Source organism: Mustela putorius, unplaced genomic scaffold, assembly GCF_011764305.1.
Source record: "Mustela putorius furo isolate JIRA1106 unplaced genomic scaffold, ASM1176430v1.1 tig00003834_pilon_pilon_pilon, whole genome shotgun sequence".
In the NCBI taxonomy this organism is placed as follows: domain Eukaryota; kingdom Metazoa; phylum Chordata; class Mammalia; order Carnivora; family Mustelidae; genus Mustela; species Mustela putorius.
Genome location: NW_025421987.1, coordinates 36,369,203 through 36,491,098, shown reverse-complemented (window position 1 = coordinate 36,491,098; position 121,896 = coordinate 36,369,203). Strand labels below are relative to the sequence as shown.

Genomic DNA, 121,896 nt, shown 5'->3' with positions numbered 1-121,896 from the left:
AGCAGAACAGATTAAGTGAAAGTGTGTACCATGAATGATGAGAACATCCTCCCCCACAAACATCCCCTGCTCAAATCCCAGAAAATCGGCAGTCACCTTCTCCTTGAGGCAAGAATTGTTAGGATCTTTCTGTGGGGAAATTGAAGAGCCATGGAGAAAATACCTATTCCTATTAACATTTGTGTACGACCTAGTAAAAAACCTAGCTAGCCACCCAAACCCCACAGTGAAATGTATGCTCTCAAAAAGCTTTGCCCTCTCATGAAGTTTTGAATAATCCTTAAAGTACATTACCTTAACATATGAATGAGCCATCAAGGATCACTTGCCAGTTGGGGAATTCCTCCAACAAACAGAAAAAAAGAACTTGACAAAAAATAGAAGCAACCCAGAAATCAGACAAAAACTCTCAAAAACACCCTTAGAGAGACAAAATGATGCTATTATCATAAAATAAGAACTAGATGCTTAAATAAAGAAAAGACTGGACATTAAGAATAAAATCTTAGAAAATAAAGACTTGGTATCTGAAAAAATATCACTATACTGATTAGAGATAAAATCAAGGAAAAATCTCAGATAAAATCAAGGAAAAAAACCACTATACTGATTAGAGATAAAATCAAGGAAAAATCTCAGATAAAATCTCAGAAAAAAAATCTAATAAAAGGTTAAAAGAAAGGACAAGAAAAATGAAGGATTGATCCACTAGTTTTAATGTTTAAATAAAAGATGATCCAGAAGGATAGTATAGAGAAAAATGGGAAGAAAATTTCATAACAAAATAATGCAAGACAATTTCCATTAATGAAAACTATGAATGTCCAGATTGAAAGTGACATTTGAAGGGTCCCTGGGTAGCTCAGTCGGTTGAGCATCTGCCTCTTGATTTCAGCTCAGGTCATGATCTCAGGGTTATGAGACTGAGCCCCACATTGGGCTCTGTGCTGAGCGTGGAGCCTGCCTGGGATTCTTTCTCCCCTCCTCCCATCCATTCATGTTCACTCTCTCTCTCTTTTTCTAAAAAAAAAAAAAAAACCCAAGCAACTCAAAACACCCCCAAATCCCCTCCAAACCCAAGCCGAGGTGGGTGGGTGGAGGAGAGAAAGCGCCTTTTAGGAGACTAATATAGTTAATTAAAAGAAAGAAAAGAAAGTAACAAGTAAGATAGATCCAAACCAAGGTACGGCCTCATGAAATTCAGACCACAAGAATAACGAGAAAATTCTATAGTTCTCCACAAAAGAAAACAAACAGGTAACATACAAATTATTACGGCTAAGAATAGCATCAGATCTTTCAACAGCTATCCGAAGGAGAAATAACTTAAAAACTGTGATGAAAATGATTTTCAACCTTCATACTCTATCCACAAATTATAAAGAACTTGAGAGAATAATACATTGTCACTTTCAAATAAGTAAGGTTTAAAAGTTTCTTTCCCGTTCTCTAATTTTTAGGTAGTGACTCTAAAATTAGTTAATTCAAGAAAAAGAGTGGAAAACATGGGATCTGGAAATAGTAGATCTAACACTAGAGAAAACTGAAAGCAGTTCCCCAGATGATGGCCAACCCAAGTGCCAGGATGAGAGGTGTGCTGCCCGCCGGGAGGGCCAGTTAAGCAGGGTCAGAGTGAAGTCAGGTAAAGCAAAGACCAAGAGGTATCTTGAAAAAGAGGTCCAAGTACGTAAAAAGTGAAACAAGAGCTGTTGGAAGCTGTGAGAAAAATTAGCAGTGGATAATAAAGAAAACTTAAAATCACTATAGAAAAAAGAATTCTAATTGCAGGGGAAATGGAATTTGTTTTTTTGTTTGTTTTTACAGAATATTTCAAAGAAGATGGGGCCATCTGGACTGATCTTTGAGATCACAGTAGTCGGTACTATGGAAGCCTCCAGTTTCCACTCTAGGCAAATTTCAGGGTGAAGAGAAAGTGGGTGCCCTCATTTTTCCACCCATCCTTTAGGGCACTGGAGACCTTCTTCTAAATATTCTCTGTAAAGGCGGCACTGACGATACCAGGTGCCAAGACTGAGGATCCCTATTGGGAGGAATCCTTTTATACTGGTCCTCCAATTCCCCAGGGGAAGTCTTTTCTCCTAACACTTCCGTTATTCTCTACCCACCTTTCTCATTGGCTCCTCCCCCAGCAAGGAGAAAGGACTTCATTTTATTGGTGGATCTGAGGGAGGGGAGGAACTGGGCATGCCTGGCTCTGCTCCTTCCGTTCATCTTGAGCGTGCCCCCTCCAGAGGCTGAGCGGAAGGAGGCCTGCTCCTCTGTGCTGTACCAGGTAGAGTTTCTTTCACTGGGAAGGCTCTTGAGTGGGGGAGGTCTGGTTATCCAGTGCTGCCAGTCAGGCTGCCAAATCCTGCAGTTCATAGTTAGGGAGTCCATTGTTGCCCCGTATCTTCGCTTAGTCTTTGGGTAGTACTAAAGGTGAGGCTTTGGTTCCTCCATTAGCCAGCCATCTTGTCCTTAGTTGTTATGTATCGGGTTGAACCTAATTCACCGTTAACTCTATCAGGTATCTGGCTGTCATTCCTTCGGTGTTTTCAGTTCTGCAGGATTGTGTGTGGTCAGCTTCGTGGCAGTATATAAATACCATTTATGCTAATTATAAACTTAATAACCTTGTATCAAATTCTTCTTTGCACTACTGGTGTAATAAGTCAATTACATAATGAGAAAATGAAGAGATTAAGTTAAACTTCCTTGATTTGTTAGTTATCCACATTGAAAATATGTTATCAACTGAAGTATAGAATGGTTTGTTTCTCTCCTGAGAAAACATGAAAGTTAGGAATATGAGGATTCAGTGAAGTGAAAGTTTGACAGAAATCATGTATACGTTCCTATTATATCCCAAGAGAATGAGTTCAACTCACATTAGGAATTGACTTCTATAACCAATGTGCTTTGTCACATAAAATTATCGAGTTTTTTCTAAGTGCCAGGCAATGTTTTAATGTTAGGGATACAGTAATCAACAAAACAAGCAAAAATCTGTACCCTTTTGGAGACTTTATTTCTTTTTTCCTTTCTCTTCTTTATTGAGGTATAATTTCCCAGTGAAATACTTTCTCATGGACAAGGCAGATGATGAACCATAAATAGGTCAAATACAGAGTATGTTAGAAGGCAATGAGTGTGATGGAGAACAAATAAATAGGAAAAGTTGAGTATGGAGAGTTGAGATCGCATATTAGAAATGTAGCTTTAAAATAGCACATCATTTTAGTAAGGACCTGGAGGCGAGTGAGGCAACAAATTATATTATCATCATCATCTAACATGCTATGCATGTTACTAAGGGAGTGAGTGAGAGAAGAGGCCAAAGATCTCAGCCTTTGGACGCTCCAACGGCAAGTATTGGAGATAAAGTGAAGGGAGCTGAAGAAGAAACAGCAAAGCAGTTTGCAGGAAATGTGGAAACAGCCTTGAGAGGCCTATTACTATCTGAGCATAAACAAATAGAGGAAGGCTCAGGAAGACTTGATGAAGGTGTTAACTCCGCTTGACATTAGAGAATAAGCAGCATGTTGATGAGCAGAGTATTTTAGATAGTTAAACATGAACACCAAGGCAGTGACAGAGGCATGTGAAAAAACAAAACAAAACAAAACAAAACAAAAACAGATTTGGAGATTGCTGAGTATTTATTTGAGTGTTCCTGGAAAGAGGGTTGGTTGGGATAGGAGCTGGATTAGGGGCAAGGTTTGCTGGGGGTGGAGAGCTGAAAGATGAAAATTGGAAGTCTTTAAAGACTTGGGTATGCCATGATTCCTAATCAGGTAAGTGAACTTTATAATGGAGACATCAAAGCCAAGATAAAGCCATTTTAGGGGGCGCCTGGGTGGCTCAGTGGGTTAAGCCGCTGCCTTCGGCTCAGGTCATGATCTCAGGGTCCTGGGATGGAGTCCCGCATCGGGCTCTCTGCTCAGCAGGGAGCCTGCTTCCTCCTCTCTCTCTCTCTGCCTGCCTCTCCAACTACTTGTGATTTCTCTCTGTCAAATAAATAAATAAAATCTTTAAAAAAAAAAAAGATAAAGCCATTTTAGTAATATTACTCTGATGACCTTGTAGTTTTGAATGGGGTAGGGCTGGAGGTAAGAAATTATCTTTGTGCATGACTATATCCAGATTTGTTGTGGTTTGGCATAGGCATTTGAACTTCTCATACTTTGACCTCTGGTAATTCCTCTCCTCAGTTTGTCATAATCCCATTCACCCTTTAAGTCCTAGTTTGAGTTCATGTGTTGTGTGTGGCTTTTAAAATAGTTTGTTGATTCCAATTCCTGCTGATCTCTCCTAAGATTTATTGCATTGAAAAGAAAACTTAAAAAAAAAATTTTCACTATGGCTGCACTTTTTTCTTTGTGGTTATTAAAGAATTGTAAAGCCAGAGGACATGTATTTTAATTCCTTTATGTTGTTTTCCAATGTACTGTCTGTGTGCTTGGTGCTCTATTTTATTATTGATTTATTCTCATGATGATATTTATGAAATCAGGTCACCATCACCTGCTCACTAGAACTCTTTCTTGAGCTCTATACCGCATACATAACACTGTTCAAGTCCTTTAAGTATCCTCAGCCTATGCTCATAGTTTTGTCTCTTGTCACTCTGTACCATCTCCATGTCTTAATTAGTGAGGTTCTGAAAAGATAGACCTTCAGCCAGATTTGTCATGATCCCATCACCCAAGCTGTCACCTCTTCCTTTGACTCTTAACTATCTGAGATACTTGGATCTTCTTCCTTTTTAAAAAACAATTTAATCGATATATAATAACCATATTATAAAATGTATCATTTTAAAGTGTGCAGTTCGGTGAGGTTGAGTATATTCAGAGTTGTGCAACCATATGATATCTATTCATGGAATACTTTTATTGCACTAATAGAAACCCTGTTTTGTTAGTTGTTGTGCACTACTTCCCCTTCTAGTTCCTGATGGTTATTAGTTTACTTTCTGTCTCTATGGTTTGGCTAATCTGGACATTTCATTTAAATGGAATAACACAATATGTGGTCTTTTCTGTGTGGCTTCCTTATCATAGCATCTTTTAAAGATTTATTCATGTTGCAGTATTTAGTAGTTCTTTTAATGGCTGAATAGTATTCCATTGTATGGATATACCATATTTGTTTGTACAAATACCATGTGATAATTATCACATGATAAACATTTGAATTATTTCTACTTTTTGATGATTTTGAATAATGCTTTTTGTTGACATTTGTGTACAAGTTATTGCATGAACATATGTTATGATTTTTCTTGGATGTGTAACTGAGAGTGGAATTGCTGTGTCCTATGACAACTGTATCATTAACCTTTTGAGGAACAGCTCTCCAAAGTGGCTCTACCATTTTATAATTCTACCAGCAATGTATGAGGGTTTCAATTTTTCCATATTCTTTTTTTTTTTTAAGATTTTATTTATTTATTTGACAGAAAGAAACATAGCTAGAGAGGGAACACAAGCAGGGGTAGTGGGAGAGGGAGAAGCAGGCTTCCCACAGAGCAGGGAGCCTGATGTGGGACTAGATCCCAAGACCCCAGGATCATGACTTGAGCCAAAGGCAGACACTTAACAGCTGAGCTACCCAGATGCCTCGATTTTTCCATATTCTTGGTAACACTTGTTATCATCTTTTTTTTTTTTTTTTTGACTCATTTTAGTGGATACAAAGTGGTATTGTTGCAGGTTTGATTTGACATTCCCTGATGGTTACCATGATATTGAACATCTTGAGCATCTTCTCATGTGTTTATTGGCCATATATATATATATATATATGTTTCTTCAAGGCATCAGTTCCTTTACCTATTTTTCAGTTGAGGTATTTGTATCTTCATTATTGAGTTAAGATTTTTTTGTATTTTGAATACAAATCCCTTATTAAATATAATAAATCTATAAATATTTCTATAATAATCTATAAATCTATAAATATTTCCTCTCATTTTTGGGTCCAGTTACCACTTTTTTGATGTTGTTAATTGAAACATAAGAGTTTTTAATTTTGATGAAGCTCAATTTATTTTTCCCTTGTTGTTTCTGTTTTTGTTGTCAGTATTTAAGAAACTCTTCCTTACCCAAGATCACAAAAATTTATCCCCATTTCCTTCCAAGAGTCTTACAGTTTCAGCTCTTACATTTAAGTCTGTGCTCTATTTTGAGTTCATTTTTGTATATGGTGTGAGTTAGGGATCCAAATTGATTTCCTCAATGTAGATATCCAGCTGTCATAGTACCATGTTTTGAAAAGATTGTTCTTTGCACCCATTACAGTGTCTAGCACGCTTTTGTAAAAATCAATTGATCAAAAGTGTGTGGTTTTTTTTTTTTTTAGATGCATGTCTTTAAGCCAGTATGACACAGTTTTGATCCCTATAGCTTAGTGAAATATGGGACCTCCAACTTTGTTTTTCTCTAAGATAATTTTGGCTGTTTCAGGTCCTTTGAATTTCTATATAAAAATATAAGATCAACCTGTCAATTTTTACAAAAAAAGCCAGGTAGGATTTGATTAGGGATTACATTGAATCTGTAGGTTGATTAGGGAAGTATTATTATCTCACTAATAATTGTCTTTCAATCCCTGAAAAATGAGATGTTTTTCCACCTTGGTAGATTTTTTTAAAAAAAATTTCTTTCAGTACTACTTTATAGTTTTCAGGTACATGTATTTAATTTCTTTTGTTATATATATTGTTATTTGTGTGTGTTCATGTGATGCTATTGTCATTGGAATTGTTTTCTTAATTTTGTTTTTAAACTGTTCATTGCTAATGGGTAGAACTCAAGTGATCTTTTACTTTTAATCTTGTTTTCTCCAAGTTTGCTCAACTTGTTTTATTCTAATTTATTGTGGATTCTTTATGATAGTCTATATACAAGATCATATGAATATGATTTTCAAAACAAGGATAGTTTTGCTGCTTCTATCCAAGTCTGAGAGTCCTTTATTTGTTTTATTTGTCTGTTTGTCCTGAATAAAACTTTCAATGTTGAATATAACTTGTGAGAGCAGATATCTTTGTACTGTTCCTTACTTTAGGGGGATAACATTCAGCTTTTCACTACTAAATATGATGTTACCTATGGGTTTCCTGTAGGTGTCCTTCAAAAGGTTTAAGAGGTTTCATGTATTCTGTTTTGTTTAGTGTTTTTTCTTAGGAAAGTGGTTGGGTTTTATCAAAATTTTTCCTCTGTTTATTGAGATAATCATGTGGTTTTGTTCTTCATTTTATTAATTAATCTCATGCCATTTGTATGTTAAACTGACTTTGCATTCCTGGAATAAATACTGCTTTCCATGTGGTGTGATTTTTTTTTTTTTAAATATTGCTGTATTCATTTGCTAGTATTTTATTGAAGATTTTTGCATCTGTATTCATCAACAATATTGGTCTGTAGTTTTCCTTAACTGACATCTTCATCTAGTTTTGACATTTATATATATGTATATGTATATATATACATATATATATATATATTTGGGAGGAGCATGAAATCAGCATTTACTTGTTTACTTATTTATTATATTGTTTATTATATTCTGTTACCCAGCATATAGTACATCATAAGTTTTTGATATAGCATTCAGTGATTCATTAGTTGCGTATAACACCCAGTGCTCATTACAACCTTGATATCTTAGTTTTGATTTTATAAAATGAGTTATTTTGGGGGGAGAAGTTTTCTCATATTTTATATTTTTTGAAAGCTTTGTAAGAATTGGCATTAATTTTTCTTTAATTGTTGGATAGAATTTATCACTGAAGTTATCTAACTAGGTGTGGGCTTTTTGGTTCCAGGTATACAGCACAAGAATTAGATATTTGTATAAACTGTGACATGATCACAGTAAGACTAGTAACCATCTGTCTCCTTACAAAGTTTCACATTTTTTTTTCTTGTGATGAGAAATTTTAATATTAATTCTCTTAGCAACTTTAAAATACTTGAATCAATATTATTGCCTATAATCACCATGCTATACATTGTATTCCCATGGCTTATTTATTTTATAATTGAACTTTTGTACCTCTTGACCCCCTTTACCAAATTTTGCTCACTCTTTAATTACCCTTCTCTCTGGTAACCACCAATCCGGTCTTTGTATCTATTAGTTCTGTTTTGTTTTGTTTGTTTATTTTGTTTTTTAGATTCCACTTATGAGTAAAATCATAGGTCTTAGCATGTATATAGTACTATTCAATGTCTTTGTTTGTTATATGTCTACTCAGAGTTTTGTTTCTCCTTGAATCAGTTTTTATGGGTTGTATCTTTCTAGGAATTTAATTTCTCTAAGTTATTTTTTTGGTTGACAGACTATTTTCATGTAATTTTCTTCTAAGACTTTTATTTTTGACAAATATCCAGGTGATATGGATATTTCCTCACTGCAGAAATTTTGAATTATATCTTATAAAGATAAGCTCTGTGAATGGGATTCTTCCAGGGAGCTGACAAATAAATCTAATATATGAACAGTGTTCTGGGGTGAGGCTTTTTTGGCAACTCCAGACTCATTTTGTTCCCTCCAGGGGCTGTTATTCTGCTGGTTTTCGTAGGTTCTAAGACTACTCACTAGTTTAAAGACCTATCATGGGAGAGAAGAATAGGAATAACACAAATTCAAATGTCACAAAATTTACTGTTCTTGAGATTTAGTCATTTTTCTTGAAGTAACATTGCTCAGATTGTTGAAAGCCTTTGGTTATTTACATAGTTACAAAAAAGTTGATATTTACAATTTTTGCCCATGTTCCCACTTTTTCAGAGGTGCTTTTGTGGAGGAGTAAATTTTCAGAGGTACTTACTCTCCCATTCTCCCATGCTAGAAGTGCTTCACTTGGCTGTTCTTTTTAATCACCACTTTTGCACAGAGCCAGAAAGAAGTCCAAGCAAAGACTTAATCAGCTAAATGTATGTGAGCCATAGACACCAATAAGAGAAGACCTTATATTTTGGTCTTCTGCACCAAAAACACTTTTCATGAGCACTGAAAATTGTTTACAAAAAATTAAAGTTTTCCACGTGTCAAGTTTTGTGCCATGGTGAACAAAATACAGTTTTGGCTTTTTTTTTTTTTTTTTTTTTTTTAAGTGGCCAAAGGATAAAGTAACTTTGGATAAGGAAGATGATACCAGGCTAACAATTTAGAACTTGAAGACATAAGGAAGAAGTGGAAGATTCCAAACAGAAAGCTATAATAGGGTTTGATAAAGGGTGTGATGTCTATCATGATCATGATGTAATATAGCATTGTAGAAGCCAGAAGAATCAAAGTAGCACATTGCCATTTGATGTAATTGGTTTTATGCTAATCAGAGGTCTTTTGAGGTAATGTGAAGGGAATATATTTTTTCTATCTTGTTTTTCTAACCATAGATAAGGAAAAATTTTGAATTTAAAAGATGAAGATATGATGGTGAAATGCAAAACATTGGCTCTACTATTATCACCTGGAGTTAGTCAACCCATTTGAATTCAGATATGTCTCAGATATGTGACCTCCTCATTTTAACACTTTAATAAACCGATTCACAAACGTGAGAAAAGGTTGTTGTTTTTTCTTTTTTAAGGAAAAGATGAATTAAACCACTAATAAAAGAATCCTGGGCGTCCCTGGGTGGTTCAGTGGGTTAAGCCTCTACCTTCTGCTCAAGTCATGATCTCAGGGTCATGGAATTGAGCCCCGCATCGTGCTCTCTGCTCAGTGGGGAGCCTGCATCCTCCTCTCTCTCTCTGCCTGCCTCTCTGCCTACTTGTGATCTCTGTCTGTCAAATAAATAAATAAAATCTTTAAAAAAAAAAAAAAAGAATCCTGTCCAGAGAACAGTCCATTTCTGTGCTTTTCCAAAATGTGAAATACTGAATTAAAGACGTTACTTTCTTTCCTGTGGTATGACTCACCTATGGAATTTAAAATGTTTGCAAGCATTAATGGAGAGAACTATTTATTTTTAATTTTAATTTTGCTCCTGTTTCCATACTGCAAAGCAATTCTGGAGAGAATCACATAACCGTGTTGGCTGGTCTCCCTATTACTGGTTTTCTCTGAATGTAGTTATGTTTCATAGTTACTCAGTTGTTCCTTATTCACCCAAGTAGACTCAAGTTATCTCATTTCACCTTGCAAATCTTTTTTTGCCCTTTCGAGCTTGTATACACATCCCTGATCGCTTAACTGTGTGCAGACATAATTAATTACTTCTTAATTAAGGAAATGGTACATATATATTATGAAATATCCCAACTTTGTTTTCTTTTAAGCTATCTTTGTGCTTTTATACATCATCTAAACTGTCTTTGCAGTTTTATTAACTTCTAATTTTTTCTATTTCAAAGGAAAATGTGTCCCTCCTCCTTTAGGGCTAGTCAGTTTCCTCTGTCTAGAATCTCATAACTGCCATCTTTTTTTGGACTTTGTTTAAACACTCTCTCTTACATTGTGTGTGTGTGTGTGTGTGTGTGTGTGTGTGTGTGTTTAACTACCTCCTTTTGCATTTATTTTCTCCTAGACCTATACATTTTATGAAATTTTCTAAAATATACTGATAAGATCTTAGCCAGAAGGCCGAGAAACGATGAAATTTTCTAAAATATAAACAAAGAAGTACAAACAAAGAACCACTAGCCCAGAAATGTTCTCTTCCACTGTTTCATTATTTTACTTTCTTGCATGGATTAGAAGTCATTTTTAAGAACATGTTATTTTCTGATTACAAAAGTAATTATGATAGTTTAGAAAACTTGGAAAACAAAGAGTTCAAAGGAAAAAAATAGAAAAAAGTTATTAAGTTTTTTAAAAAAAAGATTATATTTATTTATCTGACAGAGAGGGAGATCACAAGTAGGGAGAGAGGCAGGCAGAGGGAGCGGGGGAAGCAGGCTCCCTGCTGAGCAGAGAGCCCGATGCAGGGCTCGATCCCAGGACCCTGGGATCATGACCTGAGCCGAAGGCAGAGGCCCAACCCACTGAGCCAGCCAGGCACCCTTGTTATTAACATTTTAAACTATATTCTTGCATAATTTTTCTGGTACTGTAGTTTTTTTTTCTGTGATAAACATCATACTATTCATTTTATATATATGTCTCAGAGCATATTACAGATTGCAATGTATTGGAAACATTTTCCCACGTCAATATTTTTTTCCTTGTAATTTGATTTTAATGGCTACATAGCCTGGAGTTGTATAAATGTACCAAAAAACACTTGGCAAATTAATAAATTTTCTTATTGTTACTGAAATTATATTGTGTACTTTTTTATTTTTTGTCTCCCTTACTACTTATGGAAATAAGAAACTTGATTGTCTTATTTCCCATTGTTCAGTGTCTAGAGCAGTTTGGGTACACAGTGCTCACTGAATAGAGAGTTGTTTGTTATAGGTTAGTGTATCAATACATAATTAAATTATTTCCAACTTTAATATTATAAATGATAGTGCAAGAAAATTTTAATATTTTGGCACAGATTTTTAATGATTTATTTAGCATTAATTTTTATAAGGTGAATTTCTGAGTCAGATTATTCAGAATTTAATGTTTGTAATAAATTGTCTCATATTTTCTTAAATGATTGATTCAGAGTACTCTCCCATTAGCTGTGTGTGAATGTGTCTATGCTAGCAGTCTTTTCCAAAATTGTATTTTGTATTAAAAAAATTTCTTTCTGAGTCAGTAGAAAGTTATCTTTATTTTTAATTGCATATCTTTGATTATATGTGAGTTTTAAGGATCTCATTTATGTAATTTCAGTTCTTTTGTATTTGTAAAGTTAAGCAGAATATGGCCTATCTTGATTCATGTTCTACATGCTTTTGAAGATTATGTATATTCTGCTGTTATTTGGTAATAAATTGCACAAATATAAATGGGGTAAAGTTGGTTGAGAGGTCTTCTATATTTTTATTGATTCTTTGCCTACTTGTTCTTTTAATTAGTGAAAGAGTGTTTTGAAATCTCCAACTATAACTGTGAATTCATTTATTTCTCCTTTTATTTGTATTAGTTTTTGCCTTATGTATTTTAAGCTGTGTTAAGTGCATAAACATTTTAAATTATTATATCTTTTTGCAGAATCAACCCCTTTATTATTAATGTTCTTCATCTCATGATATTCTTTGTTCTCATGTCTGCTTTGTCTGATGTTAATATAAGTACTCTGACTTTCTTTAATGTTTGCAAGTTATATCTTTTTCTGTCCTTTCACTTTTAGTCCATATATGGCTTTATATCTGAAGTGGGCATCTTGTAGATAGCATATACTTGTGTTGAATTCTTTTACCCAATATGACAATTGTCTTTTACATTGATGTTCTTGGACTTTTTACACTTAATGAAATTATTTAAATGGTTGGACTAAAATCTATCATTTTTTCAGTTGTTTCTATTTATTATTTTCTACTTATTTTTTCTATTTTCTGTTTTATTTTGGACTGAGAATTTTTTATATCATTTTTAAACATTTGATTTATTATTTTTTCTTCTTCCTAAAATTTTTTAATGGTTTCCCCTACATTTACAGTAATCACCTTTAAATAGTGAGAATCTGTATTATAGCACTTTATATGTAGTATAAGGGCCTTACAACAGTGTACTTCCAATCTCTCCCACTCATTGTGTTATTGCTGTCATACATTTCACTTTTACATATGCTATAAACACAAAAATACAGTTGTATGCTTTAGGTAGTCAGTTATCATGTAGAACAATTTAAAAAAATGAAAAAATGAATTTTGTATTTTCATTCATTATTGAATTCCTAGTGCTCATTTGTTTCTGTACATCCAAATTTCTGATTGGTGTCATATACCTTCTCCCCAAAGAACTTGGTACGTGTAGGTCTCCTGGCCATGAATTCTCTGTGTGTTTATTTACCCGAAGAAAGTTTTATTTCTTCTTTATTTGACAGGAATTACACTGGGTATAAAATTGTGGCTTAAGAGTTTTTCCTTCAGCACATTTAAGATGCCACTCACTTCTTTCTTTTTTGTATTGTTTCTGATGAGAAGTTGCTGCAATTAATTCTTAATTTTTTTACCACCTCTGGCTGTGTTTAATGTTTCCTCTTTTTGTCTTTGGTTTTCAACAGTTTCAATATATATCTAGTTATATCTAGTGTTTTTATATTTATCTTCCTTTGTGATCACTGAACTTCTTGGATCTGTAGTTTGATGTCTGTCATCAATTTGGGAAGCTTCTCAACCATTATTTCTGTAAGTTTTTTCCCTGCTTTGTTTTCTCTGTCTTCTGGAATTTTGATTATACATATGGATTGTTTGATATTATGCTGTGGCTCTTGGGTGGACTGTTCACTTTTTTTCACCAATTTTTCTTTTTGTGTTTTATTTTGTTAATTTCATTTGACTTATCTTAAATTTCACTTATTCTGTTTCTGCTGAGTCAGGTCTGTTTTTGAGCCCACTGAAGCCATATTCATCCATGTTAACTTCTGGCATGTTCATTTGATTTTTTTTGTTATGGGTTCAGTTTCTCCATTGAAATTATTATCTGAATTTGCATGTTGTCTACTTTTTTTTACTAGAGCTTTTTATATATTAATCATTGTTATTTTCTTATTTCTAATGTGTGTTTCCAACATCTATATCCTATCTAAGATTGGTTATGTTTATTGCTTTATTTTTGACAATGTATTGTTTTTTATTCGCTTTTTTGGATGCTTTTAAGTTTTTCTTGGCATATGGACATCTTGTGTAGGATAGCAAAAACTATGGGGTGTCTGGGTGGCTTAGTCAGTTAAGTGTCTGCCTTCAGTTCAGATCATGATCTCAGGGTCCTGGGATAGAACCCTGCATGAGGCTTCCAGCAGTTTCTCCCTTTCCCTCTGCCTCTCTCCTTTGCCCTACTTGTGCACTCTCTCTCTCTCTCAAATAAATAAATAAAATCTTTTAAAAAAAAAAAGATAACAAAAACTGAGTTAAATAATTTTTTTGCCTTTTGTGCCTGAAAATGATGTAACAACCTCTTCTTCTTCTTCTTCTTTTTTTCTAATAGGCTTTTAGTATAGAGGGGGGTTAAGTCAGTTAAAGGAATTGAGCTCCATTTGCATTTTGTTGTTCCTGTGGTTTTCTCAAATCCTTTAGTATATTTTTATATTCAGGGTGGGGACTGGTTTGCCAGAAAGTTTTCCCAATGGCTGCTCCACCCTCTGTTTTAAACCTTATCTTTGAGAGGGCCTCTCTCCATGATCTTGTTCCTTTCCCAAAAGTACTCTGCTGTTTCTTGTTGCTCAACTTTAGTTGCATCATGGCAAGGATGGTGGTCGTGGTGGTAGTGGTGGGGAGTATTTTCTGTTGTTCTGATTAAGATTTAGTTTAAACAGGCATTGTGTTCTGGGTCATGGGAGTCTCATGGGTCTTCTCATGATGTCTCTCACTCAGTAGGAAAGATCCTTTATTGGTCTGGGACCAGCACTTTTTTTCTGCCCCTCACGGAAGGGTAGAGAACTTTTTCCTATTCCAATCTTTTAGCAAGAATGGGTTTTCAACAATGCCCTAAAGGAAGGGAAAGAGGCTTCCCTTCCTCCCTTTTTCAATAGTTTTAAGCCCTTTGATTCTAGGAGAGATAGGAGAAAGGGATCCAAATGGGGTTTTGTGCTTTTCCAGCAGACTGTTTCCTTTCCAGTTCTGCATCTCAAGGGATGCTTTATTTTTACTCTCACCAGTGTTTTTGTAAGCATCTGGAAGATATGTAGAGACTGGAATTGCAACTGGGTGCAAGATCTTCCTATGTTTCTAGCCCCCAGAGGTTCTGTATTCTCTGGCTAGCCCATATTCATCCTGTAGCAATTCTTTAAATATTTCAGTATAATTCTTACTACATGTGTCTAGCAGCATCTACCTGAGGTTATCAAGTTCTTGCTTTCTGTCTGTCTTTGGAGGGCATTTCCTAAGGTTTCAGGTTAGTTTGTTGCTGCCCTGCAACATCAACAAAATGATGGGTTCAAGTATTAGAGATTTTCCAGCATTTTATTATTATTTGCCCAGTATGAGATTACATGGAACTTAAGTATTGAGCCACCACACCTTGAGTATAGAATCGAAAACAGATAGTAAAGCCATAAGGACTCAGGCAGGATACCCAGTCGATCCAGTTGTTCTGTTCATAGCACTTAGCTTTTGAGGTGCTTCCGAAATGAAAAGTCTTATGCCTTTTCCAATAGAGGAGACACATCTATATCTAAGAAGTAGGAAGAATGATTCAGGACCTTTTTAGAGTAGCAACAGTGTAGTACAAGAGTTAGATTTACAATAATTCTTGTTTTCAAGTGCCTTTGATAGATGATTTTTTTAAAAGGAAGATGAAAACGTCTAAAAAGACAGCTGAGCTCAGAATAGCTCTGAGCAATGCTGGAAAACCTTCTGGCCAGCCCAGCTATCTCATATCACAACATCCATTTACCTCTAATCTTAAAGGATATTTGATCTGTTCAACATTGTTAACATGTAGTAAGTCTACTAACTTTCTGGTACATACATTTATGTCATCTGGTTACACAAGCATGGAGCCCTGTTGATCATGATGGTACAGTTATTATTTATTGTAAATTTAGCCATCTCATTATAGGTGAATGAAATTCAAATTGTCAGAGTATCAAGTATAATAAAAGCTTTTATCTGCTTTCCTGTCCTTCCTGCCAAATACACATGACAAACACATTTCACTTTAGGAAAAGACTTAAAAGTACTCTGAAGTGCAAACTATTCAAAGGTCTCCAGTTTCTACAGAAGGAACACACAACAGAAAGGCAATTGCAAATCAGGCTAATCTTCAAGGTAATAGGATACTCTTTAAATCTCTTAAACTATGTCTCTTTTGTATATAACACTACATAATTGTCAGAGAAGAGAAAGGAGAATCCCATGGTACCTTTGAAACTTGAGTGTTAAAAATCATACTCATTTTATAATTCAGTCATTTTAAAATGTAGGTCCCCAAATCCTGATCTGTAACGTTTTCTTGATGGGATTGTATTGCCACGGAACACTGCCAATGACACTGCTTAAATAGTAGTCTTCTTTGTTCCAGCTTCCCTCTCACCCTTTTCTGTCACACCAAGGCTCTCCCTCTGTATCTTAAAAATTCTATACAAACTCATCATTTTTATACAGCTTTCACAGATAGATGGCCCCAGGGCCTGGTCTCTCAGCAACAGTATCACCCTCCTGTCTGATTCTTTACAAAGCTGAAACTAGCTGTGTGTTTTAGTATGTGTTTTTATATACTTACATATTTATATTTATCCTCTCTGACAGTAAGTGATATGCTTTTCAAATATGGAAAACATATCTACTCCCCTCACATCTCTCTATAGCATCTGGTATACTGCTCTTCTTTGTAGTGTGCCTTTGAATTAGGTATAAAATCAAGCTCTGACAGTAGAGACATTTTGAAAAATCTTACCAGCCAACTATAATTGCAAACTGACTGGGGTATATAATATGCAAAGGAAGGATGCTAATTTTTCTTGAGCACAGGGTTAGGGACAGACAACAATTTAATGTATATATTTCTCTTAAATTCATGTATCTATCTATGATGTGTGTGCATGTGTGTGTAATGTAATGTGTGTGTAATTATTCTATTTTTATAGATGGGAAAAAAATTGGCCCAGAAATTAATAAATTTGCACAAGGTCATACAACTAATACTTTGAAGAGAGTATTTATTTATTAAAAGATTTTATTTATTTATTTTTAAAGAGAGCCATCAAGCAAATGAGCATGAGTGGGGGAGGGCCAGAGGGAGAAAGACAGAAAGAACCTCAAGCAGACTCCCCACTGATCGTGGAACCCAATTCAGGGCTCTGTCTCATGACTCTGAGATCATGACCTGAGCTGTAACTAAGAATCGGATATACAACCGACTGAGCCCTGGTGCTCCTGAAGAGAGAATTTAAACACAAGTGTTTGCATATAAAGTTGATGATGTAGTCAGCCACTGACTTTCCATATAAATGCACCAGTAGTTATCTTGACATCAAATGGGACCCCCATGCAGTGAATAACTCATGGACTCCCCCAAGGTCAGACCTTGGTGTCCTTATTTAAGTACCAATTTTAGAAAGAGCCCATCAGGGGGTATGACAGATATGACAGAGATGACGGATATGACTGGTTCAGTCTTCCTGTATTCATGGTCTAAACCAGAGATCTGGGAACACCTGAGAAACTTTAAAAATCTTGAAGTCTGGGACTAGGACCCAGGCATCAGTTTTTAAAGCTCCCAGGTGATTCTAGTGTACAGCAAAGTTGGAAAACATGCTTCTCAAAGTGCAGTACCAGGTTCTTATTAGAAATGCAGAATCTTGGGCCCCACCTCATGTCTGCTCAATCAGAGCCTGCATTTTAACAAGATCCCCCAGTGGTTTCTATGCACATTAAAGCTCAAGAAGCACTGGGCTTGAAGTTTTCAACTCGAGCTGTGTATTAGAATCACCTGAGGAGCTATGAAAATATTATGGTAGTCTGACCTCTCTCACAGATATTACAGTCCATTTGGTGTAGGGTGGGGACTGGACATTGGTATGCTGTATGCTTCTCAGTGTGCCGTTATGATTATGTAGTAGAAGGAAAAGCTAAGCACTGAATAACTTTATGTTAAAGAGAATCTAGAGGTTACTAGGTAACCTGGAAGATAGAGATGAGGGACACTAAAAAAAAAGGGAAGTTGAAGGATGCTTATAGTGGGTGATACAACAATGTGTTGGGAAGTGGGGTTCAGAGAGAAATTTTCATGGTGGTGGGGAAGCAAGAGTAGAGATTGGTTGAGGGACTTTAAAAACAGATGTGTAATACTCAATTTTAGGTTGTTGGTTTTGTTACAAAAAAGAAGAGGTGACTATGAGAATATCTGACTCTAGTAATTCACACAATACTTGTGACATGTGTAAAAACCTCAGGAGATTATGAAGGAGGATGGAGGTTTGAGCTATTTAAAATATAAACTACAGGAAGAATAACCCCGGAAAGCTAGAGAACTTAGAGTTGGAGGCATCTGCTTATCAGTCATATGGAAAACAAACACATCATATAAGGACAGCTTGTTCTTTGAACAGCAGCTATTTCTATTACTTTAGGAATGAGTGATACATCTCTAGCTTTAGTCTAGGTTGGTAATTCATTCTTTTTGGTTATCTAGCCTTCTCTATACTCACTCATGCTGCCTCCTTCTTGAGATTCACGTTGTCCTTCTAGTTGGATTATCTTTCTCATGTTCAGTCATTAATGCATGCAGGATTTTCATCTAACTCTCTGTCTCTGGTTTTTTTCATTATGTCCAGACACTCCTAAGCAAGTAAGAAATTTTTCTAAATGCTGAGTGCAGGATTCATCCCTTTTAAATAAGGAGACAGAAACAAAGCAAAGCCAAACAACAAACCCAGAATTCTCTTTCTTTCTGAAATAAGAGGGATCATTTATCCATGCCTACTAATTTCAGATGTGTGGAAAAACTCCCCTTGAGGTATCCAGGTTATCTGTGTTAAGCTTGGGGACACATCCACACTGAGTGTGGTTGTATCTTGTACCTAAGTCTTTTTAACCGAAGGGAGTGTTAGGTGTAGTAGTGAGAGCTTAAGTTATTGAGCAAGCAAATTCTCAAGGGAGGAAATGCTTTAACTCATTCCATCCAACCTCTCCTGTCTCTCCTTTCTGCAAGAAGCAAAAAAATGGACAAGAAGAAATGGTGGAAGATTTTGTGTCTAAACAGGTAAAATGTTTTATAAAAATGTTGGTGTGTGTGTGTGTGTGTGTGTGTGTACATCTTACATTCGACTGCAAATAAGCACGGTTTCTTTAGGGCTTTTGCTCCAGCAATGAAGTAGGAAGGTGAAAAATTGGAAGGTGATCCAGGCTGAGCATGGTCAGTCTGAGCAAGGGCAAGTATAAAGGGAAAATCAGAGTTGAAAGAAGTTAAGATGATAATACCAAGGGAGCCCATTACCTTATCGATCAGGTAGAATGTCATTTTCATTGTTTAATATTTTGTATCTTTAGATAAGAACACAGTCCATGCATGAATCTCATACATTTTGCTACTAAGTAGAGTAGAACCACATTTTCCCTTTGTGAGTCAATATGCCATAAAATGACTAAAACTAATTTTCCCCCATCTATCTTTACTTCATGTTAGGTTACAGACAGAGAGTGAGCAAAGGATGTCTAGGAAACCAGCCCAGGGAGAAAGGAAGAAACCGATTCAGTAATTGGAGCAGTAGAGTCTTAGGTCATTTAGTATAGAGGCTGCCCCGCATACCATTGGACTTACCACATAGGGAAGAGATGCTAAAAACTGGCAACTAGCATAGACTAGTGGGTGGGAGGAATTCTGTGAGTCCAATCTAAAGTCCGAAGTCCTCAGTGGCCTTGAGACATTCAGAGCATCAGCGTGAAGCTCATCATAAGGACCCTGTGTTACCAAGAAAAGGGTAAATTGTATTCTGTATGGTGATTTGAGCAGAGAGGCGAATTATACATCTCAGCCACAGTTTCAACAAAATGATTACATTGTTTTGTAATGGGATTTAAAGGGTTACGTTTTCATCATTCTAGATATTCATTTATTTGGAAGACTTTCCTGGGACCCCAACTGAATAACGAAGGTGTCATGATATAAACATGAAGTTTTCTCTTAGTTACCAAATAGCATGCTTCTTCCTTATCTACTACTATACTGTTTGCATCTATCCTTTTAACCTTGTATTAATATCACCATTGAAAGTTAACTTAAAATTGCAAATTTTGGTTGCTTATTACAATATATTGGTATGATTGTCCCTCCCTTCCCTTCTCTTAATCATGCACTGAGCCCACTTTCCCCTCCCCACACACTTCTGAAATGCTGATCAAACATAATTTGATCAGAATGTTTCCCTACCTTCTCTCTAGCCTCTCTGCTCTGTTTCTCATCTTTTTTATTGAAACTAACACCTAGACAATTTGTTTCTCGGTCATTGTCATTGCTCACCTCCAATTTTAGCTCTTCAGATGGTATCACACTTCTCTCTCAACACATGCAACTAATTCAGCCACTCGACATGTTTACTCCTCACATTTATACAAAACACATTTAAACACTCACTTTTCATTTGCATCTGCATTTCATACTGTGTAGAAAAAAGAACTCACACAAGAGAAGCATCTGCCAGAGCTTTAGTTCTTGTTGCAATTTCATTGTGCTTCTTTTTTCTTTTCTGTCTTTCCTTTTTTTTTTTTTTTTTTGGCCTAATTTGGTAACGAGGGGAACTATAACGTGGTTATGTGACACTTGCCTCTTCCTGTGTCAAACAAGGCACCAATATTTCCTTAAATTTACACCTATGTAAATATCTCTGGGAGTGGTCTTTCTCTATGTGTGTGTATTCCACATGGATGGATGCACATGGTCACCTACAGAGCATGTATTTATAACGAGGTTTGAAGATTGGCAGCTTAACTGTCAATTCCTATCAGACAGGAAACAAACCAGTCTCTTCTTTAGCACAAAACCACCAAAGAGACAGTGCTGTCTGGACGTTGCTTTCAGGTGAATGATCAATTGTTCCTTTGCTTCCAACTCTACTAGTGAAATTTACACCGTGGACCAGAAATCCTCCAAAGCTACAATTTACCCTTTCAGTGCTTTCACCCTCTTGCCCAGGCAGTAGATTTTATCTTAATCCCTCAGGAGTTTTTCTTTCAGTTAATTGTATCCATATAATAATTTCTTGGTCTCTAACTTCAGCATTTGCTCGAGTGTATTTAAATAACAGCAGATGATGCTTGCCTGCAGTGTAAGGGTAAGAAGACAGGCTGGTTTGGTAGCTAAGCAACAGGGCTAGAAGTGATAATTTATAATCTGCATTGCTTTGTGACCCTCTGCCACTTTTTGCCTAGTTTCATTTCTGGTAAGATGGGGCTAGTAGGCTGATAGTGGGTATTGACATGACATATATTAGATAAATAGACAAAAAATATTATGTACTTCTTAAATCATGGAATCCCATTTTACCTCCAAACTGCAGTGAAACTTTCTTAGACTGTAGGCTTTTGTAGTTAAGGCTCCTTTTGTGCCTGAAGGATATCTAAAAGCCACTATACATGACATTGTTTTTCCTCTTGAGATGGAGGTTATCCATTGATTCTGTATGTTACTAACCTCATCATATGTGACCTCAGGAAACTGATTAACATGTCCCCTCCTTCAGGCTACTGTAGCTCCTACACAATAAAATAAGCAAATAAGTCTTTTTTAATGTACTTTCTTATAGTCATTTGTCTTTCAAAGATCCTCAGTTTCTCTTTTCCCAGTTCTGCAATTATTCAGAGCCCCTGTAAACTGTTGGCTGGGAGCTTGAACTCCACTCCCATTTCTGAGATATGAAAAGCTTCTCTCGTTTGGTAAACAAAACCTATTAGATTTTGTGATACAAGTATCTATTATACTGAAGAAAAAAAAAAAAAGGAAAACAAAATAAAAAAACCCAAATCCCCCCAAGTATCTATTATACTATTATATCTCGGCTTAGAAAACGATTTGCCATTTAGAAATGCAGGTACCTGATGAACAAGAATTTTCCTGAGGGATTTTTAACATGTCACACTAATGACATTAATAGAGCTAGGACACAGCGCTTTGGTCAGAAGGGAATAAAAGCCTCCCCAGTAGAGCACACTGTACTTTTCTCCTCAGGAAATTGTTGTCTTGTAGCTCCCAGTGCCTGGTGAACATGGTAATGTGTCTGTAAATTTCAGTTGACAGAAACACATCAAGTAATCAGCAACCTCAGAAAGTAAACAAAGCTGAGACATTGAGAATGATCGCTGAGCAGCCAGAGGGGTTCTTGGAGGTGGTGGGAGGAAAAGCACACCCAGATGAGAAGGAACACGAAGATAATTCTCCTTATCCTGGGTGGGAAACTGCCCTCCAGTCACTCCCAGAATGCTGAGACATTAAATAGTTGCCTGCCTCCTTGGGCTGGTAATTAGCTGGTAGACCACGTACCTTGATGCTTTGTACTTCGTCATCAAAACCCTTTTCATCTCTCTTTCTCCCTTTTTTCTACTTTGAAGAGTTAAACAGACACCATAAAACTGTGGAGAATAACTTAACAAACACCAGTGAACCCACCTGGAATTTAAAATTGGAGCCGTTTTCACATGCTGCTCTGGACTTAAAGCAGAGATCACGTTAACTTCCTTTTCTTCACCTAGTCCCATTCTCCTTCCTGCTCCTCTCCCACAGGGAACTGTTTTATGAACGTGAGGTCAACTTTTCAGTCAGTTTTTTAAAAAGTACTTATAAATGTGTCCCAGAACCAATGGTGTATGTGTAAAAACCTATACAAATGAGCATCTTCTTACTCCACTTAACTAATTCTTTCCTCACTCTCAACCTTTATTATACTTTCATTGCCCTGTCTTTCATTTTTTTCTTGCATGTTTGTTCTCCTCATTTATGTCTTTATCTGGCTCATTCTGTTGCCTTCACTTTTCCCCCCTTTATCTTTGTTCTTGTTTCTTGTGAGATACATATTCACAAGTGCTCATCAGCAGGTGCACCCATCGAACCTGTACATGGCCAATGACTGCACTGCAAACCCAGCCATCCTCATGCTGGTGGACCTTCCCAGACTTAGCTTACAGCGATGTGGTCCTCACTATGAGAAAAAGAACAGTCCACACCAGCAAAGGGGGTACATAGAAGATCATGAAGTCTCTTACCTCTAGATTAACTCAAGTGTCTGATAACTAATCCTCTTATCAAAAATGACCCATTTGTGGATGATATATCAATCAACCTTGTGAATGAATGGTGCATTGAATAATGTATTCAAATTAATGTGGCTACCCCAGTCTTATTTTGCCTCTCTCCTTGTTATGGAAGCAGCTGGAGTTTCCAACTGCAACTTGTAGAGTGTTAAGAGAGATTTGACATTTAAAAGGATCTCGGGACCAAGTTTTACGCCAATAGTTTTGTAACGAGGTCTTAGAATTTCCCTAGAGCATAGTGAAATTATTCTCTTTCTTATATATACCTCCTGTTGCAATTTTCTATTCCACTTACTGAACTCCCACTTAGATCAAAGGGCCACATGTTTGACTCACCAGATTCTTGACCAGCTCCTGCCCTTTCCTAGGTTACCTGATGGCTTTGCCATGTGGCTTCTCTACCACATGCTACTGCCCTCAAATACTGACAGTCACTTGTATTTCTTTGCGCACTCTTGATTTACCTCTTCCTCTTGCAAGAGATCCAGAGAGCATACTTGCACTCAGACAAATGTTAAAGCTCTTCCAATGAGTGTAAGTCATTATGGATAGCCTGCTTTTCACTTTCACAAAACTTTCCTGGTGTGCAGAGGGTGCCAAAGAGAGGAGGCGGAGAGGTGATGTACCCTTTCCCCCAGTGATCTTATCTTCTTTGCACACTTCTTTGCTATGTAATCAGCCCTTGTTTTATTCACAGTTTGGTTTTGACTGCCTAAATGGACTTAAGATCCTTGAGGGTAAGGCTCATGGCCATGTCACTCAGTCTGTTTGTAGGAAGGAGGCCCTGTCTATAGAGCTCTGTGCCACAGGCATACTGTAGTTTTTTTAGTTTTCTGAATATGATCTCTATGTGCCCTAGTCTCTCAAACACACAGCTGATTACCTTTCCCTGAAACATCGCCAGTAAACTTGCCCCACTCTAACTTCCATCCCAGTCCACCCCAGATCTACATCTGGCTGACTTACCTTGTATGGTTTGTCTCACTGTAGACATTGAGGCTTCTGGGAAATATTCCTTGATATTCCAAGTCTGAGAGCAGTCTCCTCATCACTTACAATGTTCTGTCCTTACAGCTAACAATGGCTGTATGTGTCCCTGACCCAGACTGCAAACTGCTGTTCTCGTGTTCAGGGTGCCCTTGAATGCTGGGCCCAAAGTCTGGTAAGCGTAGTAAGACTCTTCCTTATGCACCATTATTCTAGATTGAGGGGGCTCTTTTTTTATTCGGTCCCCCAACCTCGTAAAAACATTTCACTTTTTTTTAATCTCTCCATTTTTCTTTTTCCAGTCAATTACAGAGGAAGGAAAGTTGCTTTGTTCTTAACATGTTCGTGAGTTAATGCATTGCACAGATTGAACCAAGGGAGGAGATCCAAGGAGAACCAAGGGAGGAGAACACCTTTACCTCATTAGCTACTTGAGTTCACCTGGCTAAAATCTTGTGTTTAATGAGTATAAAATTTACCTTGCTAAAATCCTTATCTTAAAGTGTATGAAGCACCTTGATCAGAATCCATATTTCAGTTTAAGAAAATTGGAATAATGCTACACCAACATCTCATATGTATATATTATACATATATTATACATATATATATGGCCTTTTTATCTTAGGGTTTCACATGGCTTTACCAACACTAATTAACCATTGGAAACAAGGTCCCATGAGTAGAGGTAAAAGATGACATCAATAACTCCTTTTATCACTGCAAACTAAGAAACTCGTAGATTCTTATCCACTAATGAGAAAGTATACATATACATTCAAAGTTGTATTAGTCCAAGGCATTTCTTAGTCCAACAGACTTTCCTGCCCTTTGGCAATTAGTCATTCTTATGTAGGCTGTCTGCACAATAAAGATTTGAAAACCTTTGAAATGTTGACCCCTGAGTGTATAGCTAAGCTGAACAATTTCTAGGAGTCAAACGATTATTTTTCCCATCCCTTCTTGTATGTTTCTTTCTTTATGAAAGGAAAAAAGAAAAACTAGTGAATCATGTCAAACAAGGAGAGAAAAATGGCCCTGAAATGTACAAAATGGCAGAATACTGACTCATCACATTTACACTTACATATAGTTTATTTTAATATAAATTCAAGCTGCTAAAAATTACTCCCACAGACAGCTGTGTAAAGTCACTACCCCCCCCCCACATTTTCTTGTAACCAGAGTCTTAGAGTAATTCTTTCAAATGTCTGTAGAAAAGAAGATGAAGATGACGTGTCAACCTCTAAATTAGGAAACCACCTCAGTGTGGTGAGTATTTCCTGAAGAGGTACTCTGGAGAGCTGCTGTTCCTATTGCACAGGAGATTCTGCTCCTGTCCAGCTCCAGGCCAGTCTCCAGAATCTTTGCTCAGATATTCTCTCTGCTGTCTTCCAGCTCTGTCATTTAATGGTTCATCTGTCACTTATACTTGCTGCCCGGGCTTGAGGTGAGGGTCACATTGGATTACGTAAGTAAGGTGGCCAGCACTCTGGCACATAGGAGTTACTCAGTAAATGTTAGCTCCTTCCTCTCTCCTCTGTGCTCTTGCACACTCTCTTGACAGATTCCCTTCTATCTTGTCACCTACAAGGAGCAGTACTTAGAACACTCATTTTGAGAGTTACTTCATCATTCTAGTTCATACTGATTGGCATCTGGATTTAAGTTACTCTTAGTTGGGGTCACCAGTTTGTCATTGCATTTTCAGTTATATGGGTAAGTATATTTTGAATAGTCAACAAAAATGTCTGTGGACATGTTTTGTTTTTATATAACTGCCCTAGTACCTAACATTGCAGGTAGGTAATCAAGGGGCTCCAAACTATGTAATTGGTTATTATTAGCTAGGATCCAGAAGATATCTAAGATGTTGATAAGACTAATCTCTAAAAAGACAAACACAGTGTTTTACCCACTTTGGGGTTTTAAGCTTCTAGTTCATTAAACAGTCATCCTTTCATTCTGTGAGCTGACCTACTTTTTAAGATAAACTATCAGCTGGGTGAGGTCCCCCCCCCCCACATTCTTCTCCTACAAAAACAAAAACTAACCTAAAACTTCTCATTCTGTTATTGCATTTGAATTTCAGTGACTTTGGAGAGCTAAGCACATATTGTACAGTTCCTCACTCTGTTCTTAAGGATTTAGATGATGGGTTTAATGTTGGTGACTCAAGAAAACAAGATTCAGGGAAGATAACCAGTATCATTTATGCCAGATGTGGTCAAATATACTGAGGGAAGATGACACAAGGACTGTTCTTTGGGAGCTGCTAACTAGCATGCGTTGAAGATGAGATTGAAACTTCTGTGTAGCTAAGTCTCTATTTATAAGTACCTGAAAAAATTCAGAGCCAAAGCAGCTGATTATTAGATAAACAAAAGTATCTCAATGTTTATAAATTAATTTGTTTCAATAAATTAGTGTCACTCAAGAGAAATTACTATCCATCATTTAAAATATAAATCCTCACTGTGTCTCACCCTAGAGCACCTTATATGGAGTTGCCCATTTGAGAAGCAACTCAAATACAAAATAATACTTTCAATTCGAGTCTAATATTGTGACTTTTTCCTTTAGGGCGGCTAAAGTAACTATACATTTTACTTTGTTCAGGAAAGTGCTGGTTTATGCCTATTGTCCTGGCATAATTTTTCATTGCACCAATTTCACTTTCAAAAATTATCTTGGTTTGAATAATAAGTGTTTTTCTTCATCCTTTTTGGGGTCCTAATTGCAGTTCTTGTTGTTTTCTGTGTTCATAGCATTTTATATTCTGGGGCCTGTCTCTCCAGATTGATATTTAGTGCCTGGCATATTGCGGTTCTCCACTCATGTTGGCTAAATGGTTCCTGTTGTTTCTTCAGTTGTGTCCCTCTGCAAGATACGTTGAAATTTGAACCTCTGTTCTTTTATTTGGACAGATGACCTTTTTGGGAATTCAGTATTTGAAGATAAATCAAGTTAAATGAAGTCATACTAGATTTGAGTGGGCCCAGGCCCTAAATCCAATGACTGGTGTCTCTATAAGGAGAGAGTGATTTGAAGGCACAGAGCATACACAAAGAACGAGGCATACGAAGACTGAGGCAGAGGTTAGATTTATGTTACAACAAGCTGAGGAGTGGGAAGCATTGCCAGCAGCTACCAAAAGCTAGAAGCAAGGGAGGATTCCTCTCTAGGGCCTTCAGGAGCTCTAGGAAACTAAACTAGCATGTGTTCTCACTTCACCTGTTCTGGAAGATGACTAAAAGCTTTGTTGCATTCACAAAGTGAACTAAGTCTCTGTAACTCAAGCCTTTTTTTTTTTTTTTTTTTTTTTTTTTTTAAGTAAGCTCCATGTCCAGCGTGGAGGCCAACATGGGGCTTGAACTCATGACCCTGAGACCAAGTCCTGAGCTGAAATCAGGAGTCAGATGCTCAATTTACTGAGCCACCCAGACATCCCTCTATGACTCAGGTCTTAAATCATACCACCCCAAATATGTACTTCAAATGAGGTAAAATATATCCTCAGTTTTGACTACCTTAGAAAATCTCATAGACTGAATTTTACTTTTAACATAATAGAGCCTATATTTTAAAGTAGGATCATCCCAACCATATTTTTCAAATTTGATGAAAACTTACATAGCATGGCAACCCATATGTAAATTGATGAATTGTCAGAAACTCTAAAAATTTTTGTGTAGGTAGATGAATATAGATATCTATTATAACTAGTAGGATATCTATCCTGTTGTTAGTTTTAAAAAAATCGTGTCTGTATCTATGTAGTTGTAGTTGTAGAAGTGGATATTTATACATTCTGTTTTTATCTGTATCTCTTTTTATGTGTATATCTCTGTCCATATATGGTATTTTTCAGTTTCTGTTCATCTGTTCATCTGATCTGTCAGTTGATAGATGAATTAATGGATGTTGATAGATATAGATATAAAAAGGCCATTTACACTTGCAGGAAATGCCATGAATGAGAACTTTGAGAACTTCACTATTGGACCTCATTCATTTACAAAGATATTGTATCTTTTCTGAAGCTGTCTTCCTTCTCTTGCTGAGTCTATTCAATGGGAATAAAATCTACGTGCTTTACTAAGCTGCTGTTAGGATTTAGGGAAAATGTTCAAGGCCTGATGGCACTAATGGCAGAGAGACCAGGAAGGGGTGGATGCTGCTGAAACCATGCTGGGGAATAAGGAATGAGCCATCTGGACCTCCAGCTGAGGCCAATTGGATCCAGACAAGAGCTGCCAGCAGGAATGGTCTGGATCTGGATGAGGGCCATGCCTGCCGAAGGAAGTGGGCTGGCCCTGGAGCAGAGGGAGTGGGATGCTCTTCTCAAGAGAAAGGACTTAGAAGATGGGTTCTCTCAGAGGTCACAGTAAGGGACAGACATGTTATAATTATTAACATTGACAGAAGGCCAGCAAGATGATGAGTACTGTTGAGAACATGGAAGCATTCTTGATTTTTGTCCAGGGATTCATTTATTCTGGTAAAGAGGTCAACTTTTTGGTGTTCTTGTCCCTTATATTGTAACTCTGCAGAGGAGTCATTTACTTGAACCAAAGAGACCAACCTTTTTCTTTTATTGATCCCACCCCAGATATTATATTTCTATTGAAAATTTCTTTCTTCTGGTGCTGCTGCTCTCATCCCTTTACTCTCAATTACTTAGGCATCAACTGTAGAAGGAAAGAAACATCCCTTGGTTCATCACATCTTTTATAGTAGTATCTACAATATTTTCGAATAATGTGGCTTAATAACATTATTGGTTTCCTTCATAGATTTTCTAGTTGTTAGATTTATATCAACACCTATTTAAATCTAGAGTAGAGAAAGGGGAACACCGAAAGAACTCTCATTATCCACCGTAGTTTATTCATTTGGTTTAAAAATAAGCTTTTGATGAAATTTTGTCTAATTATGTGATTTTTATGGAGCCTAGTTTAGATAAAAAAGATTATTCAAAGTAATTACTATATTTATTGACTGTTCTCTTGCAGAATGAGTCTGTGCAGGTCAATACTTCTCTGTCCATCGGGATCAGGAAAAGCATAGTAACATTGTTGCCATGAGCACCATGACACAGAATGTAGAGAGTTTTTGTTCTTTAACTACCCTAAATCCTTTTATGTATTTTCTCCATCAAATTATTTGGTTTTGGCACTACCTGGAAAATAGTTAAGAAATGGTTTATTATTATCAGAAATGTGCATCAGACCCAAGAGTTTGATTGTTTTTTAAGATGCTTGTGTCAAGGTTGCGTCTGGAATTTTTTGACGCAATAATTTTGTAAAACCATCCCAAGTCATCCTGATGCATATCCTAAATAAGTGTCACTATTTTTAAGAATGTTCCATTGTGCATCATACACTCAGTACTCCAAGGGTTTCTTGTACAGTCTAGTTTTGTCCCCTTTCTGCCTTCCTCAAAAGTGTGCTCTGTACATAATGACAAGTTGTTCAGTTGTCTCCACACACATAGGCCTGCAGACTCAAGCCCCTCAAATTCTGTATTCCTGGCAGCAGACTCTTCCATAGCTACAGACACCAAAGACTTTTATTTGTTTGAGAGTCTTAACCTTGTCCCCAATTTGACCTCCCGACAATAAGCAGGGTGAACTAATCTATATTTAGTCTCCTTTGTTCCTCATTTACCCAGTACTGAATAGTAAAAGGGCCAAGAGGGAGGTTGGCAGCAGTGAGCTGAAGCAAGGGTCCTCGTCAGTCAGATAATCAGTCATCAGACATCCATCTTTTGGGTGATGGAGAGTAGACTAAGATCATCTGAGACAGGCACAAAGTCAAAAGTGAGATGGCTTACTCAGTCTGTATGACTGTAAATGCAAAACCAAATAAAACAGCAACAAAGGATTAACAAAATAAGAGAGGGTTAAATAGTACTGTATCAGACTATATTTCATTTGAGACTATTTCTGCTGGAACACATCACAGGTCTAAATTGGAAATAAAAGCTATTAAGTTTCAGTCAACCCATGAAATTATTACTGCAAACATTCATTATTTTTTGAAGCTGCCTATTGACAGCCCCTTGCCAGAAGAAAGAATTATATACCCAAGTCACAGTGGAACACAATCACTGAATTTCAGATGATAAATTCATCACTGTGCTCATAAGCCCATGCCACTGTTTCAAGTAATATTTAGGTAAAATATGTGTATATTTTGTATTTTTTCACACTTTTGGTGCGATATGCTGCTTGATGGAAATCAAATGCTAAAAGTCAAAATGTGCTAGATTATACACAGAGGCCAAAATTAGAATGTCTTTGTATATTAAAATATAGGACAGAGAATAAATAGAAAAGTCTAAAAATGCAATCTTGTACATATGTACAAATTGATCTTCTTGTTATAGGAATAGAGATATTGTTCATTTGTCATTTATTCATTCAAAGAAGCATACTGGGCAGCTACTGTGTCCCAGATACCAAGCAAGGCAATGGGAAAACCAAGTCAGATAAGACATCATCTTGTTCCAAAGGACAAGTAGACAAGTCCGTCACAGACTACCAGGTAGAGTAAGGAGCTGCAGCTTTAGGGTTGGGCACAGAGGAGAGATAGTTAAGTGGAATTGGGTGATTCAAGGAGGACTTGCCAGAGAGATGACACTTGAGCTGAGTTTTAAAGGGGCACCAACAGAGCAAAGGGCAAGAGGAAGTGAAAGAAAGTTATTCTGAAAGAATGCTACATGAACATTCCGGTTCCTAATACCCTTTTAAGTTTTGTACGAGGTCACAGTTTTGATGGAGTTGCTAATCTTGGAGTCTCAATACCCTCAATGCCTTTAGATTCTTTATCTTTTGGCTGCAAGATTGTACAAAATCCATTGTGAACATTGTTTGGCATTTTTATTTCTGAGGAATGTATTTTTGAGAATGGCAACTTCAACAGATTTTGTCTTTGTTACGATCTGTCTTCAGAGAGATTTATTCCATTTTGTAGGATTTTAAAAATTCTTTCTTTATTCCTTTTGAGTTCAGTGGAGTACCATATGCTGCAGTGTAGACAAGTTGGGGAGTGGATGATTCTCCTGTGTAACAAGGACATCATTAAGTGATCTGATACATTAGTTCTGATTAGAACAAAGTAAACTTCAGTTCAAACTGAGATATCCATTTACATAGGGCTCCTATTTTCCAGAGCAAGACAGATACTTTTTATAGGTCAGTGTACTTTCAGAGTAGAATCTGATACATTTTCAGCATAAACAATGTGAAGAGCCTTTGGATTTCTGTCTTACATTTCCTGGGTCAATAGAAACCCAGTAAATTTCTGGATTACTCTCCACTTAGGGAAATATGAAAAGCACTTTTGTTCGCTATTTTATAAAGACAATGAAGCATACAAACAAGAATATCTATATTCTGGAAGCAATGAGGTAGTACTAAGGAAAAATGTATTCGGATTTAGTTCTTTGAATAAAAAATGTGGTCTTCGAAAAGGAAAAATTGGACATTTGCTGAGTTAATTTGTTTATCATGCAGAGAAGGATTTTATCATGTAGTGTGGCTCTGGTTGACTACTGTCATTACATTATACTAAATGTACATTTTGTAGACCACATATTTTGTGTAATTATGGTCTGAGAATAAATTTAGTCATGAGATACAATATTTTGAGAAGTCTAGGGATTAGGCTGAAATTTGAAATTTCCATAGAAAGTTCGATTTCTGGTGCAGCCAAAAGAAAGATTCATTTTTCTGATATTTTTAGTACAAATTATGTACACAAAATGCCTTTTTTCCTCCTTCCTCATTTTCTAAAGCTTTGGTAATAGGTTTACATGTGCCAGTGATAGAATTTCAAGTGCTTTAAGGGCACCGTAAGTAATGGTGGATTTAGGATAATCTGTGGATTTGATTTCGCTAGGCTCTCTTGTCCCATTCTCATCTTCCTGCCCCCTTTTCTTTCTCTATCTTCAAGTCATATAATAAGTCAAGCCTTAAAATATTCTATTCATCCCTCATCTGAGTCTTAAAACACTCACGATTGTCACCTCTTGTGAGAATCAAGTATCTTAAGTGCATGCCCCCAATGCTGTGGCATTTTCTAAAACCAAGATTGATCTGAGGGAAAGGAGACATAGATCAGCAACCAGAAGAGTGCCCTGGGATTTCTGTTTTTCTAAGATGTGAACCTCTTGTATCCATTTGTCATTTTAAAATGTTTCTGACCTCATCTTCTGTATAGACTTACGTGTTTGATGTTCCAACCTCCTTCTAAAAGTTCGCCAAGTTTGCAATGCCTTCTCACCCCATGTGGATTTACTCAGGTTGATCTTTCTGTCTTCAGTTACTGAAACCCTTCACTCCTGATGGATCCATTCAAGGGTCACGCCTAGGTATGATGGAAGGACGTGGCGTACATAAAGAGGGCTGGGCACAGTTTCTGTCTCTTCTAGCATAGCTATCCTGGGAAGTATATTTGATCCCTTTGAAATTTCATTTCCTCATCTGCAAATTGGGGATAATATAAGATTATTAAGTAAGAAAAAGTATATTTTCCTCTTCTTCTTTCTCAGTCTCCTCCTTTTGTGAAGCTTTCTCTTAGAACCCTAACTAGACCCTCACAGTCAGAATCTTTCTGTCCTATGTGTTACTGTACTCATTTGCTTTGATAATAAAAGTACCCTCTTACTATTTGTACTCTAATTATTAAAAGCACTTTGTTATTATAACTGGATGTTTGAATGTACATTTTCTCTCGTAAGCTGAAAGCCCCTTGAGGGCAGTGACACTATTTTGTTACATACTAAAACAGTCAGTAAAAATGTGGTGGCATTTGAAAATGGGAATTACATGATTCCCCCTCCCTACGCCCCTGCCCTGACCCTTCCCTGAATCATCTTTGACCTCTTCTCTTCTTTCTATCAACCAATCAATCAATCAATCAGCCAATCATCTTTTGGCCTTTTCTAAGACTTGATGTTATAAAATATATATGATACTAAAGTTGTAATAGAAAGTAACATAATGTCAGCTCAGTTTGTCTACTTGGTGGTTTATTTTGTTTTTGTTTGTATTTATCATCAGAGAATTGAATTGTTCCTCAGTGAACGTATTCTTATATTGTTGTTATACTTCAGGATGCCTTGGTTTCTTGTGTAGATTTCTGTCCATGACTTCCTACAGAAAGATCAAAATTGCCCTACATTGTCAGGGCAATGATGAGCTAAAAAGCCTGACTGGTCTTTTCTCTGGTCTCTGCCTTATGAAGAGCTATAACTCTGAACAGTACCAAAGCCTTCTTCCACCCTTTATCTGTGTAGGTCCTTCTAGAAGCACAGGGCAGGAGAAGAGGTGTGTCGATGAGTGTGTGTGTGCTCATGTGTCTGAGAGTGGCAGGGAGCATGCTAGCACGCTGGGTGATGCTGGCAACAGCACATTTGGCATGCATCTTCTACATCTGTTGGAAAGAGCCAGCCAAGCCACCTGTTGTATTTCAATTCCCCATTCCTCAGGGACCTGGCTGCTTGCAGCAAAAGGTTTAAGATAGCAGAAATCCACAAAAATAGAGAAGTTATAGGTCACCTCGTTCTTTACACTGGGGATCCCCATCAGACTGGTCTCTGCGGTATGCTCTTTAACACAATACAGAGCATTTCTAAAACAGTGCACTCTTTGTCTATCTTAGTTTAAAACATTCTAAGGGACAAAGGTTTCACTCTTCTCTAAAGGAGATGAATCCCCAAATCCCATTGTTTATGGGGTCAAGAACTGTGTCCCTGATTGTCAGCCGACAGAGTAACTTTCAGAACTTCCTAGTGTTCTCCACCTCATTTCTTTTGTGCTTTGGGTCTTGAATGGAGAAGGCTCTGACTTATTTTGGCCCATAAAATACCCTGCAGGATGTCTCAACACATTGAAGAAAGGTTTAATCTATTTCTGTTAAAACCTGGAGAAAACCTTTCACCTCTCTCTAGGAGCTGCTAACCCTGGGATGCCTTCTTTCTCTCTCATTTTCTGTTACCTGTTGTATCTTTCTTACCACAGTTTCTAGGTATAATCTCCATTGGCTTGTTTTTGAATTTTCTTTCTCTCTCTCTCCCTCTCTTTCTTTCAGCATGAAAGTTTACCATAAAAATGTAAAAGCTGCTTTCCCAATTTTCTAATTCAGTGTCTTTCTTAGTCCAACAGAAAAATTCAGAGGTGATCTATTCCAACTCTCTCATAACACAGGTGACTAATACTCAAAGAGCAAGGAAGTGATTTTCCAGGAAAAATAAGGAAATATTTCAGTTCTCCTCCCCCACCCCGACCCCCACCCCCGCTTAGCCCAGAAAGTACCAATAATAAGCCTTCCCAACATGCACAGTAGGACACTGTCTTAGTCCCCCTCTGTCCACATTATGGAGATAAGAGCTCTCCCAGTGTGCTAACCTCTGTGAGCACTTAACCATGAAGCTCAAAGACAGTGTGGCAATAGGCAGCTTCAGGAGTTGTCAGGAATCCCACACCTGCCTCAGCTTGTTTGTGGGATGTCAGGCTGCCTGCTCTGTGATGTTCCCTTACTAAGTTATGGAGATTCTGTGGCTCATTTTAGAGAGTGGGGTCCTTATCGTGACCTAGCTATAGTGGACTCAGCTAATGTTAAATAGTTGCACTAATTCTGGCCTTTGCTGGAACAACAAATTTATATTTAGCGTTCACAACAAGAACAAGCCCACATAGCTCCCTTTGTGGTGTAACTAAGTAGCCTCTATACCTGAGTGGTTACCCATTAGGCTCTGGAGTCTCACAGCATTCAGATAGTCTGAATGCCCAGGCTCTCACTGATCAGCTCCTAGCCTGGGGACCAATCACTTAAATTTCTTCAAGGGTTGAGTTTATTATTTATAAAATGAAAAAAAAAATTAGTGTGTACCTCATAGAATTGACTTGAGGATCAAATAAATTAGCAAGTGAAAAATATTGGCACGTTCAAAACACTCAGTGAACATCAGCTTTACAGATCGTCCTCAACTACATGGGATTATGGCCTGATAAATCCAACATCAATTGACAATACTGTAAGTTGAAAATGTGTGTAATATACCTCACTTACCAAACTTCATAGCTTACCCTAGCCTACCTTCAACGTGCTCACAACACTTCCAGTATTCTACAGTTGGCAGATGAGGTCACACAAAGCCCATTTTATGACAAAGTGTTGAATATCTCACAGAATTTATTGAATGCTGGACTGAATGTGAGAAATAGATTGTTTGTATGAGTACAGAATGGTTGTAAGTGTTTCAGTCATTTGCCCTGGTGATCTCCTGGTTGACTAGGAGCTCTGGCTGGCTGCCACTGCCCAACATCACAAGAGAGTATCTTACCGCATATGGCTAGCCTGGAAAAAATACAAAAATCTAAAATTCAGATTATAGTTTTATTTGGACGTGTATAGCTTTCACTCCATTTTAAATTAAAAAAATCATAAGTGGCACCATTATAAGTTGGAGACCATCTCTGTTTTTTCAATCCAAGGTGCCCTGAGTGAAAATGGGGTCACTCTGAGAACCATCATTCCTTGGCTGCCACTGGCCACAGCTGGACTCTAGTGCTCTAAACAGCATTACTGTCCTTGCTCAGGTATTTCTAAGAATGCAACAAGGGTGTTTCTCAGGTGAGAATCGTGAGCCACACTGATTATTTCCCACATGGTGGTGCATTTACACATCACCGTTGCCTCTTCTGGAGGGCGCTGCTGCCACTGAAACTAGGAGTGATCCTGTAGTGAAGTAGGGTGGGGGAAATGCCTCTCTTCCATTTGGGGGTTTGTCCTTTATTAGAATTTCTCTTAAAGTAGTAGTCACTTGCTCTCCAGTGTCTTTTAGTTTTTACCCACAGCTTCTTAGAGCCCAAATATGAGTGCCTGGAAGGCTGGAATGGCAGAAACCAAGCTGGTTCATCAGCTGAGCCTTTGGGTCTGATTTCCTCTTAGGAAGAATTACGTTCCAAGAGATTCCACAGTCCCTTAGACAAACACACGTTGGCAGCCATGTTCCTAGTCCACATCTTCACAGTCATGTTTGAATTTCAGCTGTGGGGCCCCTGCCAATGTTCATTTAACCTGAAACAGCAGAATTTGTACCAATAATGCTCATCTAAGTGAAGTTAAGGAAGCTGTTTACTCATCTAAGTAAGGCACAGTGTATGTGACTAGCCACAATCCAAGTCATGACTTCTCCCAGGCACTAAAACCTGCCACACAGGAAAACTATGGGACTTCGCTGTTTTTTTTTTTTTAAAGATTTTATCTATCTACCTGACAGAGAGACCACAATTAGGCAGAGAGGCAGGCAGAGAGAGCGAGAGGCTCCCCACCGAGCAGAGAGCCCGATGCGGGACTTGATCCCAGGACCCCGAGATCATGACCTGAGCTGAAGGCAGTGGCTTAACTCACTAAGCCACCCAGGCACCCTGGGACTTAGCTTTTTGATCTTAACAGAAAAATCCTCTCTCTGTCTCAGAATGGCTAATTTAAAAATCCGGTCTGCCTAATGCCTGTCAGTATTTAAATGACTGGTATTGGCTCTCATTTTTTGCCTCAACTTTCAGCATCTCTTAAAACTGCCAGTTACTAATGGGCTAGGTGTGGGAGATGCCAAGGATAACAAGGAAGTGATTTGTCAGCTTAAGGGATGTCACTGGTCATCAAAGAGTCCCTGTTCTTTGTGTGAGCTGTAAAATCCATCTGAGTTACAAAGTCAGACGGTTGACACTTGGTGCATTTACAGAAACTGAACATTTATGCCAATTATAGACTCTGTGCATGGGGAAGAACAGAACTGATTTAGCCCCTAGACAGGTAACTCACCTTAAGGCTCTGAAAAACAAACAAACAAAAAACCGTATAATGTTAAGTAACAACCAAAATAGAGGCTAAATTCAACCTCATTCTAATCTGCTCCCATCACTTTATTTATTCCTTAAGGGTCGTGGAGACAAATCTTCAGAGAGGGATGAACTACCTAAAACAAGCTAATTGGAACTTTGTGAAGCAGACATATGAATATTTATATATAGTAAATATATACTATTATGAGTATAAATAGATATAAAATATATAACAAGAGTGCCATAAAGGATTAATAACATATATGATATAGTTTCTGCTTGCAAATTTCTTCTGTCTGGCTCAAATAAAGAGATACAGATGGATACATCCTCAACAGATGGCCTTTCCAGGCCTGGATATAGGAAAAGGAACTGGTAATTTCACGAAATAATTTTGTGTCAAATAAATGGAATAGACCCTTGACACTTAGGGTGGACTCTTCCTTTAATTTGAGATGACGGGGTAGTTGCCTGTTGGAAATGGGATCTAATCTGAACTTTGAAAGACGGGAAAAGTGAATATAGGTTGATAGTGAGAGGGAAGGAACTTTTTTGTTAGAGAAATGACAGGACAATCCAAATTGCTTTTGGGGGGACTGTGAGTAGACCATTTACACTGGACCAAAGGAATGAGTTGGCGAGACAAGCAGTGGAAGGAAAGCTGGAAATGCGGGGTGGGCTCTCTTGTGCTTTCTCTTGAGCATTAGGCTAAGGATTTAATATATTCTTGAATCACCACAAAGAGCACTGTTGAACCCGATTACACAAAGTAGTGTTCTGGGGAGAGAGTCACAGAATTGAATGGGATGGATCAGGGAAGTGATACCAAAACTAGGCAGGCCAAGGAAGAGTCTCAGAGCATTGTGTGGGAGAGAGTTTGGTGGAAGTTGTAATGACTGGTGGTTGATATAGAAAGAGATAAGTTAAGCAGAGAGAGTCAATTATGATATGGTTTCACTTATTTGTGGAGCATAACAAATAGCATGGAGGACAAAGGGAGTTAGAGAGGAGAAGGGAGTTGGGGGAAACTGGAAGGGGAGGTGAACCATGAGAGACTATGGACTCTGAAAGACAATCTGAGGGTTTTGAAGGGGCGGGGGGGTGGGAGGTCGGGGTACCAGGTGGTGGGTATTAGAGAGGGCATGGATTGCATGGAGCACTGGGTGTGGTGCAAAAATAATGAATACTGTTATGCTGAAAATAAAAAATTAAAAAAAAAAAGAAAGAAAAACCTCCTTAAGGATGTGGGATGAACGAAGGAGTGAATGCATGGTCAGACACAGGCTTTGGTGGCTTACTGACTTGATGGGTGAAGGAAGAGGGAGAATGGGAAGTGACCTGGAAGATTATTTGCTCAGCCGACAGGGGGCAAGCATTGGGGGACCACGATCAGAAGTGGGGGATCTACAGGGGCAAGTAGTTTTTGCCCAGACTGTTGCTAAGGCTTCCTAAATGTCTTTGTTAGAAATCAGCCTCTTCAAGTTGGCAAATTAAACTTTAGCTCCATTCAAATATCCAGGCCTGGAAAGGCCATCTGTTGAGGACAAGTAAAATTGAGTATGAGAGGGAGGGTCATGTAGTGTAATACAGGAAGATGGGTGATGTATTAAGTGTATGGACAACATCATTGACTCCCCTCAGAATCTGCTAGAAATTATTCTCTGAAAATGTAACTTTTATGTGGAACTGCATTCATTTATCTCTCATAAATCAGTACTATCTCTAGGGGATTTTTAAAAAAAAGATTAGGTAGCTAACCCCTTAAATGAACAGGGCTTTAGCTAATTATTATTTTCTTTACTAAGAGATTTTCATAATAGCAATTGGAATTTGAGATTGGTAATGCTAGCTGAATTCTTCTAGATGCTAAACTGTTACTGAGAGAGATGAAACTGAGTTTGAATCCTTGTTCTCCCCTTCATAAGTGTGCGATCTTTTGTCAAAGCAGGTTCCTTTCTAGAAGAAAACAAGGTGAAGATTGAGTTAATATGTGCAAAGTGCTTGCTGTAGTGTATGGTATGCGTTGGATAAATGTTAGGTGATGTTTTTTTGTGTGTGTGTTTAACAGACTCTCTAGCAGTTATGAACCCCAGAATAAAATAGGGTCATAATTTTTTTTTTTTAAATATTCCATTAGATAGGCCTGGAACAGTCAGCTTGGCATAGTAAGAACATCTCTGTCCTTGCAGAGCCCAGGAAACTGGAGGCTATCTCAGATCTGGGGTCAGTTCGGATTACAATCAAATCCCATCAAGAAGAAATCAGTTGTTTGGTTGGTTGTCCACAGCCTCAGGCCTCCACTGAGAAGGTGTTGGCTGTTGAAAATGGTACCCTCTTTGTACTTCACCATTAGGGTGCAGGTCCAGAGCGGGAGAGAGAAATCTTCCTAGCTAGGGTCACCCCAGACATAGTCACCTAGTGCTGGAAAAGAGCTGGACCTCAAATATCACTGACCTCTAAGGTTTGTATACACACACTTAAACAGACGCGTGTTCACACAGCTTTTTTTCCTGTGACAAACCCTTTGTACTAGGGCGGCTGGTTTGGGCAAGCTTTCCACAGAAGTAATCCATGTCTGAGACAACCCAGACCTTAGTCTGGAGTCTGGCTCTTCAGTCTAGAATCTTTCTCTCATGGTGAGATTTCTCTGAGCAGCTCCTAAGCTCCTAAACCACCAGCTAACCTCAGCCACATCAGTTAGAGGTGTGTGAATAATCTGCAACCTCAAAGGGAGCAGGGGCACAATTTTCCATCCCTTTCTTTCCAGAAACACTGTAAAAATTTGCCCATTCCCATTCCAGCATCCTTTGAGCTCCCTATTCTAAGGATTTAGGTAGAGCATCTTCAGTGGTGGGGGAAAAATAAAAAGGCAACCTGTAATACCTTTGCCCCATAACAATGGATGCCTATTTGTTTTATGCCACATAATTAAAAATGGTTCTTTCCACAGCTAATTGACATCTCCACTTGTAGAAGCTGAAGGGATTGGCAGTTTTTGAAATGCATATTCTCTCATTAGAAGACTTAAATTTCTGCCTCACCAGTCATCCCTCTCCACTATTATTTTTCTTCTTATTATTATCATTTCAGAATTTGAGAAACTAAAAAAGTCCCTTGAGAAGACAACCTGAGAGAAAGAGGCAAATCTGATTCTTTTAAAATCCTGCACTCAAGTCAATTACCATGCTAGCTTTGGTCTGAATATACAAGAAGATACCTTAGCTTTCTAATGAGGTTTTCTCATATGATTTATTGAACTTTTAGGTCCATTTCAGATGACCACAATTCTAATTTTTTTCAATTAAAATTTTCTTAGTAATTTGTGCCTTTAAAAAAGTCTCAGGAAATTCTCATTTCTTACAGTTCACATGAAAACTGGGTAACCACCTCTTCTACCTATGGCCTTAATAAAAAGGGAGAAAAAGCCTCATTGTTACAGTGTGATCACTGTTAGTTTGACATCCCCATCAAAGCAAACAGCTCTCCAAGCAATGCTGTCCTTAAAGCCAGAGACAGACTTGTCAGTAACTCAGAGCCAGAAAAACTAGATTTCCAGAACTGTGATCAGACTGTCAGGACAGTGCTGCTTCCACGGGGATCGACCCGAGCCCACCTGTCTGAATTTTTCCCAGACATAACTAAGAACTCTAAAGATGGGCCCTGAGTGAAAGACATCAAACAATTGCATCACTGTTTCCCTTGAGGGATTTTGTCCTGAAGACTAAGAAAACTCTCTTAAATTAGCTCTAATTAAATGCTGTGAATCTGCTGTTCCACCATTCATAAAATGGATTGCCTCATTGTGTTTTTTCTCATGTTACTAACAGAGTGGGAGGATGGAGATTCTTTAAAAGAAGATTAAAAGCACAGAAGGGACCTAGAAAAAAGAGTTAAAAAAAAAATGACAAGGCTATTTTGGATCCCCCGTGGATAAATGGATGGTGGCTCTAGATAATCATTCAGTATGTGTTGACAGAATCTGTTGATGGGATCACTCAGGTGGTACGCTAGCCATATTGATTACGGAGTGATACATATAGATTATGAAGATGACTACCAGCGCCTTTCACACCCCAGTGGCTGACTTTGTATACAGACAAGAACCAGTTATTTTGTACAGACTATTCCTTAGGGTATGTGTGCAGGGGTGGCGGGGTGGGGGGCCCACCAGATACTCTGCTTTAAGTCGTCCTGACAAATTAGAGTTATTTTAAGATTTACTATAAAGTGTTTCTGCACAAAGGAAATGTTTTGTGGAAAGAATTCATAACGCCATACTAGCACGTTTGTTTGTTTGTTTCTTTTTTTTAAAGATTTTATTTATTTATTTAACAGACAGAGATCACAAGTAGGCAGAGAGAGAGGAAGGGAAACAGTCTCCCTTCTGAGCAGAAAGCCGAATGTGGGGCTTGATCCCAGGACCTTGGGATCATGACCTGAGCTGAAGGCAGAGGCTTTAACCCACTGAGCTGCCCAGGTGCCCCACAAGCACGTTTCTTTAATTGGAAACTGGATACACTGTACTAAACATTTTATTGGAGAACTTTTTTCACACTTTATGAAGGATCCTGAAAGAAATGCTTTGTGATTAACTGTGATTGTCCGTATATGAAAAATGAGTAAAGGGACAAGAATAAATACACAATGAGTAGGGCAATCTTCCAATCCTTTATTCATTTTATACCATTCCCAGCAGTAACATTGCTCCCAAAGATAGTTTATATTAGGCTGGACATCCAACACCACGCCTGGTTTGGTGCGCTATTATCTTTTATTGTTATTTTTTTTTTAAGATTTTATTGTTATTTTAACCTTAAATACAAGTTGGGTGTAAATAGAAAGCTAAAGATTCCATATAATCCTGCAAGCAGTTTCATTTGAACAGAAGGAAAAATGAGACCCAAGATCTGTGCTATTTTTAAGGTCTTAGTTCATAGTCCTGACTTAGAGACAAGTGACTTTTGTTTGGCTCTAGTTTTTGTTTTCGTAATGGGTAGATCCTGTACACTCCCCCGGTATGGTCCTCATGTAAGCCACATCGACTTCACCTGGAAACTTGTGAAAATGCCGATTCTCAGATCAACCCCAGACCCACTAGATCAGAAAGTCCGCAGTGGGGGTCTAGTAATCTCTGTTTAACAAGCCCTTCAAGGTAATTGTGAAGCCCACTAGAGTTTGAGGACCACTGAAGCACGCTATCGAATTCTCCCCTCTCCTTGCTTTGCACCCCAAGCCCAGTATGCAGAGAGTACAGCCATGACCCAGCACAAAGTGTAGTTCAGTGCCTTTCACTAAACCTGCTGGCTTTGTAGTTTCATAAGTACCAAACAATTGAGCTAAGCAGACATACATAAAAGAAATGTGTGAGTTTCCCCTGCACTCTTCCTTTTTTGGGTATTTAAAGGTCTCATTTCAAGTTCTGAAGTGTCTTAGTAGTTTGGGGCTTGAAGAAGGTAATTTTACTCCTCTTACCCTTGTGGACTTTGCCTATAAGCACACACTCTTGATGGAGTTGTACTGAGTCTGAAATGAGACCTGGCTAACATTAGCACTTATAGTGCCTGTATGCGGATTAGCAACAGGAGCTCCTCTTGGGGGACCAATTATTGGAAAGTATCATTTGTTAGGATTTCCACCGTATGTGGATTTGGCCTGGAGAGTCTGGGCTGGATTTCTGCCTTGCTTTCTGTCTCCTCATCTGGACAGGTTTGTCCAGGGTGCAAGTATGTGCAGAGTTCATGAATGAGGCAAATGTAGGTAAAGCAGCTGACCTCTTAACAGTTGCTTTCCATACAGCATATTAATATCTGACACATATTATGCATAAACATACTTTTCGCGGACATATCTGTCATCCTTTATGGAGAGAAGCATACCTGGTCATCATTAGGTTATCAGTAAAGATGCTTAACCTACCTAGTAAAAGTTTAAAAAGAATTAATATATTTCTCAATGCTGTGATGCATGGACCAAATTAAAAGGGTAATTGAAAGCATTTCATTTTATCCTTAATGCAGGGTAGATGTATCTTCTCTGGACCATTAAAAAACAAGATCAGGAGGGGGCACCTGGGTGGCTCGGTGGGTTGGGCCTCTGCCTTGGGCTCAGGTCATGATCCCAGGGTCCTGGGATCCAGCCCCACATCGGGCTCTCTGCTCAGCAGGGAGCCTGCTTCCTCCTCTCTCTCTGCCTGCCTCTCTACCTACTTGTGATCTCTGTCAGATAAATAAAGAAAAAATCTTTAAAAAAAAAAAAAAACCAAGATCAGGAAAGAAAACTGGTTTCACATTTGCTTACTCAGATACCATCCATGACTTCTCTACGGACTGCTGAAATAATTTAAATAGGGGACTGACATTTCAGAGTAAGAAGTAACCCTTAGATATACATGAAATGTGGAGAAGGTATTTCCTGACATGGTATCATCTAGGTGCTAAAGATTGGTTTTAGGTCCTTTTTAAGGGCAAAGGTCAACAGGGAGGAAAGCCTGGACTCCTGGGAAAAGAGGATGAAGAGGAAGGAAGACACAAGAAGGGGAAGAGTGAAGCATTTGGCTTCTTCACAAGTTCACCTAGTGTCGACCCTTCCTGTAGTTTTCCATTTAAGAACTTGAGTGTCATCACCCTAGGAAAGACCTACAACTCACTGTCGTGTTTGGTTGTCTTAGATTTTGACATTCAGTTTTAGCAAAGCGCGTTACTAACTTATTTTCAGGTCCCTGGTCTAAGGAGCTTGTCTCCTGCCTCACACTCATCATTACATATTAAATTGGCACAGTGAAAATGATGGAACAAAGCACAGGCTTAATAAAAGCAACAAATTCTTTAAAGGCTACACTAAATCTTTGTGCATCTATACAATACTAGGTTACAGTACTGCTACTGTAATTAAATACCGTATGAGGAAATGTAACAAGATACTTGGCCAAAGTAAAATGCTAACCTAAATAGGATTGTTAAAATGTAACACAGGAAATAAAATCGGAAATCACTATTAGAACACTGCTCATGTTACAAGATGTCAGAATCATGCATAATGCAAGAGTGGCACTGCTTACAGAGACTACACAAGAGAATTTAAACTTGCTTCTGTGGACATGAGGAACTGCTCTTTGAAGCATGGGCTCTGATGAGATTCTGCTTGGCTCTAACGACATTCCAAGGGAATGTTCCATTTCCATTGGATGCATATTTATTTATAGGGTGTGGAATAAAGGAGCGCTCATGCTATGTGGCAGGTTGCACCTCCACCATATTTTTCATTAATCACCTTTCCTTTGGCATCTTCACCATTGCTCTATTATTGATCTGTTTTTTGAAGCCTCTATGTGAATAAACCTACGATCACAAAATTACCCATTGATCAATGTCAGCAAACACATTTTTGCAAACACAACCTTTAACTCTTTTCTCCCTGAACCCTCATTCCATTTCATCTCTTGGGCAAAGGCTTGAAAAACCAGATGATCCTTGTATTATTCTCTGAAGATCAACAAATCCAGACTTTGCTAGGTTTATAAGGCTGAGCATAAAGCCTGTCTTAAAGAGAATACTCTTCCTCTGTTGCAGAGATTTTGAGTCAAAAGGCCTTTCTTGCATACGCTAATAGTCCCCTCTACACTGTGTTAAAGACTGTTGATCACATACTGGTCTTTGTTGTCACATACTGAGAAATCACCTTCTTTGAATACTTGGGCCAAATACAAACATATTTATCCACATACTAACCTCTCTAATTTGGACATAATTAGAGAAAAGGCTATTTAATTAGTGAAAAGTCTTAAATTATAGATGGCTGATTACTTTTGAGTACATAAAGTAATAGCAGGAAATGACTAACAGAGTGTTGCCAAGTACAGGACCTGCCAGGCCTGTTTTAATGAATAGCTAAAGATCACTGAAATTAGCACATTAATTGTATGCATGTAAATTGCTTCTGCTAAGTGCATTAAAATGTTGTTCTCTTTGTAATCATGTTGAAATTATTTATTTGGTTAGTACACCCTTTTCACAATTATTCATGAAAGACAAAACGCACACTCAACAGAGTCCCTTCCTAAATCGGAACACCACCAATTACATGCTTCTACATTTTATCGTGCATACCAACAACTCATGACCCATTTTTTAAAAACCCCAGATCTGCCTCTAATGAAACTCATCTTCAGGTTACTCATTTCCTTGGTTTGTGTCGTTCTTTCAGAATCCCGTGGAGGACAGGTAAGATCTCAGACTCCAGACAAAAGCTCCCTGAGTGGGAATCCCTGCTCTGCTACCTCATCACTATGTGACTTTGAGCACAGAGTTCTGAGCCTTAGTTTCTCATCTGCCCTCCAGGATCTCGGTGAGAACTGAATGGGTAAAATGATGTTTTGGAAAGTTTTCTCAAACTGCCATGATGACAAAAATCACCTGGGGCACTGGTAAAACCAACAGTTCCCAGGCCCCTCCTCTGAGGTCTCTGGAGCTTCTGATTCAAGGGGGGCCACCAGCCACCCCCAGAGATTCTTATCAGCTGGGAAACATCATTGGGAAGCACATGGTTCACAGTAGCTTTTCCTTGCTCACATGTGGTACACTATGTATTGCATTAGTGAGCCAAGAAAAACAAAGGAAACGTAAACTGAAGATACAGAAACCAAAAGTTATCAGAACATGCTTGACAGTCCCCCAGCCCCTTCCTCCCAGTGCAATGGAGTTCTCCGTCTTAGAGGGAGAGCAGTTTGCTCCACAGTTGAACAGTTTCATTGGTTCAAAAGACATATCTCTTATTGTGTAGAAATCTGTTTCTTTTGAAGTTCTGTGCATTGTTCTTGTCTGATATTTGGAGCAACACAGAACAGGTCTGCTCACCTGTGCATTTGACAGTCTTTTTAAACATTGAAAGAACTCTCTTATCCCTTTTTGATTTTTTTTTTTTTCCAAGCTAAATATACCAAGTCCCTTCATCCATTATTGGTCATAGAACATGGTTTCTCTAGTTTTCACCTTCCTCTGGGGCCAACTTGAGGCTACCAATTTTCCTCTTAAAATGTTTTGTGATAAATTGGACAGAATGCTGTAAATTTCTAAACAGAACGGAGTCTAGACAAACCGTATTTCTATAAAAGATGCTCAAAATATATGGTCTGAAAACAACAGTGCACTTAGGTTAAAAGAAAAATTTTACCTCCACTTCTTTGACTTTGTATGTGACCTTGGATGAGTCATTTAACATTTCTAGGTCCTGAATGACCTGATCTCTGAAACCAGCATAACAATATTCCTCTGCCGACTCACTCACCTCATAGGATTTTTCAGAGGTTAAAGTACAAAGGAAAACACGTCGAATGATTATGGGCTACTTTTATGACAAAATCAGCATATCTATGAAGCTATGTTCAAAAGAAGTTAAAAAGTAAGATATATTTAAATATTTAAAAATTAAACAAAAGAAAATGATTTGTCACCTGTAAACTCCATATAAAGTAAAATGTATCTGACTTTTAAAGTTTTTTTTCTCTTGCTCTTATAGGAAGTATACCACACATTGGTTCATATCAAGTTCATGTCAATTTAATAAAAAGCCATGATTTTTTTTTTTTAAACATAGATTGTGGCCAACCCAGGTTATCTTGAGTTTGCAAACTGGAATTCTGAATTTTACTTAAAAAACAAACAAACAAACAACAACAACAACAAAAACCCTTTCTTGGTTTCAGGATGAGGCTCAATAGCCAGGAGATTAGACTACTGTGAAATTTTAAAGAACTGCCTGTTAGGTAGGAAGAGAGAATTGGACACCACCTTCACTTCCCTTGAGTTTGTTGGAATTCTCTTCAGAGAGGAAGGCGTGGTTTGCAGAGTGTCTTATTCCTCAATTCATTTAAGAGATTTTATTATCAGTACTTTCTTCTTTTTTTCTTTTTTCTTCAGTGTGATCTCAACGTCAGGTTTAGAGTAAATGATAAGTAGGCCTTTCACAGAAGATCGGGGCTTAGATAAATGGGAGAAATAAGCTCATTATAATCATGAAGACTAAGCCTTGCTGATGTTTTCAAATAATAATTATAGAAGACCTTTTTTTTTTTTGTCTAATGGTGAGAATAAAAAGTAGGATACAAAATTATATACATACAGCATGATCAGAGGTATGTAAAATGTGTGCGTGTACACCTATGCACACCAAAAAATGAACACTGGAAGGAAGTAAACCAAAATATCAAAAGTGGTTATCGCAAGTCAGTGAGAATGCAGGTGTTTTCTTCTCTTCATGCATGTATTTTCCAGATTTCCTATTTTAAGCATGTATTGGTTTTATAATCAGAAACAAGTTAGCAAGAAATTGAAAGAAAGAATTTGCTGCTAGGTGAAAAGTTGATGTTTGTATTAGAAGCAAAGTTTCATGGATGCATTTTTGTTTTACTTGTGCCAACTCCGGAAGGTGGGAAAAGGACCTTCCTTTATTCTTCTCCCCATTTAATCTGACATGTAGGATCCTCTTTTAATGATAGATTTCAGGGAGGGAAAGGCACCTGGGGCAACCATCAAGGGAGATTGCATTACACTGTGACAAAACCTTTAGAAACGCTCTTCTGTCTGGGCCAGTGAACAGACTGCAACAGGTGTAAGTCCTTTTTCTTTTTTAAAATCATTTTCAAGCAGACTTCTTACACGCTGAGATACACACTGAATATTAAAAAAAATAAAATAAAAAACAAAAACCAAATGACAGACCCCCCCCCCATCCCCCTGCCCAAATCCCACCAAAACCCTCTGTCCTATTTCTGAATAGTGTTAGGATTCTCACTTCACATTAATTTTCTGGTCCTTTATCTAAATCTAGGAAGTTAGGTCAGCAGCCCCTGATCATTAGAATGAAAGCTCAGTGGAAGTAGGAACGATGTTTGTTATTTATTTATTTATTTTTGAAGGAAAGCAAGAAAGTCTGTGTTGGACACAGCATGGCTAAATTAAATTCATCCAAGGTTCTATTCTGTGCATTGGGAGATTTTATTTATTTACTTGACAGACATAGATCACAAGTAGGCAGAGAGGCAGGCAGAGAGAGAGGAAGGGAAGCAGGCTCCCCGCTGAGCAGAGAGCCTGATGTGGGGCTCGATCCCAGAACCCTGACACCATGACCTGAGCTGAAAGCAGAGGCCTTAACCCACTGAGCCACCAGGGTGCCCCCGATGTTTGTTATTTTTACTTCATCTCTGTGTCCTCAGCATCTGGCCTAAGGTGGATCCTCATACGTACCTGCCCAGCAAGGTAGAAGCAAGCCCTCACACCAGCTGGCCAGCTTCCCTTCTCCCCAGTGATAGTGCTTGGATCAAGGACAGAGGAAGCCAGAAAAATGTGGGGAGAAGGGGACTAAGTAGATTCTGCTCGTAGGAGCAGGCTGGGGAGGAGGGCATAGAGGAGGGCTAGAGAGTTGCCTGGATTCCCCTCCACAGGGAAATAACTTGTGGAATTCCAGACTTCAGACGGTGGACACCGAATAACAAAGACCATTGTTTAAGCCCTTTGGCTTCTTGCTGTGTTTTGGAAAGGGATGGGGTAGATTAAGGGTAGCTATAAAGTTAGTCACTCAGAAATGTTTGAGAAAGTGTTGGGTTAGGGGTGGGCCTGACAGAGTGACAAGTCCTAGTAGGTCCCATGTCCACAAGAAATAAAGACAGAGACTTTGGCATACACTGTGACTTAACAGAGCAGTTGAGCAAACCAAAGGGAGGCCAGGTCCTGGGGACAAGAAGTTCAGTGTGACTTCAGATAGACCCTCTATTACTGAGCTTGAACTCTGTAACTCTCTGACAGAGGTTAGGTATAGCCTGTGGGTTTGAGGTGTGAAGGGCAGATAGAAGTCAAGTGGCTAAAGCTCTTAAGCCATTTGGCCTGGGGAAGCTGAGAAAAGAGGTGGTTGGTGTAGGGTGGTGCTGAGTGGCCTTGGCTGGCTAACCGGAAACAGTAAAGTGGACATTCTTTGAAGGAAAGCAAGAAAGTCTGCTTGGTAACCGCCACACGCCTACAATTTGCTGACACGCATAGAACTCCCCTTCCAAAATTCCTCTCCATGTAGTAAAGCTGCCGAGATACTTATGTCTTCAATTACTGCCTGGAATGTGTGAGGATCCGAATGACTCACTATGAGAGGACTGAGTTCATAAAGCTGGAGTTTTAAGAGAAAAATCACTTTTGTCCCCCTGGGAGTGACAGAGGAGCAAGAGATCCTAATTGAGGTGCAGAATGACACACACACTACCTTTAATAGGCTTTAGGGTGTCAGCACCTTAATCTAAAGTAGTGACTCAAACGGTGGGATTTCAAGTACTTTGAGCAACTTGAGAGAAATATGAGCAGAGGCTTCTGAAGGACTCCTGCCTGAGTGATCTGGACAGTTCCATATGAAGGCCAGGATGCGGTTTCCAAGGGATTCTTATCCATCCCTGGAGCGATTTGGACACAGCATGGCTAAATTAAATTCATCCAAGGTTCTATTCTGTGCATTGGGAGTCCTTTGGAGCTAAAGTCACCAAATAGCCCATTTGCTAGTCAAGTCAATTCTCTGCTAGTCAAGGTGATCCTTTGTTGAAATCCAAGTCCTCCGACCTTGACTGTTGCCTTCCCCGGGGCCTGTTGTAGATGTGTTGACCTCCTTTTAGTTGGTCCTACCTAGCATCTCCAGATTAACTATTCTAAAACATTGCTTCCCTCGTGGTTTTCTACTGTGCAGTAGACTCTGATGGCTTCCCAGTGAGCCCTGGGTCTGAGGATGTGGTTCTTGAACCAGCAACATTAGCGTTACTTGGAAAGTTGTGAGAAATGTAAATCTGGGCCCTCCTCCAGACCTACTAAATTGGAAACTCTGGTTGTCAGGCCCACTGATCCGTTTTAACAAACCTGGAGTTTCAATAACCACTGCTGCAGAGCTCCGCAACCTGGCGTTCAAAGCACTCTCTCCTCTGTGGTCTTATAACAAGCAGCCTAGTATTTGGCACTTCCTGATCCAGCCTTGTGTCAGGGCTCTTTTTCTTTGTGTAATCTGGTCTCACTTTCGGAAAGGTAAACTCCTTGAGGTCCTGGTCTGTGTTTTCTAGACTTACCAACCTGTAAAATTATAAAATGGAAGAATCTGGAAAAATACTCTCCACTCTCTTTATTTTGCAAACCTTTGAACAGTACTGCGCAGTGGACGTTCGGTTAGCAACTGCTGAATGAAATAACATGCCCGCAGGGGCCGTGGAGGTGAATTAGGACTGCTGAGACTTCAGCGTCATTGCCTTAATTTAGATTGTGCCTTTTGGCATCCTCTAAGGGCTTGTGAATGCCCGGGGAAAGCCTTGGATGCCTTTGCCAGTTTTTCCCTCATGGCCCCCTTGTATGCGCTTTGGAATTTGCTCCCCGAATACAAGGCAACACAGTGTTTTGAGATACAAATGGCAGAGCAGTTGAATTAAGAAAATAAAAACAGAACCAAAATTGATGTTGTTTTTCTTATTGCTGCTTTGAGACTCAGCATGAAATATGAATCTGTCATACCCAAGAAATAATATCTTGCCTGAATATCTAAGGCATAAATAAAAATTAATTGCAGCACACAGCTGTTAATTATCTGGCTTTGGAGCATTCCAGAAGCAGTTGCTCATGAATACCTATTCTGCTAAAGATCCCTCTCTTACTAGGACATGCTGACATTGACTATGATGTTGTTGATTGGTTGCATCTGCACAGTCTGGAGGTCCAGGCTGCCAGTGGTCATTACACTCGTAAGGGATAGGCTGCTGCCACAGCAATGGGACATGTTTGGCTTATGAAAGTACTCTTTCTCCATCTCATGATTGTTCACACGCCAAAGGGAGATCCTTGACACCACAAAGGATGGCTTTGTGGTGATTCTTCTGAATGCTTTGGGCCATGGACATGGCAGACATTTGTGTGGATGTCACCATACCAAATTAATATGACTGACTATATTCCCCAGACTATACATTATATCCCCATGGCTTATTGATTTTAAAACTGGAAGTTTGTACTTCTTGATCCCCTTCATTTATTTTCCCATCTCCAACCCCAACCCCATCCTTCTGGCAACCACCAGTCTGTTCTCTGTATCAGTAAGTCCGGGTTTTGCTTTGTTTTGTTCGTTATACTTTTGAGATTCCACATTAAATGAAATCATGCTGTATTTGTCTTTTTCTGACTTATTTAGCATAATACTGTCAAGGACCATCCATGTAGTCACAAATGGTGAGATTCCATTCTTTATGGCTGAGTGATATTCACACACACACACCACATTTTCTTTATCTATTTGTCCATTGATGGACACTTAGGTTGTTTCCATATCTTGACTATCATAAATAATGCTGCTGTAAACATAGGGATGCACATATCTTTTTGAATTCAGGTTTTCATTTTCTTCAGATAGATATCCAGTAGTGAAATTGCTGGGCCAACTGGTACTTCTTTTTTTTTTTTTTTTTTTTAAGCTTTTGAGGAAGCTTCATGCTTTTTTTCCATAGTGGCTGCACTAATTTACATTCCCACCAACAGTACAGGAGAGATCCCCTATCTCTACATCTTTGCCAATACTTGTTATTTCTTGTCTTTTTGATAGTAGCCATTCTGACAGGTGTGAGGTGATGTTTCATTGCAATTATGATTTGCATTTCCCTGATGATTAGTGACTTTTTGTTTGTTTGTTTGTTTTACTATAGGTCACATTCATTAAAAAACTAACTCACATGGAGTTTCCTAATTATTTTTGTGGTTGTTGTGTTGGGATTTGGTTTAAATAAGAGTGCTGCTACTTGTTTGTGAAGTTTCAAGGTAATTATAGTGATTGCAATTTTGGAACTGCTGGCTCTTGTTATTGTCAAGTCCTTCCTGTTCTCCTGTTTTTGCTCCACACCCGTCCCGAGGCTCCCATCATGATCTTTATGACCACAGCTTATTCACTGAGACTTCTCGGCTTTCTGTGACCAGACCTGAGACCCAAGACAAAAGGCATTGAAGGAACCCTAACTCCACAATTTTTGTTCCTCAGCATCACCTTAATTAGGCTTCTGGTCTGCCTTTGCCTTATGACATCTTTCTAGAATCATGTATGTCTCTTGTTCTTTGGGTTCAGGATTCTTGCACTACAGTTCTTGTACTGAGTTCCCGTCTCAGGAATTTGCAAAGTTTCCCCAGGTCCTTAAAGAACCTCACTCTTGCCATTCCCCCCTCTCTCAGCCATCAGGGCACTGTCCCTGCGCCACAGGCTGACTGAGGCTCTGCTGTCACAGATCAGGCTGTCTGATGCTGCCTGCCTGCACCTTGGGGTACTTTTTGCTTCTGAATTCCTTGGCATCACATGGTGCTTTCATATTGAGTGAACTTCCGTTCTTTCATGTTTGCCTCCTCATGCCAGTTTCCTAGCTGCATTATCAGCTCTTATGTACTGCCATATTTTTTAGCTACTTTGTTCTGCCTGCCAGACTGGACATTGTCCCAGCACCTGCAGCTGGGCCATCCTCCCTGGTGGCAGGTCTAGTTTCAGGTCCCAGTGTCTTCTATTATGACCTGCCAAGACCTGGTTTAACAAATTCAGCAAATGTAAAATATGTCCTTCAAAGTGTTTATGTTTCAAATATTGTAGTTTAATTCTCTTTACTCCAATTAGGTTATGTTACATTTAAATAATTATTCCCACACTTTTTTAGTATTCTGTGTGGATGGTGAAAATGGTTGCTTTTCTTCCTTTGCAGGTCTTTTAAATAAAATGCAGAGGAACTTTGCTCTTAATGGAAATTATGAGCAAAATTCTTTTGAGAAGAACTTTATGTTTAGGGGTGCTATAATCTGGTAAGATTTTTTCTGTTTCTGTCCTGATGTCTAAGGCAAGAACTTTGGGCCTAATTGTTGTGTTTATTATCCTTAATGTTGATTTAGATATGAGGAGCTGAAGACTGGGCAAAAGCAAAGAAATTTATGTGTGCATGAGTGTGCATGTGTTGTATTGGAAGAGTGAATGGTAGGTAAGGTAGCAAGGACAGGGGAAAGCAATTATGTCTATTTGACGAGTGTTAAGGGATCCCTATTAATGTAATAGATACTGTTGATGTGAACACTTATGGTGTATCAGGCAGTGTGCTAAGTACTCAGTGAAGCCCTCTTAAGTAGGTACTTTTTTTTGGAAAGAGGATGAGAGAGAGGGGGGGGAGATGGGAGAGCAGAGGGAGAGGGAGAGAATCTTAAGTGTGGGCATGGAGCCTGATGCAGGGCTTAATCTCATGTCCCTGAGATCATGACCTGAACTGAAATCAAGAGTCAGATGCTTAATTAAGCCACCCAGGTATCCCAAGCAGGTACTAATTTTGTTTTCACTTCAGATAAGAGAAAACTGAGGTTTAGAGAGGTTAATTAATTTACCTGAGTCCACACAGGAAATAATTGCTAGATTAGAGAGTTGAACCCCAGCAGTGTAACTCCATATTAGTATCACCAGTTATTCTTGTTTTCCTGTTCTTCACTATGATGTTTCCTGATTATTCTTATAGGACCAGAGACTAGAGAATATAGGTGGAAAATAATTAACATGTATTAGTTATAATTTTCAAAGAATTTTTACATTAATCCTCAAAAAAAGATAAGGTAAGTAGTATTGTTGTCTCCATTTAAGAGGGCAAAAGAGGCTCTGAAACAGCGACTCTCTATTATCATAAGTACCTTCATTTGGCTCTTGTTTACTGTTCCATTGTGGGAGTCTACCACATTATCCCGATGGTAGATGTTTGGATATCTTCCAGGTTTTTTGTAGTATATAATGTTTCTATAAACATATACATATTTCTAATGCACATTTTGTGTGACTTTTTCTCAGGTGTATACCTAAGAGTATATATGATAAAAATGACATTTAACTCCATATATATAACCATGCATAAGCATGTCGTGAGCCAGTAATTTTGATTAAACTAATTCTGTGAAACTGGGATAAAAAAAAAGTTTCAGTAAACCTGAAGTCTCACCTTCTTCTCCCCCAAAACAATTACTGGGCTTGATGACTTGTCTAGGGCAACCAAATGGTGGGCTAACTCTAAGTTCTGTAGTTACAGACAATTCTTAGTCCTGTCCTGCTTCTATACATGAACATTATTCTCACCATTCCACTTGGGTGGCCTGAGAAATACAAACTTCACAGGTTCTGAGGAGAGATTATACACCACTGAGTTGCAAGTCTGTTTTTGCAGAAGAGATTTGGTTTTGAGAAATTACTCAGTAGTGTTTATATTGCTTCACCCATGGGCCTGTATGCTGTTAAGCTTGAAATGAAAAGAATGGCTTCGTGGTTTAGTTTTATGAGGGAAGCAAAGCCATAGAGTTATGATCCAGTGCATATAACATTGAAGGATAACAATTTAAAGTCCAATAACTCTTGCCATTTATCTTCACCAAAGGATCTCCACGAGTATGATGAGAAATTATAGACTAAGAATTTGGAAGAGTTACGTGCAATTTATGGTTAAAAAAGGAAGTGCTAAAGTTTTCTGGAATGTTCCAAGTCTGTCATTAGAGAAGGCATGAAGAGAGCCCAGGGTTATTGACTCTTTGGCGAGGTAGGCTGGCAGGAGTAGATGTAACCAAACGATTCAGTGGTTCTGAATGGCTTCAGCTTCCCTTGAGTGATGATATTCCTTTTCTAGGGGCCTTGGTCATTGAAGGAAGACATAGAGGAGCCAGCATGAACCGATTCCCCAGAACCTTTAATAAATGATGATATGGTGGCAGTCATATTAATACAGCCTTTGTAATATGCTCTCTGATTAGTGTTTCTTCCACTTTAATTGGAATTTTAAGCACCATAATGATGTGAGCCAGCTGAAGTTTTTAAACAGTGCAGATATAAATGGTTATCCTAAATTACATTTAGGAGAAACTCTACTTGAACTATTTAGGTTATAAATAAAGACACCAAATTAATAAAGGCTATTTTAAGACCAAGAAATGTAATACTATAAAACTTTGGTGATCTGTATGCTTTCTGTTGGCTGACCATAGATTTTTAATTGAATTACTACAGAAAATTCAGCACAAAATTTTATCAGATTTAACCACCCACTGAGTGTGTTGTTATTGTTTTATTAGGCTAAATCAAAGGTTACCACAGCTCTTTTCTGCACTGACTTTCAGCCCAGAGGGGTAAAGTCTTAAAATGAGATGATGAAATTTTAGAAAAGAATAAGAACTTAATAACGGGATAATAGTCACGTATTTTCTTTAGAAAAATGAAACTATTTTATATGTATTTTATATGTGCATCCCTAGCCTTTTAATAATGAGAGAGTGTCTGTCACATTCAAGTTTTGAAGCTTATAACTGGTCTAAGGTTGAGACTGAAGGAGAGTTGTCAGGGGTCATAGGTGCTCCTGGAGTAAAGACCCATGGGCAAGTCCAGTGGCAATAGTATCCACATTCCAAGTGTACTGCTTTCTGGCCATATCCTCCCAAGAGCTCAAGAGGTAGGTGGAATGGCAGCATGGCTGGAGGAGTCAATCCAGAAGGTAATCATTTCAGAGCCTGTACATCTTCATCTGGTCATAAATGGTTAGGAATGCACCCCCCCCCCCCAATCTGTTCTGAGTCTGTGTAACTCTGCTTTCAACCTGAGATTATCAAATTCAGTGTTTCTTAAAGTGCAGTCTCCAGACCAGCAGCACTGCCCAGGAACTTGTTCAAAATGTATATTTTAATGTGCTCATCCAGACCTACTGAAACAGAAATACAAAGGGTGGGCCCAGCAATCTATGTGTTAGAGGCCCTCCATGTAATTCTCATGCCTGCTAACATTAGAAAACAATTGACTTAATTTATGTTGATCAAGTACATTTTTTTTTAATCAAAAAGCAACTTTCCTAATGTCTGATTCTTAGTAGGCTCTCAATAAATGTTACCCTGAAAATGAAAATGAAAAATTAATTTGCCATGCAACATTCTGTAATGTTTATGATCATATTTTAGTCTCTTTGTTACTGTATACTCAGGAATGAGTACTTGCCCTCAAAGATTATTCATTTCCTTTCCCTTTGAGACTAGCTCTTTGGCTTTTCATTTAATATGAAAGGTCATCTTCAAAGAAAATTGTTGTCTGATGCTTCAGTTATTTAATTCTCCAGAGAGTCACTGAGAAGTAAAGTGAGTTCATGCCAATCATTTCTTTCCCATTTTTAAAGAGGGATATTCACTTCACTGTCAATGATGATTAGTGAAATTTTTCTCTCATCTCTTCTGCAGGATGAGCCAGAAATTCAGTTTGTTGTTTTAAGACTTCTCAGTTGGCTGTGGGTCTGCTTAGGCAGTGGATTCATCCAAGGGCTTTAATACTCTCAGCTTTGCTTCAAATCATATATGAAAGGGGGGAAATCTATCACAAAGAAAGCTGAAGTGCAACAGGTTTATGGAGACAAATGGGCTCAAAGTGTAACATGTGAATTCACTTGTATTATATATCCAATAATTTCTGATGTGTGAAATCCAGGGGAATTATGGGCTCCAGAGTCAGGGAGATTGATGTGATATAAACCTTTTTAACCTCTGGTCAGGGAAATGACTTCTGTGGGTTGAGCAATATCCCTGCATATGAGCACATATAGCCCCAGGGACAGGTTCCCCAGGTAGGGGAAAGAATCAAGACCTGGAGTTGGGTATATGTACTATGGGAATGAGAATGCTGATTGTGGGTGAAAACTTGTGATGCAGACATCACTGAGAGTTTGGGAGGGGTTCCCACATGGAGCAGAGTGGGAAGTAGAGATGGTTAAGGGTTTCTGAGAGTCGACCAACAAGATAGAGAAGTGTGGTCCAGACTTCAGGAAACCATGCTAGGGATCTGACTCGGACCCCGTTTGTTAGCTTTCCTTGTAATTTTCACGAGGAAGTGAGTGGAAGGAGGCTCCTAGAACAGAATTCTGCTGAGTAGTGCTAACCACTCCTGAACAGCTCATTCTTTCCTAAGTGAAACCTGCTACTTATGATACGGCTTTGAATTGGTAGCTGGACATATGGCTCCGAGTCCTGGCTATAGCTTCCTAGCTTTGTCCCCCAAACTTCAGCATATTTGTTCATTCAGAGAGAGGGGGGTGGATTGGCCCCTAGGCTCAGGCCCTGGAGGAAGACCAGATAACTGCGTTTAGAAGTCCATAAACCCTGACCATCTCATAGGAGCCAAGTACCACAGAGACACTAGGAATCAAGTAAGAAGCAAGAATGCTTGTTTTTAGGGAGCTCTGAGTCTAGTGAAGGACATAGATAATCTAAATGGCTTAAACTTAATGGGATAATTTTTGTAGGTACAGGATGTCACATAAATTGAATGTTTTTGTTTGTTTCTGCTTGAGGAGGTTAGCTAAACCTTCTAAGAAGAAGTAATACTTAGAGTTAGGCCATGTACTAAAGAGGGAAAGGGCATTATAGGCAAAAGGAAGAATGTTTAAGAAAGCATGTGCTGTCAGGAAATGGCATGTGCTGTCAGGAAATGGCAAGTGATCTGTCTTCCCTAATATCATATTCTTTGAGGGTGAGTGGTAGATTTGAGGTGGGATAGGAGACATGGAGTCATATCTCAAATGACCAGTCACAAAGACCAGTATCTTGTTGGGAGAAGAGCTTTAAATAAGAGGGTGGCAGGTCAGATTTGTTTTTGAAAGATCATTCAAGCTCTTTTGTGGAGAACAGGATGGAGGGAATGGAGCCTTGTCAAAATGGAGTTGAGGCGCGATGAGGTCCTGGTCTAGATCCATTGCCAAGACATTGAAGAAGCCAGGTTGACTTTTAGAGGCTTGAATTTACCCAGATAACTTCTTTTAGAATCCTCGCCCACCTCTTTGGGGGCACCTAGGGCTGCTGCTTCTGTAGTTGCTGCCCACACAGTTGTTTTTGCTAGAGGCTGCAGATTAAACCTGAACCTGCATTCTCTCATTTATCCCATGGATCTTTCTTCTCTCAAAGATTTTCTGAAATTCTCCTCACAAAGAATTCCATGTTAATATATTTGTAAATAATGCTGAACTTAGATACCTTTTGTGAGTGTGTGTGTTTGTGTGTGTGTGTGTGTGTGACAAGCAGTATAACTTTGTACTTGACATGTGATTTAAATAGCTTACATCAAATGTTTGAATTCATTCATGAAACTTTTATTGACATTTACTGTGTGAAGACACTACTAGCTTCACTGAGGGGTAACTTAAAAAAAATATTAGACTTCCTCTTGCAGAATGTGCTAACTCTGGTTTATTTTTACAACCACAAAACCAAGGAACCTTCTAACAGCATTTGGTTAATTCATTCATTTATTTACTCATCCATCTATTAATCCATGAGTCAGCAAATATTTGATAATCATCTACTTTGTGAAGGAAGAGTTATGACATGAAGAACACATTAGGGGTGGAAATAAAAATAGAACAGAGAGTTCTGGATGGACCTCAGAGTTCTTAGAAAGCCCAGAATATAAAATAACCTCAAGACTTTGGGTACTTATCTTTAATAGTAGGGTCACCCTCATTATTAAAGAGCATCTTGGGTTAGGAAATAAGGTTTTTGCTTCTTAGATAGCCTATCCTATCTCTGACCCCATGTTCCTCTGGTAATTACATGAAACTTTTGGTCACTGGGTTGTATACTGCATAACTTACTCACAAGGCCACAATAATTTCCAGAAATGAATGAGGAAAGTATTTTCCATTACCTATCTGTAGGATTTTTTCTCAGTTAAAAAGGGACCAAATAGTATGCTTTCCTAGGCAGGTGTGATAGAAAATATTCAATCTACTCCACCCCCTTCCCAGTTGTAGGTCTGTTTGAAAATTGGCCAGTTTCAGAATTCAGCTACTAGTTGTTTGTATAAATGACTAATGGTCATCAGAAACCATCTGAGAAGTACACCACGCCCAGACATATTTTGATTTCTTCCTCCTTAAAGGCCCCCTTTTAACTGAAAAAGCTCTTTCTCATTCTACAGTAGTCTACTCCTTTGTAGAAAGAGCACTTGCTGGGAATCAGGTGACTTGATTTCTAATCCAAGCTAACCTGCCAGCTAGTTGAATGGCTTTAAGCCAGGGTTGGCATACAATAGCCTGCTGCCAAATCTGACCTACCACCTGTTTTTTGCAAATAAAGTTTTATTGGAACAGAGCCACGAGTATTTGTTCATTTATTCTTTTGGCCACAGTGCAGAGAGGACTATCTGTGACAGGACCATATGGCCACAGAGCCTAAAGTATTTACTATTTGGCCCTTTACAGAAAAATTTGTCAACCCCAGCTTTAGGCAGGCCATTATCTTACTGGAGCCTTAGCTTCCCCGTCTGTAAACTTGGGGAATTAGATTAGGTTGTCCCCAGGGCCTATGTCCTTTTTAACATTCTGTTGCTCTATAACTCTTAATACAGAGCAGCCTCATAGCAATCATTATACACTGGGATATACATTTATACATATTTATATTTACTTCTTCAATTTATGAAGTGCTAATAATACTGGCAAGCCCCTGTAGAAAACTAACCACTCTAAGAGGCTCTGCCCTTGAGAAGCTTATACTCTGGTTAGAAGACAGAATAACAAGGCTTTGAAGTTAAATTATAATAGAAGGTAATAAAGGATAACATACCAAAGTGAGTGTTGATAACTAAATGACTTCAGAGGAGAGAGATCATTATGGGCTGAGATGATGAGGGAAAACCCAAGGAGAAAGTGGCATGTTTTTATGAATAGTTATCCCCACGGCCCCATAGAATATTGAATTTAGTGTCCTTTTACAGCAGTAGTTCTCAGGTTTTAGAGTGCAGATTTTAGAGTGTAGGTTACTGGGGAAAAATAGAATACTGGGAAAAAATACAAATACTGGGAAAAAATTCCTGCCACCCAGCTTTAGTTTAGAGGTTCTGATTATAGGTCTGGGGCATATCCCAGGAATCTGATTTTTCAAAGAGCACCCTCTGGTGATTCTGGTCTACATGGAGAGTTTTCTTACTTTAAAAAATATTTCTTTGGAAATTTTGTTAAGTTGCTAAATATTTTTTCTGCTGAGAAATTCATGCTACATTTTACAGAGTCTTACTAAACTGTACATTTTGTGTGAGCAGGAAGAACTCCACTATCCATGGAGCAATTACTTCAATGATTTTCTCTCTCCTTTTAGGAAATTTGTGCTCTCCCAGGCCAAGAAGAACAAACTGAGGACTATCTCTGAAGGCCATTGAATTCCTTTTTAAGTCTAGAGGGGAAATCTGAGATCAGTATACTGTTGTGTCTATGATAGCTGAAGATGAATTATTGGAAAGAGTCAGGGTACTAACTGCTTCCATTTGCATTCTACTCTTGATCCTTTTGTGGTGAGCTTTTTGTTTGTGCAAAGCTGGCTGGGGTCAGCCTAGTGGGTAAAAAAAAAACCCTCAATGAAAGAGGTTGGGAATCTCCAATCTCCATCCCAAAACATGTCACTGATGACTTGAACATATCACCAGATACTCAAGGTACAGAGGAGAGCTTCCACCTGTGGGAGAATGATCCTCTGAAGAGAAATTTGGAGTCATCATCAGAGCCATTGGAGGGGACATCTGAGAGTCAAATGGGTGACATTTCACAAGAGCCTGTCATGCCTCCAGTCCAGAGGAGAAAGTTAGATCCACTTCCAAAAAAGCATAGACGTCTTAGGAAGGCTGTAAGGACAAAGAGAATGAGAAAGAACAAGAGGAAGGAGAAAGTGGAGACCCTATGCCCCCCAATCCTTCCAACACCTTTGGTACCACCACAAAGTAAAGAAGATGAAGTGGTAGATACAAAGCCGACTGTACTCAGTGCTCATGAAGATGATCCTGACCTTCCCAGTGAAGTAAGGATAAGGCATGGGGTGTCAAAAGTCTGGGCTTGCCACATTTTCTTAGGAAAAATAATGGCAACTCTTCCCCTGCAGTGGGAGGAGGTGGGGGTAAAGAGCTTGAAGAACAAACTGAGATCCTTAGGCCCAGATAAAGCATGAACTGGCTCCGAGGGTGATGCTTTTTTTGTGTATGTGTGTTGATGTTGAGGGCTTTGACTTCTTTCTTCTCCTTGCAGAACCCATTACAGAGTCAGCAGGATGAGGGTGCCTGTGTGACGCATCAGGAGTGTCCAATCCAGCCCTGTGAGCAGCCAGCATCCTCGGAGCCTGGGCCCTCTTCCCCTGCAGTGACATCCTTGGCATCACCGCCACTCTGCTTTGGTCGCTTCTTAAGCTGTGTCTGCCGGACCTTCTCGAGGTCTAGGAAGCGGAAGCGCCCTGGAAGGCAGGGTACTGAGCTGATTGAGGCAGGAGGTGATGCCAAGTCTCTGAGACCTAGCCTGCTGAGGGATCTGGGCAAAAACAGAGTGCAGCCTCATGAGGGCCTGTAGCATGTTGGTACGGCTATGGGTTCTCCCTGTGTTTAGTTTTGTAGTTTTCTCCATATCGTTGTTCCTGTTGGTTGAGTTCTTGTTTATCAAAAAGAGAGCAGCTTTTATGCTGAGATCCTTAAGCCTAAAGATGTGGTAAAAGCAAAGTAACTGAAAATTTTAACACTTAACCCCAGTAGTGGGATTACTTCCTACTTCCTCCTGTTAGGCTGAAGTAGCATTCACTCTGGAGCAGTGGTTCCCAAAATTCATGCAGATGTCACTCGTGTCTTCAGTTAGTTCAAGTCTCACTGCCTTCTCTGAGGATGGAAGCCATCCCATGCCATCATTTTGAGTAATGTCTCCAGATATTAGCCGCTAAGTGGAGATGTGTCATGTCCAGCTCCTCTCATTATCTTTTACCTTTGGCTAGAGATTCCTTTTGAATTCTTCATCCTCAGTACTTTGTAGAACTTCTGCCACTTTCTAACAGATTCAGCTATGCCTCAGGGGGTGTTGGTTGCTACTTTTCTTGGACAGGGTAACACTACCATCTCCTCTATCTCTAACCATGGTTTGGTTTTCTTTTTGTCACTTGTTGGTAAGCTACCTGGCTCTTCCTTTTGAATGTGCCTCTGGTGTTCTCTAGCCATATGTATTAAACCTAGTCAAATAAGTTAATAGCCTCCTTCCTTGTTATTCTTTAGCCAGACTCTCACAGAATCCCATGTTCTTGAGAGAACCCTAAAGAAAATAAGTACTTAAGAAAAGTTCAAGACTATTTCATTTCTCCCATTGTTTTCCCAGCACACTAGGTTAATCCTCTTCCCAGGATGTAAACTAAGAGTTTAAACTAATCTTATGCCCTACTTTGAGAGAGGAGGTTTAAGAAGAGTTTTAGAGTTTCCCCTATAGCTTTAATTACCTGTTGTTATTTCCTACTTGTTCCAGTTTCCCACTGCATATAAGAATAATAAAGGTGCAAATAGAAATAAATGTGTAAAGTATCTGTCTCCCTTCCTTAGGACTAACCCTGATGGTTACCACACTAGAATTGGAGAAGATAACCAATGTGTTTGTTTTGTTCTTTTTTGCCTAGAAGTTGGAAAGGGAATAGAATGATTTGCAGGAGCAGTGGCAAAGATCCTTAAGCCTGCCTCGGGGGTGATTTGTAAAAACTGCCCTGGATTAAGTTTTGTGATGTGGTGTGGATTTCAAGTTGGGATGAGGAATTTTGTAAAATGTCATAGTTCATGCTTGGAGTAAAATGGGAGGGATCTCTCAAGTCAGTCAGGCTTTGACACCTTTAGTTGTCTAAAGAGTATTCGATTGTTTAGAGAGTATAACATTTTAGTAGAGCTAATTGAGCATTACAAATGGGCTCAAGCTATTACGTGAAATTTCAAATGATCTAAACTATATTTATGCACATATCTTCTCAATGTAATATAAGAAACATTATGCCATGCAAAGCATAATGTACAGAAAATCTTGCATCATGGAGCCTATTACTAAAAGCTCAAAAGAGGGTAGATATTAGCGTTGTTATTAATGCTTTGTTACTGTTTCTTATCATAAGGTGTTTCAGGATGAGTTGTTCTATCATAGAAAAACTTTCATTCCAGTCTGGTTAGCCATATGCCCACTCCCATCTACAATGCTGATTTCCACATAAAGTTTATTTATTCCAAATTTAGAGTATAGATTTCAGATAAGGGAAGATCTGGATAAGTACTTAGTTCTGAAACTCTATTGCTCATATGTCTTGACCCCTCCCTCACAAACAGGGGAAAAAGGTGTCCATGTCTCCTCCACTGTATTTGTAAAGAAGAACTTATGTGTTCTCAGGTTTCATATTCTGTGTTGCTATCTTTATAACTTGAATTATTAAACATGGTTTATGTCTTTAAATAAAGTTGTTTTTGCAAAATATATTCAGAAAAATAGTACAGCTGTATCAAAGTAAAAACAAATTAAAAATAAAACCTACCACTATTGATGAGAGATAAAGCCTAGAGGTCATTTAAAAAAAATGTTTCCCTGCAAGTCAGAGAAACAGATACTGTTGGTGTGTTGTAAACAGAAATACTTGATGAGTATAAAGAGGACCATATTTAATGTATTTTGTTCCCTTTTTTTCTCATGGGAACGCACATAGCTAGGTAGGTGGTGGGATGCTCATTGCTACAAGTTGAGTAAACTGAGATTAGGCAGGCTGATTAAACCTTTCCATGATTTTTATCAAAGAACATTTGTTACATCAGCTAGGGAGTTATAACACAAATTCTTTAAACAGATTATTTAGTCACTCACCTGTGGTTGTATCTTCTAAATGTGATTGTTTTTACTCTGGTTCTTGTCCCAGTGTTCTGTATGGGAATACTCCTTGGTGGACATTTTGTTTTTGTCATCTTGTTCCCACACTACTATCCAAATTCCAACCAATGCTGCCTTTACTCACCTGGGAAATTTTAACACAAGAAAACTTTGGTTAATTTAAAATTACAGAGAATAAATAGAGAGGGTTTATTTATTAACTGAGTTTTAACAGAAAAAGTAGAAATGATCTAGTCCTTATTTATAGGAGGAACCGGAAACACAAAGAAATGAAGACGCTCGATCTCAAGATAGCCTCGCTGGTTAGTGGCAAAGCTAAAGCAAACAATAACTAACATTAGGTTCAATATTGTACTTTATACGGATCTTCTATAATCTTCAAGCTGTCTGCATGGGGTTAATATTAATATTTTCATTTTACAAATGAGACCATTTATGTTCAGAAATGTCCTGGTAAGTCCTGATACAGAATTCAAACCCAGGTTTGTTAGTCTCTGAAACCTGTACTCATTACATTCCATCTTCCAGTATTTATTACAGTGTTATATAATCTCTTTGTATCCAGTCTAATCCTGTAATGTCAACAACAGGCAATTTCTCTTATTTGCCAAAATTTATATTTTAGCCTTAACACATATATAATAAATATAGCTCAATTAAAGAAAAAGTTTAGATAAAAAGATTATTTCTTCCAGGTAAAATTTCTCTATTGGGCAGTAAATAATAAAATAGTTAGCCTAAGTGTCATTGATAAAATAGAATTGCAGTGTAATATAAACAAAGTTTTAATCATTACACTAATTAAAATGAGACAATTACTTAACTGAAAAGTGATCAAGAGAAAAAGGAATAGCATGTAATCAAAACAGGACCCTCGACTTCACAGGATCATAAGACAAAGCATAGCAAAGATGAATTAAGTCTCATAGAAATCTAATAGACTTAAGAATATTTCTAAACTGTTTTCAGGGGAATGGTTTGGGATTTGGGTAGCAGAGACAGAGGCCCTTCTAGGTAATCCACTGACCCTTGAAATAAGTAAGTATACTCCTGCTAATGAACTCCAGGCTTTAAATAGAAAAATTTGAATTTTCTCACGCTGCAAAACATTCTTTTCATTCTGATTTGACAAGGCCTCTTTCAGGACAAAATAAAAGAACAACAAAACTGGTAGATTCAAATCACTACACTGAGTGGTCAAGGAACATTCTTCATTTTTTTTTTTTTTTTCCCCAAACTCAAGACATGAGGATCGCTGTTGTACATGGAAGATTGGATTGGGGCTTTCCTGAGCTGGATTCCGTCAGCCGTAAAGAGTTGCAGCTCTGCTCTCATCATGAAACCATTGTGTTGAACTATCTCAGACACACCATTATTACCCTGCTTGTTCCCAGTTCTAGAGGATGCCTTTGATGAGCACCCTAGTTTCCCTCCCTTTTTTTCCCACCTTCTGGTTTAGAGTCAGTTCTGCATTTGGTGAGAGGCCCAAGAAAGGCTATTTTAATAGAGGTTTTAATAGTGTACATGAAGAGGAAAACTCAACACAGATTAAAAGAATTTTTACACGAGTTACATAATTTTAAATGAGTTCAAAATTTTGAAATTCTATTTTAAATGACTTCTAATGTGAATTTGACTTCTCTTCTAGTTGTAATTACCATTTTGATTCTAGGATGCCTGTGAAAATACACAGTGCTAGATCATTACAGTGGTAGCTCTTCTGGTGAGCAGAACAATAGATCCATTCATACATAGTGATGAAACAGTAACTGAGATTTTTATTAACTACCATGAGAATTATCCCCTGAATATCTTTCTCTTTACAGGGAAGAAAGCAGAATTATAAAGATGGTACAACTAAAGAAAAGAATACATTTCAATGAACATTTAGTATCCAAACAGCTATGTGGTCTGTGATGCTCAATAAAAATCTCTGGCTAAAATTTATATATAAAAAATAATAGATGAAATAGAAAATAGTCATCTCATCATCTCTTTTCAAGAGCTACAATTCATCCTGATTTAAAATTTGGTTTCATTTTAAGATTAAAATTAGGAAGCAAATTTCTGTGTGTAATTCAAGGTGTTATGTAATTATATAAGTAGATATTTGTCTGAGCCTGGACTTAAAAGTTAAAAAACTTAAATACGGAATCCAAGTTTTGCCATTTGCTATTGTGTAATTTGGCTATTTGTTGAAACCCATTAATCTTTGGTCTCCTCACCTAAAAAAGGAGAGTTAACACTCCGCAGGTAGTTTTGGGGATTTCTTGAGGTTACTTTGCTGAAAAAGCCCAGTGGCTCTTTTGTAGTAGGGAGCTTTGACATTGGGGTGCCTGTTGAATTCTTAGATGACAAAACAAGACAACTGCCTAAGTGCTATACAAGGGTAAGTTATTCATGTCAATCTTTATTTTGAAGAGAACTCAATTTATTTTGGGGGGCATCGGGGGCATCATGTGGAGCAAAAATTTAATAATTGTTTATTCCCAATTTGAGTGTCTCTAGAGAAAATTTTACCCCAGAACTTGGCAAGCCAAAACCTCTGTACTATTATAACCTGTAAAATCAATATTAGTTGGGCCTTTATTCGTGATTTCTAGAACAGACATTCATCTGATCCTAAGTTGCCACGGTTTAATGCAACATCTTTTTAAACAACATTTTCTAAGAAAACTTCATTATAAAGGTAATTTATTCAATGACTGTAACAGAGTAGTGTTTCTTAACTTTTCTTGCTCAAATCCTTTTGAATGATAGGAGATATCCTAATACATCACTGTGGCAAGGATTGTTAAAGAAATGATGACTGAGGGCACCTGGGTGGCTCAGTGGGTTAAGCCACTGCCTTCGGCTCAGGTCATGATCTCAGGGTCCTGGGATCGAGTCCCGCATCGGGCTCTCTGCTCGACAGTGAGCCTGCTTCCTCCTCTCTCTCGCTCTCTCTGCCTGCCTGCCTCTCTGCCTACTTGTGATCTCTGTGTCAAATAAATAAATAAAATCTTTAAAAAAAAAATAAATGATGACTGAAGCACCTCCCAGATGGATTAGAATTTTGGAGGGATTGTCTTTGGTTAAGCCTTCCCTGTATCTTGATAACCCCCTCACCATTTCCCTTACCTACCTGTGAATATTTCACTAAGACTTAGGGTCATTAAGTTCCAGTGTGTTGTCATCTGGATTTTATTTTGTCCCATTCAATAAGCATGGATGTAATATCTGTACCTAAACTGAAGCTATTTTATCTCAAAGTGAAACAAAGGAAACATATATAAAACATAGAAGAACTGCTCGATGCTGTCAAATAACTTATAGCCTGCTCAGAGAAAATCAGTGAAGCAATCACATAATGACTACTGAGTACTATCAAAAGTATTCAAACGAGCTCTTAAGAGTGGCAGTGTTAAGTAAGCACTAATAGAAAGGGAAGATTATTGCAAGGTGGAATATAGGAGGTGACTTCTTAGAATAGGTGCATTTTGACGTGGGCCTTGAAGGCAGAACACAGTCTAGATTTATCCAGTCCCACAGACAAACAGGTTAAAATTACTTTACTTGAAGGACTCCTGGAGGCTGGATGGAACCAGAGCACAAGTGTAACCAGATCCAGTAGAATGTTGGCAGAAATGCTGCAGCTCTTATGGTTGAGTCCTTGTGCCCAAGGATAGGCAGTTCAGGAGATGGGTCAGGAACAGAAGACAGAGCTAGAAAGTTAGGTGCTGAATAAAGTCAGAGATGGTGCAGAGACAATCACAAGGGAAAGAGTAAAGAGAAGGGAAAGGACTTTTATCTGAACAGCAGATAAAAGTGGGGGTTAGCCATGTAGTGTTTTAGGGGGAGGGTCCTCTCTGAAGGAAAATGGTAGACAGCATTGGGACATGAAAGCAGATGATTCTGATGGAGAACATCATGAAGAAAAGTACCGATGTGGCAATATTGTTATATGTTGGAGACATGGAGTAGCTTAGACATGTGGGGAGTAGTGGGAAATAAGATGGGGCCAGTTGAATTCCATATTTGTATTTTATATCTGCCTTTGATTTATAGTTGGGAGGGAGATCACATTCTTGTTCTTCTCTAAAGAGATAACATTCCCCAAGTTAGCAGACCCCCAAAGGGAAAAGTATAGGAATAGAGATGTGCAAGGGCATCAGCCTAGATTCAGTAATGACATTTAAGAATATGCTGTTTGGTTAGCTCCTTCCACTATATATCTGGGCTAGATGATTGCCATTTCTTTTTCTTTTTAACCACTTGCTTACAAATAATATATTTTTATAAAATAATGCATAAAATTAAAGGAACAATTACAGGAAACCTTATGTGAAAACACATAGTATTCTGTATCATGAAGAATGTAGAAAGTCATGATCTGACTTACGGTTCCACATTCCACATTAGTCAAAATTAAACATGAAAGTTGGACAGAATAAATTTGAAGGGAACTTCTAAATTCTTGTCTGTTCTTATGGCAACAGAGCAGTATAATCTAGTATTTTAGAATACCTCTGTGGACAGTGTCTGGGTTCAATTCCTGGCTTTCGCATGTAAGAACTATGTACCTCAAACAAATTATATATCTTTTGTGCTCCAGTTTGCTCATATGAAAAATGGGAATAGTTTACCTGCTTCCTAAGGCTTTAGTGAGGATTAAGGGACGTAATAACGTGTGGAAGGAATTCAGACTAGAACCTAGCACACAGGGTGCGACTATACATCTGTTATCCTCAGGTAGGCGGGACACTTTTCTGCAATACTACTTTGTGTGGAAAGAGGTTGTGAGGTCTCGAAAGGGAAGACTGTATGAGGTTCCTGGGGAGTCTAACCTTAAATGTTTGCCCTTTCAGCCTCAATATTGTGAGTGTGGCTCAGAGATAGTAGAATAACCATACCTAAAGAGATTCTGTGTGGTAAGACAGAGATTATTTCTGTATACAGAACCCAATTATTACATGACTATGGGACATGTTCTTAGCATCTAATTGCGAAAGAGTCTAATTCATCTTTTGTCTTCAGTGCTTAGCATGGTGCCAAGCACTCTAATAAGCACATAACAACTTCTCAGTAAATGCCTGTCAAGTAAATGAGTAAACAATTCAGTGAAGACCGGAATTCCAATATATGTAAAATTAAATGTACCATTCCCAGAAACAAGATTTTGTTTCATGCTCTTACAGCTTTTGCAGAGCTTTGGTACTGAACACAGCTCTCAAATCATGGCACAGAGGAAGAGAGGCTCCAGAGGGACTGAATAGGAAGTTTTCCTCAGTTAAGTGGGACAGGGCGTGGGATCAGCATTAGGCTGATTTTAAAGATTTTATTTATCTATTCGACAGAGAGAGATCACAAGTAGGCAGAGAGGCAGGCAGAGAGAGAGAGGAGGAAGCAGGCTCCCCATCAAGGAGAGAGCCCGATGCGGGGCTCGATTCCAGGATCCTGGGATCATGACTTGAGCCGAAGGCAGAGGCTTTAACCCTCTGAGCCATCCAGGCACCCCATCATTAGGCTGATTTTAAAAAGGTAGATTCAGAACTGCTATATTCAGTGATTAAGAAGTAACATATCCCTCTTTCAGCAGTCTCAGTACCGTGCGTGCGTGTGCGCTCCTGCTCACGTGCGCACCCCCCCCAAATGTATCAGTTACTATACCGCCTTACTCATTTTGTGTAAGTGCTGCCTAATAGTCTACCTGAAAACTTAGTAGTCTAAAACAATGACAGTCATTCATTTAGCCTATGGATCTGCAGTTTGGTGGGGGGTTTGGCTGGGAAGGCTCATCTGCACTCCATGCAGTACAGCAGGGACAGCTCTATTTTTGACTGAACGTTTCATTCAAGATGGCACATTCGCATGATTGACAAGTTAGTCCTGACTGTCATCTGGTTGCTCAGTCATGCTGTAGGGAAGGGACTTGGTTTCTTTCCACATGGGGCCTCTTCATAGCCTAGAATCCAGTCACAGCGTGGCGGCTGTGTTCTAAGAGTGAGCTTCCTAGAGAACCAGACAGAAACTAGATTTTATGATCTAGTCACAGAAAGCAGATAGTGTCAATTCTGCTATAGTCACATGCCACATATACTCAAAGGAAAGAAATGTGGACCCCTCCTGCCCCAGGGAGGAGTGTCAATATCACAGTGGATTGTGTATAATAGGGGATATTGTGACCGCTTTGGAAAATATAATCCCTAATTAAAGAAATGTCAGTTCAGGTACCTCTGAAGTTGCCCAGGGTGACAAGACTGTTCTGGTATGCAGGAGATGTTTTCTGGAAGAAGCATATTCAAAGGGAGGAGGTATTTTTGTGAAAGTCTGGAAAAGATGGTTCTAATTACATGTAAGAGGTGTTACGATTCTTGTCTGGGAAAAAATATAAACAATATAAATGGGACAAAGGGATGGATGGGGGGGCATTAGCTGGTTGAGGTAATTTAGCAGGAAGAACTGAGTGTCAAGAATTAAAAAAAAAAAAAAAGGAATCTTCACTTTATCCTATCGATGCCAGTAGAAGGGGATATTCTGAACAAGCATGGACCTTTAGCTATTTGCTAACTGAACCTAATCTTTCTCTCTCTGTGACCAAACATCATGACTGGAGGCTCAGAAAAACTTTACCCCGCCAATTGAAAATAGACAGAAAAATCGTAGGAAAATCTATAGCTGAAGTATGTATCAACATTCTTTGTTAGTAAATATTTATTTACCTCTCACAGGTGAACTATAAATAACGGCTGTGGTTCTCCTTCAGGGCAGATTAGAGTTCAGCTGAGAAGAGTATCCAACAAATCAAATGCCAGCAGCTTTGCCCTCTCTGCCAGAGAAGAGGCACTCAAATGGTTTTAAAAATTATCTATTTTAGGACTTTGCATGGAAACCCAGAAAAATCGGTTTGCTAAAATCTATACCAGCTGGCCCAGGTGACTTCTTAGTCCCTCTCTGCATCTGTTCTATTCACAATTGAACTATTGATTTGTATGATGAAGCAATAGCACACAAGTGATTGAGCTTCCCCCAAAGCCAGAACCTCTCTCTGTCTAGGGTTTGGGATGGGAAAAAGAGATCATAGACAATACATTTTCTTTCTCAAACTATATTTGTTACTATCACCTTGCTTCCTTCCATCCAAAGGAGACTCTCAAAGCCCAGTTAGGATTGAACATGGCAGTTCTTTTTTTTCTGGAATGTTAATCTGGCCAACAGAATCTTCCCAGGCAAAGGAGAGATGATTGTGATTGGTCTTATACTAGTCTCTGGGAAGTACTCTAACATTCATCTCCCACAATTGTATTGTTTCAGCTGATCCAATATGCTTCAGTGATTTAATGTAATAGTTTAGCCTTCTGTTGAAGATTCGGGTAACTAAATGGTGATGCATTTGTGACAACTATGTGTACCTTATGTCTGAGCACTGTTGTCAGGACAGGGGCTCTTTGGGGGTTTGACTGGAATGGAACATGCTAGACCTAAAGAACTGAGGACACAGATAAAAGCAGGATTTTTATCTCTTTCCCTGGACACTTCCATGAATGGGGCCGTGGACTCCTTTACCTAGGAGAGTTGAGGCAGAGCCTCAGGAGTGAGATCATTGTCAAGACTCCATGCCATGTAAGGCTTCTTGCCGTCTTTACTGGTTAGTATCTGATAACTTATTGAGACTAGACAACTTCATGTGCAGGATTAAAGGTGTTGTCCTGATCACGGCACCTCAGTTTCCATCTTTCTCATGGGGCCTAGAAATCACATGACCGCTTTTTGCAGCTGGGGTTACTCTCCTTGACGCTAGGCAGAATTTGAAAACAAACTTGTTTTTATTTCTTCCCCTTGTAGGGATGACAATCCATGGGGCTGAGAATGGACATTTTCTGTGAGTTCCATAGGTTCTTCAACCTATGGCTGGAACTGTTTAATACTGTGTTTGGAAGCATGTTTTGAAAGGCATTATTCTGAAGCTTGGGTGCTGTCTTCCTTCATCAAGTTTAATTCTTTTTATATCCTAAGTTCCATTTCTGGTTTTGAATGACTACCATTGCTTTCAGAAAATTCATTGTAGCATGTCTCGAGATACTAATATGACATGTACCTCATAAACAGGTTAGTTTTGCATTGTGTAAGCTCTTCTTTTTGAAGAGATGTTAAATGAACCTGCTACATTTTACTTTAAGGAGTTAAGCTTTGAAGAACCCTTCAAACAGCAAGACTTCTTTAGACAGGTGGTAATTTATTGTTAGGCATTCTGAAATGGTTTGTCTTGCAGAAATAAACATAGAATAAAATTACCCAAAAAGCATTCAGGTGACTGTTTTGATTCAACAAATGACAGGAAAGTTTGGAATTTGAATATTTTGTGAATTGTAGTAGTAACATTAGCAACTGAAGGGCTATGAAGACAAATCAAATGGAAAGCAATTTTGGTTTTAATATGAAAAATGTGCAGTTATGTAGAAGATACTAAAGGTACTAGAAAAAGACTTCAACAAGGAAATAGGAATTACGTTTAAATAACCAAGAAGATAAAGAACACATGGTGATTGACAAGAATTAACAGAGCTATTAATGATGTTTTTGAGGCAAATGCACATGACATATTTTAGTATTTCTCCAATGATTTCAACATAATTTTTTGTTGTTGTTGCCTGATGGTTGAAGTTTAGCAGATGATATGTAAACAGCCAAAATGCTACACAGTGAGGAAAACTTCTAAGTTGTCAAGCTGTCAATCTTTTTTAATGCCTTGTGTATTCAAATACATATGTATTTAAACACCCACACACCTAGAAAATAGATTGACAAGAAAAGTCGTAAATCACACAGCAAATACATACATACATACATACATACATACATACATACATAAAAATGGAATAGTACATTTATCTGTATCAGATAGGACCAGACTTCTTTAAATCGTAATTGCACTTTTATTTGATATTTGTGGAAAAAAAACCCACACATTTTTATATTGGGGAGCCCACACTGGACTTCTTGTCAAAGAGGTATGTAAGTAGTGGAAAATTAAGAAAGATATCAGCACATTGGTCAATATGAGTAAGTGTTTAATGCTGGAGTAGAGATGTCATCAAGACTAATTATCTGAAAAAAAAATTTTTTTTTTTTCTTTTTAGCACCTACAGACGATGCCTGTATTGGTCAGTCCTGAAAGTCAAATATATAACCATGTTTCTCAAACTTTGTGGGCATCAGAATCATTGGAGAAGCTCCTTCAAAGTATTATTGCCTGGGTTCTGTCCCCAAAGATTCTTGAGGCTAGTCCTTGGGAAGCAGTATTTTTAACGTCATTCTTTGCCTCACTGCCTAGGTGTGATTCTTATGCACACTGAAATCTGAGAGTTATTGGGGCAGATAATATACATACAATATGATAGGAGACCATGGCACTGGCATGGTAAAACATTTATACCTTTAAAAATGTCAGAGCCCGGGATTCCTGGGTGGCTCAGTCAGTTAGGTATCTGACTTCAGCTCAGGTCAAGATTTCAGGGTCTTGAGGTCGATTCCTGTGATGGGGTGTCTGCTTTTCCTTTTGCCTCTGCTCCTCACCCGCCCCCCGCTCATTCTCTCTCTCATATAAATAAATAAAACATTTTTAAAAGGGGTCAGAGTTCATCTGGAGTCTATGGTCCACATGAAACAGTTTAAAACCCATTTTGCTTCTGGATTAGTTGTTTCATATTTTACTTTCTGCATAATTATTCTAAGAAATATTCCAACTTGACTTAGATTACACATTTTTAATTTATGAAATAAACAAATTATTGGGATTAGGAATTCTATTAATGCCTTTTTTTTTTTTTTTAACTTTGGAGCCAGAGGGAAAGAGTCATAGCTTTTTGTAATGACAAAAAATTTGCAAGTATACCGGTGTTTAAGTCAAGAGAAATAGTATTGAAAAATGAAAGGCATTATATGTAAAGTGCTGTAACTTCTTTGTTATCATCCCTAAATGTTATCATTCCCTTCCAAGTGACTGTTTGTTTTCAGTTCACTGTGCCCTATTCTTAACTGGTAAGACCTGACGATACAAAGGACTTCATAGGCTTGCACAAGCAGGGCTGGTGATGGTGGGAGGAAGGTAAGCTAATCCTTTGAGGTGGTTGTGGAAAAAATTTCTGGCTGTGTTTGTGTAGCCCCAAGTGGTAGAAGCATGGGGAGAGATGGTAGAGTTGATGTGGCCAGGCCAGGTATCGAGGAATACATATGCTGGAGGTTGGAAGGGAAAGATAAATTGACTGTAGGCCTAGAACTAGCCTACCCATGAACAAGGTGTTGGTGAGGGCTATAGACGGTCTGCCTTGGGAGATGATCTGCTGTGTTTGAAACTGGTATCAACTTTAGAATCAAGTTCTCATAGTTTGAATCATGGGTTTATCATTGACTGGCTTTCTGACCACTGACAATTCACCTGTTCTCTATGCTTAGCACTTTTCTTCGTTCTAAAATGTGAATAATAATAGTACCTACCTCAGAGAAGTTTTATGTGATTAAATGAATTGGCAACTGTCTTAATTGGGATAGAGTAAATGCTGGATATTTCAAGATGTCTTATATCTATTGAGGAAGCAGAGACTATCTGAGATGGAATCACCACCATTAAACAAAAGATTGTTCCTATGAAAGGTATACCTAACATAATGCATATTGGAATTCTTTTATTCACTGAATCATTTATTTGTTTATTCAGTAGACATTTACTAAGCACTTACTATGTGTTCATTTACTCAGCAAAGTGTTAAACACTGGGAATAAAAAAGTGAATTAGGCTCTTTCACAATAAGGGATTAAGGTACATGCCTTATAGTCATATTATAACTGAATATTTTGTTATTGAGAGGGTGGTCTTTTAGTGAATTAATTAATTTTTGTTTATTAGTTCCAAAGGATATGGCCTTTGGCACTAATTTTATCATATGACTTAGAGGAATGAGAACACAGTGTCTCTCTGGGCAAGAGCAGGAGGAAATAGATGTGGCTGGGCAGTGCATGTCCTGTGTTTCTCCAAACTCACCAATGAATGACTTTATCTCACTCCTGACTCCTTAGGGAGCAGTCGGTGGGGGGTGGGGGAGACATCCCTGGTGGGTTACATGGAAGGATACATCTGAAGTGGAAAATGAAGGCCTCACCCTAGCATTATCATTTGCCAGAAATATTCTATCACATATTCTCTTTGTCATACATACTCTTATGAAGTAGGTTTCTTTTTTCCTTTGTCTCTTATCCCCATTTTAGATTTTTTTTTTGGAAAGGGACTTTTGATTCTGGACACAATGGAGTAAACACACTCCACCCTATCTCCTCTATTAGTTATAACTAAAATACCCCAGAATAAAAGACATTAAACAACTGAGTGACAGATGGACAAAAGCAAGCAGAATGGATAAGGATCTCAGGACTGGAGGAATGATCTGGCAAGTGAGTTTCCAGTTTAATTTTTGTTTTCCAAAAGTTCTTTCTCCCTACCAGCACGTGGTGGCACAGTCTGCGGAGAGGAGTCCTGTGGATTCTCCCCACCTTACATCAAGGGAGTGGCAACAAAGAGGTGAGATCACTTTACCTCCCTGATAGCATGGCAGCAGAAACACTGTGAGGCCAAGCCTTGCAGAGCTGCCTAGATCAGTTACCCCTCAGAATGACAAAAGTGTAGAATAAAGCTAATATCCACATATAGTGAAGAGTTGGAATCTCAAACCAGGTATCACTGCAAATTCTTTGAAAACCAAGTTAACACTTAAAGATAGTGCATAGAAAGTGGGCCAGAATGTGTGTTAGACCTGTTAGAATAAAACAAAACAAAAATCCGTGTTTCATAGAAGATTTAAATAAGATCCAGAGTCTTATAGTATTCAAAATGTCCAAGATACTACTCTAAACTACTCAACATACAAAGAAGTAGGAATATCTGAACAACTATTAAGGGAAAAAGAAAACAACAGACACCAACCACAAGATGATTCAAGTGTTGAGATTATCAGAGAAACTCTCTGAAGCAGCCATTATAATCATGCTCCAAGAAGTAGGGCAAAACACTCTTGAAAAGAATAGATACATGGAAGCAAAACAATAGAAACTATTAAAAAAATCAGAGAAAAATTTTAGGACAAAAGAATATAATAATGGAAATTTTAAAAAATCACCATAGGTCCTTACTAGCAGAATGCGGATGGGAAAGAAGGAATCAGTTAAGTCAGTGAACCTGAAGACAGGGAATAGAAATTATGCATTTTAAACAATGAGAGAGAGAGAGAGAGAGACAGAAATAGTGACACACACATGAAGAAGCAGAACCTCAGGGACCTTTGAGACAATATCAGCAGATCTAATTTTCACATCATAGAAGGAGAAGAGAATGTATGTGAAAAAGCAAACAAAACCCAAAAGTATAGACTTGAACAACACTATTAACTAACTTTATTTAATTGACATTTATATAACACTCCAGGTCACATTAGAATACACATTCTTTTCAAGCATGGATAGAACATTCACCAAGAAAGTCCATATTATGAATCATAAAGCAAACCTCATTAAATTTAAAAGAATTTCGGGGTGCCTGGGTGGCTCAGTGGGTTAAGCCTCTGCCTTTGGCTCAGGTCATGGTCTCAGGGTCCTGGGATTGAGCCCCGCTTTGGGCTCTCTGCTCAGCAGGGAGCCTGCTTCCCTTCCTCTCTCTCTCTGCCTGCCTCTCTGCCTACTTGTGATCTTTGTCTATCAAATAAATAAATAAAATCTTTTAAAAAAATTTAAAAGAGTTTAAATTATTGAAAGCATGTTCTCTGATCATAACAAAATCAAAGTAGAAAGCAATAACAGAATCATATCTGTAAATCATTTATTTTCTAGACATTAGAAAATTAAACAAAACATTACTAAATAATGTATCAAAGAGGAAATCTGAAGGGAAATTAAAAATCATTCTGAACTAAATAAAAATGGAAATATAACCACCCCAAATTTGTGTGACACAGCTAAAGCAGTGTTTAGGGGGAAAGTTATAGCATTAAAAATTTATATGAGAAAAGAAAGTTCTCAAATCAGTAATTTAATATTTGAGAAAAACTATGGTCAATATATATATATTTTTTTCAGATTTCATTTCGTTATTCAAGAGATAGCGAATGAAAGAGAGAGCATTAGAAGGAAGGGATCAGAGGGAGAAGCAGACTTCCTGCCAAGCAGGGAACCGGATGTAGGACTGGATCCTGGAACTGGATCCCGGGACTCCAGGATCGTGACCTGAGCTGAAGGTCACCCAGTGAACTGAGCCAACCAGGCGCCCTTATGGCCAATACTTATTAATGTGAAGTTAACTGATTAATCTTAAGAATAAAAGTGTAGAATAAAGCTAATATCCACATTCAACATTGTAGTTTGCTTTTAGTTACAAAATTTCTAAAATTTCTTTTCCTAAAACATTCACAGCAGAGGTGTTCATTTCACTTGCCTGTTTCACTTCTACATATCACCACAGTCACTGGGATTACCTGAAGAAAAGGAATAAACCCAATGGCTATTAGCTCAACATGGCTATGTTTATTTACCTACAGAAACACAAAAAAGAGCAAAATATACTGAATACAAATAGAAAAGCAAAGTCAATGAAATTGAAAACATAAAAATCAATGTAACCAAAATCTGGTTCTTTTAAAAAACAAACAGTAAAATTGATAAAACTCTAGTGCAATTGACCAAGAAAAGAAGGTACAAATGGTCAAAACAAATGATCAGAAATGATCAGGAATAAAAGAAGGAATATTACTAACAACCCAAAACATATTCAAAGAATAATAAGGAAATATTATGAACTACTTTATGCATGTAATTTACAATTTAGATGAAATAAATTAATTATTTTTAAGACAAATATCAAAATCAATTAAGAACAGAGATAACTGGAGTCATCTTTTACCTATTGAAAAAAATCTTACTCATTGTTAAACATCTTCAAAAAATATTTTCAAGCCCAGATGGTTTCACTGGTTAACTTTACCAAATACCTAAGGAGGAAATAACATCAACTTTTCAAATTTATTATTGAGATAGAAAAGGACAGAGCATTTCCCAACACATTTCACAGAGCTAGCATTACTTTGACACTAAAACCAGACAAAGACAACATGAGAAATGGAAACTACAGACCAATATTCCTCTTGAACATAGAAAAATCCTCAAAAATATTGGGCAAATCCAGCAATGTATAAAAAGAATAATAAATCACAACCATGTGAAGGTTTTTATTGGGGAAACTCTCCAAGTAATTAGAAATGACAGATCATTCCACCAGTCCTTGATTCACAGTCTAAAATCAGTTAATGTACATAGCCACATTAACAGACTTAATGACTAAAAGAACAAATGATGGTATCAGTAGATTCAGAAAAAGCATTTGACAAAATTCTACATCCAATATATAATAAAAGCTCTCAGCATACTTGGAAGTAAAGAGAACATGAACAATCAGATAAAGAGCATTTATGAAAAACCTACAGCTAATGTCATACTTAATGGTGAAAGCCTGATTGCTTTCTCCCCAACAGAAACTAGACAAGGATGTTTAGTCTCACCACTTTTATTTAATATTGTACTAGAATTCTAGTAAATGCAATATGTCTAAAAATTGAAATGCAAGTCATTTTCCTTTTCTTCCCAAATGATTGGACAGGAAAAAATAAGACTTTTTACTTGTAGGTGATATGATTGTCTATGTAGAAAATATCAAGGAATCTATTTTAAAAACTTATAGAACTAATAATTGAGTTTAGCAAGGTCATAGGATAAAAGAACAATAAATAAACTTCAATTATGTTTTTATATACTATCAATGAACAGTTGGAAATTGAGATTTAAAAAAAATTAGTAGTATTTATGGTTGTTCCAAAATGAAACACTTGGAATAAATATAGCAAAATGGGTGTAGGATCTATATGCTGAAAACTATAAAATACTGCTGATATTAATGGAAAAACATATGTTCATGAGTTGGAAGACTCAACAGTTAAAATGTTAGTTGTCTTCATTATTATTTAGAGACGTAATGCAATCCCAATCAATATCTCAATAGGATTTGTTTTGTAGCAATCAATAAGATGATCATAAAACTAATGTGGAAAGACAGGAACTAGAATAGTTAAAAGAACAGAGTTGAAGAAGCACTCTATTGAATTTTAAGCCATATTATAGAATTATAGTAGTCAGAGTAGTGTGGTAATAGAACACTGAAACAGAAGAGATAATCCAGAAATAGATCCAGCGTTCAGAAGTGGTTGAGTTTCAACAAAGGTGCTATGGCAATTGTATGGATAAAGGGCAGTCTTTTCAACAAAAAAATCTAGAATACTTGGAAATTCACATGCAAAACAATGAACTGTCTTCTATAATTTAATCCAAAAGAACTTAACTCAAAATACATCAGAGATGTAAATGAAAATGTGAAACTATAAACATTTAGAGGAAAACACAGGGAAAAATCTTTTTTTAAAAATTATTTTTAAAATTTTAATTGCAGTGTAGTTAACATACAATGTTATAGTAGTTTCAGGTATATGATATAGTGATACAACACTTCCATATGGTATAGGGGAAAATCTTTCTGACATTCAGTTTCAAAAGAGTTCTTAGATACAATACTAAATGTACAATCCATAACAAGTAACTGATAAATTAGACTTTATAAAAAAACTTTTATTAAAGTTTTTTAATAAAAAAACTGACATTATTAAGAAAATAGAAGGATAAGGGGAGAGGGAAAGAGAGAGAATAGATAGACAACCCACAGACTGGGGAAAATTTTTTTTTCAAATCACATATCAAACAAAGGATTGTATCAGAATATGCAGAGAACTCTCCAAATTAAAAGAAAGTTAGAAAATAACTCAATTTTTGAAATGGGCAAAAGATTTAAATGGGTACTTAACCAAAAAAGATATACAGATGGCAAATAAGCACATGAAACTATGTTTTCCACCATTAGTCACTAGGGAAATGAAAATTAAAACTGCCATGAAATAGCATTTATACCAATTATCTTGTCTAAAATAAAAACTACTAATGAAACCCAGGACTGATGAGGACGGTGGGCAGCAGGGACTGTTGTACGTTGCTGATAGGAGTGCAAAATGGTCCAGCCGCTCTGGGAAACAGCTTGGCAGTTTCTGAGTTAGGCATACACTTACTCTACGACCTAGCAATCCCACCTTTAGGTATATATATTTAAAAAGGGAAAGTTTTGGTTCACATGAAAACCTGTGCATAAATGTTTATGGGAACTTTATTAATGATCACTCAGAACAAGAAGCACGGCAGATATCCTTCAGTGCGTGAATGCAGAAACACACCACGGTAATCCAAGTAGGGAAACATATTTAACAATAGAAAGGAATAAGCTGATACACACTAGAACTTGGATGACTCACCTCAGAGTTATGCTGAGTCAAAGAACTCAAAAGTTTACATATTTTTTATGATTTCATTAATATAACATTTTGGAAATGCTCTTTCCCCTTGCCAAAAAAAAAAAAAAAAAAAAAAAAAAGGAATAGAAAACAAATCAGTGTTTTTCTGGAGCTTTGGAGTGAGGAGGGTCAGAACACAAGAGACACTCCAGGGGAGCACTTTGGGGTGTTAGCACTGCTCTGCATCCTCTCTGTGGTCATGGTTAAAGAATTTATACATGTTAAAATCTCACAGAACTGTACATTAAAAAAAGTGAGTTTTACTGTTTGAAAATAAAATAAAATAGAAATTCATCTGGATCCTTGAGACTGTTTCATGTAATAACTTAGTGTATTCTCAGCTCTATAATCTGTTGTTATTCACTGAATGAAAGGATTTGATATTTTGTTTTCTTACTAATCTATTTTAATTTTCAGCTAGGAACTTAATAGATGGCTCAAAAGATAATATGAAAACTAATAGCTTTAAATTCTGATGTTTTGAAGGATTGTAAGCATCCAGAGTTCCCTTTTCATATACTAAGTTCTCTAGTTTGCATCTGAATTAAAATGGTAATTTCTATAAAATATTTAATCATTTATCTTCAGTAATGTTTTTTAAAAAATAGAAAAAGATGAAATGTTTGTCTCTTCTCAATGACCATTTCTGCATCTTCCTCAATTTATTCTGACACATAAACTTTTTATTTCTACCAGGGAGACTGGAGTTGGAAGCTTTATTTAAATTGAGTAATTCAGTGACTGTGTTAATGTTGCTTTGGAAAAAAAAAAAACAAAAACCCAAAAACGTGTATTTGAATGTTCTGCCCAAAAAAGTAATGCTTCCTGCAAAACTGTATATTTTTACAAATTTCTAATAAGAGGATTCAAGATCAGTTGGGGGTCATAAACTGTGAAGGACCTAAAATTTTCTTCCACTTGCAAGTTAACAAGATAGCCAGCCATGGTTTTAAAGATGCCCTTTGCCAGAGTCTCCAATCAGCAAAATCACCAGTAAAGAGAGAAATGTATCTCAAAGTAGTCATTATTATTTGGGGCCCTCAAAGTAGAGAATGGGCTCCAGCCTGGTGTACAGGGTTCCAAGTCAGCCTATTGGTTGTTCCCCTTTCAAAGGATACTTGGTTGCAGATTGGCAGATAAAACAGACAAGTGAGGCACATACTGTCTCCAATGTTCAGAGTATCATGAAGTGCAGAGCCTTCTTCCGTAGGGGGAGAGGAGAGGTAAAGAGACAATGATTTTCCTTGACTGCCAGACAGATTGAATGTTGAGAATCTGTTCACTTAATCCTGAGAAAGTTTACTTCGTGAGTAAGCTCTTGAATGTCCGTGGTGTTTATCAGCTACCCCTACTGGTGGAGGTATGATAACAGTGCAGTCAGGGATGTTGAGACTGAGGCTTTTGTTTTGCTAACCCACAGGACATCAAGTATAGAGTGAAACCTTTGGACAAATGAGATAGAGGTACTTGCGCTAAATCCTGACCCACTCACTCATTGGTGGCAAATAACAGTGGAGTTTAGGTAGCTCTGGTGGATCTCTACATGAATGAGAATTGGTCTTGGTAATCAGGTACCAGCGGCCAGGAATAAGGCACTGGTGACATCCAAGCAGCATTCCTGGTACCATTAGTCTATGCAACAGGGTTGGTTCCAGTCTCAATGTCTGTGACAGCCAGGGCTAGGAGAGCAACTACTGGATTCACTGATGATGAAGTCATTAGAGAGTGACTCACCTGTCTCTCCAGGGTTTCTCTACATGCAGTAAGTAGTTCCTGAATGGGAGGAGAGAGGATCAGGGGCCTTGCAGGGAGATGGTGACACAGCTTCAGTAAATGGGTCATACTTACTTTCCATTTTGAGTGGTGCAGCAGAAGCTCATAGCTCAACTAAATGAACCTCCAATGTTTTTGATAGAATCAAAATCCAATCTCAAATAGCAAGGTCATCATAACCAATACCTTCAAAGTCAGTTTGGAGACCCCTTAACAACTACAGCCACGTTGATTTCTATTTGGAATCTCAGGATTTATGCCTTCTTTCTGACTTGGACTTTACTCTTACGCGGCAATTTTTATAATGGAGCACACATTATTCTGGAGTACTCCACCGCCACATCACCAAGATAACAGCTCTTAAATACTCATGTAATTTCGACGTAGGAGTAGGGTTGTTTTCCAAGGCAGCAGCGATGACAGCAAACATTTATCCAGATCTAAGATTGCCATGCTAGACTGTGGGAGGGGCTGAGCTATACACTGCCCAGCTGTTGCCATTCTTTCTTAAGCATTGTGTGCTTCCCTGTCTCAGTTCCCAGTTGAACCAGTCAAGGTCCCAACAATTTGCCTGCTTTCTCTCTACAGTGGTTGCAATTTTCCATCCTTTCCTGTTCAGTATAGGTGTGCTTCCCTGAAACCTGTCTCACAGGGGACACAATATTACACTTACCAGAATGGATCTTACTACCAGTTGTTACAGCAGGGCAGACCTGAGGTTGACTTTGAAACTGACCAGGAGGTCTCCCTCCTCCACCATGGGCAGCTGTCTTTGAACCCACTTTCTTGTCTTCTATCTGCAATCTCTCCAATTTATCTTCATTAACAGGACATAAAATGGAGGACCATTTAATTCCTAGTTGACTGTAAAATTTGGTTAGATATTTCATAGTGATCAGTTAGAAATTTTCCATTTCAACTATTCCCCTATGATTTAATATGGAGATAATTGACCCTGTTCCCCTGTTAAATCACCCAAACTTCTGTTTAAAGTGACCAGTGGAAGGAAGGAAATCTTAAGCTTCAGTTTCTAGGAGGAAGGAATCACTTTTGCCTAAAATAATTTAATCAAAAAGGAGACATGTATTCCTGGGAAAAAAAAAATAAAAAGAGGTAGGAAGGAGAAGGCACTGAAGCTTGAGAGGAGCTTAATAGTCTCTAATTGGTGCTGAAATATTTGGGTAAGTTCTGATTAAATTTGCACAGGCGTGAGTATCAATGGAAGAAAACAGGGTACGAGACATTGGACAAGTTATAAAGAAAAGGTACTTTGTTTTTTCTATGCATTTTCTCAGTGTGCACATGTAAAATACTTTTGGAGTTAGTTTCAGCAAGCTAATGTGGAATAATACCTGCCAGTTGAGAGTCCAGGCTTGGGAATTCGGCACACCCACCTTCTCATATAATTTTAAACAAATTTGTTAACCTTTTGCAACTAAATTTTAAAAAATCTTTTGTGCTGTGACAATAGTATATAATTTATATTGTTGTTGTGAAGATTAAAAGATGAGATAAGGGGCGCCTGGGTGGTTCAGTCAGTTAAGCATCTGCCTTGGGCTCAGGTCATGATCCCAGGGTCCTAGGATTGGGCTCCCTGCTCAATGGGGAGCCTGTTTCTCCCTTTGCTGCTCCCCCTGCTTATGCTTTCTCTCCCTCTCTGTCGAATAGATAAATAAAATCTTTAAAAATAAATAAATAAAAGATGAGATAATATATGTAAAATGATCAGTGCAGTGCTTAGCACATAGAATCCTGAATAAACACCCAGCTATTATTAGTAATACATAAAGACCATACCAGTTTTACTTGGGTATTGCTAGAGCAGACAAACGTAGGACAAGATGACTAGTGTGAAGAATTGGTAGCTTTCTATATACCAGAAATTCAGGAGCCAATAATGCTCCTCTAAACAATTCTTAATGGATAAGACTGATTCCTGGAATTCCATGAATAGAATTTTATCACACTGAATTAAGATCTCTCAAACGTATATAAAATAGTTGGCAGATCGTAGTTATAAGAAATCTGATTCAATCTGACCCTTTCCTGAGAATAAAAGAAAAAAGAGGAGAGGTATCAAACAGTAGGGAGTTTAACCATGAAAAAGGGTTGCCCTATTTCTGATAAGACAGGGAAGAAAAAGGAGGTGAAGTTTATTTGAAGACAAATTTTACCCTTCATAATTTAGTCAAAGTTCAAACACATGATATACACGCTTATGCTATTTAGCCAAAGGATTCAAGAGCTAATAAAATTTCACCATTGTTCAAGTAGTGCTTAAATCTTTTAACTTCATGTAAGTAAATAGAAGTTATGAGTGAAATTCTGAACTTTCCATATTTTTCAAGTAATATCAGTTAATTACATCCTTGCTCTGATTTTCCTTCATGCATGCAAATCAGGCATGGGATTGTATTATCGTTCTCGGCCCATCTTGGATGACACACTGGACAATTTCTAAGTTTCTTTTCTTGCATTACGTTATCTCTCTGCCTTGGTTTGAGTGTAGACTACTTACAAATGAATGAGATTCTTGGTATTACAAAACCAACAAGAAATCATAATTTTTTCATAATAGCCATTTGTAAGTTATAATCTTCTAAGACTCTTAGGAGCCGTATATAAAATTTCTCACTTGTTGTGGAAAAAATCTCACGGTCCACATCCTTCATCAGCGTGCATGCTTCCAGAGTATGAGAAGAGTACTACGGCAAGGCAGCCTCTTCTGTTTTTGAGCAGCTCTAATGAGAAGCTCTTTTTGATATTGTACTTGAATCTGCTTTTTGGAGCAGGAGAGAATAAGCCTTTCACTCTGCTACATGCTGGCCCTTTGAGTAAGTTTATGTTGCCCTCCACTGGCCTTCAATACACACAAATACACACACATGGCCTCAAACTATCAGTTTGACTGTGTGCTCATATGATTTCCAGGATCTTGGCCTTTCATGGATTGATTTTTTTTTTTTTTTCCCTAAAAGATAATTTACCTAGGGTGACCACATGCCTGGATTTCCACGGATACTAGAGTTGTCCAGGTATAAATAATAACAGTGCTCTCTTTCACTCTTACAATGTTCTTGTTTCAATGATAAATTGTAATGTCTCTGTTTTACAAATAAAGATGAATTGCAAAATAGCCCTCACACAAGGCCTACCAGATTGGTGTTCTGGAAAATTCATTAGTGCAGTATCAGTAGCAGATGTGTGGCCTGTGTCCCTTCCATATCTGTTGTTTTTTGGGTGGTGCACAAAAATCTATCCGAGTTCTTCATCAGACTCCATGAGAGGGACCATGGTCCCTATGGTTGTGGATTTCTAAGCTGCATGATCAGATCTGTGTGATCAGAGGCTGACATAGCAAAGCTATATGACATGGAAGCACATGGTTCTACAGCCATATTCTACCACTTCTGTGAGTTGTAGGTTGGATATACTTTAGCCCTTCCCCCAACTTGTTCAGGGCCTCGGGTCCTGGCATTGCAGTTGATCAAGATTAACTGCCTTAATCATTGGGTTATAACCAGTTTCCATGGAGCTTTGCAAGAGATCAGCACTTTTTATGAGGCTAGCTTTTTTTCAGATCAGTCAAATTTACCTTTTCCTCAGCTCTTCCATCTTTCTCCAAATGAAGAAGTGGCCTTTAAGCAGTATAATCTACCGTTTTAACCTGTAGGAGTTGTGTGGCTAGTGACAGCATTACTGTGGTTGACACAATAGGAATGAATGAATAACTACTGCCAAGAGCACTTCATGTTTATCTAAGGCAGAATGGAAAGGGCTATTAATCTGAATAGTCCTGGAGGTATCTAGCTGGAAAGTGTAATAGGACAACTATCTGTACGTCACTGTGGTTACTGAGGACAGGCTAACCATGACCAGCAGTGTTGTTTCCTAGTCATAGAAAGAGACCTCTTTCTATGGGGTCCTCTGGCAGGGATCCTCTGTCATTACAGTGATATTGTATTGTAGTTCTTGATCACACCAGGGAGGGACTGACACATCCATAATCATGCATTTAATCTTGCATAGTCAAGGACTCTGTCTACTACCCCGGGGCCGGGAGGGGGGCAACCCCTGCCTTCGTGAATATTTCCCTATGAACACTTCCCCAACAATCTTATGCCACTGCTGCTTTGGCCATTTTCCCTTGTGTGCTAGACAATTATCCTAATCATATCTTATTCCACAGGTATGGGGGTAAAGAGCAGGTGAGGTGGAAGAGAAATTTTCTTATTGTTCTTTTTAGAGTACTTCTTTTATACCTGTCATTTCTTACCTAGTTATGTGGCACGGTGGGAAATTTCTCCTGATGTTAGATCTGGATTAGGCCCTTTCACTAACTTGCCATCTTAGGTTGGACAAATCATACAAATATTCTTTATCTATAATATTGGAAATGTGGTACAAATACCCCCATGATTATAATTTCTTGAGATTGGAAACATGTCTTTTTATTATTGCCCTACTCCTGACCCAGAGAACATAATATGTAAGCGTGCTCTATAAATATCTAGTAGATGAATAAACAAACAATGGGTATCTTTTACCTTTCTTCTTGTTGGCGTTTGTGTGCTGTTCCAACCTATTGAAATAGTTCTGAATTTGATTCTGTCTTTCATCATAAAAACTAACATTTCCAAGGTGCCTGGGTGGCTTCGTGGGTTAAGTGTTTGCCTTTGGCTCAGGTCATGATTTTGGAGTCTTAGGATTGAGCACCTCCCCCCAACACACTGCCCCTTTGTCCCCTGCTCAGTGGAGAGTCTGTTTCTCCCTCTCTACCTCTCCCTGCTTGTGCTGTCTCTTAAATCAATCAATCAATCAATCAATCAATCTTAAAAAAACTAACTTTCCCCACTTGGTATCACCTATAGAATGGATATATCTTCTACATAATCACCTTAGTCACTGATGCAAAGATTGAATAGGATGTCGTTACATGCATTTTTCTTTGTGCCATAGGATACACAGGAAGGAGTTTGGCTCCTCCACATTCTCTAAAATCTGCCTATGTATTAAAAGCACCTGTGAAAAAATAAAGAGACAGTTCAATGTTTTGGACTGACTGAACTACAAAATCACCAAGAACTGACTGCTAAGATTCCTGTTCATATGGAAATTTATTGAAGATTCATTTGGTTCCTACATTTAACTGTCTTGGCCAATTCTGTTTCTTAAGGATGGAGGATGGTGAGGAGGACTTTTACTGTATGGTCTTCTGGTATCTTGATCCCAAAGACATACAAGACCATTCTTAAATAAAGAAGAAAAAAAGAACATTAACCTTTTATTGGTCTAACTTTGTCTTCCAATGTATAAAATGATAGTGGACTGCTAGTGACTATGAAACTAGAAAGATCTAGATGAGAAGTACTGATCAACATTGAAGGGATAAAATACTTAGATAAGTTTAAAAAATTTATTTATGTTTAAAGGATGAATTTAATAGGTCTTGAAAGTTGTAAAGAGGTGGCAGTGCTTGAATCCTGCATAGTTGTCCCATTAAAAAGGTAACCAATATTTTTCATTACCAGAGTTTAAGAAAACACTTTTATTCACAGTGAGTGTGAGAGTTGCATAAACAGTACTAGAACCAAAAGGAGATTCTCTGGTGGTCCTGATTAATGCCAAATCACCAAATTTTAGGATTGAGAGGGACTTTTAGAGACATCAGGCTAGGCAGGGGATAGCATAAGGATTGTGACCTTTCCAAATCACAGTTATCCTTCTACAATTAAAGTTATTTAAATGTTTATGCTGTTAGTCTTATAGTTATAAAATAATTGGGTATTTCTAAAATTTTAGAATAGGAAAGGGGCTCAAACTATCTCCTACTTAACTCACTGTCTTGTGCAACTAGAAGATGGTCCAGAAATTAAAGGTAAACTAGGGCTGCAAAAGAACAATTGTTTTATTTCTTCCTGTTAAAAAGTGTCCAGGTGACTGGACTTGGTGCCTAAGTGGTTAGACTCTCATACTTGAAACTGCATATTTTTGGCAAATGACTTAGCCTTTTGAATCTGTCTTCCCTCAGTAAGGCTAAACATGGCTTGTAGAAAATCAAATGAGAACTAACAACAAAACAATAATGATGTCACAGTGACAATAATATCTAATACTTAATTTAGCTCTTCTGTGTAGATACCATGCTAAGCGTCTTAAATATGTTTGAAAATTTAATTTTTGCATAATCATTCATACAAGATGGGTGTTATTTTCATATGTATGAAATCATTTTTAAAAAAGAGCTATAATGATGTGAGTCATTATTATTACTAGTGTCATATTTCATCTGAGTAAAAAGACTGGGTTTTTAATGTTAGGCGTCCCCTCGGCTGCCATGTATTTGCGACATAACCAGGGTTCATTTGGCAAACAAATATGCCCATTAAGAGCTATATAAGAAAACATGGAAGCGTGGCATCTTAGAATAAAGCTGGTATAAAATAAAATTTATTTATATATCTTTTTATTCATGAATAAAGCAGAGGATTTAGTGGTCACCAAGTATCTATATGATTTCCTATTTTTCTAACAGTCTAGCAATTAGGATAGAAATCTGTGATTAATTCGAGCCAATGAAATGAGGGCAGAATTAAGTGTATCACTTCTGGGTAAAACAGTTAAGAGTTGTTGTGTCTCCTGCATTTTCCTTTTCTCCACTGTCTTAATCCCAGATGACACATATTATAGAAGGCATAACAATAAAATAGAGGAGGGTTCCTCTGCTTACCTTGGTTTGAGTTGGGTTAGGTCCCTCAGATTATAGCATAGCCTGGACTATTCTGACTGATGTAATTCTGCTGTGTCTTACAGCTGTATCCTCCCAAGGTTCTAGGATAATGTGATAAATTAAAGAACTGCTTGGTAAGTATTTGTGCAAATAATACGGTCTGAGCTCATAACTTTACACAGGAGGTGTCTGAGGTATTTCCAGGTTAGATTTAATTGCCTAAACTACTAAAGATCAAGTTCTTTCCAGTCCCTTTATATAACTGCACTAATAGAAAATGAGAGCATTTGTGTGGCACTCTTGGATAAGTCTTCATGTTTGGTGGCGACACACTCAAGAGTACAGCTCCTTTCAGGGCCTAAAGGATCAATTTCTTCACCTATATATGCCACCTTGTTTGGAAGAATCTAGCCCCAATCCCCACAGTTTATTAGCAATAGTTTCAAGATTAGAATCCAGGTGGCCTGGCATGCTACTTTACTATACGTTTTAAAAAATTCAATTGAGATGATTCAATTCCAAAAAGTGTTTTGCTTCTGGTTTAGCTACACTGATTGAATTGGGTACATCTTAAGTCCTCTGTCTCTTCATATGTTAAATAAGGGGTTAATCTCTAAGGTTCCTCTAGCTCAAAAATTTTATAATTCTTTCAGAACAAGGAAATATGCTGTATGCTATGTGGACCTGACAAAAATTGAAATTGATATTTTATGATAATACAGTAAATCTGACAAGACAGAAAGCCAAACAAGATGATGTTTTCCCTGAAGTGAATTCTACTCAGTTTGGCCTTTTCTATTTAATCATATACATTGAGTGATTAGGTAACCATGCCCCTATGTGAGAAGTCAGCAATCTGCCATCCAGTTGTAGATTCTGAATGGAGTGACCCACATTTCGCAAGGATCACCACACTTGATGCTTATATATGTGAAGACCATATGTATATTAAACTTATATATACATTAGTCACCAAGTTCTGGGAAAACTGGTTTCAGATACTTACAAAGGAAAATTATGTAAAACAGTTATGTAAATATTGTTTAAAAAGTTAATACAACATTTTAGGGCTTGGCAAATTTTTCTTTCCATAAATATATTTTTTATCTTACCATCAAAACTTAATTCCTAGTAACCACTTCTAAACTAGCAAAATATTTAAATAATTAAACACATTACTATTTTAAGTGTTCATCTAGGATTTTTGCTGCCCAAGAAGAGTTTTTCTGGGGGGCAGAATAAACTTATTTTCCCACGACCATCTTAGCTTCATGGGCTATTGCTCAGAAATTAGACTGGGAAAAGAAAAAACCAAAACCAAAACCAAAAAACCAAAGAGATTAACAAGAGAAAAGCAAGCAGAAGTTTAGTAACATGCATCATGAATACACGTGGAAGCACTCTGTGATCAGTAACTTAAAGTGGTGGTCACAACTTGGGCTGATGTAGCATTTTTTTTTTTTTTAAAGATTTTATTTATTTATTTGACAGAGAGAAATTACAAGTACACTGAGAGGCAGGCAGAGAGAGAGAGAAGGAAGCAGGCTCCCTGCTGAGCAGAGAGCCCGATGCGGGACTCGATCCCAGGACCCTGAGATCATGACCTGAGCCGAAGGCAGCGGCTTAACCCACTGAGCCACCCAGGCGCCCCTGATGTAGCATTTTAATGAAGAGCAGTAATTTTGTAGAGCAGTGAGAAGACAAGGAAAAGGACTTAGAACTTTCAGGTTCAGTGAATTTGAGGAAGAAAATATATGGGGAAACTAATGGTAAATAAAGGCTGATTTTAGTAAAGTTTGTTATTTGGGCTAATCAGGGTGGAGAGTTCTCTCCACTGATTAACTTCTCTCCTCTTGCAAGAGAAGGCGAGGAAGAATATTTTTCCAAATTTATGTCCCACTTTCAGGCAGCGAGCTTTTCTTATATCTATTTTTTCCTCAAAAATTTTCAGCTCAAGATAAGCAATATGCCAAAGTAGCATATTTTGGGGGTGGCATATTCTGCTACCCCGTGCTGATTTTTAGGGAGGCTAGAGATTTCACCCAGGTTAAAAACCTACTGATACCGCTTTTGTTCTTTTTTCAGATGCAGTTGTTGACTCCATTATACTTGTTCCATATGGCCAATAGACCAGGAGAGTATACCCTGTTCATAGCATTTAACGAAAATGCTTATTTTGCTTTAAAGGATATTCAAGACGGCTAATGTTTCTCTTCATAAACTAAAAGGCATAGCCTCAGCTGATGTGTGAGCTTTAATTGAGACACATGAGTTTCACATGGTATTTTCTGTCCTGACAAGGATGTAACACATGTCACTCTGAACGGTCATCCTCTTCCTCTGGCAGCTTCCTTCTCTCTGTTCAGTGACATAAGCGGCTCTCACAGATGGAACCGTGCTGGTGCGCTGAGAGTTAATCCAATTAAAACAGCATTACTAAATAATAGAAAAATGTTTGCTGCATATGGAGGGAAAATGACATTTGAGAACTCGTTTATTAGATTGATGAACTGAGACATCTAACGCAGTGTTTTCCTGACATGCTTGGCTGGTGGGGAGGCCTCCATTTCAGAACCAGTTGACAGACTGCGTCCTGCCTCATTAAGGCAGCTTTAACGCAGATTACATCTGGAGAGTCTTGTATTTTTTGTGTTTTAAGTTCAGTGTGAAGAATATAACGTGTTTGTGAGATTTCTTCTGGATATTCTTTCTGAATATGCAAATAAATGTGGGCACGAGCAAAAGCTTCTCATCTGGGCCTCCTATGGCTGAGGCAAACTTTACAAAAGTGTATTCCTGTGGCGTGGTTACTTCATCTTTTATTTTTTTTTAGTGTGAGGTTGATCCCTACGCCGCCCTTACTCTGGAGTCACATCAACTTTTCCCCTCACTGCCTGATGAGTGCCTATTCATTCATGATGGAGCTGAAGCATCTTCTCCCCTGTGAAGGAGGTTCCTAGCATGACAGCCATGGCAGCACCCAGAGTGCCACCTAGGTGCCATGACTCATGGATTATTGCCTATAATGTTATTTAGTCTCTCACCTGTTTTTATTGTTTCTCCATTGGTCTTCTTTTAACTGTATTTTTTCCTTCACTTGTATCACCCCAGCCCTTCAGCTAAGTCTATGCATCCTTTCTGCCTGAAGATTTAACTGGACCCTACCCAAGACATTGCTGACAAACTGACCCATCTCTGGGCTCCACTGAGGACCTCTGCTTTGACATTCTGATTCTCCAGGACTAGGTTTCTGGTTCAGTTTCTGATAGATGATACCTGTTCCTTTCAGTTTCCTTGACTGCAGAGGTCACCCATGGCAGGCATCTGCCTGCCTGACTTGCTGGTGCTTGAACACACACGCATGGGCTCTTCTTGGCCCCTCAGACTGTGTGCTCTGGTATTGCAGACTGTGGAGATGTCGTAGCCTCAAAGACTTGTTTATATACAACTGCCTTTGAAAAGAGAAGTGGCCGGAGACTGTTCTTTCCTTCAGGTTACTCTTGGACCCTAAAGTATGGTTTTTTAAGTGAAAGCAGTTCTAGTGTGCTAGCCAGAGAACTTTGAGTCAGAGAGGCAGCATGAGGTAAATGGAAAGGTGCACGTGAGGAAGTTCAGGGCCCAAGGTGGCTTGGGGGTAAATTCTGCCCAGTGGGTGCATTTGAGAAAATGATGGAGAATCAGTCTAATTGCACTTTTATTTTGAGATGTAGAACTTCTGAGAGTGTCTCACTATTCAGGATGTCCTCTACCAGAAGCTGAACATGTTTTCTGGGTTTCTATGGGATTCCTGGAAGTCCTAGACATCTGAATCTCAGAATGGTTATTAGGTTGGTGGGGTAAATTTCTTGTAGCTTAATATTTTTACATCCTGGAATAAACCTCCATTACTGAAGGCAAGCCATGAGCATTTCTGCCTTGGATTTTGTAGGAGGAAAAGTGCATACTTATTGGAAACTTATGACCTTCTCTTGGCAGTAAAGTACTCACAGTTGCCTAGAGCATGCTGCCTCTTGTCAAGTCCTATGAATTTTGGGCTGCACAGTGATCTAGACATGTGTCGGGTCCAAGTTCCATCCTTTGTCTTCTGTCTTGCTGCTCTAAGGGAAGACAGATTATGGCTCCCTGTGGGTTTGAGATAGTGTTTCAAGCCTGCACCTCATGAAACACAGATAATATATAGATTTTTAAGTAAATATTCTTCGATCCAAAGTCAATGAGGTCACTGTTGTCCAAGATATGTTCTTGAACAAAAGTGAGTTTTCATCCCATAAATATGTGCATATATAAAGTCCGTGTGTAATTCTATATTTATATTCTAAGTATAATCTGTATTTTGTACAATATAAAATATAATATTTATAGAAAATAGTATTTATATGATAAATTCTATGCGCACACACATCTCCAATATTTTAGTCCTCATATACTGGCTATTGTAAACTTACAGTCAAACTCAGCCTCTTTATCAGAGTTTTTAGCAAAGGAGAATCAAATTTCTTGTTATTCAAAGCTTGTCTCAGGAAGCCTTTTCACTCGTGATATATGCAGACACAGTGTTGCTAAGTATAGAGGACAGTCCTTGTCCATCCAAACGATTTGTTGTGTTTTTTGGTGTCATGGTACCTCAGCTAAGCACTACTCAAGCATTACAAATGTAGCTACAGTTGTCAAGTGGTTTCATTATGACGGTAGTTTTAATAATACTCTAAGGGATACATTGAAAAAAATAAATATGCTTCTATATAAAATTTCAGCTGAGGGGTAATACTGGATGTAATTTTGCTTCTGAAGTGTCAAATGCCCTTCTTTTGAGGTAGGGAGATGTGCTCTTAAGGAAGTTATATCCCACAGTTTCTTCACAGCTGCCTTCAGGTTTTACTGTGTAATAGCTCCATGTCTCATGTCCCTGACATGGAGTTTCTACTTCAGAAAAACAAATGTGTGGTTTTATACATCTCAGCTAACTGGCCCCTGGCTTGCACTGTTTTATTACCATTGACTGGAGTGCTCAAACTTCTTCTTGCCTCCTGATCTTCCTTAAGAATTTGTCTCAAAACTTACTCCTTCTTGTTCCCTTTCTGGATTAAAGCCATGCATATATGATTACTCCAGTCATCCCAGCACACTCCTGGCACATGTGGGAATGAATGCTAACTACAAGTCGTATGATTGCTTCCGTTTCCATCATTTGGGTATGACTCTGAGTCATTTCAGTAATTTGAGGTTTATAAGAAGGGTGGGAATGATGAAGTGCTAATGGCTTAGGTCAGTGAAGAGGCTTTAGGAGATTGAGGGTTGGGCACTTTGGGAACATCAGGAAAAAGTATCCTTGAAATTCCCCTTGCTGGTTCCTGGCAGAAGTGGCAGTGATAATCTCGTCTCCTCAAGAGTCTTAGCAAGACATGATCATCAGTATGGGAGCCATGAGGAAAGGACAGGAGTAGATGATCCATCAACACACATGAGAGTCCTTCACAGAGAACTTCATCTCTGAATTGAAACAGGTGCTAGTAAAATATAGATGATTTACTTGAATGTGAGGGTCACCCTGGTCGTAGCAGGTGATCTACCTCCTCTCATTACATCAAAGGTAGCACACAGAAATGGAGTGTACTTCAGGAGGACCACCTGGACCCTCTCTTTGCCCATTCTATTGTCTCTCCTCTTAATGATGTTGTGACCTTCTGTGTTGGTGTAGAACTCCTCTTTGTCATGCTATTGTTCTAGATTCATAAGTGAGTAGTAGTTGCTTTCAGTGTGTCCTACCTTATCTAAAATAATTACTGTTGTCAAGCATGGAGAAGGTTCTTTCCTTCTACTTTAGGGCATTAAAACTCTTGGCTTAGCCTTCCTTTGTAATCTGAATATGCTTGGCTAAATATGCTAGTGAAATTTAGAAGATTATCTCTTTTTCCAACAGTTTTCAAGCCTTTGTATTATCCTGCTTCTAAAAAAGTAAAATATTTGCCCTTTCTTTGCATGAGGCAATAATACTCAAGATTCCACACTGGAAGTTGGAAGGTTATTAGGAATTCTGAATTAAGAGGACAATTAAATACATGTGTATGCTATTTGTATATATCATTACAATTTTAATATCATCCTATTACAAACTGATTTATTTGTTTCTAGTACTTGGCTATTTTCGAAGACTTTATTAGTCATATGAATTTATATACATAAGAACGTTGTTAGATTCATTCACTTAACTGTTATTTGTTGAGCATGGATTAAATTCCAGGCACTATTCTAGGCATTTGGGAGGCATCTTTAAATGATAACAAAGGTCTATACCTTATAGGACTACCACTCTAGGGCAGGGAGAACTAAAATAAGAACACAAAAAATGTAAAAATTATATTGTATGTTATGCAGTATTTCATGCTATGGGTACAAAAATGGAAGAAAATAAGTATAATCATGAATGTGGATTAAAAGGAAGACATGGCTCAAAAAGTAGCATTTGAGCAAAGCCATCAGGCAGTGAAAGAGATGGCCATATATATGAGTCTGAAGGAAGAGTGTTCCAAGCTAAGAAGACCACCAACAAGAAGGCCCTGCTGGGTGTATGTGCCTGATGTGCTCCAGGAACAAAAAGCAGTAGTATACCAGCTGGGAAGGGAGTGAGGAGGAGAAGAATACATTTTCTTTCTTTTTTTTTTTTTTTTCTTCTAAGATTTTATGTATTTCTTTGGCAGACAGAGTTCCCAAGTAGGCAGAGAGGCTGGCAGAGAGAGAGGAAGGGAAGCAGGCTCCCCGCTGAGCAGAGAGCCTGATGCGGGGCTCGATCCCAGGATCCTGAGATCATGACCTGAGCCGAAGGCAGAGGTTTTAACCCACTGAGCCACCCAGGTGCCCCAAGGATATATTTTCTTGACAACAATGTTCAAGTTCACAAATAAAGAAATGCTTAAATATTAAAAACAGTCTTTAAATTGATAAGATAAAATTTTAAAACAAATACATCAACGAAAAAGTATTTTTTTGCAAAATAAAAAGGATTTTATCAGCTTGTTTTTAATTTAATGCTAATAGACTTCTAAAAAATATTTCACATCTTAAAAGGTCTGAATCAAGTTTCTCTCACCATTTTGTCTCTCTGTGCACTCCAACATGTACATCGTTGACATAAAAGCAGAAACACCTGTGTATTTTTACAAATGTGTGTTCCTCCTGACATGTGGATCAGCCCCTCAAGAGCATGCCACTTGTCTAAAGATACTAGCTTCTTGCATAGTGGCTGAGGCTATCTAATTATCTAATTTGTGTAAATGTAGACAGCTAAACTGAATAAAATTCACTACAGGGATTAAATTACCTAGTGTGCTGTCTGCAATGATTAGATCAACTCTATAATTACAAAATAGTTGCTTCATTTGGGGTTCCTTCAACACCGTGTTGGCACCATACACAGCATAGTGAATTCTCCTGCTAATAAAAAATTGTAAGTGTTAGAGCTGAAAGGATTCCTACAGATTATCAAAATCTCTTCATTTTGTAATTACACAATCTGTGTAATTAATTAAAACTCAAAACAAGTAGAATCTGAAATATTTTAATCACTTGTCCAATCAGTGTATTGGAAAATGTGCCAGAGCCAAAAACTTTGGGTGTTGGGCTACCTGGCTTAGGCTATTGTGAATGCTTTGACATTTCCAATGGGAGGAAAAATGGGGAGCCACTGCAGACCTTGAGCAGAGGATTAAAACTATGTTAATTATATTTTAAAGATTACTGAGGATTGAAGGGACCAAAGGTGGTTAAAGGTAAAAGCAGGAGATTATGATGTTAGAGAGCGATTGTAGGAATCCGGGGGAGAGAGATGATAGCTCCATTCAGGGTTTTAGCCATGGGGGCACTGGGCAGAAGAATAGATTTTGGAAATATTTTGGAGGTGGAACCAAGAAGACTTTTGAGAAAATTGAATATCGAATATGTCAAGGATAATGTCTTCAGTTGGGTTGCCTTTATGAAATATTACAGATTGGTGGTTTCAACAATAGAGATCTATTTTCTCACAGTTCTGGAGCTAGAAGTTTGATATCAGCTTGCCGGCATGGTCGGCTGTGTCGACAGACAGCTGTCTTCTTGCTGTGTCCTCACGTGGTGGGAAGAGAGAACAAGCAAGCCCTTTGTTGTCTTTTCTCAAAAAGGCACTAATCCCACCGTGAGGGCGCCATCCTCATGACCTCATCTAAACCTAGTCACCTCCCAAAAGCTTGATCTCCCAAATGCTATCATACTGAGGGTTAGGACATCAACATACAAATTTCTGAAAGAAACAATTCAATCCATAGCAGGCAACACCAGAATTTGTGTCCTGAAAACCAAGAGAATGGAAATATATCCTAACAGGAAGGCTGTAGGGGATTATGTTTTGTGGGGAGAGATTAAGAGTTCAGTTTTGGACCTGTTGAATTTGAGATGTTTTTAAGACCTCCAAGGAGAAAATTCTGTAGGGAATTGTATAGATGAGTCTGGAGGATGGAAAAAAGTTTTGGATAAAGGTATAAATATGGGAGATGCTGACATAGAAATGGCATTTAAAACTATTGCTATCAGATCACTTAGAGACTGTGTTAGTGTTTCAGGGCTGCAAGCACAAAGTATCACAAACGGGTGCCTCACACAACAGAAATTTATTGTCTCACAATTCTGGAGGCTGGAAATCCAAAGATCAGGTGTCAGCCAAGTTGGTTTCTCTGAGGCTTGTAAAGAAGAATATATCCCCTGCCTCCCAGCTTCTGGTGTCTGCTGGCAATCATCAGTGTTCCTCAACTTATAGAGCATCATCCTGTTTGCTGACTTCATGCTCATGTTATGTTCTCCCTGTGTATGTATGTGTCTGTCTCCAAATTTCTCTTTTGTATAAGGAATCAGCCATATTGGATTATGGCCCCACCCTCCTCCAGCATGACCTCATCTTCTCTAATTACATCTACAACAACCCTATTTCCAAATAATGTCACATTCTGAGGTACTGGGGATTAGAACTTGAACATGGATTTGGTGGGACATAATGCAACCCATAGCAGGAATGAAGTATGTATTTTTTTAAAAAAGAAAAGAGGCTCCAGATCTAGGAAAGGAAATTGAAAATGAGTGATCAGTGAGGTAAGGAAGAAAACTAAGAGACAGTTTTATTCTGGAATCAAGGGAAAAAGTGGCTCTTACATGCATCTATTATGGCTAATTGGTCAACATCAATTTATACCTACCTGACTAAGCTCCAGAAATACCAGGACCAATTCTTTTGCCACTGTTGTATAACCATCGTATTTTTTATAACCATAATGGATACTTAGTGTTATAATGTTTATTGAGAAAGTAATCAACCAATGGGTTTTCTATCCCTATGACTAAGAGTTTTACCCTCAAGATGCTTCATTGTTTTGGGATGTCTAGTTTTATTTTACCTATAGAGGGGTAAACTCTGAGTACAGAGATTGTGCCTTCTGCTCCTGTTTCTCACAGTGTCTAGCACATACCAGGCACATAGTAGACATTGCAATAGACACCTATTAATTGATTTCTAGTATGCACATTTATGCTTGCTAATAGTTCACAAGTTCTTTTAATCTTGTTGATAAGTATATTATTTCTGTCATAAAAGAGATTACTCATAATTTGGAAGACAGGCTAAAAACATCAATTATAATTCTAATATCACAAAACAAATTCTTCTAGAATTTTAATCTATTTTTTCCAGTTAAGTTTTTTTATCCTTGATTTTGTACACAGCTTCCATTGTCTTTTTTCCATCTGCATATGTCTTGTCTTCTTTAATAGATTCAGCAGCTTTCTCCCTCCCCCTTCTTCTGTTCCCAACTCACATACTTTGGATTTGCAATAATCACTCACAGTGAACTAACAACCTGATTCCCATACTCTGAAGAAGATTTCCGCTCTCATTTCTCACCCCTTGGATATTGCCATATTTATAATCCTTTCTTGTGATTTTAGCAACAAATCAACACTTGGCTAAAATCAGGTGAAATTCAAGATGATGTTATCAGGGCCTTGTTGATATATAATGTTCAGAGAGGCAGTCTCCCCATTTAGACCAAGTACAGACTCTAATGCATCAGAAACATGGCAGCTTTGGACTTGTCTTTCAGCACCATGGTTCAGTGCTGTGATGGAGAATCGAGTGAGAAACAGCAAAGGGAATTAGGCAGCAAGCCTGGATCACTACAACAACTAGCAACAAAAACTCCTTTCATGAGAAGCAGTTTGGGAGAATGAAAGGAGGTGGTAGAGGGTAGGAAGTAAATATTTTTCTTTTTAATGAATGTCGGTTGTTTTATTTATCAGAATGTGCCCACTGAAAATGTTTTGAAATTTTTGTAACTATAATGATAGACTATAAATTAATGACTATTTACCTCAAATCCTGGCAAAATAAGTAAAATATCATTGAATGCAGTTCTGTGACTAATTGAGCCACACTTTGGACAGAATACCCAACACAAAAATGTCTTTCAATTTGCTATATGAAGCATCCTCCAAATCCATAGCAACAAAGTTTCACATATTTGCCAAAATTCTCACAGTAGACTTTAAAATTTAGTCCACTGTTGGCAGAGAGAGAGAGATAATTACCTTCTTCTAAAAGCAGCCATAAAAGTTTCTAGGTGATTTTCTTAGAAATCTTTTCTCCATACCAATATGAAAACTAGGGAATGCTTGACTACTGGGATAGATTGTTAAAAGTGATGTATATGTGGAAAAAATTCTAAGCATTTATAGGAGATCATAATATAAAGTGATAGAGTAGTAGAGAGAGGGAAAAAAGATTGTCATCAACAACAACAAAATGAAATAGAGCCCCGGTGACCTATTTCACACTATTATTATGGAATATCAGGAACTATAATATACATGTAACAGGAGTCCTAGAAGAAGAAGAACAAAACAGAGAAAAATATAAGAAATAATTTGACCTAACTTCCCCCAAATTTGGTAAAAATATTAACCTACGGATGTAAGACATTCAGCAAACCCCAAGGTGGACACAAAAAGAAAGCCACACCAGTGCATATCATATACTGTAGCAAAGCAGAGGTTTTCAAAAACTTTTGAAATCACAAAAATAGCTAGAATGACATTACATTATCTCTCTCTCTCTGCCAACAGTGGACTAAATTAAAGTCTACTGTGAGAATTTTGGCAAATACACAACATCTATAATGTGCTGAAAAAAAAAAAGACATATTGTCAACTCAGATTCTATATTCACTGAAGACAACCTTTACAAATGAGGATAAAATGAAAACATTTTGAGATAAAAGAAAAGCTGGCAAAATTTGTTGTCAAAAGACCTGTACCATGAGGAATGCTGAAGGAAGTCTTCAGGTGGAAGGCAAATAGCACCAGATGGAAATTGTATTGTAGAAGGGAATAAGAAGTTTAGGAAGTAATATAAATACATAGGTGAGTTTAAAGGACAATCTGATTTTTTTTCTTGTAATTTCCTTAATGGACAACTGATGGCTTAAAGCAAAAATAGAATATTTTCTTGGGGAATTTATAACATAGATACAAGAAAAATATATCAGTAATGCAAAGGGTGGGATGTAAATAAATTTATATTGTTGAAAAGTTCTTATATTTCAGGTTAAGTGATACAATTGTAATTCTAAATACACTATGGTAAGCAAAGGATACATATTATAAAACAATAATTAATACAAAGAATTATAGTGAAAAAGCCAGAAGAGAAAATAAAATAGGACACCAAAAATTAAAAAAATAAAACCAAAAACAAAAGCAGCTTTGACTTCACCTATGGCTTCTCTTTTTCTCTGGCACCTCATATCCAGTTGTTAGGGGATCCTGCTGGTTTTACCTGCAAACTATAGTCAGAGTCTATTTTTTGCCACCTCCACTGTTACCCGCCTCACTATCCTCTCTTAGCAAAAACCACCCAAGTGGTGTCCCAGATTCTGTCCTTGCTTTCAGTGAGTCATTCTTAGCATAGAAGCCAGTGATGCTATTAAATACTAAAGGTCTTACAGTGGTCTGCAAGGTACAACAGGCTCTGGCCTCAGGGCTTGTGTCTACCTACAATTCCTATATTTCTCCCTTTTGTTTCTTCTCCTTCAGCCACACAGTCCCCCTGCCAGTCTTTACAGCACACCAAACATACTCATGCTCAGTGCCTTTACACTGGCCATTCTATCTAAATACAGTTTCCACAGATGTTTACAAGGCTAATTCCTTATGCCCTTCTGAGTTTGCTCACACCTTAACCACTCAATGAAACTTAGTTTGATCAACCTATTAAAAATCACAACCCCGGGGCACCTGGGTGGCTCAGTGGGTTAAAGCCTCTGCCTTTGGCTCAGGTTATGATCCCAGGGTCCTGGGATTGAGCCCCGCATCAGACTCTCTGCTTGGCAGGGGAGCCTACTTCTCTCTCTCTCTCTCTCTCTCTCTCTCTCTGCCTGCCTTACTGCCTACTTGTGATCTGTCTCTCTGTGTCAAATAAATAAATAAAATCTTAAAAAAAAAATCACACCCCTATGTCTACTATCCTGATCTTTTTTTTTTTTTTTTTTTTTAAATTTCATTTATTTATTTGACAGAGAGAGGGAGAGATCACAAGTAGGCAGAGAGGCAGGCGGACGGGGAGGGGGAAGCAGGCTCCCTGCTGAGCACAGAACCCGATGTATGGCTTGATCCCAGGACTCTGAGATCACGACCTGGGCCGAAGGCAGTTGCTTAACATGCTGAGCCACCCAGGAACCCCTACTATCCTAATCTTTTATGCTTCTTTCTTCTCCTCTCTATTCCTTTCTTTTCTTTTTGTTAGCACTTAACACCTTCTAACATACCATGAAATTTGTTTACTTGTTATATTTATTGTTTATCTTCCCCCAATAAGAAAAAGTTCCTTAAATACCTGCACCTTTTTCTGTTTGATCACCATAATTTTTATATGTCAAGCACATAGAGCAGATGTTTGGTAAATGATTGTTGATGAAATGAGTGAATAAATAAGGAAGAACTAGCTGTCTTGCCATTGAGAATATATGTATGTATTTTCATTACTTGTCCATGTCCATGTCCATAGTGTCTGGACATGGTTCAGTAAAAATTTCTGGGCTCAGTTTTATGAGACTTATTGTGTATGAACAATTTTATGAGACTTTTTTATAAGATTTATCTTGAGTGAGACTTTCCCTAGTCAGTTACAAATGTAAGTGATAGAAAAACTACAGATAAGATGGGGATGAACCTGTTTTTATCACTGAAATGACTGGCATTACTTTCACTAGTGGCAAGACTGATATTGCTAACCATGGCTTTTGACTGAGGGCACTGCTTGCTAAGAGTGAATCCCACAAATTGACAGACCCCTCAGCCTGTCACAGGCAGTGCTATAACCCTCATGGGTGGATTCCATGTTTGGAAACTTACAGAAGAGAAAGAATATACACTCTTTTGTTTGGTTTCTAAAGAAATAGAGAGCAAGAGAGAGAGCGAGAGAGCGAGAGCAAAGTGTTGACCTAAGTATTCCTGGTTAATTCTTCTCAAAATTAGCATTTGAAAAATAATCTCTCCTTCCTTTGGGAGGAACAAGAAAGGTTTATAGGGAAGATGGGAGTGTATTAATGGACATCCTCCGTTATGGAAGAAAACAAAAGGAGTGAGAATTACGTCCTTCATATCTAGAACATAAGCCACAATGAAGCATCACTGTGAGGATGGTATTTGATGCCATGGTCTTGGACAAACTCACCTAGGAAGAGAATACAAAGAAGGCTGAGCCTCGGTCAGAAAATTGAGAAGCCACCTGTACCTGGAAGATAGTTAACAGGCTAAATTATATCATTTCCCTTGCCTCTATCTAAATGTTGAATCCCTAAATCCTAATGTTCTATATTTAAAGACGGGGTCCTTAAGGAGACAATTAAAGTTAAAAGAGGTCATAAAGTTGGAACCCTAATATGATAGGACTGGTGTCCTCATAAGAAGAGGCTGAAACATCAGAGCTCTTTCTCCACAAACACCCAGTGGAAAGGCCCTGTGAAGACACAGCAAGTATGAAGCCATTTGCAAGCCAGGAAGAGAGCTCTCATCAGAAACAGAATCTCCTGGCACCTTGACTGTGGTCTTATAGCTTCTAGAACTATGAGAAAGTCAATTTCTGTCTCTGTTGTCTAAGGAAGCCAGTCCGAGGATTTTGTTGTGGCAGTCCCATCTAACTAAGACCGGAAGCTGGCTAGTATCGGAGAGGAGAGAAGTGCACACAGGCAAGAGTGTGTCACAGAAACTAAGGGCAAAGAGTATTTTCACAAGGAAGGTGTAGTCGACAGCTTCAAATGTGGCTGACAAGTCAAGCAATATGAGGACTAGAATGTCCACTGTTTGGTGACATGGATGATTTTGCTGTTGCATGGATTGATGGAATGACTGGCAGGGTGGAATTGGGACAACAAGCATAGACAACTGCTCCAAGACGTTGGCTTGGAAGCTCTGCTACAGGCTGGAAAGAAAGGAAAGGGAAAAGGAAGGATAGCAACGGGGAAGACACTGAGGTAGGTGTTAAATCTGATGTGTTTATGGGCACTAACGAGACCAGCCTGACCAGAACAGGGAACTTACTTAAGAGTTGGCAGCCCCATAGTTAGATAGAATAGGGCTGGACTGATTGTCTTTAATCCCCAATGGAGAGAATGTTATTCGATGGAGAGGGAAATGGTTAGGCTGTGAAGGACTTTGACAATTTAAGGTAACATTCTTTAACCACTTATTGTTAGCTGGTAGCTGCTATGACTGTTTCAGAAATTAATATGTAAAATATACATATGTATTTTTTCAAAAATCAAAATAATGTTCATAATTTTTGTAACTTTATTTCAAGTTATTTTCTAATGATCATAAGAGATGCACTCAAATTAGTTTCAATAACAATATGTATTGCAAAGATTCATGTGCAGTCATAAAGAGGATAGATTATCCCAGAAATATGAGAGCAGTAAACAGTGCCTGTAAACCAAATACTCTGGAATTGTTCATTCGATCCCTCTTGCATTATACTTCCAGAAAACAAAATAAAAAATAAAAAATAAAAACTACACCCTGTCTTTCTTGCAGCCAGAAAGCTAAAATTCTGGATGAGAAATAAGTTCTTTCAGTTAGGTTTATTTGCACAAGATTTGAGAGGCAGAAGTGAAGCAATGCTATCTTCTACAGTGCTATCAAGCAGTGTTCCAGAAATGTACAGTTTTAATGCATCAGCTTTCCCATGTCTGTTCTTCAGCTTCCTCTCTGTTTCTGAGACAACAGCACAGAAGCAGAATCGCCTTATTTTGTCTGTCAAAGCTCTAGCTGTAACCTCAGAGGGAGTTGCTTCCTAAGTTGGTTTGTTCTAGATCTTATTGGAAACCATTCCTGAAAGCTTAAACAAGGAATAGGAAAATTGTTCTATAAAGAACAACGTAAGCATGTTAGGCTTTGCAGACCATAGTTGTTGCAATCAACTCTGCTATAGCTCACAAATAGCCACACACAACATGTAAATATATTGGCATGGTCGTGTTCCAATAAAACGTTATTTACAGAGATAGGTGGCAAGGATGAATTTGGTCTACAGGCCATAGTTGGCTACCCTGTGGCTCATACCCTCTCCTTTAAGCTTTCTAATGATTTTAGAGCACCTAAATCACTTTGTTAATAATGCTTGTGCCAAAATAATATGCAGAGTAACTTCCAGTTCTTGCACTGTACTCTAATACAGCTATAGGGCTGCAAAGCAGTGCGGGAGGATTATATTATACCACAGTAACAACAGTCTCACATCTCAGTGACTTAACATGGTAAAGGATAATTTCTCCTTCACACAAAGCATCTAAAGCAGGTCTGCACATAGTGTTCCATCTTCTTACTTAGGGTCCAGCTCCGAGAAAGCACCCATCTGCAAAGTATTGCTGGTCTCCCTGACCTAAGAGAAAAAGGAGAACGTGGAAGATCTCACAATGACTCTTAAAATTTAGAAATGACAATGTCGCTTATGTTCCTATTCGGCAAAGACAAGTCATGTGGCTCTGCCTAATTCAGGGGATAGGGAAGGGCAAGCCTATCATGTGAGAGAAAAGGGGGAATCAGAGTATTCTGGAAGAGTTATAATGACTCCTGAAAGTTGAATTTCCAGAGAGTAAAATAGGAGGGAAATTCTGGATCCAACTGGGCCAAAAGAGTTTGTGGAACGTTTATTGCATTTTGCTGTCAACAAGATTTGGTTGCATTACAATTGTCTATCCCATTTGTTATACTTGTGTGAATAGGAAATAGGAATCCTCAGCTGACTCAGTTTAATCAGACTAATAACAATGGTGAGAAATACTTTTGGAAAGTGCATGAATTCTCGGATGCCACTGGTTATGAGGATTCACTGACGTGAGTTCATGTAGCTCTCAACAATGCCTCTGAGTTCGCCTAGCTCTCAACAGTGCCTCGCTTACTGGAGGAAGGCAGTTTGGAGTCTGAGAAAACATGATTTAGTCTCTGCAGAAGTCTTTCTGCAGTGCACTTCTGTCATCATATTTTTGTTATTGTCCTGTGAAAGTGGCAGTAATAATACATTTGGTTTTGGGTTCTGAAACCAGACTGGGTCTGTGTGAATTCCGTCTTTTAAAACTCACTGAGAGAGTGTTATTGAGCATATTAGGTAACCTCTTTGGCCTACATTTCTATAAAATGGGTTGAATAATAGTCGCTATTTCATGGGTTTGGTGAAGGATTAAGTGAATAGGTGTAACCCGCTTAAAACAGAACCTGGTGGATAGCAGCAGCTGCGAGGTGTTTCTCCCCCTTCCCGTCCTCGCTCCACAGCTTTACAGTGAAGATTACAAGATAAAATGTGTATTTAAGCAGTCCATGTTAACTCTAAAGCACGCCCTTAATTGTTATCAAGGGACACAGAAAACCTAGGGAAGCTAACTAACTTGTGGAAGATGGAACTGGTCTCAAAGTCACACAAGAACTCTAGAGGCTTTTGGTGGCTTCACGATGGCTCAAATCCTTCTATGCAATTGCCTTGCCAGGCAAGGTTTGAGTCTTTTTTTTTTTTTCTACTTAGCTTGGCAGTATTTTTATTTAGCTCACTTTCGTATTTTCTTTCTGCGCCCATTTCCGCTCCAGCATTGTTGTTACTCTCTAACTCCCGAAAGAAGAGTTTAGTTCTGACCCCTCCAATTGAATTCCTGGAGAATGGGGGTCCTCCCCTCTCCTGGCTTCCATGGATGAGAGGAGAGGTGGTACAGGTGTCTCAGAAGAATGCGCTCCACTGTTGGGAGCCCTCAGGGAGGCTCATTCCAGTTCCGAGCCAAACAGCTCACATGCCTGGGGATTGGCCCAAAACAGAGTTTGCCAAGAACCTCTTCAGAGGCGCCTGAGGCGCCTGTGATGTGGCCCACTCTCCAGAATGCATTCTGAAGCCCTTGAGAAGGGCTGGCTCTCGGCAATGTGACAGCATTCCCAGCCCTCATGCCACATCACGGGCTGAGCCTGAGTTTTCAAGTAAGAACTTAAAAACAATGGAGCTCCTCCCTGAGTCAGAGCCCCGCCTTCTGAAATTCCTGACCCACTCCACGCTGGTGCCCCAGCACCCCAGGGCATCTCATTATTAAGTACTTACAGCCAGCCGAAAGAGGAATGTGACATTCATTTCCATCCCATCCAAAATACTTGAGCTTAGAAGGGTGGGTAAGTTCACTATTTGTCTAGAAGAAGAGGATGAAATTTGTGGGTGGTTCCGTAATTTCAAGATGTGGTACAAAGGTGCGCAGGAGATGAATTGCAAATAAAAGAGCAGAAAAGAATTTCCCGAGTGTCATTTTAAAAGGCTTCATGCTAATAGGAGCCAAATTCATCCTTTGATATTTCCCAGCTTGCTGAGTAAATAAATCATAAATTTCTCACAGTGATTATATGCATGCTACTTGTGTGCCTCAGAGTCTGACCTATTTTGCAGATTGACATTAGAGTTGGCGAAAGTTGTGCTGGTATCCAGCACCCCAGCTAGCTCCCGGCTCCCTGTGTACCCATTGGGTCTGGATGGTGTCTGTTGCGGGAGACTAGACAGATATCCCACCTGAAGTCTGCTTAAGTGGTATTATTATTATTATTAGTTTTTAAAGATTTTATTTGTTTGAGAGAGAGAGAGAGAGCACAAGTAGAGAGGCAGGTGGAGGGAGAAGCAGGCTCCCCACCAGGCAGGGGCTCCAACCCAGACGCCTGGGATCATGACCTGAGCTCAAGGCAGATGCTTAATAATTGAGCCATCCAGGCCTCCCCACTTAAGTGGTATTATTTCCCTTCCTTTTCTTTCCTTCAAATTCATTTTATATCTTTTGTTTTCCTTTAGCTAAGTGGAGATAAAGACGATGTGTGTCCTAGAACATTCCTGAAATTCCTCACCTCTTACAAAAGATTTTAAAGGTGCGGTACAGAAACACCTGCATCTAACATTTTTAAAGCTCAAGAGCTTGCTTGAACTGTCAGGAAGTAGAGGACAGGTAGTAAGTCAGTCAAGTGTTGCCACAGGGTGCGTTTCCATATGCAAATCTCCTTTTTCCATCTACTCGTGTATTTTGATTGGTTGACCAAGCAGTGGGAGCTGTGAGCAGTGAGTGGACCCGAAGAGATGGGGCAGGTGGGGGTCTCGGGAAACACTCCTGTTAATACAGCCTCAGGAGCAATGCTCAGAGTGTCCCTGGCTTTGTTCTTAGGTGGGAAATTTTACGTATTCGAAGTCTAGTTTTAACTGTGACACTTCCTTAAGGTGGCATTTCATGAGAAGCTCATTGTGTGGTTTCTCACGGAAGAGATGAAGTGAATGTGGATACGGTTCTCAGTCCTACTTTCTACCTAGATAATAAAACACTGATATTAAACTATAATAAAGAAAATGACAAAACTAACACCACCATTGAATAGTCATATGACCAAAGCTACGGAAAACAGTAATTTCACAGATGGAAGCTCAAATTAATTTCAACCAAATGCTTCAGTGCAAAGGAGAAGTCTGAAATAAATAGACCATAATATGTTTTTAGAGGGTGCCTGTTTTTATTTTCAATGTCACAGATACTGTGTCCTGTTTTTACGGTAGCCAAGCTGGCAATGCAAACCCTTGGAAAATAAGAACTGCTTTCGTTCTCCACTGGGGTGCTTCTTAGGCATTAGGGCAATGTTACATTTTCTTTGTTTATTTTCTGGAGTCTCTTGTTGCAATTTAAATTTCTGCCCGTCCTGTCTAGAAAATTTATTTTCCCCTCATTTGAAACAGTAATGAAAAGGCTGGTTCCTTTGTCTTTTTACAACAACCCACATATGGCCTTGGGATATGAGTGTGCAGCCTTGGGCACAGCCAGGAGGTGCCTAAGAAGGGTGCACTGAGAGGTACTCTGGGGATAGGAAAAACCCAGCCGTTGGCGGATTCAGTTCTAGTTTCTGCGGCTTCCATTTATCTAATCTTTAAACTGCCTCAAAGGAGGTCATGTTACTCTTTTCAGCCTCCTGCTCCCTTTGGACCAAACTCAACTGTTGTCTCCTCTCCGGCTCCTCAGCCTGGACCCATAGGGACCTCACTTCAGACACCTGCCTCCAATTCCTTTGTTTCTGCTCTCTCATCATCACGGTCTTCTTGCCCATCTCCACTGTCACTTTGAAACCGAATTTGTGAACAAACTCCCTAAATTGAAAATGACTCCGCCTTGGGGAGGCCTTTTAGAATGAATTAAGAAGCAGCATTAACACCAACATCCCAAGGATGCCTCCCTTCCCGGTGACTCTCTGGCTTTTAAAATGATCATTTCTGCTTTATAGATGGTAGAAGTCAGGTGGAGAGAGGTCAAGTCAGTCAGCTGGTGGGCAGATGCAACTGAACTTAAATTCACAGGATCTATGCTTTCTCAGTGAATCTACCAGCCTCTAGTGGAGGTCGTAAATAACCGTCCTTGAAATATAATTCATGTGAGTATGCAAAATGACCCATCTTTTACTTTATCCAGCTACCTTTTTCCAAATATTTGAACCCCCAAACCCTAAATACTTCCGCAATGCTCTTAGGTCCAGCCACAGACCTCATAGCCGTCATTGCACCGTTTCTAAGGCTTCACCAATGAACTTAGCCTAAAGACTCCTCAGTTGTTGTGGCCGGCGTGACAAATCGACCAGGAATGTGAGGATAAGAGGATGGTGAAAAGAAATTAAGAGACAAAGAGATGGGGGCAGGAGGAGCACTGAGGAGGATGTCCAACAGTGCCGATTTTATTCCACATCTTACAAGCATTTATAAGGCAGATCACAATAGAAGGAGTAATACATCAGTATGTAGTCAGATGACTGCAAGTTCCTATAACAAGTCTTACATTAACTACAAACAAATCTCATGATACCAGGTAATTAAATCACGACTAATGCCATTAGCTACTATTGATACAAGAAGTTACAATCAACCAGGGAGTGGATTATGGGAGATACAGGAACAAGGACCAACTAAGAACTCATGACCCTGACCACATTATTCCCTTCTGTAGGCAGAACGTGTGGGAAGTCATGTAGGCGAGCGCAGGACACATAGCACATACCCTTTCTCAGTGTTACTCAACTTTCCTGTCCTTAACCCTTATCAAGGCATCTGGACTTTAAAGGAGACACAAGTCAGGGCCTGGTGTGATCCATGACTCCAATCGTGCCGTGGCCTCTAACACTCAGTTTTTGGTTTTAGGTCACTATCTATCCTTGGCTGCATGTTAGAATGATCTGGGGAGCTTCAAAAATTATAGATGCCTGGGTCCCACCCCAATTCAGTTGCAATCTTTGGGCTTTGCAGTTTCTGAATCTAGGTGATTCAGATATAAAATTCAGGTCTTAACTAATCCCCAGTAACCATATCAATGTCCTATCACCACAGCCCAGGGAGGTTATTCTTATTACCCTCATCTGCAAACTCTGAATTCTCACCCCAGTATTATACTTGCAGTGCTTTTACATTTACATCTTTGGAACCTGAACTGTCCTCCTAAGACCAGTATTGTGAACTCTTCACAAGTACGTCCTCATTTCTAAGGCCAAAGGAAACCTGATCTGGTGTCATTGGACCTCTCAGCCCTCGGCATATGAAATTCCTGGAGGTCATGCCGAGTTCCATCACAGGCTTGGGTCAGATCTCCTTCTCTAGGCTCTTAAGCACTTACACTGGAGGCCTGTAGATCTCACTTCCATCCTTCCTCCATCAACGTTTCTAAAGGACCTACGGCAGACACCAGAATGCATCATTTATTAACTGGAATATCTTTTACTTCTAATCCCTTCAGTGTGCTATTTATTGTCGGGGACCACCTCTGGCCGGGAAAGTCCCCACCATTACAAGATGGCGCTTGGCTCACTGCCAGCAAAATACGCTGGAAGTAAACAACGAACATTCTGGTGAAGCCCGCCTAAAGGAGGACATAGTCATTGGCTGTTTCAAATTTAATCAGCATAGTAACAGGACTCTCATTGGCTCTCCCCATTGCTTGGCCCCTTATTGGTCACCCTGCTGCATATAAGCTAAGGAAGTTGACGAAATAAACAGATGAAGCATTAACACCATACCAGGCTGATTGTCATTCTTGCGGGCCGAGGGCGACAATTTATTCCATCCTTTCCCCCCCCCGCCTTTTTTAAAGTCTAGTCATTCAACATTTAGTATTTTTTGAACATCTTCTGTCTGCTAGGCTCTAGGTATACAATGATCTTTTTTCCTTAAGGAAGCTACAGTTACTACCTCTAAGTAATTCATATTCAATTCATGCTCCAGATTTAGTTATTAAGACTGACTTTGCTGTTAATTTCTTTGCCAGAATTATTCTTTACAACAATGTGCAATAAGTTAGGGTCCCATACTTTCCCTCTTCTTGTAATCCAAATAGGACCCATTCTCAAAGAAATGGTTCTGCTACTCAGAAGACTCATTTCTGCAGCTAGCAGCCTGTGTTCCAGCAAAGGAAATAATATTTATTCTATTAAAAAAAATAAACAATTTGGAAAACCTACCAACAGAACAATTAGGCATAGTAAAATGTTCCACGTTGTTTAGTGTAATAAGCTTAAACCCATGTAATTAATGGCTAGTATATCTCAAGGGAAGCCCTTAGAGCTCTAGGTGGGTCTCTTTAGTCCTCATTCAGCAGGACTGTTTTGCATTGCAGGATGCTTTGTAATCCCAGCCCTGCCCAGTGAATGCCTGTAGTGTTTTCTAATCATTGTGAAAACAAAAACTTCACCTTAGGAATCCAAATATCCTAAGGAATAAGAACCATCTTTGGTGGAGAATCACTTAGTGTATCTACTAAATATTATAAATGCAAAATTTATGGCCATCCAGCAGAAGCATGGCAAAGAAGTGGACATAACTCTATTGTATGGAGCTAGGTTTATTGTAATGTTTTTTTAAAGAGGCGGCACACACATGTTTATACCAGCAACATTCACAGTAGCCAACAGGTGGAAGCAACTCAAATATCCATTAACAGATGAATGAGTAAACAAAACATGGTAAATAAAGACCATGGACTATTAGTCTTAAAAAGGAAGGAAATTCTGACATATGCTACAACATAGATGAACTTTGAGGACATTATGCTAAGTAAGGCAGGTACAAAAAGACAAATATTGTATAATTCCACATGTTTGAGGTATCTAAAATATTCAGGATCACATAAACAGAAAGTAGAATGGTGACTGCTAAGAAAGGAGGTTGAGTGAGGAAAGGAGTTATTTAGTGAAAAATAGTTTCAGATTTGCAAGATGAAAACATTCTAGCAATTTTTAGTAATATTTCATAATCTAGTAATCTAGTAATATTTCACAATATTGTGAATATCCTTAACATTATTGAACTATATACTTAAAAATGGTTAAGATAGTATTTAAAAATAAAAACAATGTTTAAAAAGGCAAAAATAAAGATTATTAGGCAAAGCTGTATTCATCCTCATGATCCCTTTCTAAAACCTGAGTGTGTATCTATTATGTGTCATTAATATATGTAATATCTTGATTTTTATATTTTACTTTATTGTGGTTACAATGCATATACTCTTATAGTATAATATACTGAAGCACTCATATTTTAAAGTAAAATCTCACTTTCTGGGTGTATTCATAAATATATCAATATACATTAGCAAAGAAAAAAATCAGAAAATGAATAAAACTAATAAACCAATGTAAATAAAACTACGAAATTCTAAGGGGTAAATCTGATAAACTTTCCATGACCTATATTCACCAAAAGCTAGAAAATATTGCTGAGAGAAATAAATGAAGACCTAGTAAGTGGAGAAAATACTGTGCTCAGAGACTAGAAGACTCAACATTGTTAAGATGGCTGTTCTATGGATTCAACAGTCTCTATCAAAATTCAAGCAGGCATTTATTTATTTATTTAAGAACTATCAAGTTATTTCTCAAATATATATGAAAATGTAAAATACATAGAACAGACAAAACAACTTTAAAGGAGAGCAATACTGGAGGACTTACACCATGTGGTTTCAAGATTTATTCTGCATCTTCAGCAAATACAATGTGGTTTTAAAAGAAGAATGGACGTATTAATCAATAGACTAGAATAGAGTCCAGGAATACACACATATAAAGTGCATTGATTTTTGCACAGGAATGTTAAGGGAAGTCTAATGTAAATGGAAACACTATGTTCTTTGATAGCACAACTTATATTGAAAAGGTATAAATTTTCATAAATTAATCTATACATTTTGATTATAAGCAAAATTCATTTGGAAAAGTCAGTCTATGCCAATATCCAGGGATTTTTTAAAAGAAAAATGCATGCAGGTTGATAAGGATCAGTTCTATCTCATATGGAAACTTATCAATCTCTATGGAAATAATTTAATAGAGGAAATATGTAGCCAGAAGTCAGTGAATGTAAATTCATAAAATCCATATTAAAACTTAACAAATTACAGTAATGTAAATAATCTAATCCTAGAGACAGACTTATATCCAGAGAAATCAATAGATATAAAGTCAATAAAGAATATCTTCTTTTTTTTAAATTTTTTATTTTTTATAAACATATATTTTTATCCCCAGGGGTACAGGTCTGTGAATCACCAGGTTTACACACTTCACATCACTCACCAAAGCACATACCCTCCCCAATGTCCATAATCCCACCCCCTTCTCCCAAGCCCCCTCCCCCCAGCAACCTTCAGTTTGTTTTGTGAGATTAAGAGTCACTTATGGTTTGTCTCCCTCTCAATCTCATCTTGTTTCATTTATTTTTCTCCTACCCACTTAAGCCCCCATGTTGCATCACCACTTCCTCATATCAGGGAGATCATATGATAGTTGTCTTTCTCTGCTTGACTTATTTCGCTAAGCATGATACACGCTCTAGTTCCATCCATGTTGTCGCAAATGGCAAGATTTCATTTCTTTTGATGGCTGCATAGTATTCCATTGTGTATATATACCACATCTTCTTGATCCATTCATCTGTTGATGGACATCTAGGTTCTTTCCATAGTTTGGCGATTGTGGACATTGCTGCTATAAACATTCGGGTGCATGTGCCCCTTTGGATCACTACGTTTGTATCTTTAGGGTAAATACCCAATAGTGCAATTGCTGGGTCATAGGGCAGTTCTATTTTCAACATTTTGAGGAACCTCCATGCTGTTTTCCAGAGTGGCTGCACCAGCTTGCATTCCCACCAACAGTGTAGGAGGGTTCCCCTTTCTCCACATCCTCGCCAGCATCTGTCATTTCCTGACTTGTTGATTTTAGCCATTCTGACTGGTGTGAGGTGATATGTCATTGTGGTTTTGATTTGTATTTCCCTGATGCCGAGTGATATGGAGCACTTTTTCATGTGTCTGTTGGCCATCCAACCTCTTCGACCTCAGCTGCAGCAACATCTTCCTAGGAACAACGCCAAAGGAAAGGGAAGCAAGGGCAAAAATGAACTATTGGGATTTCATCAAGATCAAAAGCTTTTGCACAGCAAAGGAAACAGCTAACAAAATCAAAAGACAACTGACAGAATGGGAGAAGATATTTGCAAATGACATATCAGATAAAGGACTAGTGTCCAGAATCTATAAAGAACTTAGCAAACTCAACACCCACAGAACAAACAATCCAATCAAGAAATGGGCAGAGGACATGAACAGACATTTCTGCAAAGAAGACATCCAGATGGCCAACAGACACAAGTAGATGGAGGGGCAGGCAGAGAGAGACAGAGGGAAGCAGGCTCCCCACTGAGCAGAGAGCCCGATGCGGGACTCGATCCCAGGACGCTGAGATCATGACCTGAGCTGAAGGCAGCGGCTTAACCCACTGAGCCACCCAGGCGCCCCGATGATGAACATTTTTTCATGTGTCTGTTAGCCATTTGTATGTCTTCTTTGAAGAAGTGTCTGTTCATGTCTTCTGTCCATTTTTTGATGTGATTATCTGCTTTTTGAGTGTTGAGTTTGAGGAGTTATTTATAGACCTTGGATATCAGCCCTTTCTAGTGTCATTTGTGAATATCTTCTCCTGTTCTGCGACTTGCCTCTGTTTTGTTGACTGTTTCCTTTGCTGTGCAGAAACTTTTGGTCTTGATGAAGTCCCAAAAGTTCATTTTCACTTTTATTTCCTGGGCTTTGGAGATATGTCTTGGAAGATGTTGCTGTGGCCAATGTCAAAAAGGTTACTGCCTATGGTCTCCTCTAGGAATTTAATAGATTCCTGGTTCATGTTGAGGTCTTTTATCCATTTTGAGTTTATCTTTGTGTGTGGTGTAAGAGAATGGTCGAGTTTCATTCTTCTATACATAGCTGTCCAATTTTTCCAGCACCATTTATTGAAGAGACTGTCTTTTTTCTATGGTATATTTTCCCCTGCTTTGTCAAAGATTATTTGACCATAGAGTTGAGGTTCCATATCTGGGTTCTCTACTTTGTTCCACTGGTCTACGTGTCTGTTTTTGAGCCAGTACCATGCTGTCTTGGTGATCACAGCTTTGTAGGAAAGCTTGAAATCAGGCATGTGATGCCCGGGTTTTGTTTTTCTTTTTTAACATTTCCTTAGCAATTTGGGGTCTCTTCTGGTTCCATACAAATTTTAGGATTGTTTGTTCCAGCACTTTGAAAAATGCTCGTAGAATTTTGATTGGGATGGCATTGAAAGTACAGATTGCTCCAGGCAGTATGGATATTTAACAATGTTTATTCTTCTGATCCATGAGTATGGAATGCTTTTACATCTTTTTGTGTCTTCTTCAATTTCAAGTACAGATCCTTTACCTCTTTGGTTAGGTTTATTCCCAGGTATCTTATGGTTATTGGTGCTATAATAAATGGAATCAACTCTCTAGTTTCCCTTCCTGTATTTTTATTATTAGTGTATAAGAAAGCAACTGATTTATGTGCATTGATTTTGTATCCAGCCACATTACTGAATTACTGTATGAGATACCATCTTACAACAGTTAGAATGGCCAAAATTAACAGGACAGGAAACAAGTGTTGGAGAGGATGTGAAGAAAAAAGAACGCTCTTACACTGTTGGTGGGAATGCAAGTTGGTGCAGGCACTTTGGAAAACAGTGTGGAGATTCCTTAAGAAATTAAAAATAGGGCTAACCTATGACCCAGCAATTACACTACTGGGTATTTACCCCAACGATACAGATGTAGTGAAAAGAAGGTCCATCTGTACCCCAATGTTCATAGTAGCAATGTCCACAATTGCCAAACTGTGGACAGAGCAAAGATGCCCTTCAAAGTCGAATGGATAAAGTAGATACAGTCCATATATACAATGGAGTATTACGCCTCCATCAGAAAGGATGAATACCCAACTTTTTTGTATGGTGGACTGGAGGAGATTAAGCTGAGTGAAATAAGTCAAGCATGAAAGGATGAATACCCAACTTTTGTGTATGGACAGGACTCGAGGCCATTATGTTGAGTGAAATAAGGACATGGAGGAACATTAAGAGAAGGAAAGGAAAAGTGAATTGGGGGAAATCAGAGAGGGAGATGAAGCATGAGAGACTATCAGCCCTGAGAAACCAACTGAGGGTTTTGGAAGGGAGGGGTTGAAGGGATGGGTGAGCCTTGTGGTGGGTATTGTGGAGGGCATGTATTATATGGAGCGCTGGGTGTGGTGCATAAATAATGAATCTTGGAACACTGAAAAGGTAAAAAAAATTAAAATTAAAAACCTTCTGGAATTTCTACCATATTCCTTGCTTCAGCATAAGGTTTAAATTGATTAAAATTTAAGAATTAAACTGTAAAGTTTAACCAAAAAAAAAAAAATGTATGTTTGAAGAGGGCTTGCAGAGAAGAGTACAAAACTCCACAAACATAAAGGAAAATATTGAAAAATTTGATTGCATAAATATTTAAAACTTCTATATGTCATAAATAACTTAAAGTTAAAAAAACAGAAAAAGGGATGCCTGGGTGGCTCAGTTGGTTAAGCAGCTGCCTTGGGCTCAGGTCATGATCCCAACATCCTGGGATCGAGTCCTACATCGGGCTCCTTGCTCCGCAGGGAGCCTGCTTCTCCCTCTGACTCTGCCTTCCACTCTGTCTGCCTGTGCTTGCTCTTGCTAGCTCTCTCTCTGACAAATAAATAAATAAAATCTTTAAAAAAAAAAACACAAAAAAGCAGAAAAACAATTACAAAAACATAACAAGGAACTTTATTATGTACAATTAGCTCATGCATATTAAATAAGGAAAAGAGTCAAAAGTATAAATAGTCAGTTGACAGAAAATGGAAATATATGGCTGATAAAATATAAAATATGCCCAATCTTACTCATAGTTGAATAAGGGAAAACCAAACAAAAGGTTCATTTTCTTTTAGATTGGTGGAGGTTAATGTTCTTCTGTTGGGGAAAGTATGGAGAGGAGTGGCATTAATTTTGTAATTTTTAGATAGCAATTTGGAAATATTTATTTTTGCATAACTCTCAAACCCTTTGATCCAGAAAATCTATTTTTAGGAAGTTAGCCAGTAAAATAGAATATATGAAATTACTCTGTGTTGTAAGCATAAAAATGCTTACTTTTTAAATAACAAAATGCTGGCTATAGCCTGAATGTCCTTTAATATGGTTCTTATTAATAAATTCATTATATTTATCTAATGGAGTATTATATACATGTTACAAATGGGTTAGTTTAAACATAATGATATAAAAAATTAAGAATGAAAACGTAGACTTCCACTTCTGGCCATAATGCAATAATAGAGAATAGATGTTCTTCCCAGCCTTAAACAACTAGAAAATTGAAAAAGTATATGAAAGAATGGTTTTCAGACATGGGACCACAGACAACACATACTTTTGAGGTAGGTAGACGCTGTATGCTTTTGTTTTGTGTCTGGAGGTAATTTCTAGGCTGAATAATGATAGGCAAAATCTAAATGGACCCTGGGAGTTTTACTGAATATGATAGGCAGAGAATAGAGTTTCAGAAGGCCTACATGGCCTAAAGGCAACAGAGCTACACACAGAGCTTCAGATATCTGTGGTGAAGTTCTTTTAAGTCTTTGGCTAAGTACTAACTTGTGCATATACAGGAAGAAGATTACCACAGGCTGGGGAAAGAATCCCAGAGACAGTAGGCTTAACAATTTTTGGAGCTCACATAGGGCTGAGAAAAATGTGTGATTCCAATAGCAAAGTAGGAAGATGTCTCAATATATAAAGCACTGGGGAGGTTTTCAAGAGACACTGCTACATCACTTGAGCAAAAGTCTCCTAGACCATAAGCTGCTCTGGACCTAACCTAGTGAACCTTATAAACAAGCCTCGGAAGGGTACAGCTGATTCTAAATAACATAACAACATACAACAAGAAGGTCAAATGCTATTTATAGAAACACACCCAAATCCAGAACCCAAAAATGTAACATTAATATTCAAAATGTATATTATCCAATAAAAAATTACCAGACATGCAAAGAAGCAGAACAAAATGTTCTATGCTAAGAGAAATCAAGCAATAGAAACAGATCCAGAAATAATACAGAGGATGGAATTAGGAGAGAAGGACATTAAAATATAAAATATAAACATGTTCCATTTGTTCAAGAACATGGAAGAAAGCAGTAACATGATGAAGAGAGAAGTCGGGGGAAAAGAACTCAGTAGAACTTCAACAGACAAAAACTACAATATTTAAAATGAAGACTAGTTCTGTTGATGTATTAGTGTGCTAGGGCTGCCATAACAAAGTACCACAGACTGGGTGGCTTCAACAAGAGATAATCCTGGAGGCTGGAAGTCCAAGATCAAGGTGTTGGCACGTTTGGTTTCATCCTGAGGCCTCTTTGTCTTTGGGTTATAGACAGCCTTCTTCTTTTGGATCTTCATGTAGTCTTCCTCTGTGTCCTCTTCTCTTCTTACAAGGATACCAGTCATATTGGATTAGGTCCCACCTCAATGACCTCATTTTTTAAAAAAAGATTTTATTGGGGCACCTGGGTGGCTCAGTGGGTTAAGCCTCTGCCTTCAGCCCAGGTCATGGTCTCAGGGTCCTGGGATCAAGCCCCACATCGAGCTCTCTCCTTGCCAGGGAGCCTGCTTGCCCCTCTCTCTCTCTCTGCCTGCCTCTCTGCCTACTTGGGATCCCTCTCTCTCTGTCAAATAAATAAATAAATAAATAAATAAAATCTTAAAAAATAAAATAAAATTTAAAAAGATTTTATTTATTTATTTGAGAAAGAGAGAGAGAGGGAGAGAATGTAGAGAGAAAGAGAGCATGAGAAGGGGGTTGGTCAGAGGGAGAAGCAGACTCTCTGCCAAGCGGGGAGCCTGATTCGGGACTGAATCCTAGGACTCCAGGATCATGACATGAGCCGAAGGCAGTCCCTTAACCAACTAAGCCACCCAGGTGCTCCTCAATGACCTCATTTAACCTCAATTTCCTCTTTAATTTCCTCCCAATATAGTCACATTCTGAGGTACTGGGGATTAGGATGTCAACATATAATTTCAGGTGAGATATAACTGAGCCCATTACAAATGGAATTAAATAGGAGACAAGACACTGCAGAGAAAAGATCAATGAATTTGGAGGCATAGCAACATAAACCACCTAAAATGAAACACAGGGAGGAAAAGTGACTGAAAAAAATGCACACAGCATAGGTTAGCAGTAGAATAAAATCAAGCAGTTTAATTTATGTGTAATTAGGTGGGGGCATAGAGAAATACCTGAACAAATATTGGCTAAAAATGGTGAAAACAATAAACTCTCAGATTAAAAACTCAGCAAATCTGAACAAGAGAAAACCACACCAAACATTAGAAACAAATTGCTTAAAATGAGTAATAAAGAAAAAATCTTAAAAGCAGCTGGAGAAAAAAGAATCAGATGAACAAAATGATTTCTTTTCAGGAATTTTGCAGGTCAGAAGACTCGATGGTAACACCATTAAAATTCTATAACATTGAATTTTGTATGTAGCAAAGTATGTTCTAAAAATGAAAGAAGAGTAAAGAATTTTTTAGGTAGATAAAAGCGGAGAGATTGATCAGCAAGCTTGCACTACCATTAACTTCAAGTTAAAAAAAAATGGTACTAGTGTAAATTTGGATTGATATAAAGAACACTGGAAATTCTAAGTATGTGAGCACATATAAGAGATATTTTCCTTATTTTTAATTTATTTTAGAGAAATATAATAAAACTCAATAATATAAGAAGGAACAAAATGTATAATAAGAGGTAAAAAAGCAAATGGGAAAATTTACATGATGTGTCCCATTATTATTTGGTACAGACTAAGATATAGAAAAATTATATAGTAAATACCAGAGAACCCACTAAAAACATAAAACAAAGATATGTGCTAATAAACCAAAAAAAAAAAAAAATCAAAGTGCAACAGAGTATGTATTTCTTTTGGAGAAACATTGTTTTTGAGAGTTTCAGAAGATGTTAACAGTGATTATATTTAGAGTAGTAAACTCTAGGTAGAGAGGGAAGTATTTTTTACATTTCATTATGTACCTTTGAGGTACTCTGAATATTCTTCCAATACTAAATGAATCTGTTTTAAACTATTTATTTATTTATTTTTAAAGATTTATTTATTTATTTTTAGAAAGCACAAGAAGAAGGGGAAGGAAAAAAGGAGAGAGAGAATCTCAAGCAGACTTCCTACTGAGCACAGAGCTTAAAACATGGGGCACAATCCCGTAACCCTGAGATTATGACCTGAGCTGAAATCATGAGTCAGACGCTTAAGCCACTGTGCCATACAGACATCCCTTTGATTTATTTATTTTTAAATGCTAGCTGTTGGCTGGACTTATGGGTTATTTTGTTTCTTTATACTTTCCTAGCTTAAAAATGAATAATTATTATTATTTAAAATAAACATTAAAATAATTATGCACACCTCACATTTTAATACTCATAATATAACAAAAGCATAATTATAGTCCTACTTTAAATGTTAAAATTCTATGTCATTTATGAATAGATTTATTTGAACAAATTTTCACCGTATGTGTATTTGTTGACTTTCTACTTAATGCCTTTCTTTTCATGAGGTATCCAAAAGGAAAATAATATAAAAGTTTGTATGTGTAATTAAACTGGATTATAGAACATTTTTTTGTCTATAAAATGCAATAAAATTAAGTTTGAATTAAACAAAGTCTACTGAATTACATGTGAAATATCCAATTTACCATTCTGAAGCTAATTCCTCAGAAAGCACATGTTTTCAGATGACCAACATAAAGCTTTCCAGGAAATGTGTAATGCACAAGGATCTGTTCCGTTCCAGCATCCATTAGGTAAGGGAAAAGCCACAATGGGAACTCGAGAATCTAAATGCCATTCTAATGGAAAGAATATTGTCTTGGGTGTATTTCCTGTTTCAATACCACATCTAATTTTGATAAACGAAACTTCTATTTTGTCTCTACATTTACAATGACATATAAACCCATAATACAAAGAGACAGTATTTATTTGATTTGATATAGTACAGTAACTAAATTTTTATGATGGTCTCATCAGATCACATGGTTGCAAATGGAAATAAGTATGTGAAATGCTATTTTAATAGACCAAGGTATAAGTGCTGCATCATTATAAGTAGAATTATAAAACACAGAGCAACCTTAATTTTTCCTTGCACAGAAAATGAGGACAGTTTTTTGTTTCTCTTTAGTTTACCTCCTGTTCATAAGAGAGCTTGAAGAAGGATGAATGTTGACAATGGACAGTTGTGTAAGGCTGTTTTCAGACCTTCTCCAATTAAGTTCTGAGGGAAGAAAGTTAAAAAAACAAAACAAAACTGTGGGTTCCCTGGGTGACTCAGTCAGCTGGGCATCTGCCTTTAGCTTGGGGTCATGATCCCAGGATTCTGGGACCGAGCTCCACAATGGGCTCCCTGCTCTGTGGGGAGCCTGCTTCTCCCTCTGCCTGGTGCTCTTCCTGCTTGTTTTACACTCTCGCTCTCTCTCTCCAGCAAATAATTAAATCAATAACAACAACAACCAGAAAACTTCATTTATTTGTCAAAAGAGAGGGAGAACAAGAGAGCACACACAAGCAGGAAGAATGGCAGGCAGCGAGAGAAGCAGGCTTCCCGCTGAGCAAGGAGCTGGATTCGGGACTTGATCCCAGGACTCTGAGATCACCAACCCCAGCCGAAGGCAGTGGCGTTATTAACTGATTGAGCCACCCAGGTGTCCCATAGATAGACTCTAAAAAAAAAAAAAAAAAGTGTAAATAGGTTCTAGGACAACATTGTAAACAATAAGTATAGTTGACACACAATGTTACCATTAGCGTCAGCTGTACAACATGTGATTAGATGAGTCTACACACTATGCTGACCACAAGTATAGCCGCCATCCATCACCATAAAAAGTTACTAAATACCAATGAATATGTATTCTATGCTGTATCTTTCATCCTGGTGACTATTCATTCTGTAACCGGAAGCCAATACCTCCCACTCCCCTTCACCCATTCTGCTCATCACCCCACCTGCCTCCCCTCTGGCAGCCATCAGCAAACAAGATCTTCTAAAGCTTTTGATTAATTAAAAATTTTACATGCAGTAGAAATTACTCATTCTGATGGACAGTTCTGTGAGCTTTGACAGAAGCATAGAGTTGAGCAACCACCACAATAATTAAGATACACAGCCGTTCCCTCGCCACCCCAGCAAACTCCCTTATATGTCTTCTTTGTAGGTAAGCCATCCACCGGCACACCCCCACCCCCTGCCAAACTGTCTACCATTAATTGATCACTAAACAGTAATCATCATGTTGTTCTTTCCTATAATGTCACATACTGGAATTACTTGAGATTTATTGCCGAGTTCCTTTCTATTGCTGATTCATGTTTTACTCTATGAATGCACCAGTTTCTTTCTTTCTTTTTTTTTTTTTTCATTTTATTTTATTTCTTTTCAGTGTTTCAAAATTCATTGTTTATGCACCACACCCATTGCTCTATGTAATACGTGCCCTCCTTAATACCCAGCATCAGGCTCACCCAACTCCCCAAACCC

General features: G+C 38.2%; 1 protein-coding gene across 1 annotated transcript; it reads left to right on the top strand.

The window, feature by feature from the left end:
• The first annotated feature begins 2,182 nt into the window (after positions 1 to 2,182).
• On the top strand, positions 2,183 to 62,997 carry LOC101683805. The gene is made up of 3 exons (XM_004761475.2): positions 2,183 to 2,293; positions 59,802 to 60,494; positions 60,719 to 62,997. Exons 2-3 carry the CDS (start codon positions 60,231 to 60,233, stop codon positions 61,031 to 61,033), a joined length of 579 nt encoding a protein of 192 aa, XP_004761532.1. The 5' UTR covers positions 2,183 to 2,293; positions 59,802 to 60,230; the 3' UTR covers positions 61,034 to 62,997.
• The last annotated feature ends 58,899 nt before the right edge of the window (positions 62,998 to 121,896 follow it).

Excerpts from the sequence above, each read along its gene's own strand:
- LOC101683805 (XM_004761475.2), top strand. The coding sequence starts at position 60,231 with ATGGGTGACATTTCACAAGAGCCTGTCATGCCTCCAGTCCAGAGGAGA. Across the intron at positions 60,495-60,718 it reads ATCCTGACCTTCCCAGTGAA|AACCCATTACAGAGTCAGCA; the intron begins GTAAGGATAAGG and ends TTCTCCTTGCAG.